At 41.3% G+C, this 144,179-nt stretch overlaps 1 protein-coding gene across 3 annotated transcripts; it reads right to left on the reverse strand.

The window, feature by feature from the left end:
* Positions 1-30,909: 30,909 nt before the first annotated feature.
* Positions 30,910-102,868, reverse strand: mafa (MAF bZIP transcription factor a). 3 transcript variants are annotated; one of them, XR_004847828.2, is made up of 4 exons: positions 101,497-102,867; positions 93,512-93,577; positions 69,071-69,119; positions 30,910-33,585 (listed from the first exon to the last, which is right to left on the reverse strand). XR_004847828.2 is itself a non-coding variant. In XM_023275896.3 (3 exons), exons 1-2 carry the CDS (start codon positions 102,462-102,464, stop codon positions 93,550-93,552), a joined length of 996 nt encoding a protein of 331 aa, XP_023131664.1. In that variant the 5' UTR covers positions 102,465-102,867; the 3' UTR covers positions 30,910-33,585; positions 93,512-93,549. The 3 variants fall into 3 exon arrangements, 2 of the variants coding, with proteins under 2 accessions (XP_023131664.1, XP_054866291.1); XM_023275896.3 differs by lacking the exon at positions 69,071-69,119; XM_055010316.1 differs by lacking the exons at positions 30,910-33,585; positions 69,071-69,119 and having other exon boundaries at positions 93,563-93,695; positions 101,497-102,868.
* Between the last annotated feature and the right edge of the window lie 41,311 nt (positions 102,869-144,179).

Raw genomic sequence — 144,179 nt, forward strand, 5'->3', positions numbered from 1 at the left:
GTTCAGTGAGGCTGCCAGGTGTGATAAATGACTAATAAGGGGAGCGGAGCCCTGGGTCCTCTAAGGAGGACTATTACAGTCTTATCAGCACAGGGCTGCAGCTCACAGCCTGGCCTGGGACAGAGGCCCTTGTAGCTGTGCTCACTCTTCTCCTAACCCCTTCACCTCAGTCATCCTCCACAGCCAGCATCAGTCCGGCCCACCCCAGAGACAAGCTTCAGCTTTAACACCTTAGCTGCTGGTCCTCAATGTGTGTATTTAGTTCTTCTACGTGGGTTTTTATGTCGTTTACAATTTAATAGTAGCAAATTTAAATGAGAAAACACAAACAGCCTGTTTGTGCTGCCTGGATACATGTGTTTGTGACGTACTGCAAATGTTTCAAATTAACATATGTTTTGCATTTCTTTTATTGCTTTACTGTTGTTTCTCTTCAAACAACCAATCATATATTAAACACAGTGGGACTCATCACCTGGTTAACCAGGAAATGGAGGACAAACTTCAAACACATGTGAAAGGATGCGATTTAACCCACCCTTGCTATTTTCCCAAACCTAACCACATAGTTTTGGTGTCTGAACCTAACCAAGCTTCTAACATGTAGTTATGGTTCTGAAAGTGTCACCCAAACGTGGTATTTTCTAAACCTCACCACACAGCTTTGATACCTAAACGTTACTAAACGACGAGTGAAAATGAAACTCAAGTTTAGCAATAATAGATAGATAAGTCCTTTATTTCTCCCCACGCCAGGGGAAATTTACATTGTCACAGCAGCCCATGCAACAGTAGACGTAGTGATATGAACAAAACAACAATAGAACAATAGTAACAATATTTACAATATATACAAGGGTGAGAGATGAGGAAATTATTCCCTACAGGACGTGAACCCTGGAATGCTGGGTGAAGGTCCTATTGCTGATGGTTTTACATTTTGGTGAGAAGGTATGTTTGTTTCATAACCAAATTATTTTTATATAGGAATCACATTTTTGTGAGATAGTGCTTTTGATCATAAATCTAAGAAAACACAGTGAGATCCAAAGTTCAGCAAAATATCATGGCCATGATCGAGAATAAAATGGAAGACCAGCCATTTGTTTTTAAATGTATCAGTGCTGCACTACAAATGAAATTGTGTACTCTGTTAAGTAAAACTTTCCAGCACTTCAAATCGCGTCTACTTGTATGTCAAATCCAACTAGTACTACTGATGTAGGTCTCATCTATGGCATGCACATCCACAAAAGCTTTGTCAACATTTTTGTTTTTGCTGGTGTTTTAAAAGCTTAGATTCCAATGACTGCTAGCTGGTCCATTTCTTTTCCATTTGGTGGCTATCATGCGTCATTTTCCATCACTTATACATATCACTTATTACATAAATTAAATTAGAGCTGTATTTGTAGGTGTAGAGAGCTTGTAGCCTTTAGAGGAGATTTACAGGACTGTGCTGAATAACATTTGAGAAGATGACACAACCAGCTACAGTAACCTATTCCATCCAGACAGTGTGCAGAATACAGCACTGCCACACTTTTCTTGTTTATGCCAGTCACTTTTTAATCTCATCTTATTGTAAACAGCAGGAAGAAATGGAGTTTTCTCTTGCACCTCCTGTAGTTATAGAAGTTCCATGCATAAACTGTTCATGAAGGAACCACTGCTCAGGGCGCACAATGTGTACATTCTTACCCAGTTGAATGATATCACGTCTGGTTTAAATTGCCTTGCAGACAGTTTTATCTGATGGTGGTATGGCTTTCTCTATGCACTACAACAAAAAGATGGTGTTAAAACACGATAAGCCTTTGCTAAAAAAAAAAAAAAAAAAAAAAACTAAAATCCTTCATTGTGACCAATTGCTGTATGCACATCTATGTATCCCTCCAGTCCACACAATAGGGAAATTCAAACCAGTATGTGCTTTTAATAGCCAGAAATAGCTGGAGCATCCCTTAATGATGTAATTTCCCTTGTCATTAACCTTGTACTATCCAAAAAAAAGAAAAAAGTCAGGTGTTATTATAATTTAAGGAGGGGCTCCACTATATACAGTTTTATACAGCCTAAATTTCCTGCCTAAAAGCCAGATTAAGGTTATCTACAGAACATCGACAAGCAGATAAGCTTTTATTTCTTTCCATCCTGCTTTTTTCAATTTTGAGTTTTCAAAAACATGAAACATTTTATAACATCTTAATGAGAGCTAATGAAACTGTGAGGTGTGCATGACAATAAGCAAGACAGAGACCAAATCAGATGCTGAGAGATGGATGCAGAGACAGATACAGCAAAAGTTGCATTGATTTTCAGCTACTTATGCTGGTCCATGCAAACATGGCAATAAACTATGAAAAGTAGCCCTCTATCCCATCTCCCACCTCCTAAGGGACCCCAGGATGAGCTGGAATAATCCCCTCATCTTCTGGGTCTGTCCTTGGGTTGACTCCCAGTAGGATGTTCCCTGAACACCTCCACAGGGAGACATCTGGAAGTCATCCTGATCTGTTTTAATCACTGTCCTTGAGCTCCTGTCAGTTCCTCCAGGTGACCGTTTTGGCCAGTTATGTCAGCAATCCGATTTGTTTGGTCACTCTACAATGCTTACATTCATGAGCAAGACCCTGAGATCTTTTCATTTCTCCCCAAATACAGGTAGTCTGGATTGGACGAGCTCGTCCAGCAAGAACAGCATCTGGTTCTCTTGAATCTGAGATTTCACATTCAGCCACATTACCAGAACCCTCTTTTTGGGTTTTCCAAAGGAAATGAGCAGTGTTTCATTACAAAACAATCGCTCAGCCTCTTCTGCTTCCAGGACCTTCATTATAATAGGACAAGTATTGCCCCTGTGATGATGTTGAACTACTTCTGCGTTCTCCAGGAGGATTGGACAAGTTCACAGGAGTGTTTCTTCCTCTCCCAAACTACATTGCCAGGCCAGGACAGCTGTTCTCGGCAGCGAAAAGAAACCAGTCCACCTCCATTAAAACTGAATATGCGCAAATCTAAGACAAATAGTAGTAGCTTTTTCAGACAGGAACTGTGGACAGATACTTCAACTTCATCCTCAAGTAGTTTTACCAAATCTGTCTGGTAGGATATCTCACCTTCTGTTTGAACTAATGTTGAAGATTCATCTTTTGGAACCCACCCTGTGATTCCAAGAAAGCCAGATACTCTGAGGTTCTGTTTAGTTCCGTAAGATGTTCTGACAATAGTTTTTTCCCTGCAACATGCAGTCACGTCACTCTTGTTGGCCTCTAAGTTGGTGTTTATTGAAGCACAACTCTGGTTGTGCTTCAACTTAGAGGCCTTCTGAGAGTCTTTCTACCTACCCTGTACCTCATACTAACCAGGAATCAAGGTATAGCCCAATGTAGACTGTCAGCAAAGAGGTGACATCTCTAGTAGTTGCACTTGTAAAGCCAAGACACAAAGGCATTAAGGTCCCTTTAGCTAGCTTTAGGAAGTGGTTTGTTAATATTTAACCTCTTCATAATTGCTTGTAGTCCAAACCCCTGCTTAGTATACTATATGAGATCCTTCCAGAAGCAGCGATAACTTTATAACACAACTTCCAGGGTGTTGATTCAAAACAGAAAAAGATTTATTAGAAAATTAAGTCGGTAATATTGATTCAGAGAGGGTGCCAGGAACTGCCCCAAACCGTGTAGTCTCTCTCAGCTATTTAGCAAGGAGGTGGCACAAAGAAGGTGAACAAATTCACACTCATAGAAATAACAAAAGGCTTTGAGAAGACTGGCAGAGGATCTTTAAAAAATCTTTAAAACTACAAATAATACAAGCAATCTACATTTACTCCAGATAATTAAACAAGTGCTCTAACTGAATGTATGTACTCTCATCGAAGTGTTTATAGACTGATGACAATCTCAGGTTTTCTTGCAACTTTACAAGCTAAATGACGTCATGGCTTACTGAAAAAAGAGCGAGAATGAGAAAACTCTTTTAGAAGAAAATAAGTGGTGTCTATGTGCGTTTACTCGTCACTATTTCCCTAGTTTCAAATGCCATCAAGTGCCAGTTCCCTCCCCTTTAACCAGATGTAGAGAGTATATAGTTTTCTTTTTCCTCTGAGCTGATGTTTTCAGAAGGAATGAATGACAAATGAGTAAAACATGCACCCAATCCTTTAACCCCCCATCTAAGACTCACGGCTAATTCATAGCCCCGTTGATTACCCAGGGGAATTCTTTTATCTCCCCCATTTCATTCCTGAAGCGCTCGGCGGACATTTTAATGGCTGCACTTTCATCGTCTGTCAGATATTTAAATGGAGAAGTGTGTGTGTGGTGAGGAGTGAGGCAGCGTGGGGGCCATCTCAGATTCTGCATGTCAATCTTTAATGCCTAGAGATATGGACGAGCTCTGACCTCTCACTCTGTCATTCTGCCTCTCCCTTGCATAAATTGACCTCTTGATAATCATTTCCTGCTCCTATCTGCTGTAACGAGTGTTCCAGAGTACTTGACAGTCACGTGATCCGAAGAGAGCGATTAGGGTTGAGAGATTGACCCCTATGCAATGGTGAGGCCATAGAGCCTCCCTCTGACATATGGACTACAGTAAGACTGTCATGGCAAGTGAATTTCACTCCACCTGTTATGACCATGAGCATCAAAGAGAGACATGTAATAAAAAGGCCAGCCATTGATGTAATGGAACTGCAAGTCATTTGCCATTATTGCTATGTCTTGGTAGTTACAGGTAGAGAAATGTGTGGCTAAAGAAACAGAATGAGAAGACGACCGAAGGGTGAGTGTGTAGTTTGTCAAAATTGTGGACACGTTCTTAGTGTTTGCATTATGTTCTGTAATATTTTGGCTTGAGTGCCACATGCCCATTAAGAAATCGTCCCCTGATCATTCCACCCATTGAGCACTGCTGCTTACCTGGTTTAGCACCAGTTTAATGAGGCCCCAGTTTCCTGTTTCCTTCCCAGGCCACCCTGCTGCAGCCATGTGCATATGGCTACACACCTGCTCCACAGCAGTGGCTGTTCACAGATGACCCAACGCTTCAGATAACAGACAGTGAGGCCACTAGAGCCAGTAGTAGCACCATATCCTTGCCTCATACCAACTTATCTGCCTTTCTCCCAGATGATACCCTCTCACATCTGTGTGTTGTTGCCACAATCCTTTCACTCTATCTGATTTATTATGACCTGATGGCAATTTTACTCCATCTGAATGGTAAGAACGAAGGATAGTGCAAAAATGTGACCTCACAATTCCTGCAATTCTCTAAATGTATAGACCAAATTAGCTCCACATGCAAATTCTGCTTAATTAGTGTGCTTAATCCCTACAAGAGTAATGGCCACACACCAGTGGTCCTCAAATGAACGTTTAATCCTTTCGGGGGCACCTCTAATCTTTTCATATTAAAAGCTAAATAATCAAATGTGAGTATCGATCTAATTACACACGGATTTCTCTGGAGAGCTCTGAAAATTAAATGTGTTCCATATGTAGCACACAACCCATGTTTAGAAGTCAGACTGTCTGAAAAGATGTAGTAATACTAAGCCAGACTCCGTGTTTGGTATTAATTTAGACTTTGGAGATATCGGTTGCTGAGAGTGACCTTAATTTTTACATCCACTGTTTGTATTGTATGGATTGCTCCATTTTAATAATAATTAAAAACAATTTACAATCCATTGTCAGTTGTAAAAAAGAAAAATCTAAACAGTCAATATATAAACAGTTGACCCTGATTGACACTACAATTGTGAGAAAGCACGGTCTCACCTGTATGTGTAAGAAAGGAAATTCACATTAAAATCCAAAATCAATGCTCCCATGTATACTGTGTATGTGTTGGAACCCGGATAGAGCCTGCATGGACTTACCTGACTGTATCATTTTGATTTTAATGATCATGATAGAAATTTCTTAGTGTGATTTCATATGCTGTGTGCAGACTCTCATGAAGTTTGATTTGTTTTTGAAAAGTAATTTGATCACATGGTGACACTCCTGCCAGGGTTAGCTAGTTGCCATATCAGTTATGATAACCATTGTGCAGGGTCGGTGTAAATCAATCTGGGCCCTGTAATAGAGATTAGAAGATTTGCGCTCATCATCAGTGAAACAACAGCAGAGCTACTGCCTAAAGCCCTTTGCAGACAAGGCATCGGAAACAATGCTGGTTTCATCATTCTATTAAAGCTTTTTGTCATTCACAACAGCTGTCTCTCATCTTTTTTACAGCTTTATTACCACTGTGATCACAAGAAACACTCACCCACGGTTCTTGCAGTCAATCCATGGAAACATTTTGTATCAGTTTCATCATTTATGTCATTTATGTCGAGTGTGGTTCTGCATGAACTGAGAGGATGTTAATGTTGCTTGATGCTTAATTTCTGTTTGTTCAGATGCTGTATGTATAGTGTTCTGCTAGATTTGCATTTATTCATATGTATGGCTGTCAAAATGAAAGTATAGTACAAGTGGTGGGAAAATTTTTGCTGTGGTTGTATGAAAAAATTTCTTTAACCTCTTCGCCCTGGGTCTCGCCACAAAAACATCCTCCACACTAACTCGGCTCTTTCACAGTGTTTTATAGTGTATTGAATTGGTTTTATTTTCTTTGTGAACATCCATTACATAGATTTTAGAAGGCAGAACAAGATGCACATTTAATCACTCTTTTAACTTGAGCTGCTGCAATCTGTGTGAAGGAGACTACAGTAAGTTTAGTTTGAGCCATGCTGTAAGTGGAAATCAACATGTTTTAGTGCAACCCATAGAGACTATTGTGGTGACTTGGGCGCTTATTCTGGCATGAGGTTTTCTTTAGATTAATATAAAGAGTTGTAAATGTAAAAGTTTGTGTTTGTTCAAACTCAGATTCATATGATCAAGGTCAAATAACGAGGACTTTTTTTTCCTGCAAAATATTTAGTGTACCGCTAAAGGACACACGTTTTGTGCCCTTGGTAGTAGGTGGTGCACTGGACTGGAAATGTAATTGGTTTTGTTTATTTTGTGGGGAAATGCAGTTTTGTGCTTATGCAAGTGAATAATTTTTAGACAAATATGTACCCCAACTTGGCTGGCTCACAGGAATACCACAGCTGTGTGTTGGAAAATAGGTGGTTGATATAATCGCTGAGCAAGAATAATGCATGGAGACGAAGCTTAAAATTTTTTTTAAAATAACTATATTTGTCCTGAGCTTCAGGGCTGAGCACATCTGTAGGTCTAGTAAAGGATACTGGATTTTTGGAAGGCCATTTGGTGTTCAGAATTCAGATTCACCTGATCTGGCAAGGGCTTCTTTTTATGTGATTGTGCATGAATATCTTTTTTCTCTTCTGAGCAGAAGACCAAGGCGAGTGAAAAAGCACACAAAAGATCACAAAGGTTGTACAAAAGGTCTTAGGTTCTGAGTGAAAGGAAAAATTAAGCTTTACATACCTGATATTATTGTATCTGTAAGCTACTCTACTGAAAGTCAAACAACACCTTTGCATACAGCTACACAGTAAAAAAAAACTGTATAGATCTGTCGAAAAACTGATTTTGTGGCAGATTTTGTTGTTAAATGAGGTAACTGCAAATTCTGCTTTTCTGAAACTTGGAGAATAATGTATGAATATATAAAAAAAGTATATTTAACCAAAAACCACGTGCTAAATGTTTCATACTGTACAAACAAACAAAATATAAGTTTATCCCATGGAAATTGTTGGATTTTTTGGGCATATTTGGAAAAGCAAACATCTGTTCCTCCTTAAAACAATGCCTACTGATAAAAGATTCATAATTTAAATAATTGGAAACAGCAGATTGGTCACATAAAAATAAGCATGTTTATCACACATTCAAAACCACATATTAGAATCACAGTGTCTAGATTAGATACTAACGATTAGAAACTTCTTTAGAGAGTGACAGTTGGAACCGGTCCTATTAAAACCTCTGACATCGAGGGTCTGCTCTTCTCTTTACAACTGAAGTGTGTCATACTAAGATCTCAAAGGTATTCAGAAAAAAAAGATGTGTATGCATATGAGTCTAGCAAAGGATTTGACATAAATCACCTCACTGTAAGGAAAATCATTCATAGCTACTGTAGAGTTTTGGTGACTCCCAGTTTGTCCAGGGCTGGCGGCCCCAACAATGTCAACCCAAGAGCAGATTGTGTTATGTAAAAACAAATCTCCAAAAACCTCTCAATTTCATCGCAGGACCTGCAGGTAGCTCTGTAGAGACTTTATAAATTTGACCTGCATGGGAGGTGTGCCAGGAAAAAAAAGCGTTTGCTGTCCAAAAAGCACATTAGAGCAAAACTACAGTTTGCCAGTGAACATGTAGGCAAATAGATTCCTTTTGGAATAATATGCTCTGGACAGTCAAATCAAAGATAGATTTGTGTGGCCACAGTAACTGTAGACATGTTTGACTTCTCAGGAGAAAAACTTCATACCAGCTGTGAAGCATGGTGGTGGAAAAGTCATGTTTTGGAGTTGTTTTTCCACCTCAGGGTTTGGGCAGCTTGTAGTCATTAATTCGACCATGAATTCTGCATCATATCAAAGACTGTTTAAAGATAATCTGACACCATCTGTCCTGAAGTTATAGATGAACCTAAACTGGACCTCTGCACATAATAATGATCCTTAGTATGCAAAGAATTCCAGCTAGGGAAATATATTGTCTGTCAGGGTGGTCCTGTTCACTGTCTGCTGCTGCCTCCATCTTTTGTGTCTTGTCTTAATTTTGGTCTGAACATTCAGATACTGGTCATTTCACATTGGATTTATGAATGAACTCATAGTTCTGCAATTGGCTGGCTAATGGTTACTTGTAAATATTAATGATATAACTGATATAATTTAGCTAACTCTGTGTGTCTGCTGTCTGCTAGCATACATAACATACCTGGGACGGAGAAAAATTAACTATAAGCAAGGAAGTCAAAAACTGTATTTCTGCATGTCTACATCTTTTTGTGATGAATTTTCACTTGATGCTCATGTTTCTACTCATATGCAAAAGACTTGTTGCACTTGTGGCAATGAGCATTGTCAGTATGGACTCTAGTGAACTGTTATTACACTTTTGAATCTTTAGTTCTCACCATTGTCACTAATAGCAACCTTTGTGTGGGTGTGTTTGTTACTCGGAGCAGTAATATGTGACACAGATTGGATTGGGAAAAGTGAAAATGCATCATAGATAAGTCAGAATCAAAGGTGGTGGGATCTGGAAATCTATTTATGTGATTTCTCCAGTAGAGGACGAACCGATAATGTTAGAGCTTACTGACTCTTTATTTAGCCCCAGAAGTTCTGTGTTTTGGTACCAATCCCTACCCATAGAGCCACATTAGCCACATTATTGAGAAATACGTCATGTTCAAATAAACTTGAATTATTCTCTCAATCTACTTTTTGGGGTTTTAGACCATTGGCAGGACATTTTATGACATCACTCTGTACTTTTTGGTATTTTGATGGTACTGTTTTCCTTATTTTGATGTTCTATTGGCCAATAATCTAGAAAGCATCTGCATGCTACATGTTCAATAATGACAATCACAATTAGCAGGCTGACTAGTTTGGGATTTATCATTATTGTTGCAGTGATTTGCAGTTCCATTGAAGAAATCTTTACCTCCGCAAAGAAATTTAACTCTGACCAAAACAGATCCAGACTTAATGCTTTCTGTGATGAAATGCACAGCACAACAAAGTCTCTTGATTGGTTTTCATAAAGTGCAGAAATAAATGGAAAGTGCATGCTCCTTAGAATAGTAGTAAAATCCATTAATAATACATTAGCTATGATGTAAAGTGTACTCAAACGGTATTAAATGGGCTAAGACACGCAAACTGCTAGTGTGGGCCTTCACACACCCTGGGAGTCTGGTTGAGTCTGATGGGACTTCTGAGAAGGCTGCAGCATTAAACTGTTGATTCCTCCAGTCTATGAGCTCTCCCAGCCTGTCAGTGTTATCTCCTTCTCCCTGGTGGGAGGAGACATGCTCCATGGGAAGGGCTATCACCATGGGCTGGTGTGGAATCTGATTCTCCTATCACAGCCCCTGACCTCACTGTTATATGATAGAATGTGAAAGTTAACCTGGATCAGTGCCTGGGGACAGGGTCTGCCTTTGTCGAGGGAATATGATGTTTCACTGTGTTTCAAGACTTTTCTCTCCTCACACTATCCGGCTGGCATGAGTGTGGCTATGCAGCTGCACGCATAAAAATGACTGTTTTCCACAGATAAACTCGTTTGAGGAGCAGGTTTTTGAGCTGTTGCAGGTCACATACGCTTATGTGCATTTTTGATTGTTTTTCAGATTACATTTCTTGTTTCTTCACCTTGTTTGCTTCCCGAAAGGACAAAAATCTTCCACAGAATGCTTGCAGGTTTAATAAAAACAGTTACATAATATAAAGAGAAACACAGAGGTAGCAATTTTAGAGCACTGTGTCTACAATTACTTGTGAATACTGACATTGATGATTCTGATTTAAATATGGTTAGTGTCTGGATGATTGTTGGTGCTTTACACACCGAAGAGTATCACATCTTTAAAAAAATGAACAAATCCTCTCTACTGAAACTTATAGTAAAGGCTGATGCCGCTCATTTTACTTGACATTTTCAGGTGAGGCTGACTGAGGACCACTGTCTTTATTGAGTTAACTGATGAAGGTTATCATCAAAGCTGCACCCAAACTCAAGGAAAACAAGAGATCACTACCATAAACTTTTACACAGTACAGCTGTAACTTTCAGTATGTGTGGGAGGACTCGCTGCTTCTAATCTGCTGGGAGGATCTGTACATGCACTGTTTTGTATAAAGGTTAATGAAATTACACGGGGGGTTGGTGCTACAGCTGCAGGTATGCTCTTCGAATGCACAGGCGGACTTACCAGAGTGTTGGAAAACAGCACAGGCTGCAAACTGACTCCATGCACTTCCATTTTTAGATAGCATAGACCAGACTGAAATGAGCTAGTACACAGAACTGCTAGACTTTAGTTTCTCTGTATCTCCTGTTGGCCTTCCAGACTCTTTCAAGCAGATTATGCTCATCAGAGACATGGTTACCAGCCATAGTTGTGTTAAACGGCGACAGTCACAGTCTGTGTACTGTTAACATCTCCACATAGAGCAACTGTGTCCAGTCTCTGCAGTATTTGTGCTTCACATCAAGTTTTACTCACATTAAAAGTGTAGTCTGTGATTCTGTGCAAAGATTGTTGATATTTATCTAGTTTACATAGTTGAAAGTTATTATGCCATGAGTCATTAAATAAAAGATTATTTCACAAAAAAAATTTTGAAAAAATGGAATCCATATGTACAGTATTTTTCCATGTTCCCACTGGTTTTACCAATACTGGGAGAAAACAAAACAAAACATGGTGACTCGACAAACTATAGATGTTTTACAACTCACATTTCTAATTTGTTTCCATACTTGTCTCATATCTACTCTAAGCACAGCCTGCAGTTCAGCTGAAAGGTCCTTGAATTTTTGTTGCGTCAAAAAAGACTGTTGGTCACAGCTGAGTCACTAGTGGCTTCACAGTTGCACATGGAGAGAGTGGAATTTTGGGGTTTTCTCTGAATCTGCTTGGAGCAAAAGCTTTTTTTTTGTAGAGAATTCTCAAATTTGACATGTAGAATCAAGTGATTTTGATGAAATTTCACCATTTTAAGTCAATTTTCCCAATGAATACTTCAAAGACCATCAGAAAGATGAAAAACCCAACAATTCTTTCTGCTTTTACAGTTTCTGGCTCTGATAAATTGGCTTATTTTGACATTTTATAAAAGATAAGATGCCTTTCAAACTTACCGGTCAGTTCTGGGGTTTCAGAGGGTTAGCAATTGCTAGATTTACTATTTACCATCTCTCTTGCTTCACTGCTTCCCCTTGTCTTCCCTCCTCTTGCCTCCCCTGTACTGTGCACGAGCACACGAGTGCACGGGACTCTTTGGAACTGCTTTGTGTGGATCAGTCCAAGCCACTTTGTTTATCTCCTATTTATAAAGCCAGGACTGTATGAACACCAGACATTTATTTTTTATTTTTTTCAGTGAACAGAACAGACATCTAGCTGGCTTTGAGGAGATATTCACTAAATTTAACTAAAACTGTTTCCTAAGTTTAACTTGGAAAAAAAATACAGGCCAAGACTAGTATTGATTAGAAACGGAATGTTTTGTGACATATTTCTTAATGTCTTGGCTTACTGCAACAGATCAAAGGTCCCTCAGTGATTAATGCTTCTGTTCCGTGGTCAGCAAGAGTGAGCCAAGGATTAGAAGAAGCCAAAATACGAAAATGACAGCAGGACAAAGATATTAAGTTTCAATGTCTTCAGTCTGTTCTCTATTCTTACAGCTGTTTACAACTAGGTCTGATCCCAGGCAACAGATGGTCGTCTCCTGCCCTCCCTTTTCTTTCTTTTTTCATGTATTTTACTATTTGTTCATACATGTTCTAGTGCTCATATGTGTGAATTGTATTTTTAATCTGCCTCTTTTTCACTTTATTTAGGTTTTTTTTTAACAAAACTTTTTTTTGAGTTTGAAGTTAATCTGATACCATTTTTGTCATGAACCACTTTGCAACAAACTGTAAACAGGCTTTGTAGTTTTTTATCAGAATTTAGCTGCATGACTTAAAGTTGACAGCAGGTTAGAGATATTAGGGAAGAAATACAAAGAAAGGTTTGATATTGTGAGTTTGCAAATTTACCGGAGACAGTTGACGGTGGGTTAAAAAAACATAGAAGATCCATGGCAATGCAGGAAACAAAGAAAGAAATTGCAAAAAAAAACAAAAAAATGAGTAGATAGAAGAGGAGGGTGCTGAAAGCGAAAACAAATGAGATAGAGTTGCATAGAGAGATGGAGTTAGAGACAGGGAGGGCTAGAGGGATACAGGCAGTGTTCTAATGACTTCACACCCCATTAGCCACTTAGTCTGATGCGTCACACCTCATTATGCTGCTGGAGCAGCAGTGCATGAACGCGTGAAACCGTCCACTCAGCCAGACCTGTCCACCCGCTCCAAACGCTCACTCACTTACAGCAATTAGAGTGTGTGTGTGTGTGCGTTTGTGTTTCTGTGTTGCTTGAATGCGTGACTGTGTGTGTGTGAAGGTAGAATCCAACTGGTCTGCCCGTTCGTGAAAACAAATAGTTAAAATTGATTGTTTAAAACCCAAGAAAGACCTTCTCAACAGAGATGTAGTGGCTCCCGCTATGTGGCATTTCAACACAAGTTTTCCATGGCTACCCTGCAGCTCAAGCAGGAAATGCTGTGAACAGGCAAGAGCAGCGCTTTCTTTGTAAGCCTACATAAGAGAGGAGGACTGTGTAGCGCGCTCCAGAGGGCTCTCCTTAATCACTCTCCCTTAAACATGCAAGAGCACATGCACACTCTCTTGCACGGTGACGAACATGCACACACACACACACACACATGCAAGGATAAGGAGATGGAGGAAAGAGAGGTCTTTCCATGCCATCCCCTGCATGGGCAGCCCCAGTTGGCAGAGTGTGAAGTGTTCCTCTCCAGGACAAGGCCTGCTAACTCAAATCCCTGGCCAGCAGCCACACTCCTCTCCATTACAAACACTGGACCCATTTATCCCGGTGTCCCCCCTCTCTAGTCACTCTGCCACCCCAGGGGGAATGCCACATAATGGCTCTGTAGCCACTGTAACTGACATCTCTATTCAGCTAATGTTTATTGTTTTGCTCTGCTTGGTGTGTTGATATTCAACAAAAAATGAACAGCGCAGAAGAAAAACCAAAACGAGTAACTATGTGTATCATTGTGCCAAGCTTTGTATAATTCATGGATCGCAGACAAATACTTCATATTTAATCTGAATAGTCTCCTGTTTCTAGCCAAGTTAGACTGTGTTAATACCCAAGAGATGAAGGAGCTTCTGTATTATGCAATTTAAATTTTCTCTGACTGGCATTTCACTATGTTGTTGAACACACTGGTTTTTTTTTTTTTTAAATCTCTGAACCTGACCTTAAATGATCTGTTCTTTCTCCTTTTCATTTCACTATCTGTCCTGGACATTTTTTTTTTGTCCTCTGCCAAATCTTAGCTGCCCTCTCTTATGGTTTACTCTTTGGATTTCATTCATATGCCAATTTGATAATATTTAAGGACTGTTTTCCTGATCTCAGCAGCCTCTTTGCTTGCTTAGCCCGTGCTGTGAGTGGGCTCTCTGTGAGGCTCTTCCCAAGGTGACTTATAGTTTTTTTACAAATTAGGTTCTGTGTTTCAGAGTTTTTCTTCATTCAACCATTTCCTCTGACTGGAGGTTCAGATTTGAGACATCCTCTGCATCACACACGTCCAAATACACTTAAGCTGATGCATCCTGCAATCAACCGCAATAAAGAGCGTGCTGGAGAGCAGTGCAAGAATGCATCAGGGCACGTAACCACAGCACCGTGCCACATGAAAAAATAGGGGTTGCCATTCACATGGTGCATAGACTATGCAGTATACACTAACCCCAGCTGTTGCATTCGTTGTGACCACGTGTTATGAAATGCATGTTGGACTGCAAAAGAATAAAGCTTTGAGTTTTGACAGTTGGGATTGTTATAAAAGATTTAAGCTATGTCCACCAAATGACTGCGTAGTCACAAAAAACATGTCAGTTATTTTGATTAAATATGCATTCTTGTTTCAGTTTCTTGGCAATGATACCCTTACAGTGTATTAACAATGATTTGTAAATGCAAAGAGGTTTCTCTTTGTGCCAAATGCCATTAAACTCTAAAATGTGACAACAAAGGTATGGTACTTTAAATTGTCAGAGCCCTTTTTGATGGTTTTAATTCAGTCTTTTGTTACAATTGTCAAGTGTTAGGTGTTCCTCACTATAGCTGAGGTTCTCCCCTGACCTTCAGCAACACACCGAGAGATAATGTAATCATGGTCAGGGAGTCGCTGCTGTCAAACACGTCTCCTCCCTGTGATGAACGCATGCTGTGTGAGCATGTCAAACATCATACACCTGAACACCTGTCTGTTTCCAGCCGCACGTCACCCCCGTCAGGCCGGACGAGCAAGGGAAAGGACGAAACCAGGGGAGGGGTTGTTGAAAAATGCTATATTTAGAGGAGAAATCCTCAGAGCACGAGGGATCTCGGCACACAGCAAATTACGACTTGCAATAATTGCATTGTTAATTTGCTGAAATGCAGGTTTAATTAAGGAGTCTTTATCAGTGTGCGGCTCACATGGTGGGGTACTAAGGCATCATAATTTGTTCGTGATCAAACCTAGCTGACTGGCAGCTGTGACAGTGGGCACAGCTTGGAGTGTGTTGGCCCCTGCAGTGTCCTGTTACCGGGTCACCGAGGCCTCGCTGCGACGCTGTGTGCTGCAGACAGGGGGTGGACTTTAGTGTCAGTCTTCTGTGACCTCCCTCTTGCATCCTCCCCTCTCTTCGCCCTATTCATCTCTGTGTGCCGTCCTCGGCGATAAAATAGGGCTAACTTGTATCAGCTGGCATGCAAAACATGTCTCGCATGCTGGGATAAGAGTTTAGAGGGAGTGGATTGGTTGCAGAGCACGCGCATGATGCATGTCTATTGTTGTGCTTATGTGTGTGCGTGTTGAGGTGTGAATTTAAAAGGATAACAGAGTGAGCAAGTGGTATCACCCTCTGTCTTTTCTAGACATCCTTAACACAGGCAGGCTGTGACTTTTTAACCGCTGAACTTAACCCTCACTGCTGGGAGGAAACAGCGTCAGCGGACATGGGATGAACATGCCCTTGCCCAACACAGATGTATATAGAATAAATATTGCACTTTATTTTGAAGACACAAGCATGTGGGGGAGGGGTGGTAATGCACTGTGGTCATATATTCTCATTATCGCTCTCAGTTCATTATTCCCTCCACTGCCTTCATTCACTGACCCCAAGCCTGCTATCTCTTTCCCTGCACCTCTTCTCTTCTCTCATTCACTCTCTTTCCCTTCTTCTCTCTTACTCCCTCTTCTCTTTTGGACGGAGGTAAGGGTGAGATCATAATTATGTTTTGACACATGGCGTTAGCCCCTAGAGCGCTCGGATTTTAACTCAAAGTGGGAGTTGTCAGTGCGACAGCCCTTACTGCTCTTAATTGGAGGGGAGGGCCAAGAGGCCCGCCCACAGACCAGGGTGGCAGTTTTAATGAGGTTATGTTCATACAGGAAGTCAGAGTTGTGACAGGAGGAAACTGTCATTGGCCTGTTAAAGAGAGCGGCTGACATCTCAAAGCCTGCTGTGTTCGTCAGTGAGAGGGGAAATCCTCTCCACTTCTCTCTCTACAGGTGGAAACAGGCAATTAAAACAGAAATGAAACACTGCAAAACACCCAGGGCAGCCCCACCAACTTGAGTACTTTGCGAATAAACACCAATCAGGAGGAAGGGCTGCTGATAGAATAATAATTGCTAAATGAAATACTTATTAACCTCCTTGGACTCACTTCACAAGGACTCAGTTGAAAATGAGTGTAATTACCCCAAGTAAATGGCAATTAACACAAATCAGCAGGAGCCTGTGTGTGTTTCCGTCTTTTCCTGTGCATGTGCACATTCATGTGTTGTCCATCTCAGCATGTTCATGCATTCTATGTGTGCTAACGTTTGTAAATGGGTCCATGCTGTGTGTGAGGGTACACTGAAGTGACTTCCCTCTAATATTTTTCAGCCTTTGCTTAGGTCTCAGAACACAGGTGAGAGAAGGTGTTGAAAGCAAAGCTGCAGAGTCCTCTAGCCAAAACACTGGCCTCAGTGTTCTCCAGGTGCACCCTGTTGTGAAAGGGTGCTGCTGCCAGAGTAATGTGGCTGTTGGTCGTCGGCCCTAACAAACAGGCAGTGCACAACCTTTGATCTGCACCACCCTCAAAGTGAGTTCCCACTTCTGCGAAAAGTCCATGTACAAAATGTATTCCATTATTTCTCTCTGTAATAACCAAATCCAAAATATTGGTCCAACGTTTCGTTTCAAACGGACATTTATTTGGAGTGGGAGCTGTGTTTATTTTCCTAAGTAGTTTTTGAGCAGGTTTGAGTTTCACCAATGCTTTTAAGCACACACACGATGTGCACCGGCATCCAACCCAAATCATCACAGAGATCCTTGCCATTTCCTCTCAGCATGTCCCTCCACATGTTTCAGCCGCACCAGTTTGTTTTGAAGACAAGACTACCTTGTCAGGCCAAGAATTTTTCTGGGATGTAGAGAAGGGAGTTTTACTAAAAAAAAAAAAAAGATGGTTCAGCGGTTTTGATCTTACAAAACGATTCACATTTTTAGTGTTTTGTTGGGCGTAGTAGAGAGATATTCCCCTTGGTTCTTCCTTTTTAACTAAAAAGAAAACATACACTGTCTTATTGAAGAAATATAAAAATTGTTTGAAAATTTGTGTGACACATGGGGTGAAGTTACACACATGCACACGTGGCGCCGATGCCAGCTGGCTTGGTTTTGACATATCACAGCATTTGGTTTGCTTCACCTGGACCTTATAGCATGAACTTAATAGTCCCGCTTTGTCCACCATGACAATATGTGGCTTCACACAATTAGAGAGGTCTCCTTCCTGCCATACTATAGATAAACATCACCTGCTGGCTGTATAGATTGGAACAGGCTCTCCAAGGTTGTCTGGAGGTCTTTCTGTGTTCAGCTCCTCATTCACACAAATAACACAGGGCTCGCTCCTCTAAGGAGGCGGAAAGGAACGTGGGAGGATCTGTCATGACCTTGTGTGGTATGGGTCATGAGGAGTAAGATGGGGATGAGGTAAAGCGTTTGGTCGCCAGCAGAAAAAGACAAGGTCACTGTGTTTTTCAATGGCCTGGAGGAGCTTGTTTCGTTAGTTGACATGGACCACAGCAAATGAGCTTATCAGGAGATGTGGACACCAAGGTGAGAAGGGGCAAAGTCCCATTTAAATCCAATCTGAATTTAATGCTATGGTGAACATGATTCTTTCCCATGTTGCACATCAGAGGCTTCTGTGAGTGTTTTCTTGTGATTTGATCTGAAAAACAAGCGAGCAAGGTGCCTTTTAATAGCTACTCCATCAGGGTGCAGGAGTTCTAAGATCTAACAAGTATATTGAGTGGCTGCTACCCTCAGGCGTGCCGGTTCCAGCGATACCGCTCAGCTTATGGCCGCTGTTCTTCTGTCAGCCTAATCTGTGAGAACTGAGGAGACGTGACTTCTGAGGTGAAACTGGAATACTTGTGCGTGCTGAAAAAGAATCTACATGTAAGCATGTGTGGCTCAGAGATGAAATCATCCCACCTACGAGGTATCTGTCAACGTGCTGTAGTCTGGTCTGAGCGTAATCTCACCACAAGTTGGGCTCGCTCTGGTTACATTCTCCCCCGGAAAATTGTCATGGGTTTCGCAGGAGAGCACTATTGCCCAATTACTAATGCTGTTTTGTTTGAGCTGCTAGATCGTGTGAACTGACATGCTAATGCTGCTACACAGTACTTCCTCCCTGTGTCGAAAGTGGAAACAAATGTGCTAGAAAAGCGAACGTGCATGTTCACCAATAATGTGGAAACTTCTGAACACCTCATTTATTTCACAACAGGTGAAAGAGAAGATTCTCACCATTTTCTGCTATATTTCATTGGTGGTTTGACTTGATCAGCAAGTGGTTAAAAAGGTCAGAGACATCATCAAACTGGACTGAATGTCACCAAGAGTTAAGGTTGAATCATTGCAGATTCATTAGGCTGACGGTTTCCAGTAAATCCTTCTGTCACACTGTTGTAGAATCATGTTGTAGCATATAGACTTTGTGAGTCTCTACAGCGATCACCTCTGGTTAAACCAAGAACCCGTAATGCTCTAAGGTCCACTTAGCTGGGCTTCTCTAACATTAATAATGCAGAACATTTTCCTAATGAAGGAACATATTTTTTCTTTTCCATTTTTCTTTCAACATGTTGGATAACTGTGTTAATCAAGGCTTTACTTTCAGATTTCCTCTCTAATGGCATATCCAGTGAAGGGAAAAGGTCATGGTGGTAATAGACTGATCTGTAGTCCTCAGGGGGAATCTCTCTCTCTCTCTCTCTCTCTCTCTCTCTCTCTCTCTCTCTCTCTCTCTCTCTCTCTCTCTCTCTCTGTCTCTCTCTCTCTCTCTCTCTCTCTCTCTCTCTCTCTCTCTCTCTCTCTCTCTCTCTCTCTCTCTCTCTCTCTCTCTCTCTCTTTCTCTTTCTCTTTCTTTCTTTTCCACTCGGTCCCAGACAGACAGTCTCAGGCCCAGACATCCTCATCTGCCTCCCACTGCGCTCAGCCCAGCTCACCAGGATTTCAATCACTGGGCCAAATGAAATTATTAAGAGGTGTTAAACTTATTAATCATTAAATTAGCTAAATGATCCTCCAAGTGCAGCCCAGATGAATGACATGTCATTCTCTAATGCAATTTGCCTCTCCACCTCTCCAGCAGGTGAAGGTCAGGAGAGGGCCCACAGCATTGCAGTTGATAGCCTTTTTTTTCTTTTCTAATTCTCATTTCATCTCTTCCTTTCTTTGTGTCCATTGCAAAGCATTCTCTATGCTATGAGGGAGGGGAGTGAGAATTTCAGCAAAATTTGATATGATTTAGAATACAAATACAAAATATAGTGCATATGCAGGCTAACGTAAAGAGAAGACAAAACATAAAAACATAAATGAATGTGCGCCTGACACTTTTGCCATCATTTCCCTTTTGATAGTAGACACATATCAAACTAGCTCTTGAGTTTCAGTTTCCTTCTTATCTTGATTTGATTGGTGGGAAAGTAGGTGAGCATATGTGAAACGCACCTCCTACATAACACTTATGGTCTCTGTGTTAGTATGCTTTGTATAAACATCCCATGAGAACTAGAATAGAAATAACACTGAGTTGATGTCAACCATCTCCTGATGGCTGATTCACCTTTCAGGAAGTCTTAGTGTCCCCACACAGAGATGTAGGTTAAGTGGTTTAGATATAAATATGAAAAAATGAAAAGCTCCTCCGCCAATATTCATTTGTCATGACATGCATTTTTTCTCTTACTTTGATAACATCTTTATATTCCGCATCTGCACAGTAATATTATGAGATTTTTTTTTCACTTTAGCACCAGCTCATCACCTCTTTTTGATTGTGTAACATAGTGTAGCCATCCAAAATGCATCAGTAGAGAATTTACAGGAGGCTAACTAAACATACCTGTGGTCCGCTAATTGCTGTTGTAGTTAAGGTCAGTGCTGTGGATGAGCAGACTGATTGCATGAGGGGCAATAGACAAGGTTAAGCAAGGTAAACCCGAAGAATTATTGTATTGAAAAGATCATTACAATCAAGAATTTTTACTTCAAACTTCATAGAATGAATCATAAAATGTTTCAATGTATCAAATGCCAGGAGCATAGAGTAATTGTCTTTATTTGTGCATTCTGATCCTTGGTGATTTTCTTCATGATTTGCTTACTGGTCACATGAATGTTTCTGCTTACCTGCAAATTACTCTTCTTACCTTCGCCATCCATTCCTATGCAATGTTTGCTGCCATACCTGTATGTGTGTGTGTGTGTGACATATACCCCAGCAGTGCAGATTACAGTCCTGAGGGATTTAAATATCATTTTAATTAATCTGCTCACCTGAATTTAATGAGACATGTCCACCGGGCTGTATGCGTGTGTGAATATGTGCATGGAAGGTGTGTGTGTGTGTGTGTGTGCCGCATGTGCATCTGTATGTTCAAGTGTGCATGCCTGTGACTAATGAAGTTCATTGCAGGACTTCAAATAGCCTCCTTTATTCGGTCCTTTCAAAATTTGCATATTAGCCAGAAAGACAGAGACAAGAGGCTTACCTAACAAATGTGAGCTGCACCGCTTTTATATAATGAAAGACTATCTAGAAATCAATTCCAGCTGTTATTAATACAAGTATGATTATATAATTAGTCTGAGATCAATATGACATTGACTCTAATGCAAACAAGGGATTAGAGCGTTCTGTGTTCTACAGACAGTTCAGCAGACATGATCTGGACATGTTCGACAGGCTGACCAACTGGCCTGTGCAACCTTGACCAAGTTTACATCAATATGCGATTGAACAGAACACAGAGGTTATGGGAAACTGTAGCGTTAGAAGTTGCCAAAAGCAAATGTATTTTAACATCATGTCGATACGCATTCAGAGTTGGACGTAATCATGTAAGTTTTACTGATTGGCTGCTTCTCGATTGCACAGTTCCTGCTAAAATGGTCTTAAGTGGTTAAGAGTGGAAGTTGTAATGCAAATTATTCTGAGTTTTTTAGATACGTTTGTGGCACTCAGTTTTTGCAGATGGACAAATGTGCTGTGTTCTATGAAAACAAACTGACATTTAAACACAACAAAGCTGGTTTATGTGAATCAGTTTTAGAAAAATATGCCTTCTATAGCTTCTTCTTACAAGATTCTGAAACCAGGAATGAAGGAGGAAATCAAGGGATGTAGTTAAATCAGAAGATTAGTAATCGTCATTTAAAACAGCAACAAGGTTTATGGGAAGATATAACTTTTCTCTGTATGCGTATTTTTACACAATGCAACTTCACACGTATACAGCATGCTTATGTAAATAATGTGTCGAATCTTCTGTCATATATTCCAGCCTGAGATGTTACTTTGTGTGTGTGTGAGTGTGCGTGCTTCTGTTTGTGTTGAGGGTGACTGTTGTCAGAACGCGGTTGTCAGTGTTAAAGACGACAACAAACATGCAAGCGCGTTGCCAGACGTTGCACAATAGGCTGGCACAAAACCCTCCCTCCCTCCATCACAATTGCCTGTTTCTCTCTGTTCTGCTTTTGTTTTGTCCAGCCTCATTTGTGATGGTATTTATCTCGGTAAAGGATACAAAAACCTCGCTCTTGTCTGAAAGAAGAGTCATTTACAATCATTTACATTAACAAAAAAATGTATTTTACCATTACAATAACCCCAGACAATAGCACACATCCGCCTCGTTCATTTTGTGCAACAAATGAACAGAAGTACACACGCTTCCATTGTTCTGGTTAAAATGCGCCATAGCATAATCATCTCCTCCTTCCACTTCGTGTATTAGATAATGAGAAGATGCTGATAAGTTCCTCAATACAGGCGGCTCCCCACTGGCTAATCCACATCATTCAGCATTGTGAGGATCACAATGATGGTTTATTATTGCTCATTCAGGGCTCAACAATGATTTAAACGTTTGCAATATAGGAACAAACACACTGTCTCAGATCACTCATCCATTTAAGAGGATGCCATTTCTGCTTAGTGGCAGCTGTTTGTTGCCTTGAGGATGTTGATCATTGTTAATCTTAAAGCTCTACAGTTGATACTTACCTTTGAAAAAAAGAAAAAAAAAAGCTGTATGTTTGATCAAGAGAATGTTATAATAAATTATACCAAGACTGCCTGATGTAAAATAAGTGTACCCATGAAATGAGATGCAGCACACACCTAATAATACACATATATATGTATATACACTATAAGTTTACAGTGAGAGAGAAAATGAATCGAGAATGGAATTTCGATACGATGTGGCCGCCGTAAATGTTCCCATTTCCCCAGGATCTTATAAAGAGAGGGCATCTTTCTGTTTAGCTCATCTGTCCCTCTGCTGTCAGGCACCTGGAATATTGAATTTCACTGACACTCCGGCCCTTAATGAGAAGCAGAACGACACCTTCGTATTATAGCGTGTGCCTTACCTCTCTCCATTTCTATGACTTGCTTTAATAAATTACTGTCCAATAAGAACTTTTATGATCTTGGCATATGTTGCCTTTTATAGGTGAAAATAATTGCGTTCTCAGATCACCCTGCCCATTCTGAACATGAGAATGAGACTAGCGGAGCCTACAAAATGAGATAGTTTCACAGTGTCTGCACAAGTCCTTCTCATTTGGGTCGTTACGCCTCCCCCTCCTTCTTCCTCAGTTTCCTGGCATACCTTCACAAGCACCAACCCCCCTTCGCCACTCTCAACTCCACTCATGCCTAAAGAGGCCTGTGCTTGCATGCCAACAGGCACTCTTAAACCCACAACACCATCCCCCAATAGACTTCACACACACACACACACACACGCACACACACACACATAGAGAGAGTCTTGTTTTTGAGTTCCCACTGAAGTGTGACAGAAGCCACTTGACAGGTGACACACACACTTGATGTTATCGGGTCAGGGCCAGAGATTCAGCCTCTTGAGTGATGAGAGACTGTCACTCGCATTGTTTATCTATGCTACAGGAGGAGAGAGAAAAGAATGACAGAGAGAAAGTGAGGGCTTCTTTCTTTGGTTGCCATATATCACTCAAAGGGGAGAAGGGGAGCGAAGGAAAAAGACAGAGCCCTGCTCCCTGCAGAAGTGTACTGTACATGTGGAATCCTGGCCATAAACACTGACTGAAATGCCTTTCTGAACACTGAGCTCAGAACGGATTCTCATGGTGTACACGATAATATAGTCCATTATATGGGTGTCTAGTAAAATGCCAGAGCAGCGACTCATGGGGCCCTGAAACAGAAGGGCTCTTCAGTCATTTAGAGAAATGTGCTGGAGTCGGCTCACAAATTGATGTGGCTTTGTTATCGGCATTGTCAATTGATTACACCTAGGGCGATAATGAAATAACTAATTGAATGTGTCCTCTTGTAAACAATTTGTTGAAACGCACAAAACACAAACTTGCCTCGCTCTGTGTGAGTGGCTTTTAATTAATTGAAGACTGACTCTGATAACCTTCACAAAAGTATTAGTCATGCATTTAGTTGCAGACAAGGAGTAATCTGGTTGATAAACTCTAAGATAATACTGCAAGACAAAAATCACAAGTATTATTGTGTGGCAAATGATGTTCGTGGTGTTATATTTGGTGGTTGAGCAGCAAAAATAAGACAACCATTGACAGTCTGTTCATCGAGGCCAGAGTGAAGTGAAACTTAACATCTCTGCTCCATCTTCTGCAACTGGGAGCAAGAGGTCAAAGGTCATTGTGTGTGAGACTGTGGTTTCTTTGTATGTCATCATGAATATAATGCCAAAAAAAAAAATCCAGCAGTGCAGAAGAGAGCAATTTACCACGACATTAGTGCCCCTAAACGCACTTTATAACGACACTCCTGCATTCTCTTTAGTTTTGCTTTGTCTCTCTTTCTTCATTAATTTTCAGCCTTCAAGTCTGGACAGTATCATCATGGGAAACATGCACAGATCAAGGAGAAAGTTCAGCACTTGACAAAGCGTGACACGTTTTCTTGTTACAATAATTATTTATTAAATTTAAAATATCTTTAGCACAGGTTAAAAATTAGACACTTCCATCTACCATGAGCGCCTTGGGATTTAACATGGTTCTAACATGGTTGAAAATAAACACTCTTAGAAACCAAAACATTTTTTCTTCACACTTCCTCCGTTGTTATTTTCATAAAATGTCATATTAGAGTTGCTAGGGCAGAGGCAAATTTGGCATATAGATAATCATTTTTCACTGGACATAGTATTAAAAATGCAGAAGAAAAAACACTGAAAGATTTTGAAATCTCTTTCCCTCGCAAATCATCATTTGGAAAATTTGGAATGAGTCAAAATTACTTGGTATACCAGCTTCATAGTTTGTTTAATGGGTTTGCATTCATTTAACAGAAGAAGAAATATGTGCCATTCTAAAATAACACACTTTAAAGCTGGTGATGGGGCTTGTTTTTTGGTGAGATAACTCTAATGGCAGCCCAGTTGTCACCGCTTTCAAGCTAAATGGTTTTGTCACAACATTTTATTGGTTGTGGCAGACACTAAGGATATGTAATTAATTATTAAGTGTAGGCCTATGCATGTGAACGTGCAGCGGCAATGAAAGAACTACAAACAATATGGTCAGACTGCCATCCTTCTCCCATCCTCTTATTCCCCAACCCAATGATTCCACAAACCAGTGATTTATGGTCTTTTTTTTTTTTGCCTCAGCCCTACCTTATGAAACATAAAAAAGATAACAAGTAACATGAGCAGAGCACTGTAGTAAATGGCAGGCCGATGCATTAGTTATCAGTAAGAAAACATTAACAGCAAAGACATATATTTTTCAGTTTTGAAGTTGTTTACAAACCATATCCTTGTTCACAATTTATTTATGTTTTTCCATGTTTGCTTTTTGTCGTCATTACATGCCATATGAGAAGTCTGGATTACAAAAGTACCTGAACAAATTGCTTGTATATTAGCATGCATAGCTGTTTGGTATTTACATCCTATTTACAGACTTGAACTAAGAAGAGAAGGATCTACACTACGCTTTTCTTTCATGTGTTTCATTTACATTTCTAGGATGGAGAACAAAAAGCAGCCTCATACTGATTTGCAGAGTACACAGGACATGCACATAAAATAGAATGTTTGCCTGACTGAACAAAGTGTGTTGTTTTATCCCCTATCGCTGAAGAAGGAATGGCTCATTTCTGTAACAGGCTACATCTCTGACCAGTGCTACCGCCGCATTGCATAACACAGATCTATTTTTTCCTTTGTCTGTATTGCGCACCAGTCTCTGAGCACGGGGGGGGGGGGGGGGGGGGGGGGGGGGGGCTTGGAAAGGTTAATTTACGATGTTAACCGTGCCGTGAAGGGAAAAGCAAATAGGAAAGAGCATGCACAGCACCAGAGAAGGACATTAAGCTGCTGGCTACATCTTTCTCTTTCTTGCTCCCTCTATCTGTCCAGTGACAACAGTAGGGCCCCCTGATGTGTACAAAGACACAGGGCTATCACCATCCATCATTGCAGACATACTGAGAGGATCTTACACCAGTGATCAGGCTGTAAGCAGACGCTCACTACTGACACTTCAGTATTTTTTTTGTTTTTTATAACATTGTGTCTTTCATAGCCACAGAACAATGCCCACATCAAAGTAACACATGTGCATGGAAATAAACAAAACACCCATTTTAGTTCGTAGAATCAGCTTCAAACAAAGGAGATGACAGTAAAGGAAGATTCTGTCGCTACAGTGTACAATAGTGCTGTTAGCATAAATAACTCCAAAACATTATGTTACATCATATGTATAAGTGCGTTTTATGTCTCTTATTTTATGGTAGTGTCCATTTTTTTTCTCAAAAGAATGGAAGACGTGGATATATTTAGACTGCAGACAGTGTTTGTGATCCAGGGACTTGTAGCCTCCTCATGGGGTGTTGTAGTCATTAAAGATATTGCTCATTTAGTGAGAATAACATCAGTATCACATCCTCAATTCTCCCCACTACTACAGGTCCTTTGTCCACCTCTAGCTCATTTACAGTCAACCTCTAATATAGGCAATCAGCAGCACTATACCCTCACTGGGGGTCCATAAACACTTGATTTCACAGAACTGCCTTTGATAAAGGAGGGAGGTGACTGCCAGAGCATGTTAATGTGCTTTCCCATAAAGCTTATCTCTGACTGGGGTCACGGAGGCCAAGTGGCAGGGGGCTGATCGCCATAGCAATAAGACCCTAGAAGCTGTTACTGCAGCTTACGACCCCTCTGACAATAACGGAGCCAACCAAGGTCTACCTTTGGATAATCAAACCCCTCATCCAGGCCCATGTGGGAAATAATGTGGACATTTACTATAGTACAATTGAAATGAGGGGCGAGCACAAATTAACCTCTGGTAACAGTGAAGGGGCTCATTGTGATAGGAATCATAAATTTTTAATTATCCACCAGCAGCAGTATTTTAAAAGCATGTAAAAACAAAATTATGAGCAGATCCACACTATTGCAGCACAGTTTAAACAAAGTTTAAACAACGTAATTCAAGAAAGAAAAAAAAAAGAGTGTCCCCTCAGCATTTAAAGTCAACAGATTTCTTAAAAGATGTTTTTCAAGAGATGTTTTTTTTTCTGTTTGTACATTGAGCTGTGTAATTATGTTTCTTCTGTTTTTTGTCAGGTATATGTGATGATACTGTATAATTTCATGCATGGACTAAAGATGGGAGCTTTGAAGAACACTTTGATAGCATATGGTTATCCCCTGCTGTCTCACACTCTCTGCTCCGTAGGGGGCCCAGAAGGGATGTATTCATAACTTTCTGGACTCCACAAACTTTTCACTTCTGTAAAACTGAAGCATTACACCCTGTTCGCAGCAGAGAGAACAGCATGTATCCAATAATCTCCGCTTCAGCCACTGTAATCTCCCTTTTACACCCTAAAGACAAACCCCTAATGTCCCCACAAAACTGGCCTCCGCTCAAATGGCAAAGAAAATGTAAATAAAATCAGTACTATTACCTTTCTGACTGCCTAGTGTATTTGACCCTGAATTAGTGTGCGCAATCTTTACATGATCACAGTCAGCTTGGTGCAGCTACCAAAAAGTCCATTCTGGGTTCTCCGTGTGCATTAACTTCATCAATTGTGTTTCAAAGCAGGCAAATTGGAATCTAGTTAAGCTGTTTTTCCTGCCGTTAATTTTCTCTCTGTTTTCTGGCTCAGGTGCAGGAGACTAAATCAAGCTGTCAGAAACCAGACTGCACAGCTAAACGGTGCAGACTGAAATGCCACCTGTCCACAGCTCCTGGCAATTTATTGTTTCCCCAATTATTTGTCTCTATAGTCGCAACTTGGGCATTTATAAAAGTCCCTACAGCATACATTAACTTAGATGTATTCTCAAATGTTCACATACATCCATTATGTGCAGATCTGAGCGGTTTCACTACAGCTGAAGGTGGTGATTTCCTCTGTTGCCTAATCAAATGCTAAAGATTTGGTTTGCAGCATTTATCAATGGTATTACACTGAGGTCAGCCCAGAGCATTTCTTCCAACTGAGGCATTTTGGTTAATCCGATTCTCTCTACCCTCCCCTGCCCCCTTCCCCAATCTTCTTGGGAGCCCATCTCATCCCAGCGAGGGGCTTGATGGCTAACTGCCCACCTAGGGCTCAAGCTTATGTGCAGGCCAGAATGAGGTGGGAGTAAGGGCTTTAAAGGCTCTATTATTCATCCCTGTCATTAGCTATGTGACATAAGGAGGTCTGCTCTGTCTTTGCTGTTGTCTGGCTATTAGAACAACCCTCATCCATAGCATCTCTGGATTAGAATCCATGCCATTTCCTATGATATACTTTACAAGGCCTCTTTTAGCGTAAACACTCAAATTACAGATATATAAGTTGAATATTCCATGAGTAATGTGTGGATGTACCCATGATATGTTGAGCTCATACATGTGAATCATTTTTCAAGAGTCTTAGGTCAGCTTGGAGGTCAGGATTAAAGCAGGGCAGTTGACATGGGTTGCTTCGCTGTAATCCTTTCACCTTTGAACCCACTCCCACTGCCCCTCACCATGTCTAGCTTGAGGTCACTGCTAATCATGACACTCCAACCGACATAGACTCTCTCAGGCATAGAGCCTGTTTGTCTGTGTGGAGGCTTGTGTCTGAGAGGGAGGAGAAAAGAGCAGCCATGTGCAGGTGGGAGGAGCTGCTGGAAAGGGACTTATTTTTGCGTATTTTTTTTCTTGCAGCAATAGTTGAAATGTTACTCAATATAGAAGTCACCCAGATAATACTGTGACCCCACAGGTTGATGTTAGAGCCACTAGTTTAAATTATTTCACTTCTCAGTGACACCAATGAGAAGAAACCAGCCAGTGTTGTGTGGTAAAGCAAATTCAGAACTCTTCATGGTTGCAGCTGGGAATAAAAATTCTACAGCATAGTAACCAAAATTATCCAAGGTTGATCTAGAAATCAAAATTTAATTAATTAAAGCGTCAGACTGTAGCATAATGCATTAGAATTCTTGCTAAAATGCACATTAGGAGTTGTAACATAGTCCTTAAAGCTTTTTTGGTTTTTTACACAGGCTGTTACTTTAATTTTTTAACAAGCAAACAAATAATTTTTTACCATAGCTGTTAATATTTTGTACTGTTATTCAAGTCATGGAGTCTAACCATATATGGTATGGCATCATCTGAGTATAAAACAAATGGGACTTTCCCTCTCTTTGAACAGCTTCCCCTGTATTACAACTCTTTTATGCTGTCTGAAATGAATCAATAGACTGACTGGGAGGATTAGATCTTATTAGCATTTTGACTCATCAAAGCTACCTTCTTACGAGTCAATGTTTTTTGCTTCCAATATTTAGACATAGTTCATCTTTGTGGTCATTTCGACTTTATTGCATGATGTGTTGACTGTCCATAGATAGGCCTTAAACCATATCTGGAAAAAAATCAGAGCGGCCACCTTTGTCTGTCTTACAGGTTGTTTTTCTGCCCAGTGTGCTGCCTCTTTGTTTACTCTGTCACTTGGCTGCAATGTGTATCTGCTTCAGTAGGCAACAGACTGCAGACACACACACAAACACAAGCTACCCAGTGATGACACTAATGGAGTGTTTAGTCAGGAAGACATGGACTTATTAACCAGTTGAGAGAATGGGCTAGATGATAATCAAATAAAGTAGAGATAAGTTAATAAGCTGAGCTTATAGGGTAAGCTGTCCAAGGTTTATCCCAACTAACATGGCACTTGTATGCTGCTACTCACTGAAACACACAAGCGCAGTACTTTATTAACAATGAAGCTGGTCTGTTTATCACATTGCTCATAGAAATATATAATATGAATATCTCCAAAATATTTTGCTACAAAATGCTGTCTTTCTGTCTGGATGAGGCACCTCGATTGCTCATTATCAATTAGATCTCTTTTCTTAATCCAAAAACAAGATTGTTGAGCTACTTTATCCTGATACCCTACTGGCTATGGAGGTGGATTGACTGCTTTGCTGAAACAGATTATATCTGCCCAGGACAAGAGGGAGATGGGAGAAGGATGAAGGAAATGAAGATGGGAAAGGACAGGGATGAGGAATTAGAGGGAAGACGTGGAAAAGAAAGGGAAGAACCAGTCTAGGAAAGAGACTGGTGAATGGGGGAAGGAGCGAGAAGAGAAGAGAAGAGAAGAGAAGAGAAGAGAAGAGAAGAGAAGAGGGAAGGCTGATTAAGTGGGGCCCATATGAGGGAGGAAGAGGAGAGAAAGGCAGAGGACGGGGCCCAATAGGGGGTAAATCTGAATCAGTGGAGCTCTATATCCCTCATATCCCTGCCCCCAGCCTCTCTCCCACATATCCATCATGTTAATATACATACAGCGTGGCCCTCTGGGTAATATATCTTTGACCTGTGATTACGCTAACAGCTTATTGTTTGCACACTGAACAATCCCATTATGTCGACGATCTGTTTACATACAGCCTTGCTGTTTAGCATGGTGTGTGCATGTCTGTGTGTGTGTGCGTGTGTGCAATGTGTCTGTCATAAAAAGACCAGGTATGTGCTTCTTTGTGTGCACACATTCTGTAGATGAAGGTGTTCAACTATGCGTATTGTTCTGATCTGGGTTACTGGTCAGATAAAAGGACACCTTCTGCCTGACTATGAGACCAGAGCAACACCACTTCATTTAGTAAGTATTGCATTGAAAAAATAGAAAAGCAAACAAAGTGGAAAGCTGTGAGGCTCAAAGAAGCACTTTCTCTGTGTCGTCTGTCTTTTCCACATCCAGCATCTCCCATTTGAGTGACATCTTCATCCTTTCTGTATTTTAAATCTTCTTTAACTAATCACTGCTAAGTCATAAGACCTAATTTCAAGTTTGTTTACATGTTGACTGTAAATACCTTCATGTGATTTAGTGTGCTCTGACAACATTTGATTTAAGGAGATTTCCTCGTACAAATTGACTGTATGGTGGAACAAACAAATGGTACCCACATATATTCTGCTTTCTTTGCTGTTTGGTTTGCGCTGATTATTTCCATCAGATTTTTATTGTTTTTACTCCAAAGGAAACACACCAGTTCTACTGAGTTTAAGTTCCTCCCTGCTTGACATTTATTTTTAACTCGGTGAAGATGTTTCTGTAGCGTTGTCCAGAAAGAGTACAGATGGAGTGGGCAGGCATTAAAGAATCACAGGAGCTAACAGGTATTTAACCGCAAGGCTGAACATCTGGTTGAACTGAGGGCCATGCTCATTAACACAAAGTTAACCTCAGACAGGACGCGAGGTCATGACAGCCCAGAGAGCTGCATGATGGTTTAACAGTTTGAGGTCAAAGAGTTATTGGACTCTCCAAGGAGGCCAGAAAGAAATATCACACTGGTGGTCAGACCAGTAAAATACACTAACAAAAGCTCAGCACAGCCTTATATTTTTTTTTGTCCAAATTTTTCCTATCCATCCTTACTGCCAGACCTTCCTTTCTCTGCTTTCCTCTTGAACTCCTCTGTCACTGCGTAGACTCACTGAGACGTGAAAATCCCTTTGACACAGGATGAATAGACAGTTGCTGGCAGGATGCCCCATGCCACTTTGTGCGCTGCCACTTAATTGGAGCGCCCCAGTTTGCCTTCCCTCGTCTCTTCTTCTACCTACGCTTACTGTGGCCAGGTTCTGTCTGACATCAAACGGGAGTGTATGTGTCCCTTTTAAGAGTTTACACTGCATCAGCACCGCTGTTTAGTGGAAGACAGCCTCTCACAATGGGAGCGGGAGACATAAAACTGTTGCTGTCATGTTACTGTACATTTTCTCAAATCAAAGCAAACAGGTGTAAAGCTGACAAACAGCTTGCATTGGTTTAGAGTTTCCCCACTGTCCACCTGCACATCCTCCTCTATGAATAGTGGTCACGTTCCATCTACAAGTCAACATGCAAAGTACAGCATCTGAGACTATACATAGTGGACATACTGTACATATATACAGCAAAGTATTTGAGTGGCGCTGTGTAGGATTGTGCATCTGTATGCATGCGCTCATACAGTATGTATTGTGAGTGTTTCAAAGTGAGCATTTGTTTTGTTTTCCCCATTGCCATATGCACACATCGGTGGCATTCAGCGGTGAACTCTCCTCACGAGGCTCTGTAGGGACATGCAGCGGGAAAAAGTGGGGGCATTAGAGGGGGTCACGGAAAAGACATGGATTCCTCGATGTACAGCACACACTGAGAGGTAGAGGATGCATGATAGTGGAGATGAGGTGTTCAACGAGCTAGTATTCTTCCTGTTGTCCATGCAAAGGTTTTCTGTCTTCACCAGTGAGGTGTTCATCTTTGAGGTCGTCTGTTCATTGGCTTGGCATGTTATCTGTCAGTCCATTTGGTTTTCTTCATAGTTCATAGAAGACGGAGGTTCAGAGTCCTAATGTCTGCATTACAGTCAATGAGGTGTTCTTTCCTCCCCCTGTGTGTAGGCTCAGGATTGGAATTCAAACCATGCAAAGAAAAAAATGAGCCTCTCGCAGACTGACAGCAGCTTTGCTACAGCAGTTACAACATGGACGTGGGGAATTTAATGGCAATTATTGCAATGGGAAATAATACTTAAATAGATATTGGGGGAGAATTGTAAATAATGACATCAAATAATATATCAAATGTAAAAAAAAAAAAAAAAAAACTTGTAAGTGCTAAGTCAGGCTTGTAACTTTGGTGAATTGCCTGCTTTTCCTCTTCAGTTTGACTGGTTCGCAGTGGAACTGACTGACAATACCAAAGGAATTGCTGCTTTATCGTCCGTAAGGTGGTCAAATAATAATTGTTACCTATAGCTAAGGCCTGTATGGATCTATTCAAATACATATGAAAAAATGTCCAGATATCTACAACTGTGTCTATCAGAAAAGAAGTTCAAGTATTTTAAACTTTTAAAAAGGTTGTCTGAAATATCCACATACTGCAATTTGTGATCTAACAGGGCGGTAAATATACACTATAGTCTGGTCCATGCTGTTGTCTTCATTCATTTCTATTTACATGTACTAGTGTGGATATTGGAGAGGAAGACTAGGCTGTTAAGTAAAGAGAATAAGAAGAATAAGAAGTACAATTTTTACAGTTGAAATAACTTTAAAGACTAGAGAAATGATATTGGAAATGATAATTACATGGGCTCTGAATAGGTAAGAAGAATACTGATTTAATATGGAAAATATCGAACCATAAGTACTCTATCCACCGTAATGAAGGTTTATGAATTTGGTGAGAGTGACTTGGTATGTTTCCTATACTAGGAATAACAATAAATTTTACTATGATCTATTTACAGAAGCATGCATCGGTGATCTTCCCACCGAAGAGAAAATAGTCCTTCCAGTGTATTTATGTGGCGTCGTCGACCATCTCATGATTATGAATTTGTCCACATTTTTTTGTTTGTTTGTTTGTTTTTTTCATGTTTTGTAGAAAAAAGCTGGAGGTAAAATATCAGGGAGGGAAACTGGAGTAGTAAGAGACTTTCAAGAATTTCACTGTAGGGATTTTGAGGGATTCTAGTGGGTCTTGTCTGTTGTTCTTCAGTGAAGTCATTTTGAATGTTGTGCTTTGTAGGTGTCTTGGTGTGATTGGTCAGCCGCTCTGATGTCATCACTGCTCAGTTGTTGGGTTATCTGTTAACAGAAAGAGAAAGATGGAGGGAGGAGAGGGGAGAAGAGAGGGGATGGTCAAGAGAAGAAGAAAAAAAAGAAGTCATTAAAGTGTGAGTCAGACCACAATTCTGTCAAACAATAATTGTGTGTGTGTGTGTACATGCATGGAGGAATGGCTGAGACTGAGTGAAGTCCACATTGTGAGCTATATAGGACCCTTGTCTAAACTCTGCCTCCTTGTCTGGGGTTTATGGTGACACACAGTGAGTCAGTGTCACTGTATTTGGAGACTGGGGTGGGCTCTGCTGTCACGGGTGCCAGTGTAAAAACAAAGGCAGAGTGACCACCCTGTGAGTGTACATGGCAAGCCCACTTGGCTGAGATTCAGAGTGACAGTGGCGTCAGCAAGGGGGGTGACTCTATAATCAGCTTCAATTAAGGCCAAGGAGAGACGAGCAAATTCATTGCTTCATGCCGGCTCTACGTTATCCGATCTGTTTGTGACATACTCCGATAAAACATTAAAAAAAAAAACTGCTCTTTATTCTGTTTTGTGCCTTGAATTTCACAAAGTTTGGTGAGGCGCTAAAACATCTTGTGTGCCATGGAAAGGATGATTCATGTTGCCAGAAGGAGAGCTTTGTGGGTGGGCCATTAGACACAGAGACCGGAGTGGAATTCAGCCTCTATCTACTGGAGATCCAATTACACGACCCTACTGTAAAGGTGCCACCTGCACCCATTATAAATCACCATAAACAAAGAAAGTATTGACATTGCGTTGCATACCATTACAGCTCCAGTCATGCATGTAAAAGACAAAGTTATTTTCTATTCAATTTCTCCTGAGATAGTGTTTTTTATTAGCTTTATTAGCTCTTTATTATTTACTTGTCTTCTAGATTGAGGATTATGATTTTATTTGCCCCATTGTTATGTTCTTATGAACAGCCATCTTCAGTATTACTAACATTTCCAGTCACACATACAAATAAATACACACCCTAGATCTGGCTTCGTCAGTGGCCGCCCCCGTGGTGACATGGCCTCTGTTTGCCTTCTGCTACTTGCAGCACAAATCACTGCAAGTTACCCATCTCTGTTTTGTCCACCTTTTACACAGCAGTGAGCCGTGTTCTATGAGCTAATATCCTCGCAACTGAGATCACAGCCATTGCCCCGGGGCATGCTACATCCACTCTCAGAGAACAGCAACCGTCAAGCCTCCAGCCCTTCAAGACAGAATGTGGTCCCAGGGTGTGTGATAACAGAGAATGTGATGGGAATGCAGGGCCATTTGGACCTCCAAAGCCAGGTGTTAGCACTTCAGCTCACTGCCTCATCAATAATTGACAGAGGCAAACCAATCAGAACAATTTGCTCCCCACAGCGAAGTGCTAGAGCAGCCTAACACCAGTGAATCATTAATGAGGCAATTAGCTGAAATGGTTAGACGGTTAGCCCTCACTGGCAGCACTCCTGTGACTCTACTGTGACGGTTCTCCTTATATAGGAGCAGCGCATGATGTACTGATGTACAGGCCAACGCAAGCCGAGGGGGAGAAAGAGCAGAATCACACAACAGCGCCTGGATACAGAGCTCAGTGTCCTTAAGGTTGGAGTGTAACTTGGGTCAGTGATGCCAGCTCTCCATCTGTTGACCACAGCTCAGAGGACCAATAATGGGAACAAACCCAATTGGCCATTACCATGGGAGATTGACCTTTATTGGTTGTTGTTACCATTGCACAGACCAACAGAAGCTGTCTCCCGGGTGATTCAAGTGTGGGAGAGCCTTTATGGACGTGGATGAAATCGACCTCGGTGACATCGCTCAAACATGGGGAAAGCAGCAGCAACAACAATAACAGCAAAGATGGAGTTTGCCTTTGAAGAGCAGAGATCCTGGATTGTTGTTTGAGAGGAAAATCAAAGCCCCGGGGGAGATGCTCACAAAGCCTCATCGATTGGCCATATTGGAACCATTTCATAGTTTATCAATGCTCCTCTGCCTGCTCTCTCAGCCCTGGGTCCAGTACAGGCTCAATTAAACCAGCAACCTTGATCTCAGGAACAAGCCATGCAAACACTACATACTGCATAGATTCTTCCCAAACACACACTCTTGCACACTCTCATCTTAAGTAAATATTTTTTCACACTGTCCATTTTATTCAGGGTAAATGGGATTATAATGATGTTATTGTCCCTCATTTACAGCTTTTCCCTGCAAAAATCCCCCACTATTTCCCTTTAAAATTTTAGCTCGACAATCGTCCCAATGTATTCTCAGTTTCAATATATCTTCGTGATGGAGGGATATGGAATAGAGATGAAAAAGCAACAGCAAGAGTGAAAGAGAGGAGGGGCTGTGTTGCATAATAAACTTGAGGGGTTGGTTGCAGTATAACCGTATAGGAGGCAGTTGTGTGCAGGGGTTGTCCAAGAGTTTTTACATGGTTTCATTCTAAACAGGGACTGTAAAATTGCAGAGGAAAAATTCACTTAGTAAAGCAAAGGAAATACTCTTTTGCTGAAACAAACAAAAAATAAAATCTTGGACCTCCGTGACACCACATCCTGCTAATGAAGACATCTAGCACAAGTATTTGACTTTCTAGGATTCACTCAAGAAACATTGATAATATTGACAGCAAGCCCCATGCATGAATAGTATAAGAGAAACAGAGGCAAAGCTTGATTCTTCATCAATACATTCATGTCTTTTTAGATATGACATATTTTAAAATCCATTTGAGTTAGGGCAGTTTGCAGGAAGAGGAAAATAGCTCCTGTGTTCACTCCATCATTTGCCCCCATTTTAAAAGTCTTGGATTCGATTTCCTGCAAAGTCTGAAAAATTCCCTACGGTGTATTAGTAAGTCATGCTTCACAAAGCAATCAGTGTGGGAATAATTTAGTATGGCGATAGCAGGAAGAGCTATAGAGCATGCTTAATGTCTCTTATCTAAATTCATTTGATAATTATAAATTTAGATCTGTTTTAACCCCAAAAATATGTGAAATAAGAGTCCAAGTGTTCCCCTTAACAGATTGTAGCCTGTGAAAGGCAGTCCAACATTTCCACATTGCTTGTTAGCAACAACCTTTTGAAGAATATTTAGACTCCTGTGAGTCAGAGAGTCATAGATTCAACGAGCTGCGAACAGGTCAAAAGGGAGAAAACAGAATCTGTCAAAAATAACTAAAAGTATTAACAGGGTCAGGGTAGCCACAATAAAAATGAAATAATTATGTAAGAGTAATTAAAAAAGTCATTTACTATTTATTCTTTGATTTAATAGTCTTTTAATCATGAGTTGTACTTGAACAATGTCTCTGTTTTAACCACAGTTTTTCTCAGAACAATATAGGAATCATTCTCCATTGTCTAATTGGCTATATTAATGAGGAAAATTCAGTCCAAGTTCAACAGCTTGTCCAGAAAATGTCAATTTGATCATGTGGTTTTGTTCCATTCAGGTGAAAAGAAATACAGCAATGGATATAATGGACGCTTTTCTTAAAGAAAACCATCCATATATAGGGAAAATAAAAGATTTTGCAATTATATTTCTTTTTGTGTATGTGCCGTGATAATTATTGCTCTCACAAAAATAGTACAAACAATTGATTAGCAGCTGGGTTAACCTGTGTTGCTGATATTGTGACTTGTGCAGATATTGTAGACAACTAGTCTCTGTTTAATGATTGCTGCTCACTTTTATAGCCCTCTCAGGATGCCATCTTCAATAAATATTTGCAAACAGGAAATTTGCAGTATGACTTGAGAGAGTCATAACCCTGGCACCTATGTGTTTTGAGATTAACATGTAATTAAAATAGTAAATCAATATTTATCAAGCAGCAGTACAAAACAAATGAGACATGTAGTCGGGCCATATAATGAGCCACTGGATAGAGGAAGTGCCCTTTAAGGGTAGCATTCTGCAATACATAGATTTATAAGTACAGGCAACTTAGATATCTGCAAAATTGCTTAAAAAAATCAATTATGCATAGTGTAAATCATTAGAAAGACACGCACACATACACACATCAATGCATTCCACGTACATAAGTGCATTTACGAATCCCTGCACGGAAATCACACCTCACACCGGGACCCCCTTCCTCCCTCAACCACACCTTTTTAATGTGGGGTCTACACTTCTGCATTTATTCATCACAGCTTTCCCACAGTTATCATTTTAAGCTTTTCTCACTGAAGCTACAGCTGCAGAGAAAAGAGCACCTGAAAACCCTCCAGCACTCACATTTCCGAGCACAAAGCACGAGGAGAGAAACATTCCATGGTTTCCAGCATGAAAAAGTGAAGATGTTAAAAGCTTAATGGACTGCTCCTCTTATTGTTTAAAAATTGCTCGACATATAAACGGCTGAAGAAAGAAGGAACGGCCATCATTGGTTGGCCTCAATTATGCATTGAAAATAAAGTTATGAGCTAGTGGCTGAATTATTGATGCTGGCACCGGGAACAAGAGCATGTTGGCAATGTGTCACTGCTTTTTTGCTGATGCTTCATCTTGTATTGATAATTTTTCATCTAAAAAGCCCATGAAGTCTTGATCTGTGAAAGATGGAAAAACACACCGTGAATATTGGAAATCTAATGCAATATTCCTGGAAGAAGGAAACAGATAACACAACATCGAGTAACATAATGGAAAATAAAAACTGTTTCAAAGAAAATGCAGCTTCGAAACAGGACGCGGATCCAGTGCAAGCTTCTTGATGCCCTATAGTTTCTCCATTTACACAACTGAGACAAAATCACCACATTTCATGTGCGATGGAAGTGTTACACTATCGCCAATATTTCCGTATATGTGTGTACTCTATGTGTCTGTACAAAATAGAGCGAAAATGCTTTAATGCTCTTAGTGTTGGGACTGTCCCGTATGGGTGACACATTTCCTGAGATGCAAATGCTCGTGGTTCATCTGCCGATAGCCTCTCCGTATCCGATTGGCCTCACTGACTCAGATACCTACGGTAATATGCATGCTCACACGATAGAAGTGTGCACACAAGTATGCGCAGAGCAAGAAAAAAAATGCCTATTGCACTAGACGACAGAATTAAATGCATGAATTAGAAATAATCATGAATTTAAACTGCTTTTGTTGAAGTAGCCTTCATCAAAACCAGCAGGTGTGAGTGAGGAAAAGAGAAACAAAGCAAAGAAACAAAGTGAAAGTATGAAAATCAAAAACAAACTGAACATCTGAAGAAATTCAGAAATGTCAGGACTGTTTCCTGTTGCTTTCGCCAAATACAGCGTTACTCCACAGGGATGGACATTTGTGTTTTTCCATTTTTACAGACAGATACTATATTTCACACTCTGGTTGTTTTTTCCACAGATTTTAAAGTGTGTTTGTAGATAACTGCTATTATTGCTGTTCAGAGAGAGTACACTCTGAGATATAGAAATAAATGCACATGTTTTCCCCGTAATGTCTTCAGCATCTGGGAGAGTGAAAAGTGTCCTTATTTCAGAGTCAGATTGCTCAGTTTTGTAGTCTGCCAGACCGATGGAGTGTGACTTTCTAACACTGCAGTGAGTAGTGTACTGCAGCTCGCCTCACTGCCTCTCTGTTAGTCATCTTTCTTTAAGGTCGCAATCCTTCTTTCACTACGAAACACATTGTGACAAAACTCTAATCCCACACACTCATTAACGGCCCAAAATTATCACGGAGGAAATCGTTAATATTTATCATGATGGACTTTAGTGTGGAAACTCCCTGTCAGTAGTCGGAATGAATCAAGCAGCTCTCAGCTCGTCTCTCTGTGGACATTTTGAACATTATTCTGGAGAGCTCTCTCCGGTTCACCGGGGTAAAGTTAGTGTCAAAGAGACTGTAGTACAGGCACAGATTGCCCAATCGGATCCCGTGTTTATAGAATAAGCCACAATGAGAGCGACACCGCACTCATTTTGTGTTTCACAATCTGCGGCCGTTTAGCAGCGTCTGCACAGACAAACATGCTGCGAAGTAAATATCTTTCAGTGTTTGTTAAAGACGCACAAGACTAATGTTTGTCTGTCTTTTTCCTTCTTTGTGGCTGTGTTCTAATTTCTCATTTAAGCGCAAACCGAGCTGCAGTTCCCCCCAATTTGATTTTATCTTGATGCTCTTAATTCACAGACATAGACGTTTTGTCAGAAAAGCATCTTTTATCACACTCCTCTCCTTCCTTAAAGTTCAGTTTGAGAACGTATGAAGCATGATGATGAATTTACTGCTTCACAGTCAAGTTGAGGCCAAGAGAAAATTCAATTCCCTCTCAAATTAGAAAGCATTTAAATCTTAATTAGTTTTATTATACAACAGCTTGAATACTGCCAAAATAAATTTGTGTTTTTTTATTATTTAAATTATTTTAGCAGACATTTGATATAGAATTTCAGTATTCGATCTTACATTAAATCATTTTACAGTTTTTGTAATTGAGTTATTGCATAATAGTGAATATTATACAGGCAAATATATTTACTAAAAACAATAATTTGGCGTTAAGTATGTACATAGATAAATGTGATTCTCTCAAGAAAGTAAACAGAAGGATGTCATTTTTCTTTAACACTTTTATCAGACAGCTGACATTTTCAACAGGCACAGAAACAAAAAAAGCTCAATGAATCATCTGTCACCGTTTTAACACAAAAAAGGGTTATACGCTGACAAAGACAGTGGGATCAAAAGAACCATACAGAAGTGAAACTGGGCTGAAAAGCGAGTGCCTGTGAAAATTTCTCACGAAGTATTATGACTGGCTTCAGCCCGCAGCCAAGTTTAGGCCAGTCACAGTCAGAATATCTGCTTGCATGATTCACCCAGCAGCGCTCAGGGTTAATGTGGCGCTGCTGGGACGTTGTAGTGGATGTTTGACTCAAGCGACCACAAGTTTACGCTTCAGTCGTGCTTGGCCATACCTCTACCTCTCCAGCCTACTCATGAGAACCTCTGGATGTGCAGTTCAGTCTGCATTGTGGCATTGTGGATATTTTTTTCTGCTCCGTGTCAGTTTCGTGCCGCCGTGACTCAACTTCTGTCGTGCTTCGGTCTTTCATTTGTGCAGCGGCGACTGCTGAGATGCTTTTCCTTTTATTTCCGATAAATGACTGATTTTATGTTCAACTGGCAGTCAAAGGCCACTGTTAACCTTTCCACACCTCTGTAACCGAGTGTGTTTTTCACCTCGTTTGTGAGGTGTGAGATGTGTGCTGTTAGAGTCGCCCACTCTCTTCCCTTCCAAGGTCCCATAATGTTAACCTGTGGAGGAGCCGCTGAGGAGATCAATACCCATCAGACTGCTAAAATAAATGCATTTATCACACCCTGATACTAGCTACACCGCGCTGCTACAGCCTGTTACATCTGATTGGAGGCAAAGATACTCAGGCTCATCCACCAGCTCTAGAAGCTAATATCAAACTGTCTTCTACCGTTTCTGTTAAAAAAAGTCATGTAAATCAGATTTTTTTCCATTTGTGTGGTTTTGAGCAAGAAGATGACAGGCTTATGGCTCTCTCTGACTCAAAAAGAACAATACTTGTGAGTGCGTTCTCCATCGTTTGCTCTGGGTTGAACAGGCTCTCTGGGTTTTAAAATCTCATCTGAGGAAAATGTTCCTTCTGTCCTCCCCCTGCTGCAGATAAAGAACAGGCGTTTGAGTAATTATGGTGCATTATCGCCAAGGAACGTTTCATTGCTACATTTTAAGCTGTGCAGTGAGCGGTGACAAACGAACGACCATTTTAATTTCTATCAGGAGGAAAAACACATGGCTGGAGCCAATGAAGTCAGCTCTCTCATTCTGCCACTGACTGAGACCATCTGGACCAAATAAAGTTTTTCCCTTTGAATCAACAGCTGTTGGAAATTACACGGGAACACTCCTTGTCTGTATATCAGTCTTTTTTTTCTTTCTTTGCACTCCTTTTTATACTAACACTGTTTGTTTTAGGGTTTTAGTTAAGTGCCAGATTTGATCAGTGCTCACAGAAGAAAGCAAAATAAAACATGACTTTCTAAATGCACCTGTTTCCTCTCTTTTATTTTTTCCTCTGTACACGTCTTTCACTCTGTATCTTTCTTCTCTGTAACCCTGCCTGTGCTGCGGTGGTAATCGAAGGGTTGACCATGTCAGTCAATCTGTCAGTGGCTGACAGTTTTACAACACATGCACTACACTGATGGGTACCATCACTCATGTAACGATTGTCCTCCACACTGAAATAAAAAGGCGAGACAGACTGAGAGGGTTGGAAGGAATTGAACAAACGGAAGTTAGAGGCAGCTGAGTAAGAATAACGGTTTGCGTGTCTAACCCAAACACAGTGGGAGGAAAAAAGAGTCCATTTTATCTCAGTTTCATCTGTGCGAGTATGGCCTTTTTTTTTTCTTCAAAATTTTCATAAGGTCTGAACCGAGTGGTAGATTTTCCTCTCGTGCTGCAGAGATGGAATCACAGCGGTTTTGTCTTTCCACTGGCCTGAATTTGTTCCACTCTTCTGTCAGATATGATTTTTAACACTTCATTTCATCCTGGACTGTTAATATACAGCCAAGTCATTAACATCTTTTTGACCATGATTGGTTTTAAACCCTGCACATATGTTTAAAGAAATATCTTCTGTGTTAAAAGCTACCTTTTTTCACAACATTGTCCTGTCAGAAATGTTGATCAGAAATGTCATGGACAACAAAAACATGCTGAAACACACACTCAGGACACTTGTGTTGCGTACAGTTCATTCATTTACACTCTATTTGCCACTGAGATGGCACATTGAATCATTTTGTTAATTTCATTCACATTTCAGTAGTTGTTTTTGAAGGAATTTTTTTTTTTCAGCACGCATCCTGACAGCAGACAGTGACGGGAAACACGAGGAAAAAGTTCCCGGTCGAAGCTGACAGCACATGTCCTAGACGGCTGGGTCAGCAGGAAGCCACAAGTATGCACATTTGAGCCTGGAGTTTCACTTTTACATTGTAGCCAATTCGAGGGATATAAATGACCTGACGGTTTTCAGAAAATGCAGTTATGGTTGGCAAAACATGAACGAGAAAAGGCCGTTTTATTTATTTCCTAATAGAATTGAAGAATTTAATGTGCATTTAGCGCTGCTCATTTTATGCTTTTTTGCAGTTAACTCAAACAACAGCTGTGTTTCTTTGCACAAGGATGCAGAACACGATCAAACAGTCCCGGTCAACTGAGACAAAAATTGAGAAAAGACGGCAACTATTCAAGATGCAAAGGGCTGTTTCACTACAAGATATTTCATTTCATTCAAACATTTTCATCAGTCAAATTCATAATTAAATCAGCTGAATTTTTAATCACAGCCACTTACAGATGAAATAGGCTGAGATCTGCTCTCTAATGAGTCTGACATTTGACAGAGGTGTTGATTAATTAGGAAAATTCATGCTGTAAATTGAAAAACGGCACAAACAGTAGTTTCTCTGGAGATCCAGGGAAGGGAAAGTCCTAAGTGTTCCCTAGAAAGTTGGGGGGCATAAGCTGCCCAGAGGAGAGAGGCAGCCGAGCCAATCTGTTTGTCTGTTTATGGGGAAAGGCAGCAGAAGCATCCTGCCACCCTGCGCTGTCATATGGGAACCAGGCTCCCACAAACACACGCTTAATGACTCAATTTATTCACCCCGTCACTATCTCTTCATCTTTGCCTTTCTGGGGTTTTTTTCCTAATGATTTTGCCCATATGTGATTCTAGTTTTCTGTCCCCATTTGTGTGTTTCGACTTCTGGGTGCTAGGTTACATAGTTTCTGTGTAGAACGGGTGCCCTCATCCCATTATAAACTTAAAGCAGGCGTAGCAGCAGGGCCGGATAGTTCCCAGTGACGCGATCACGGAAGGGTCGGATGTGTTTTGAAAGAGCGTGTGATGCGTGTCAGTGACATCTGGGCCGTCACTGCCAGGGCATTGATCAGACTGTAGCTCTGGAAGGTCTCTCAAAAGCTTTATTCTTAAATCTATGCTGACAGGTGATGACATGATGGAGACGGGGCTGGTGAATTGATCGTGTCCTCTCTCTCCTCTGGCTCTCCTGCTCACACTCCCACTCCTCTCGGCCTCCCTCTCCTCTCCTCCCTCGCCTCTTTGTCCCATCACTCTGCCTTCTATCTCTTCTTCCCCTCCCGCCTCCTTTTTTCTTTCCTCCATCCCGCTCTACTCATCGCTTGGATGTGTCGAGTACAAGATGTCAGATTATTTCCCAGCAGACACTGCGCTGTGTGACAGAGGACTGGAGCTGTATATCACTGGATGACACTTCCTTTGCCTCCTCTCCCCCCCACCACCATCATCACCACACTCTCTCCGCAGACAACATCAAATATCGCCAGGCCTTTTTGATCACTTAAAAGGCTTGTATTAGGAGAGGAGCCGCCGCCTAAACAAAAGCAAACAAAGTGTTTCATCTGTCATGTTTGTCAGTGGGCCATATGGGCGGCGTAACAGTGTTTCTATCGGAAAGGTGGGGAACCACACGATATCACACATTATGAGACTCAGACTCAGCTCAGATACTGCAAGATGTCAGAAGAGGCAACACGTTCATTCTTTACTAAGTCCTGTCTTGTCTTTGTGTGTGTGTGTGTGTGTGTGTGTGTGTAGATAAATCCATAGAAAAAAAAATCTTTCAAACTTAACTTGTAACGGTAAAACACAAAATTGCTTCAGTTTTCAGATTTTTTTATGTTCCCTCAAGCTGGGCTTCAGTCCATACCTTGTAATTCTAATTGAATGCACTGAGAGCTTTGGCACGGGCAGGGTCGGCCCAGTATCCAGGCCAACCGCTCAGCATATTGTTTCTGTGGCACCTGTCCCCCCAGATTAATAACTCCAAAGTCTGCGCTGGCAAAGCGTGCATGGATACCAGAAATTACAATACTAATTCAGCACTGGGGATTTATACACCAGCCTCTCCCAGGATTTATGACGAAGGAGAGCTGAGGGGGGAGAGAGGGAGAGGAAGAGAGACTAATAATGCTAGCAAAAGTGATTAGCTCAATGGGAGAAATTGTGCGTTTGTAGTCCTGCGATTATTATTGTGTTTCTCATCACATAATGAGTTTGAACAATGCAGTTAATGGTATTATTGGCGGGCCACCAGAAACGGGGTGTATATAAGCTTGATAGCACTTTTTCGTCAATAAATCACTCCAGTGCACATGGCAATATTTAAATCTATGTTATTAAAATTGTTGGAACAACACTATCAGATTTATGTTGTGTTATTTTATTATGGATTGATTATCATCATCACAGGCATATCTGATTTGCGTGGAGGCAGCTGGAGCGTGGTTGGTTTAATCCATTTTGATTGCTCTGCAGAGGAATGCAACTGCTTTGCTTGAATGGACAACAACTTGCCATGCACCTCCAATGATTAGCTTATAGAGAAAATAAACCAAAGTGTTTTTCTTTCTTTCGTTTCTTTCCTCACATTTGTAGTGTTTGTTTCTATAAACAGCTGTGTTAGAAAAAAATCCTTGAAATACATCCATCCTTTTATCATCTCAAGAGAAAATAAATTAGGAATGAAAAACACAATACTGAAAACAGCACATCATCTGCTATTATTATGGCCTTTTTTTTTTTTAAACTGTACTCCAGGTCATTTATCTTGGTAAGACTTGAGACATAGTGAGTCTTTAGAATCATTACTAGTTTGATGAAAGCATTATGAATGGCTTCAATCCAAAAGCCAATTGTATCGAGGGGGATGAAGACAAATGAAAAGTAGTTGCATAAAAGGCACATTGGATTGTCCAAGTAATTTTAGATGCATTAAAATGGAAAAGAGACAGTGGAAAGTAAATGTGTTAAAGCAGAGAAAACACAATAAAATAGAAGGAGCAGTAGTGTGACCGCTGTACTCCGCTCTCTGTTTACAAAGTAGCCTGATGCGAATCTAATTATAATCAGTTTGTTTACTTGATTCGAGATGAATGAAAATTTAGGCAGGCTGCACAATGAGGGAAGAGATCAGTCTCAGCACGCAGAGGCAGTCTACTACATCCACTCGCTGATATGGCAGCAGAATTACCGGCTCTCACAACTGTGACAGCCCTGAAATTACAATTGAGTTTCACTCTTTCCCACTTTCACACCTACCTCCTTCTCCCTTTCCTTGTTCTTGCTCCCTCCTCAATACTCTCATTCTCTCTCTCTCTCTCTCCCTCCTTCTCTCTGACGGCTCAATAACAGGTGCCATGCTAAGAGAGCTGTTACAGCCGTCCCTGAGTGGTTGTGTCAGCAGCAATGTTAGGGTTGAGCTTTCCAACCTGCTCACCATGCAGGAAAAAGGAAAGAGAGAATGAGGGAAAAAAATTCTCTCTGGTCCCCAAATGATGCCCGCTGGGAGCCATCGTGCGCTAAATTTCGCCGGGTGGTTCTCCCCCGTTTTCTGTCTTGTGGCCCCCGGACTCCGATTTACAGACAGAGCCATATTGGGCCTTTCTGCATGGCGGGGCCCAAGCAGCTGTGTTCAGCAGAAAAAAAATGACAACAAGAAAATAAAGAAATAAATAAAGAAATCAACAAACACATAAGAAAAGCTTATTTCATTGCAAATGCTCGAATAAGTACTTTTTGTGTGCCATCTGCAGAAAATGAACCGCATAGTCGGACCTTGACTGCAGTTAGACAGGTTTGGCCTCACCTTTTTTTGTAAGAAAAAAACTGTTGTGGAAAATCAACTCAAGTGTTGGAAATCCTCCCAACCACATCAAAACAAATTCGTAAGTTCTCGTGTGCCTCCTCGGAGCTGAAGAGCCAATTTACTGCGTGCACCTCAGCTGATATTTCCTGCCTTTAACACAAAGTGCGCGATCTGTCGTCGTGATTGCTCATCTTGACTCGTCTTTAAGCACACTCCTAAAGATTTGAGAGGTTCTCGGCAAAATCTATGCAAATGAAGCTGCTTTGTGGAAAGACGCATCACTGTGCATGAAGCCTGAAGCGGGCAATAATCACAGACGGATTGTGTGCAAACAAGAGATGCTAAGCACCTCAAACCTCGGCAAGCGACAGAAACACAGAGAGGAAAACACACCACAGGGTGAGAGAGATAAGTCAAACACTCAGGTGATTTCTCTTTTTCTTTTCTTTCTTTTTTCTCACTGATGAGCAACAAAGCACCATTTCACATTACGTTTCCATTTTAAACTTTCAGATTCCATGCATTTACTCTCAAAGAAATGTGCATCATTTTATGTGTCAAACTTAAAGTAATTGCTGCAAACCTATGACTGATAGCTCAATGTCCAGACTAGGGCATTTGGTATTAGACTGATGCACTAGCATATGGTCTCAGTGTATCCGCATAATTCATAAGCCCTTTTTCTCCCCCTTTTTTGTGAGGGGAGGAGGCGTAGAGACATGTTAGCATATAGGTAAACTAAATTTAGCTTCCATACCATCAAGGGGCGTTTCATTTTACGCACACAAAAAAAATGATAAATTTCAAAGGTGACCTGATGGGTTTCATTACAGCTGATTGATCGGCCTTTGTGAGGGTGTCACGAAATGGACAGGGCAGACATAGTACACCCTCAGGATCCTACATAGGACATATAGGCCATCTCACCTATAGGAGCCACTGATATACAGTAAATCATCTGAATGAAACATCTGCTTGTTTCGTGAAGCTCGATGCTGAAAAATAGTTGATAATGAATATAGGCATCTGACATTTTATAGTGAAAGAGTTTCATTAGGAGACGCGTGCTTTGGTAACTGAAATTCTTTCTGATAATAGTTTGAGAAATGATTTTGTAGGATGGAACAATTTAAAAGCCCTGAGAATCATAAAAACTTTATTGTCCATCACAAGGGAAAGGAAATGTTTCTCTGATGAGACTCAACTTAAAACATGCAGTACACAAAGAAAAAAAATGCAAAAAACAGTAAACATACAATGATTTAAATTTAAATATACAGCCATTTGAAAAACAGACAACTCATTCAAATAGTTAAAATAGCTGTAGAAATAATTATTCACAAAGTTGTAATGAAAATAAATATTTTATTTAGAGCTTTATTATATGGAATAGCTACATAATTTGAGATTATTTGGACTGTATTTAAAATTTTTCATTAACGTCCCACTTACTAGAATAAAAAAAAAAAAAAATCTACTTTTACAATTAGGAATGACAGCAAAAGTTCCAGAGCAGTTCTTTTTATGGATGCCTCAGCACTGTTTGCGAGTGTTTGGGAACAAAGCAGGGATCTGTGATTCTCTCCTCTGAACTAGTAAATAACCCCCGCAATTCATCATAAGAACAAGAAGGAAATGTCAAGGGCACAGGAGTCCCTTTTTTTTTGTCGAGGTCACACACACAGCGTAAACAGCAACACGCATGCAAAAACATACGCACACATTTGCATGCTGCATTGTGACCACGCTGCGCTACATAGAAAGTTGAGGCATTGACAAATCACTGAGACCTGAAAATGGGGCCGAGGTGGGACTAATTGAAATGAACTTTAGAAAAGGGGGGACACCTAATTAAAGATGAACTTTCTATCCTGTGTTTGTGTTGACATCATGGGGCCTAAATTTAAGCTCATCGTTTGGCCGAAACCTGGCGATGCAGGCAAGCTGTGTGTGAACGCGGAGAAGGAATAAGGTCATTGCTTTTCCTTCGTGAAAACATATTTTCCTTCAAGTCACATGCGACACTTTTCTGGAATGTATGAGGGGCCCATTCATTATCTGCCGCTTTTCCTCAGAGAGACTGTAGTGCATATGGTATCTTGGCTTGTGTGTGTTTACGTGTTTATCAGCGCTGGTTTGGAGACGCTTATCCGGAGTGCTCTGCTTATATTCGTATCCATACAGCGCGTCCTAATGCACCTGTGTGTGTGTGAGTGAGTGTGGAGGTTGGAGGATAGATGGGTGTGTGCAATGCGTGCGTTTGTTTGTTGCTGTTTATTGCCTGTTCTATTTTCTGTATTACTTGGTCGGGGACACGGCCCAGTACAGGAGCTGTGAAGTTTCCCAGTAACAGGCTAATTCCTCAGTGGCTGTTTAGAGTGTCTCCAGCAGTGCTAAGTGTTCTCCTCTCTGTGCCTGATCAGAAAACAGGACCACTTTAGTCAGTTTGTTTAAGGTCCCCCGAGGAAGCTCTCATATCCTCCCCCTACTCACCCCTTCCTTTTGCCTGCTCGGTCTCTCTGCACTCACACAAACACTCTCGCACTGCCACATTCGCGCTCCCTAACTTACATCGCATATTAAATAGATAAAACTTGACAAGTGCAAATGGCTCAATTGATCATGTTTTCCATGTCTGTGCATATTTTATCATTATTCTTAATTTTTGAAAAGGACTTCCTTTTTATATTCAGCTTTTTATTAGTATCACTATAGAGGAGAGAAAGCTGACTGCATGATTTTTCAGTTTGTATTTCATTGTAGGCTTATAAAAGCTTGATTTGCTTGAATAGGAAGATGAATTCAGATGACGCTCTAGCAGCACAGAAATATTCAGGTGTGCATCCTCAAAACGCAACTATGGAGACTCTACATTTAATGCAAAGCTGCTAGTAATTGCTGTGTCTTTGTGAATAACGAATCTAAGTATGAGGAACAGACTGCAGGTAAAATTTACACTGAAGATAAATGTTTATGCCAGGTATATTAAACAATGCATAAACACTTTTTTTTTTTTAACTCAGTGAATTATACGCCACAGGTGTTTCTTTAGCATAAATGAACAAAAAATAGGTGATAAAGTTTTGTCTCCTTTCCCTTTCAAATTGCAAAAAACTCACGGAGAAACAGTTACAGCTGGAGCTGGAGAATGTGAGATCTATGCTCTCGGCAGGTGAGCACGATAGCGGCCTTTCATCCTTCAGCCCTCTTGAGGATTTGATTCATTCGTGCACGAAGATTGTTAATGAAAAGTAGTTCATGTGACGGCGTGAGGAATTAAATCAATGTGGTAACTGTTAAGGAATTAGGTTTTATTGCGTGTTTGTGCTTAACGCGTTGACCTTACAGTTTAATTAGATACCACCTGACTCATTGTTTGAGGCCTGGTGTGTGTGTGCATGTAAGATATGTACACGTCTCTACATCGCAGGGTAATGTATAGTCATTACAGCTCCCTTACACACATTCACATGCTTGCATACGTGCAAACAAAATTGGTCAGTAATACAGCAACTGTAGGTGACAGTAGTAGCGCTATAATCTTATTTTACTTTATTCATTTTTTATTTTTGCAGTATGTTTTATATTCATTTGAATGCCCTTTTGATTGGCAACTAAGACTGTATGTTGTTTAAGCTTCAACTCCTCCATTCTTTCAGTGGAATTAAGGATAGGCTATATTTGCAAGGGAAATTCCTTGCATAGAGAATTTATCTCACAACATGAAGACATATTCTCTCTGTTTTCTATGGCCTGGCCTGTTCTGCTATCCTTCTGTAAAGGTGAAGTTTCCTCACAAGAGCTGACAAGTGTGAAATTACGATAGGAAGTGCTTCATACTCTGCCATTTACCTTCATTCATTACCACGCCAGACTCACACACACACACACACACACACTCACACACCTACGCGTTCCCTGCAGTCCACAGCTGACTGGCTGATCTGGCAGTCATTTCTTTAAGCAGGAGTTGAGGAAAATACCACACGTATTATGCATGACAGTTTTGCCTTCGGAATCTCTCAAACTTGGGGGTGTCCTCAAAGGCATCAGCTTGCCTTTTGAGTGGTATTGAATGTAGAGGTACAAAGGTATTGGAAACAAGGTTTTAGGTAGAGACAGACCTACTACATGGATTATAGCTTCTCTATACATCTATACCTCTGGTCTCCAGCCCTGGAACTAAATCCATATGATGTTCAAAGGAGCACTGGACCACAGAGGTTTTCTACAGAGAGGTGAGGCAGGTCAGAGGGCATGGTATTGTCCTTTGAGGGAATCCTTACATTTTTTCTCTTTGAATTCAAATTATTTAATTGTAGAAGGTACAATATTAGCTACTCAAAGATATGTAGTAATACTACATTTTGTTGTAGAACAGACTATGCAGTCAGAACAAATATGGACAGTTAAACAACCTGCTTCTGTGCTTCAGCACATTCAGTTTGAAATAAAATAATGAATACTTCATTAAAGTGCAAAGTATCAACTTTAAGTAGGTTTACATTTCTACTGAAAGAACTGTGTGAGATGTAGCCCTTTTAACACATAGTGTTAAAAGCTTAAAAATCGTTGTCTCTCTGTGTCTTTTTCCTCCCTAGTTAGTGTGTGTTGTCTGAAGGTTATCCAGCTGACTCTGTGGCCAGAGGAACTGAGACGCTGGGCGGTCATAAGTCTTTGTCTTTGAAGACCGCACGCTGTGTCCGTATCGCTGTTGCAGCGTAATTGATACAGGCTCACGCTGTTGAGCTTAACTGAGCCCCATCATGGCCTTACACTCAGATCTCTCACAGCTGTAGGGCTCAGAGTACTGAGCTCTCACAAAATCACACAAGCTCACACACACACACACAACACCCAGCTGGCTTCTGGCGAGATCACAGCTAAAGAGATCCAGAGCGGAGCTGGTTAGACTAACGCTAATGGAGATGAGCTGCCTGGTTAGCTCAATGGAAAATTGAGCAGAGTTGATGCTTATTTCATCACAGCAGCAGTTCATTCCCCAGGGAATACACAGTCAACTTACACTGATTTTAAATCTTTCTGAAACAAAGAAAATAAATATTGTGGTTATTTTGCGAGGGATCTGGTCGGCCCACTACAGAGAACTCTTTATAATCTGAAGTGTTACACCACATGTGATGGATGATTTTCTCCTAAGTAGCATGCACAAAGGATACATTTGTAAGAGCATGCTGTGCTCAATCAGTGTTCTTCCACTGACAAGGAGCTCTTCTCACTTGGCTCCTTAGTAGCAAGTGCATTAAATCATGTCACCAGCCGGTCCGGTGAAATCTGGGCCACACCTGAGTGCATATGTCCTGCCCGGCAGCACTGTAGCATAGTAAAAACTACCGAGGATCACTGGCAAGCAGGAGGAGGTCCTCTGCTTTTATCCCTCCGCCTGACATTCTGTGACATTTAAGAAGTCGTTAAAGGTATGAGCGTGTTGAGAGGGAGAGCGTACCTCCTCAGGCAAAGAAAGACCCTCAGTGCTGTCACCAAATAAAACCTTGTTGAATGAACTGATTATGCTGCTTCAAAAAAATATTGTAGCATTACACGACACTCTCCTTGAACAATGTATTTACTGTGTTGACAAATCGCGGACAGTGGCGTGCGTGCTAAAAAGATAGCTAGACACCCGTAGCGGTGCAGTACTACAATTCCATCCTGCGGCCAATGTAGATAGCAGGATGCACTGCAATCATCAGATGGAGTTCAGTCCATCTCTGGCCTGGATCGGTCTGGTTGTGTTTCATTGTGGTCAATCTTGGCTGTGACACAAACACACAGGGTCCGCAGAAGATAAGAGTCTCCTCTTTTATGAGCCTCTTCCTCCCCACCAACAAACAGCTATTAAAGCACAGCCAGATCTGGCTCCTGCTGGTGCTGCTGACAGCTAATGTCCTGCTATTTGTCCATCTCTGGCATCCATCTCTATAAAGGCCGTGCTGTAAAAAAGCCCTGCTGACCTACGTCGTTAGGGCCGACCCTCTCTTTACAGCAGTAAATGTTTGTTTAGGGGCAGTCCCCTGTTCTGAAGTAGCGATTAGCCTCTGGTAGAGAGAGGAGCCCTGAGGTTCAAAGCCCTTCCTCCACTGAGAGGCTGTCAGCTCCAATACTAACAAAAAACACAGACAGAGAAATGCAGAGGCAGAGACAGGACAGTGATTACAGAGCCTCAGCTCTCTGCTCAGGGCCCTGTACTGCTTCTCTGGAGGAAAAAAAAACACCACTTTCCTCAACCCAATGAACTGACAACTGGATGTGTTGAGGCGCTGTAGTATGGAAGTGGAAAGAATTCTTCTACTAGGGAAGGTAGGTTAGTTTACTCAGACAGTACTCTAAAACACACAGTTAGTCTTGAATATGCTGTTAACAATCTCTACAAAGAGTTCTAATAGACTACACATATGGCACATGTTCTCTCATTAGCACTATAGTTTGACCCCACCTCAGAGCGATATAATGTTACCCTTTTACCTAGTATGTTGGCATTAAATACTTCTGACTGTTCAGAAGTGAAACAAACTTTAACCTTTAGATTATAATCCAATGGTTCAACAGCACTGTTGTGGAATAAAAGTTAGAGGGTTATTCATGTTGAGGCAAGCTTGTCCACTACCCTCCTATACTATTGAATGTCAGACTACAGTTTTTAATCTTTAGATTATCATGTCAAGACATTTTTACCCTCACTTTTTGAGCCCTACCTTTTCTGGAAGTATACACTTGTAAATCAGTCATCTAAGCCTTCCCCTTTTACGTAATGTATCCCGGGACTTCGCACTTCTCTCCGAGGCCTGTATCATGTAAATCTGTCCATGTGCTGAGAGTGAAAGTCAGCCAGGTCACAGTTAGGCTTGATTTATACTTCGGCACCGAATCTACACCGTGGCTATGATGTAGCCGTGCACCCTGTGCTGAAAAATGTAACTACTCATTGCAGCAAGACAAATGTGATTGGTTCATTTGGTCCATGTAAAGCCAGCATTTTGCCGTTTTTGCCAAAATTTAAGTTGTATTTAACAGGTTGTAGTTACATCAGGCTTGCTCATCAGTAGCCATATGTCGTTTGCTAATCTCCTCCGACTTCTTCTCTCTTCTCTGCATTGCAGTATTTTCAGGATAAGCAACTGTTGTTTCGCATTTCTTAGCTTCAACTCCAACATGATCTGCTCAGTTTCAGTCACCACTGTTAGAACTACAGGAGCTACACAGCAGGTAGACTACTCAACGGCAATTTGTATTTTGGTTGTGCAATTGCCAAGCAACACGGCACACGAGCACGCAGCTATGAATGCTGGCAACAGTGTAGGTTAAGGTGTAGGCTTTGAGTAGATTCTGTGCAGAAGTATAAATCAGCCCTCAGACCTCTGCCCATCAATCTGAGACACACGTTCTCCACACAGGGAGGTCCTGACATTCCCACAATACACGCAGAGGTAATAAAGTCCCAGGGATGCCTGAGGGGACATAAGTCACAGAGAAACGACATGGTGACAGGGTGACAAAAGCTTGCTACAGATGGGTGCCTTCAGTCCCAGGTACAAGCCCAGAGGTTGCTGTATCCAGTTCTGGTCTGTCCTCAGCCACATCCCTCATCTCATGGAGAGCAGAGGAGAACTTTATGATGGATGTTAAAAAGTTGACAGCTGGAGGTTTTGGGGGTTTAAAAAGGGAGCACATCTGTAATATCCTGTGTGGTCTCTCAACTGCTACATTTAAAATCCCTCTCCAGGATGACAGCCACAGGTCTACATGCTGCTCTGTGAGCAGGTGCAGATCAATCTTAGCTGCTTTTCCCCAAAAGACAGATACGTAAGCCAGAAGCCCGAGGAGGTTCTTCATCTTCACATAAACATGCTTCACTACCTACGACTATAGATTTAATAGCATCTTTGTACATCATAAGCAGCTGCACACTACAGTGCAGCCACAACATGTAGACATAGTGGCAACACCAACAAGCCCTTATCTGCGTGCACAAGACTGTTCACATTATGCATTTAGCCAGGCATCAACAAACCAATGCAGTGATGTATTTTCAATAAATACATTTAGTCACTACAGTAAAGAACATTAAAAAAATGGAATACAAGCATATTGAGAGCTTCCTTGGCTTTATAGCCACTTTTGATGAATAATTCAAGTAGGACTTTAAATTATTTACATAAAGGTTATAGTGTAATATTATGCAAAAAAACCCAGCATGCCTGTTAGTGTAGCGTGGTTTTGAAGTTATGGGGTGATATTGCTATTCCTCCATGATAGCATATGCTGTACTACATGCTCTCACTGTTGGCATGACATGGTTTTCATTACTGTAACTATCAGCACCTGGAAACACTGCGGCCTCTAATAGAATGTGATGCACTATTTTCAGGAACATAAATTCTATGTTTTTCTGGGAACTCAACCCGGTCAGTCTGACCTGAACCTGCCTGGGCTAAAGCCAAAACCAAACAGACAGACATCTGGTCCCTGTAATCCTCTTACAACTGCCCCCCACACATAGTCCTCAGTGGCGAGTCTGTGGTGTCTGTGACATTGTGACATGGCAATTAACTTTAACTTATGTTCATTGATTATCCAAAAGTAGCTTATCCTGGCAAGGGTCAAGGAATGGACTCAGACTCTTAGCACTGCACAAGACAGGTAAAGACAGGTCAAGGGGCAGCTGCATCCATCTGACCATCAGTGTGTGTGTTGTGCTTGCGTTACGCAGATGACATCAGACATGCATGGACTGAATGTGTATGATTTTAACTAAAATGTTTTGATCCGTTTAAGAATTACTGTCCAAGAATAATGGCGTTATTGTGATGAATCTCATAATTGAATATACAGCTTGGTGCATAAGTTTCAGTCAGTTCAGTGTTCAATCCCCACCCCAACACCTCCTGCTTCCCCGCCCCCTTCATCCCCACTCTCTCCCACCCGGTCGAGGCAGATGGCTGCGTCCCTGAGCCTGGTTCTGTCTTAGGTTTTTTTCCCTCCTTCCTATTCTAAGTTTTCTGTTCTCTGTTTATATTTTGTAAGGTCTGTACTTGACATATGTTGTGAATTTGCGCGATATAAATTTAATTGAATGTTAAGTCTTCTCTAGTCTGGCGTAGCATCATCCTTATATGGGGAAAAGACTCTCTGGCTTGGTAGCATTGAGGGGGCATCTTGAAAAAGGTAAATTTTGATCACGGAAGGGGAAGACAAAAACTGCATGAAATGCACACCTAATGGAAAGTTGACACACACAGTCTTCATCCAGTGAGTCAGACAGTTAGTCTTCCTGATCATGACTTAGGTTTTTTGTTTGTATTTTTGTTTTGCTGGCTTATAGTTTTTAGCTTACAGCTCCTTTAGGCTTGTAGTTTATTCTCATTTCATAGTTTAGATTAGAATTTATATGTGCTTGGAGCTTTATTTCACTGCTTTACAGTTGTTTTAGTTTATTTTTTTTGTGATTAAAGCAAAACGTCTTTTTGGACTGTGGGACACTATGCAAAGAAGCTGTCTATAACCCAATACAGTTTCTTGAGTTTTGGCAAGTTGTTTGTAGTAGTTCCGATGGTGTTATGGCATTTATTTCATATTATGTTCAGAGATTATGTTACCTTTGACAACACCATGCTACATAGTGGATTTCAAGAGTGACCGTAATGACACTCACCATAACAATGCAACTATATTCCCGTAATATAAACAAAAGTGCATTTGTTTCCGAGGAAGTGAAGGAAAAAGAAGGAAGAAGTTTGAGAGCAACAGGAAAGCTCAAGTGAGGCCTTTGAGATAACAAACAGGAAGCTGCAGTGTCCCTGCCACGAAACACGGCCCTGCTGTCATCACTCACAGGAACATCCTCCATCACCCAAGTTTGCATCTCGTTGTTCTTAATTTATTACATGTTCCACGTGTTAAGTGCGCAGACCTCCAGGGTGCAATTTTAGCAGCAGCAAACCATCAACAAATCTTTGTTTCTCCCCCTGGCAGAGCGCTTAGTAGAAGCGATAAAAGCTTTTTGAGAGAAACAGACTGGAACAATGGTGGGGACTTTACTCTAAACGGCTTCCTGTTGCGCTGCAGCGCAAGATTGAGCACTGCTTCAGAAGAGCAGAGCGAGAGAGAGAGAAAGGCATTTCATATCATGAGCACAGAGAGCTAAGCAAAGGGATACACAGTGAATGAAAGTGAGAGAGACACTTAAAACAAACAGTTTATTGAGTCTGCCGGGGAGAGCTTGTGTGTGAAGTGAGAGCAGTGCAAAGATCCATGCGTGTCTACAGAGGCATGTCTTTAGTCTTCTACCACGCAAGCCTCTCCCAGTGCTCTCAGCCGCTTAGCACCCTGCCCGAAGGAACGCAAGAGGTTGTTGTTGTAATGTCTCAGGGGTAAAAATACTACTAAAGAGTTAGACGCTTTGAAAACTGGGCTTTAGATGGATCTGTATCCTTAAATCATAAAGAACAATGCACAGCTTTTTCAACAGTGCTTCATTAATGAAAGAGTTATTTCCCGCTCTGTTCTTAGACACATTCACAGACACTAAGACTTGTTGAGTCTCTGTTCTCAGATGAGAAGCAGTTGTGAAGAATTGCTGAGAAGATACGCAAACACTGTTTCAAAAGACCAAGCAACACTCTGCTCTTTCTTTTTTTTCAGGCAAGCTTTGTTTTAAAATCTCCGAAGTAGCCAAGGCTTCACATTGGACCTCTGATAACAGAGATATCTGAGCTTTAAATGCAGATGTTCTTTCATGTCTACCAGAAATTATGTTCACATTCAACTGATTTACAATAGCACATGTGTTTGGAGGAAACTGAATGCAGTTCAAAGGTTTTTATACTTGGATGATGTGTAAAAATGAATATATTAATGAAACAAAAAATGTACTGGAAACACACTTGGTGCATAAATCATGACATCCATGTGCATTTAGTATCACTCTTTTGCTTCACTGCGGGGATGAAAAATGGCAACAGACAAAATATTCCATCTGTGTGGAACAACATTCCTGAAATCTAATAATTCTTAAGAATTATTTATTTCAAGCAGCTTACAGCTTTTATTCAAGGTCAGGAAAAGATCATGTTAGTTGGTAAATGAAAACAGAATTTCAGATCTAACTTGAAGGACAAAACGAGACATGTAGCTGTTTGAAAAATACATGCAAACTTGATATTAATCCCGTATTTGCTTTAGTAGCTTCAAGGTCAATTTCTGTTTTGTTTTTGTCTGGTTTTTTTAGCCACGTGGATCTGAATATTTTAATATCAGCATCTACTAAGTCTGCAAGAGTTCAAGTGGACTATCATTTTCTGCACCAAATGTATGTCATGTACTGTATGCGGCATCCTCGGCAATATTTCTGTTACCCTGTGACACGTGCTGTTCCTTTTTCTTTTTTTTCTTTAGGCAAACACAATAAACAAAGTAGCTCATCTTCTTGCATTCATGAAGTCACCATCATATATTCTAGTATACGTGTTGTGGAACATTTCTGCCTCACATACCCCTGATTAGAGTACATAGAGAAACTTATGTCCGCACCCAGTCTTGGGGCTTAAAGATCAGAAAAATTGAGACACAGGACTAAAATTTCAGTTTTGGTCAGCCTGTGCTGCGAACGCCCAATCAGCCGCCCCAACCTCCTCCATATGGCTGCAGAACAAAGATGCCACTTGTGCTGGATAGGGAAAAAATGCCAGTAAACCCTGTCCAAGCAGAAATGATTTTTTCTCCAAAACATATTTGGCAAAGCAAATTAGTTGTGCAGAAATATGTTTTTAAGGGGACAATGTTGGGAACAAACATGTGGAGTATTGATGTGAGCAATCTAAACCCACAGCTACACAGTTCCCTACCTAATTATGGGCAGCAACAGTTTATGACTGAAGGTGTGACATATTCTAACCACCATATCTTATCCCCACCTGGCAGAGTGTTCCCCTGAATGCACCCACAGCCTTGAATCAGAATCCTTAGCAGGGCCTCACCCGGCTTAAATGCAGGGTGTTCCTTATTAGCATTGAGCAAAAGATAGGACCGTGAAGGCTAGATAGGCGAGAACCCCCTTGGGGGAAACAGGAAGGATAGATGACACTTTGGCTTTGACTTAGACCTGTTTGGATTTAATAGCACTTTGTCACTGTCTTGACTTGCAGACATAAAAATGGAGCTGCCACGAAGGCTCTATACCACACAACTGGTTACGAAGAAAAGCCCACGCATACGCAGACTCAAGAAGACGAAAAGAAAATAGCAATGTAACTTTAATCACATCCAGACCTATAAATATAACTCTGAGCTGTAGTAATGGTAATCAGAAACAGAGTGGTCCCATCAGGAGCCAGTTCACTCTCTGTTTTTCATTAAAATGCTGGCCACTACTTCTCACATCTCGGTGTGCATTTAAATAGTTAATGGACTGCCCATCCGCTTGGCTACTGTAAGTTGGGGGTTTTGAGGAGGTGTGATGGAGCGCTTCAAAAGTTTCTCTTTCAGATCAGAAAGAGGGACTTTACAATCTTGCAATATTCATGATGTGTTTAGGAACTCTATACCCTTTCCTTGCTTTGAAGTTAAAGCAATACCAGATTTCATCTGTATCTCAGAAACTCTTGGTCTTTGGTCAATCAGTAATTGGGCACCAATATAAACACATACAGTATATATCTTTTTTTCATTACCTCTTGTTTTTCTTCGCACGTTCAGACAAACGGTGGGCCTTCATGTGTTAATTCCAGTTTTCTCATGAGAAATCTACGTGCCGGTACCCTGATCACGTTACATGACAGTACCCTCGTGCCAGTTTGATTAGAATTTTTCAATGTGACAGCCGAGTCCATCCATCGTTCTTCATCTAACCCAGTTAAGAAGGAGTTCAATCACACTGTGTATGCACTCACTTTGTTTTGGTAGATTTCTCCTCATGTATTCAGCTGAAATGCGCTGTCACCGTTCTGAGGAAATGCAGTAAAGTGTGTGAGGAAGGAGATCAGTCAAGGAGTGAGGGTAACTCTATACAGATCCAGGATACCAGGTAGGAAGTCTGAATTCTTGCACTGAACCCATACAGAGACTTTAGCACAGGCGGCAGGACCTCTTTGAAGGAAACCATAAAATATTAAGGGGAAGTGGATACCTCACTTGGCTTAATGCGGACATGAGTCAGGCCACACATCGGCTCATAAGATAAATCCTCTTTTTCTCTCTTTATCTCTCTCTGTCTCACTCCCACCCTTACTCTCTCTCTTTCACTCTGTGTGGTAAGAAAAGTGTCATGGAGCTTTGAGCTACGCAGACTTCAAACATGTCTGTCTGCTATTGGCAGTCTTCCCACAGGCAAGGGTTCAAGTTCTTCAGCCACTCCACCCACAATCACCAGCTCCACCTACAGTTATTTGTCTTCATCTTAGAAGCCTTGTTTTGTTTACTTATGTATATGTATTAAACAAGAACTGGATTAGATGTAAAAAGTGTTTTTTTCACCTTTAAGCAGCTTCAAATCTAGCAATGTTACTATTTTATTCTCTTTACTTCAGTGAATACAGGAAAATTATTTATTCATTCAAAAGCTATTTCTTATATTGCACAGTTAAATGGAGGTGAAACAAGCATTTAATGCATTAATCAAATAATTTAAGACATTTTCAAAAAAAAAAGGTCTCAAGGTTTCAGCAATTTTAGCTTCTGAAATACAAACATTTGCATCTAAATCTTTATGTGTTGGGCTGCTGGTTGGACAAAACAAGCTGACATCACCTTGACCTGAGAGGCTGTGGTAGGAGTTCTTTAGTTTTCTGATGTTTTTAGGTCGGCGATTAATCTAAAATAACAGATGACTAAGAATAAGAGATAAGTTGCAGCTCTAATATTATGTACTGCATGCCCGTTAAAAGAGGGTAAAGAAATGTACAGATAGAAGTTTACTTTCCTAACATAACAAAAAGATACAAAAAAGAAAGATTGAGACTGAGACAGAGAGACAGTGCAATACCGAATACATCCATCAAATTGGTGCCACTGTGCTCTGACTGCTTTTAACCCTACAGCGATCTACCCCTCTGTCTCCATCCATCCATCTCCCCTCCTCCTCTCTCTTAGAGGACCGCTCAAAGTTACTGATACACAGTATGCCAAGCCAGATGGTCAGCCGCACGGTCGAAGCATGTACCACTCGGTTTCAACACCCCTCTAACAAACCCTCCTCCCAACTCCAGATGGCATGCCATGCCTGGTTCTAGTGCCACAGGGGGACTGCGACAGTATCGGTGTGACTCGAGTGCCTTGCGGCATCGTCCGTGTGCATGTGCGTGCGCGCTTGTTTCGGTATGCATACATAAGCTTGTGCGCTTGTCCCTTAAGTGCTCTTGTTTGGTTGTGTGTTTTAAAGGGTCCCACACTCAAACGACTTCGTCTCGTGGGCTGCTGATTTCTCCCCTTTGGCCAAGTTTGGCTGCTGCGGTTCAATATGGAGTTCCTTCACTAAGAATCCTCCCCACTGAGCTTCACTGTTTAAGTAAGTGATTCCAAAGGGGAAAATAGGGCCTGTGAAATCTTTTGTAGATATCCAAGATACACTTCACTGCTGGAGGTATCATTTATACATCCATATGTGTTCCTTTACTGCAGTTTCTCTTATAGGAGCCTGTGTTTATCCAGGCAGAACACTGAAGTTGCGTTTCAATAAACCGTTTTACCATCAAAGGCTCATTGACAGTCTATCTGCTATCAGCTGTCTAGACACATCCAGTCATATTTATATACTTCACAGGGTCACTGACCCTTCTGTTTTATTTGGCTTGGTGTGTCCCACACACAATATGCAGAAAACACATGATCTTTAGCATTATATGAAAAAGAAACTCACCAAAGGAGAGGCGCTGCGGTGTTTGTGTTGAGTATTGAAATTACAGAGACTGCTCCCTCTGTGGTGTTTATCCTCCTGCTTCACCCCGCAAATGTCAGGGGGCTTTGAAAAGCAGTGAAAGGAGGAAACCAGAGGAGGAACTATGCCTCTGATCTGGGAATATTTCTGCTGATCACCCTTCTAAATTAAAAAGCAGTTATGAATAATCCTCACTGGATACTCTACTTAAATTAATGCCTCAATTAGATTGGGAACATTAAAGGTAGTAATGATTCCACTCCTCTGTATTGTAATTTAAGGCCTGCTTGCTCTTCCCTGGGAAAGCAGCTCTTTGCAGTGAATATATTAGAGTAGATTAATGAGGGGAGGATATGGCGGTGGCTCACACTGAAAGCCAGGCCACTCTGCATCCTCTCTTTTCACACAGCCTTGATGGCATTAAAAGAGGTGGCTTATCAATCATGCAGTCTTTGTCAGTCAAGAAATCTTTGCAGAAAGTTTTGGATACAACTCTTACGTGTAACTTAGCATAAATGCCAGCTCCGCCATTGAACAGCGTATGGTAAGAAGTGATATTAGCTGCCATCTGGGCAAGGGCACAACTCAGTCAGGACCATCACCTCTCTGTGCTGCTGTGAGTCACTCCATGGCTCCACCTGAGCGCTGGGGCGGGGTTGTAACGATCGCTGCGTGTAAGTGATCCATCCCTAATCGATCCAGACTGTCAGCATGGACTAGACATTCACCTCTGCCTGTTATCTCTATCTGTAAGGAAGCCTGCCTCAGCCACGGCAGTGACCACAGGCTAACCTAGCTGGTCAGCTCCAGTCACAACCTACTGTAGTGGAGATGAGTCACCTATAACTCCCAGCCAGGTTCTGGATCTGGGTCCAAAGTCAGATTTAACTTCGGTGAAATTAACAGCAGAAGGATGTTGGCTGGCTTATATTGTATTAATAGGTTAAATCTATGGTGACCTTATTTTTGGTGAAGCAGCGTGATAATTGGAAGTCCTGCACAACACTGGGGATTACCATGTTTATCCTCCTATAATCCCCATAAACATTAAGACACAACGAGCTACATGCTGATTAGCTTCAGGCGGGAGCAATCAATCAGAGAGAGATAAATACCTCCTCTGGCTTTCTTGCCACATGAAATAAGGGTAAGTAAACAGCTAATGTCGTACTGCTGCGGACTTTTTGTGGCTTTACCGAGTCTGCAGGCATCATGTGAAATGATACCATGTGAACTGTCCTCGAGCTAGTTATCATCTACAAGAAAGCCAAATAACACTTACAACAAAACATTTCCTAATACTGCATTTTTCAGTAACATTTCAGATGAAGTTTGTAACTTTAAATTAAATTGGATTTTTTTTTTTAAATGCGAGTAATTCAGATAAATAGTCAATTCTTTCCGTAACTCCTAGTTGACAATCAGAAGTGTAAACATTTATCGCATGCCCCAGGCCTGTGGGTAGGATGGCTCCTTTGGCAGACAGGAGGCCATTTTGCCATGCTGCATATTTGCCTATTCAGACTGGGAATGGGCAGAACCCCTCAAGCAGAACATATTCAGGAGGTGCGTTTTGAGGACTTCATGTTTGCAAATGACTTGCAGGTACACACATAAAACCCCCTACCTGCTCTCGATAAAGAGACTTGTTGAAACCCAGACAAGCGCGGCTGCTCAGCGACTCTAACCAGATGCAGGCTGGAGGAGACAGGTTGTGTGGTGAGATGGAAGAAGGGGAGGAGGGCGGCGGCGGCGGCAGCATCCGCTCTTTCCTTGTCCGTGCGACGCCATGATAAGGAGACACTAGAGCTTGTTTACATGCGGCAATGGGAAAACAAATTGAAAATCCCTGCCGGGACGCAGATGCATATCAAAACAGGATTATTTTAGAAATAATCGCCCATGCCACAAACTGTCACCAGCTAATCTCCACTTTGTTAGAATTCAAATTACTTTCCCATGTTTACATTGCCATTACTGCAAGGGCAGGGACCAGGGACTCTATGGGGGCCTATTTGCACAAGAGTAGCAATAAAAAACAGATAAAATAAACTTTCCATAAATATTCCAGACCAGAGAGAATGCTCAGGTCTTGTTGGTGCAATAGGAATATTGAATAGGACAAGCTTTTGGAATAATGGAGACTGAAAGGAGCAGCTATAAAGCAGAGGCAGCAGACAGATTGAAATTATGATGGTCTGTCTATCTGGTAGAGAGATAGACTGGCAAAGGGAAGAGCCAATCAGAGGGGGACAAAAACTATTGGAATAGCCTCCACTGACCTCCACCTGGCCAGGATATGTTAGGCTCAGCGAGAGTGAGCCAAGCAAATCTGCACTTGGCTAAGAAGAATAGAAGTGCATTAAGTTTGAGCTCTGTCGGAGGCAGAGGCGTCTCTTGTCTCTGGATCAGGTTGCTGGTGTTTATCACTTCTAGCTGTGCTGGCACTGAGGGCAGACACCCTATCCCTTATCCAGGGCTGTCAGTCAGCGGGCCGAACCATCTCAGTCATAGCAGCCTCGAGCGTCAGCCTGCTTCAGCACTGAAGGGAGCCATGGAAAAACACACAAGGCTTATTGCCCCATATCCCAACCGATCAATGGGGCTTGTCCTTAAGTGAGAACGGAAGTGCAAAGCTGTGCGAAACAGTTCTCATGTATCAGAAGCCTTGCCAAGTCATTACACTGTTAATTCTAAATATGCAGACCAAAAAACAAAAAAAAAAACAAATACAAATTTACACCTCTCAAAGTTAATTGAATTGAGAAAAGTCAGCTGAGGCAATGAGGAGACGAGCTTCTGTGCACGCAGAAACATGTAGTCCTCCATTAAGCAGCATAAGAGATATCATCGGCCTGCGTGTTTCTCAAAAAACTCCTTTCTCGCGGTCAGAGTCTCTGCAGTAGTCTATTTGTTGCTTTGCCGTGCTGTCATAGAGGTTGGCCTTATGGTTCCCAGAAGGATAGGGGATGTGTCTTGTGGTGAAAACCACACTGTGTGACAGACACAGAGGAGACATGAGGAAAGCGGTTCTCATCCATGTTCGCTGCAGCAGTGGTCACATCAAAGGCTATTAACTTGTTTTGCTTTGGTTCTGCAAGGGCTCCGACATTCTTATCCTTAGCAAATCGCAACAAATTCACTTACAAATTAAACATTCACAATGTCTTTGGAAAAGAAAAATAGTGTCATTTTTGTGGCCTAAACACTGCGATGGGTGACCAAGCGCACATATTGATGGCGTTAACCCGGAGTGTTCAGTTCACAATGTGGGCCTGTTTCTGTGAAGCAAAGCATGCAGTCTGAGAGGAGACACTGTGGTGGTGACTCGAATCTACGACTCTGCTCTGACTTTGCTCTTATGTTCCCAGCCCTTGCCTGAGGCGGCAAACGGCTTTGCTCACTAAAGGAGGGAGGAGAGGGAGTGCGGTGTGGGATGGGAGGGGAGAGCAGACAGAGGTAGGTTAGATTAGGTTTGACAGGGTAATGCTTTGAAAAGGGGCCTGTTAGATGATTTATTCTCAAACACCTATCCATAATGGGCTGCTGCGTGTTTCTATTACGGCTGATGGAGACGGCGCTATGCTCACTTTCGTAGACACTCAGTGGTCTGCCGTGCTGTCTGTCCCTCCTTTATATTTTCTTTCTCTTCATCTTTTCTGCTGTCCCTTATGCACTCCCACTGAGATGCACTCATGAAAGTTCTCGCCGCTCCTCCTCCTCCTTTCACTCTTTAACATTACTCACTCATCAAAGATTCCCAACTGATATTTTGTCAGTTAGTTCAGCTTTGGATCTTTTAACAGCAGAACAGGCACGCAACATCACAACTCAGGAGAGAGAGCTTTGCCGGAGCTTACGTTGTCTGTCCTCAGACTCAGCGTGAGACTTCGTGCCTGGTAGCTGTGTGACTGCCCCTGTAACTAAGCCAAAGGAGGCCTGTCTTTTTAAATTTTTTACTTGTCGTCTCACCCTTCAGGGTTGCAGCACTCCGTGTGGGAGTGTAGTGGTTTTAGCGTATACCAGAAATGGAGGAGGATGGAGGAGACAGTCAAATAGGAAACATCTCTGAAAGGGTGAATGAAAGAGGATGTTATACCGCAGCTACCCTCCAGTGATCGAAACCTTAAGCTGTTTGTTTAATCTAAATGAGAAGAGGACTGCAATGCAACGCACACAAACCCATGCTGCACAACATAAATTATATATACATCCCAGTGAAACCGACATCACTTTGCCTTCTAATATCGCTACTCTTTATGGTCTCCTTTTATTTCTCAGCGCTCATCTCAGTCGACAATAGCACAGAGTGCAGCTGAGTGCACACACTTGACATGCTGCAAGCCTCCTCCACTGAAAGTATTTACAAAGTGTCTGCGTTACATGTTTCTGCTGAGAATATTTTCACTTTTCAGTCGTTTTATCTACTTTCATAACCATGTCTGAGGGGACGAGTTCAGAGCATGACTTCCTGTGACTGGGGCGAACCAGGCTGATGACAGTGGTTTCAGTTAAGTAGGGTCAAAGTTGACGTAGGAACATTAGAGCAGCCAGTAAGAGGGTTAGCTGGCACTGCTTGGACAAACCAAACAGGAAGTAGCGTTTTACTCTGCAAGGCTGAGAAAGATATCGGTCTAGAGAGAACTACGATGGGGTTATGGTAAGATATGGATGCCCGCTCTAAGCCATGGCAGGAAGGAGCAGAAATAGATATCATTCTTTCCGCAGTGCTGGGAAGGTGCAGCTCATATCGGACAATCATATTACAGAGGAAAACAAACACAACTGTAAGACAAGAAATTAGACGTTTGGGGGAACGTTGTAAATTTACAGTGAGCAAGTAATGCAAATACTTCTTTAAAGAAAAACTAGATATAAATACACTTTTGTTAAAGGTCATCACAGATTTTTTTTTATGTTCTACCTGTGACTGGCCAAGTCTAGCAGCAGAGATATTGTTATTAACTTGTGATTTTTTTTTTAAAAAATCCAGTGCAAATCCTGTTTCCATTCTTTGTTCGAGTGTTAGAATAAGTGCCTCTTTATTTTTCTCCATGCAATCTGCTTTTACACACCTTTTTTTTTCTTCTTACGCACCCCCTGATCTCAAACACATTTATACACTCCTACAAAAGGGTACTTAATTACAGTTTTTGCTAACATGAATTGGACATTTGTATGATTTGTACCTCTCCATCCTAATTCTGATTTATCAACATTTGTTTATGGGCCTGAAAAGCTAAAAGGATCTCCGACGCAATTCAATACAACCCTTTCACAAATAATGCATTTTTAGAAATGTCAAACAATATAACTATAAATAAAACACCTTCCCACAACACACACAAATGCACACGGCTACAAAGGCAGCACGGCTACATAACTGGATGCATTAGTGTTTTGTCTCTTCCAGCAGAAAGCCTGGGTCACTATGTACCATTGCAATAAATCCAGTTAATTCATTGTCAAGACAGTTTGCTGAAAACCAACATTCATTATGTAAGCTCGCTCAGCGGAACATGTCAGCGGGCATTTTAGATGTTCAGAGTCTGTTAGTGTTTTCGTTTGCACAGCAGTGGCAGAAGCTGCAGTCTCGCATTCCGGTGACTTTTGAGGCGGTGAGAAATGATACGCTATCTGTGGCAACAGAAACTTCACTACCTGCCTCTCTCCCTTTTACTTGGCCCCCCACGGATGTTGGTTTGCGCCTGCAGTTGCATGCAAACGCACATAAACAAACGCAGTGTGACACTCACACACATCTGTGAACCTCAGTGTGACCACCTTTACCACAGGTTGCCTTTGGAACCCCCCACCCCAGACTCCCGAACTGTCAGTAGCAGGTAGAAGAGCCGTGGTTTCTATTGTTACATTTCAGACCGCTGCATGGCAATTTAATTTTCATTTCCTATCCAAATCCAGTTTGAGGGCAGCTTCTTAAATGAAACGCTACTGAAAAAAACCGAATACTAGATCATTATCTGTATGAATTCTAATCTGCAGAAAAGCTTACTGCGAATGTCAGAGTCTGAAACAAATTTGTAAGAGTGCAGTTTTTGTTTGAACAATGACCATGGATTGATTTCCTTTTAAATACACTTAAAGATAAAGCTGATCTATTTTTTTTTCCTGCACCCATGCTGAGCAGAGAGCATGACAGAGACAGAAAACCGAAGGGCGGTTTAAGAAAGCGCGGAAAAGGCTGTATAAAGGTTGGCTCACACATTACTAGAAAACAAGGATGGAGCGGTCACAACCCACATACTGTGATCCTGAGGGAGGAGTGTGATGATGATGATGATGATGAAACAACTGATGATTCACACTTTACTGTCAGAAGTTGTCAAGGAAACGCTCACTCACACACCTAGAAAAACAGCGTGCGATTGCACCGCCGTGGTTGGCATTGACTCATGTCACATCTCCTGCACTGTGTCTCTCGGCCAGTTGCTTTCACTCATATCAACAGATATATGCACACAGCCTTGTTGGTTTTAGATCAACATTGCCGCCAGGTGACCCCTAAACAACATACTCGTTCGTCTTGATTCATCAGTGCCGTGTGACTGTGCACACATACTGTATCTAAGTGCACTTGTGAGTTTGTGTATATGTTTTTCTCAGTACCTTTGAGGTGTAGATAGTGAAATCTCTGTACTCCATCAGTGTGTTCACAGTAGAACCAGATGCCTATGCAGGCCTGTGTGCGTGTTCCCATTGTGTCTAAACCTGTCTATGCTTCTCGCCTTGCTTCTGTCTCCTCCACAACCTGGTCCTATTAACTCCTTCCCATGAAGAGGTTGGGACAATGAGGATTACTCTATAAAATACTGTTAAACTTCCTGCCAAGTGGGCCACCTCCAGTCACAATGAAAGCTTGGAAAACAAGGGCAAACACACTGTAAAAATAATCACAGTCCTCTTCCTAATGGTGTTTGTAAGAGACAAATGGACAGGGTTTACCTCAGCCTGTGCAATGACTGTTAACAAACTACAGAACATAAAGACTCATTTTGTATATTTGTTGCTTTTCTGTGATTGTCCGTCTAACTTACACAACCTGACAGTGAAACTACTCGTTGGATACATCAAGCAGAGTAAAAATCACCAGTATTAGTCAATTAGTTGTAGTAATTAACTAATACTGTATATAGTATTTTGTGGTCATTCCTTTGCTCTACGAGTATTGTCCTTATGACCTGAGGCTACCATGTATGTCTTCCAGGCCGAGTGGTAGCTGTCCAAACACTGATAGAGCTCTTCCAGAGCTTCCTCCTGTCACCTCAAGTTCTGACAGCTAAAACAAACCCTGACCCATGCATCTGTCACTGACATGCCACAGGTATGTGAAAAGCAGGAAATCGTCTCTTCTTCCAGTGTGTTCATGTGTGCATTTGTGACTGCCTATGGTTACGTTTGCATGAAATGTAGTTGCCTCTTAGTGTCCCTGTGGACAGCTACTTTTAGATCTGTGTGTGAATCTGAGAGGGGGATTTATTGTACTATGTGTTTATTGCTGCTATTTTATGTACATCATGCCATTCATAAATCCAAGAAATAACCCACTTTTGCTCTTGCTACTGAGAATGGGAAGACCTTACTCAGATAAGAATGAACTCTGACCAAACAGGCATCCTGCCTGTGTCTCCTATGCTTTTCTAACCCTAACCCAGGGAGCAGCTGAGGGCCTGGAAGCCTGTGTCTTTATGGTCCCCCCGGGCTCATAAAGCTGCCAGGCCCAGGATGCAGCACACTCTACTAACCATGTCACTCCCAGCTCCCTCCACATCAATGGAGTCTGCTCATGTCAAGTGTGGTGTGGGATGTTTGATAGTCGTCTCTTGCATGCCGCTGGGTGTTAAGATAACAAAAGCAGGTAGTTTCTCACCCCCTCACTCTGCAGCACCCTCTTGGAAGCCATTTACTATCAGTCATTTCTGTGACAGAGAGAGAGGGAGGAGTGGAAAGGATGAGGAGGCAGAATAAAAAGGATCGTAAAAAAGTTTTCAAAGTAGGCGGACAGCAAGTGTGTAATGTCTTTCTTAAATGTCTTTCGGTTTCTTATATGTGAGTGCTCCAGTGCACACCTTCTACCTGCAACGACTCCCGTTATCTTAGTTGTCTTTTAACTTTCTCTGGTTTGGTTTTAACTTTCTTTTCTTAAAAAACTATCTCAGTGAGAAATCAGTGCTTTGGCCATGCACCATGCTTACAGACTCCTCCTTGGATGAAGTGCTGAATGCTTGAAGGCCATGAGAGTAGAGCCAAGAGCCCAGAACAGACTCCCTTGGACCAGGTTAAGTTACAGCACAACCGGGGACAGGCCTATACACTTTCATCACACACACATGCACACACACACACAGTGATGAATCACACTCAAGCCTCATGACTGCAAAATAAATACTTGGGTTTGGTTTTAATGAGTGTACCAGGTTCAAGCTTAACCTGGAATGCTGTTGAGTGACCAGCAGAGAATCCTATTGATAGAGACATGGGTTGGGTTGCTCTCTGATTAGCAAGCAGGTGGATTTTTTTCTTATGCATGTACTGTGTAGCGGAGAATTTGTCTCAATCTTTTGAACTTTCAGAGGGATTTCTGACTCATTTCATTTACTAAGAAACATAAAACAAAAAGTGCACCTCTGTGTATTTATCAGTGTATCTGTGTGACTCACATAGAGAAAGAAAGAGACCACACAACAAACACACACAAGTAAGAGTGCCATGTAAGGGTCAGTGGTGAGTATTTAAATATTATCTTATCGAACCATATTGGTTTTTCGAGACCAGTATGAGTGTAATTAAACTGGGCAGACTAACCACATGATTAACATTTGTGAACTGTACGCACTGTGCAGTTTACACTGTGAGATGTTAAATAAGACAGCATGGTATATATGCAGATAAGTGACAAAGGAAAAAAACAACATACAGTACAATACAGCACCTTTCTTCCTAAATTTCTTCCTATCATCCTGAAAGAGACCATCATTGGATAAAGATGATCATCCAAAAACTATGTGTTGATTTGCAGCGACTGTTTCCTCCAAGGGGACAAATGAATCCAAACCACCAAGCCAGCAAAATGTCACCTACTGGGTGCACTCACTGTAGGGTCAAGGGTTCAGATTTTTCTTTTAATTTGTCACCTGTCTGTATATTATAACACACAGCTGTGGAAAGCTTTAACTGATATATGATTTAACCTCTTACAAAATACACGTGAGGGACAAAAAGAGGTTTGAAAGGGAGTCTGTATCAATTTAAAAAAAAAAAGATGAAAGTCAAACTGCAGTAAGGGAAGCAGTGGTAAGAGAAAGCCCAGAAAGAGTACATTTCAGGGAAAGCCTTTATCCTGAGCCTGTGCACGGCAGCCTGTGTGATCAATATAAATAGCATGAAATGGGTTGTTATAAACTTGTCAAGAGTTGTAAATGATCCCTCAAGGAAAAACGTGAACAGAAAAGAGCAGCAAGTCGTATGTACAAGTTCAGACATGCAGCCAAACATATATTACAACATGTGAATGGATACCCCCCCCCCAACTCAAACACACACACACACACACACACACACACACACACACACACACACACACACACGCAGCTGAGTGGCTGAGCAATCAGAATTACTATTACTGACTTGTGTGTGGGAAAATGGAGAAAGTGAACTGAACAAAATATGCTTTTCTTAAGCAAATTACTTTTTCACAAGCACAAAAAAACCCAAACTTGGCAGGCACACAATGAAGTGAACATGTATTTTTAAGAATGCATGCACACACACACCACTGCTTAAAGCTGACCTAAGGCAATACTTTTCCTTCAATAATGCAAACAAACATCTTTATTGCTTTGTTTGGTGGATGGCATGATTTATGAGAAAAACTTCTGAACAGCAGTATTTCAGTTGCCGTATACCAGGGGACAGTGAAAGGGCTGACTGCAGGGAGAGGAGCAGACACAGCAGCTGAGTCCATCAGACAGACATGCTGTACACGCTGCCTCTTGTGGTCACAGGCAGCACATCCAGTTGTAAAACTCATTAAAAGTAATATCTTACTACTGTTTATTTTAAAGTGATTAATTTGAAGTTTGCACCATTTTGTTGTCTTCTGTTTCCTCTACCTTCTGTTTAAGCCCATTCATTTATCCCAGGTAAGTCGAGAGAAGGCGATTCAATGATTATAGGGACTTATTGTATTATAACTCAGCCAGAGATTAAAGGGAGAAACGGGTGGAAGGATGAGGGAAGGCTAAAGTGCTGTGCTGGCATTTTATACACACAAAGACTTTTTAATGCATATGCATCCCCCAATTCTCTTCACAAATGGGTGCACCTTGAGCGAATATATTCCAAGATATCTTTCCAACTAACTTTTGAGGTAAAACAAAAAAGGAAGGGAAAAAAAGAAAGACTCGGATTCCGGCTGACAACAGTGGAGCGTGTGTGTAACCACTCAATGCACTTGCTTCGCCAGAGTGCTCCCAGTGATGGTCGCTAACGGTAACCGTGATTCGGTGGATATCACACAGACTGGCTAATGAGCATTAGCATTATAGCTAAGAGACGCACAGGTAAAAACACAGAGGAAGGAACCTCCTGAGGATATGTCTAACTTTTTAAATCCCCCTTTTTTCCTCTCCTTTATTTTCCCCCTACGGACCATTAGCCAGTAGATCCCTCCCACCTCCCCACTGCAGCTCCCTCCCTCCCTGCCTTTTTTCTTTCTTTCAGCACGGTGCAATTAGCGCTCTCATTGAATATTGAAGGTATGAAGAAGAATGGGGCTTTTTAGCCGTTTCTCTTCCGCTAAGACCATAGCTCCACTGAGGGATGGCTGAAGGCTTCGACTAAATCAGGATGCTGAGCTACAGCAACAGCACTTAGAGCCAAACAATCACTGATCATTTATTTAGTCAGCCTTATTTATTCATCTCCGTTTGCTGTTGCTCAGAGCTGTGATTATTTCACTTAGGATAATTCTCATGCGATTCTCTCTTCTTAAAGAAGACAACTCTTCTGAGATGCTCAAATTAATGAGAATCCTTGAGCACAATTTTGCCAAAATAGATGATTTTTAACACATCTGATTGTTCTGGGGAGAAAAAGCCAAAAATGTATTTCATCAGTTGTAGGAAATTCATTAGTCGTGACCTTTTTATCTCCTCTGCGTTTTTGAAATGCATCAGCATGATCTTATTTTCTAAAGTGCGTAGCTCTTGTGTTGTACGGTGCTTGCAAGATGTATCATACCTCTGCTCTGTGTAATTCAGAACAGAGAATAGCCCCACTGTACTGAGTTGTGTTGCATGGACATTTGCCTGAGGGCTGTGCAGCAGGTAAGTGGCAGAGGAGCCGGTATGGATCTGCCAGCAGAGTTTCTCAGGGCCCATCACACCCGTCTGCCATGCACAAAACACTAGCGTTGTCTATAAACTCTCTATGCCCTGTGGCCACATAATCGGACACGATCCTGATTAACACAAGCCTTCTCCAACCATGTATAAACATCCACGCATGCAAACGCACGCGCACCAAAACACATGTGGTACGTGCTTTCCCCCAGACCTCGCACATTCACACGCTCAAACACCAGACATTGATTCTCACACATGCTAGATTACAATGTCTCATTCTCTCACCGTCTAATACCCAAACCCAGCTCACATTGCACTCTATAAATACATTCACAGTCTTAACAGGACTGAGTATCAGGTCTGGTATGCTGCTGAACTTCACAACTTGTTGGTTGTAGGGCAGATCCCCCACAGCAAGGCTCTGGTGGGTATGGATGGGTGAGGATTAGGGTGGAGGTAACTGAAACCCTCTTGGATATGTTGGTGTTCTGACTTGTCATTACAAGTTGTTCTTTTGGCCTTATGAATGTGTACATTTCACTTTTTGTTGTTATTAACACTCCAATGTAGTAGTCACTCCGTGTACACTCATTTTAGATAATTTTTACACAAAGAATTTTATTCTAGTAAGGTGTTATGTTAATTAGGCCAACATATCTTTACTTTTTGTAGAAAATAAAATGATAGCAGGATGGTGTGATCATACTCTGATGTTATGCTGCAGTACTGGAACACACAAGCTCACACACTGATATAGGAAGGAAAGTATTGCCGTCTTGTGTCTCCTACCACTTCCTTTCATATAGCTGTGCTCTGTGGTGGTGTGGAGTCATAATGCATAACATAAATGCACCACACATAGACGGTGATGCAAATACAGGAATCAAATACACACACAGAGTCATTTCCAGGAAGTCACGTCTCACTGCTGTGCAACTGGCCAGGCAGCGGCAGACACTTATCACTCTCATTTCTTGAGATTTGATGTGTCTCCTTATACTGAGCAGCACTTGCTGCAGACAGCTTCATTCAACCACATTCAAATAAACGCAGCGATAGCAAATGCATGAATCACAAAATGAGGGAGAGAAGTTGAAATGAGACAGGTTGCAGCCAGAGAAGAGACTTGCTATAGGCAAGGGCCAGACCACAGTAGGAGACAGGCTCCAGCCTTCCCTTACAGCTCCATCAATGTTTAATGCAGTGGGGCAGAGAAGGGGCCGAGCCTGGGCTGGCACCCTCGCAGAGGAGGTCTTCTCTGGAGTCGACAGGCTGGAGGGAGACCACAGTGTTTTAAAGAGTGTGACAGGAGACAAGGGTCTGTCACACAAAGCGCCTCGTGGGAGACACTCCATCTCAGAGGTCACAGTGTTTTGTAAAGCTTTGTTTCAGCAGAGTAGCCGTTTCTCCTAAAAACTCTGCTTATGTTTATTTTTAACTTAGCAAATTAGTTTTGCAAGAAGTGCAATATCACAGTAAAACCTTTAAATTTAACCTGTGGTAAACAATTTTCAACGTGATTACTTGTTTCGTTTGCCTACGACATCTACTTCTGCAACTGAAACATTAAGGTTAGAGTGTTGAGGTACTGGTCAGGATTTTTAAAATATTTTCTTTTAACTTTGGACAAAGACATGCGAAGCGTCTCAAAATTCGATTCAACTACAGTGTATTTGAAATCGTTTCATATCAACCCTAACTGCAAGGGAATACAGCACAAGCATACAGTGTGTAGCTTCTGGCAGGAATGTGAGAATGTCGAAGATAATACTTTTTATGAGCATGACTTGATGAAAGGCTCGCAAAGTTTGAGCCAATTTGTGGGAGGGCATCCTGCGAGGATAAACACACAGCACCGGGCCGTGGCCAGCTAGACTCCTACTCTGTGATCAGAGCAGGGAGAAGTTAGCTTTCCTCGAGTCCATTCTAACTCAGTGGGATACACAGACAGAAAAGCCGCACACATTTGCAGAAGGAAGCGTCTGTGCACATCTTAGAACCCAGACGCCTACAAGCTGTGATTACCTGGACTAGAGTCTGCCTTCCCTGTCATTGGGGGTATCGGCTGAAGGAGGGTCTGAGCATGTTTGGGGGAGGAGGGGCGACAAACAGAGTTACACAGTGACCTTCATCAGCTGTGCCCATGGAGAGGGTTGTGGCAGATACAGAGGACAGAAAGAGGCAATACTGGACAAGATTGCAGGTATAAATTGATAAATTAGCAGCAAGGAATGCACATTGAACATCACAGAGCAAGGTGCCGATTGCAGTTAAGAGATCTTCACTTTCAAACATGATTTTTAATTCATTTTCTTTACTACGTTTTTTTTATTTATTAATTTTTTTGCAGCTGTTTGGATTTATTTGTCAAACTGACAGCGGCAGTGCCACACCTCAATTCTCTGTCAACACATAAACATCCAGCAATGCACATATTAGCTCAGGCATGTGTCCTGAAGGGATGTCAAACCTACGGCATCTGTGGTTGGCAGGCAGGGAGGGAGATGGAGAAAGGGAAAAGGAGAGGGAAGAGGGAGGGAAAGTGCTGACTCTGACACCGTCTCTGTGCGCCGCTAACACAGGAACCAATTAGCTAGGAGCCAGCTTCCGTTGCCTGCGCTGTTATAGGACCTCCTCTCTCAGTCCCCAGGGCTGACTGCAGCCTGAGGGCTATGGTGGCACATATACTGTATACAGTAGACAAGCTATAGGAGAGACACAGATACTCAGCAGACATGCTACATACAGTGACGCAATGTGGCCTTCCAGACGAAAAAGGACAGATGAGAGAGCAGACAGACACGAACAGTTCAAAGAGGTAAACGGCGGTATACTGTAGTGGATCTGGGGTTATAACAGACATGAAAACAGCACAAGGGAGCAGGCTGTAGTTAAACTTAACAACACACTGTGACTGACCTGTGCCACCTTATCCTTATATCAACTGTGGTAGCTCAGTACAAAACACCTCACAACCTCACGTACTGCACCGCCTGCTACTCATTTCCTCTCCAGTAACAAACATATTTCACAATTTCCACAGACTGTGACGTCGTCTATTTAAAAAAACACCAGCACTTCACATCAACTCACACCTCAGATGAACACAGGTGCAAGGCATACATCGCATGCATGTGCACTCGAGGATTCAAAGACCCACTTTACTGTTCTTACATGCCCACAAGTCTCAATACAGCCAGAATTTACACTTGCACATGTATCCACACACCTCCCTAACCTACACACACCACCTCGCTGTCCTGCTCAAAGAGGGCACCGGGTGACGCAGTCTTTTTATGACAATTATTGATCCTCTGGAGCGCAGTAAAAACTATCCCCAGACAGACAACAAAAATAACTGTAACCATATAACAGCTTCCTGCCAGGGGAACAGATCCCACAGAGTGGCCACGTGACCGGGCTATTCCTGGAGCATACTGTAGACCCCTAGCAGGCCCGGGGCACTGACCAGGCACACACTCACATATACAGGATGAGGAGAGGAGAAGGTTACAGAAAAGTATATGTTTAGACTTTGTCAGTTCTTCTGGCTGAAAAATGAGCGTTTCGTGTATTTCTGTTCACTGAGAGGCTTTCAATTTGATTGTTTATGTGCAGCTCCTCTCCCTCACCATATGGTGCTGCTCACTTTTAATTATGATAATATCAAAGTCTTTGTCTTGCATAGTCCATTTATGTAATAACATTTTCTCAGTGCAGTACTCACGACATACACCGCCCTTCATGCCCACGCGCAATCGCTCCTCCGGTAGAGACATAACTTATCGAATGTTTCCTCTTCGCAAACCTAAGTGTCTTCAGAGTACTACACGGCAAAACACAAAAGGAGAGGACCCTGAATACAAGTTATTTCAAGTGTAAAAGTGTGCTATTGTGTTCGGGGCTCGCTGGTTGAATTTGTACCACAGGGACAATAGACGAGATAAGTCTGTATTTCTCCCACAGAACAATTTGGCTGTCAGTAGGGAGGAATAACTGTTATAAAGCTGTCTTTGATTCCGCCACCCTGTCATTAATAGAGTCGGCTAAAACACAGCCCCTATAAGGACGGCGACTACCTGAGAGGAATTATACAATGGCAGAGAGAGACAGTCAGAAAAAGTGGAACCCTTGATGTTGAATATTGTATACTGTAGGCTATGGTAGTGTTTCTCAACTTTTTTTGTTTGACATATTCCCACGGCTCTATTGCAGGTGCAACATCTTCTCTACATCAGATTTATTCCACCAATGATTGGCCTCATGGAGCTGCTTGAAATAATTTCACAGCAGAGGACACTGATCCTGCAAATGTCACTGTTCATATATTTTGTGGATTTTATGACTGACTCAAGTAGTCATCAGTAGGTGATAGCAAGACATTAATATATTAAAGTTTAGACTGCACCAATTAAATGGATATATAAACAGAAAAGAGGAGAAAAACCTGCATTAAATAAATGGAACAAGTAACATAGAAGCAGGGGGACGGAGGGGGTCTGGATATGATCTGCAGATTCAGAGCAGTAAGCTGGGCTGTCAGACAAACAACGTTCTGTCTTGTCAAACTCCGACACTCCACAGTCCACATTAAGTTCTGGCTCCCAGCCAGCCCGGTGACAGAAACCTCTCATCAATGCCATTCTTCATCTGTCCTCAGAGTGCCATTGTCTGCCATGTTTGAACCACTTCAGCTCTGATCTCTGTTCAGACCAGCATATAATATAGTCACTGAAGTACTGAAATCCTGGCGTCACAGTCTGCACACACACACACGCACACGCACATATATACACACATGCACGCACACACACACGCACATTTCTTTCTAAATACTACACACTGGCACACAGAGTAACCGAGAGAGACTGCAAAGAAAAGTGACATAACAGATCTTATTTCATTTTCCTAATAACTTATCATCTGTCTGTGTTATCACCTCGTTAGCGGTTGCGGTGGTAGCTCCACTAAATGAGACATAACACTGACTAGCGCTTTGCAGCCCTCCTGCCCCTCCACGGGAGCTTTCAGCTGGGGGAAGGTCTGTTTGATCTCAACACTTATCTGCTTCATTTCTGTTCTCTTATGTGGTACTCACCAACCATCACTTTGATTTGTGGTCAGGCTCAAGTCAAGTGCATTAACCACATCGCACACAGATGTGTACATTTGGCTGCATAAACATACGCACAAATACACACACCATCAAAACAAAATAGCCCTTCTTGCACACCTCAGGTGGAGTGAAATGAATGTGCTCAGCCTGCCAGGTGTTTGATAGCATGTTAGAAACTGTTTGTTTAGACTGTAGTCATGAGCTGCTGAAGAAAACACGAGCATACAGTCGGTGCTGTGTAATGGACAGAGTAATTTTTTTTTCATCTGCCAGAATGACTCATATGCTCAGTATTCACTCATAGATAAATCTGTAAATTGCTGCCTTTGTTGCATCCAGATGTCCGATCACGTAATTATTCCAAATTAAAGCAAAGTTCTGCACTAAAACTGAATAAGTCGCAGCTCTGTTAAGTACTCTTGAAGAGTTAAAAATGAATCACTTTCATCCTAACGAGGAACGAAAGCTACAATCTGTGCATCAAAACCAATGATTAAGATTTTGCTCTTTTAACAAAGCACTGGACGCAGATATTTTAGTGTCATACTGTACAGCGTTCATTCTTTCATGTTCAAATGAGCTCCCAGCTTAAGAAATGCACGCATAGCCTTTCACATTTAAAATAATTACTATGTCACAGTTTGTTCAGCTGTAGCAGCAGAAGCAGCCTCAGAATTTGTTTGTTGATTTTCTTATGCTGCATTCATGCAATGCAGGGAGATTGGAAGCTCTCATGTCATGAATTTCCAAGATTCCCCTGTGTAGCAACAGCACTTAAACAGCCGAAAGTAACCGCTTTTGTTGTGCTACGTGTTTGTGGAAGTTTGTTTAGTAATTGAATCTAACACAAGCAGTTTAGTACGTTTTAAGTTTGCAGAATTGATTTAAAAACAGAAAAAGCTGTCTGTGCTGTACTCATAGGTGAAAAGAAATTTATCAAATAATCAAAACCGAAAGGAAAGTATTTATTTTTTCAAGAACGTTGCTTTACTTCAGGTCTCCAAACCTACCAGACAGTGAAGACGCACTCAGATAAATAGGATTAAGCAGCGGATAACTGTGGCACAGCACCAAAGAGGGTCAGTGAAATTGAAAACATACTATTTCCCTGCTCTGTATCCTATTCCTGTACGCTAGTCCTGTGCATCTATATGTGAAATAGATTCGCATGCCATCCAGAGTCCTTCACGCTGCTTGGTAGCGACGTCCCTAAATATAAAGGAAGGTAAGTATGCATGTAGATTAGGTCGCGCACAGGAGATGCACCCCGAGAAGCAGTTGGCCTGTTTTAGCGGAGGAAAGTATTTTTCTGCTGGTGAAAGAGAAACACTGGAGGGTAGGCTTTTCTGCAGTGTCTGCAATAAGAGTGTTAATTTCTGGAGGTGTCTCCTCTTCGATGGGGGTTGTTGCTAAAGACTAGAAGGGAAGAAGGGGGGAGTTAGGAGGTTTGGGGGATGCTGGGGGCTTCTAGTAGCAGGTTATCTGTTTAAATAAAGCCTTGCAAAGCTGTGTGATCGGGGAAGAAAAACACACATGCAGAAAAAAAGGCATCACTGCAGACACATTCTCAAGCACATGCATGAAAGGCAGTACATTTTCGAGGTTAACATGAAAGAGGTCACCAAAGTGAGCACAAACAGTATGTCGCTTTTTTCCAAAGCCTTCTGACTTATTGTTTCCACCCTTTAGGGTGCTGTGTTTGTGTGTAAAACATGTTTTATGGAGAGCAGAACAATAGTAAAGGACTGGATTCCTGTTAGCGCAGCAGTGGGAACCATTTGAATTCTTCTTGTGGTTTTGGTTTTATTTTTGTGTTTGTTACACTAACAGCTAAATTAGGGAAATAAGCAGGAGTTTAACATTGCTAATTACACAGTCATACATCACAATATGGGTGTTTCATAGGCCACAGGAAAAAAAAATCATTCTGTGTTTGATTCTCTGCGTGTAAGAAGTCATGAAGTAAATGAGTTTGTGCTTGCTTATTATCCGCTCACTTATCTTTATGTCTGCAAGAAGCACAGTGAGAGGAAGAACGAAAAGATAGCAAAAGAAACAAAGAGAGGAAGAGACGCTGACAAACACATAGAGAACGAGTGTGAACGTGCTGTAGATAAAGAGTGGAGATTTCAGATATAGCCTTCAGCAGTTTAGCCATGATGGTGGCTGAACACAGCTGTCAGACCCAGATGGTGAGGTGCTAATAACATTCAGAGTTTTGCAGCGCACCGTTTATTTTCTAATAATAAAACTGTTAGCGCTTGCTAATAGCATAGCCACTGCCTGCCAAGCACACGTTCCGGCTGACACTCACACCACTCCGCTGCCATTTACGTGCCATACTGCCGAGCCGAATGGGCCTATAGTAGGTCCTTACACAGCAAGAAAGACACACACTCGCATACTGACCAGAGGAGCATTATGTGTAGCCAAGCAGATCAGAATGGGCAAGCAGAAGTGGGTGTTATAAACATGAAGTAATAAAGGTGGAGGCAAATGCAAAACCTTAGGAGGACATGAGCAAACTTCTCTTGTAGATTGGATTTTTTTTTAAAAGTAGGTGTATTTTCGTAACTTTTTCAAATATAACCCTGAATTATGACTTTATGCCTGTACAATTCCGGGTATTTGTTCCTTTTGAGAGTGAACAGACAGCCTTATTATTGACTATTAGGCCCCTGATCAGATGGGTGTATGTGTGTTTGCTAAGTGAATGACTGATCCAGCCTTTACCAGATGCTGCTGACGGGTCTGCGAGGAATCAGCCAAATCTACTGCAGCACATGTAGTATTTGACTATAAGATGCACTTTTCTTTAGTTGAAGATTAAGCTTTGAAAACTGTTGAAACATGCATTTTAAAAATAACAGATTCTTTTCAGAAGTAAGAAGTAATGCAGGTGCACACTGAATAGAAATACGTTCAGAATACCACTAAGAAAATGCGAAAAAAAATATGGAACATGTAATAAAACTTTTTTTTAAAAAGGTAAATCAAATTCATGAATGACTGGTGTCTGGACTGGGCAGAACACCCAGACTCCCAGGGACAAAAACAAAAGGTGCTATTCTGCGAAACGGCTGACTCATCACAGTGCGTTCTACAATAGAGAGCTACTGTGGCGTGACACAGTATGTCACTGACCCTAAAAGACCGCTGTTTCCTTTTATAGACTTTCCCATTCTAGGTTAGATCGATAGTCTGCTGCCATGTCTGATTTAAAATTATATTTTATCTACCTGTTGTGAAGACATTTTTCACTTTATGTTTATGCAGTGACTTGACATCTAACAGCATTAACAATGTTCACATGCATCTTTAAATTTTTGACTTGTGTGACTCCAGTCACTCCTTTCTAGCTCCTTATGTCTGAGAAATTCACTAAATTGAAGTGTAGGTGTGTGTATGTAAAAAAAAAATTAAGAAAGAGAACAGAACGAACAAGCTGTTTGTCAGTATCATACGAGCTTGTTTCACCTTGCACATTATTTATTAAATATTTCAACAGGAGCCAATTTCCCGTTAAGTGTCATTACAGTGTTTCTGCAAACACGTACGCCTGCAATGTGCCACAATTAATTGGACTTCATTTCCGGGAGATAATTTCCGACTGTTAGGAAGGCTGTAAAGGCACATCACCGTGCACATAATTACATAGGAAGGCAGGAGCAGCCTGCAGAATTTATCTTCCACCCAAATATGAGAGGCTGGTGAGTGGGACTTTGCTCCAGCCTTTGAAGAGGCGTTTATGTCTGTATGCTAACAGTCTCTAAATGAGCTAGCACTGTCATATCACTAAGATGCAGCTTCATTTAGGTATAAACTCACTGAGTCGGTGCTTCTGTATCACTGAGACCCTCAAAATATTTACTGAACGAATGAATTACAAAGATGCTGAATTAAATTACATCACCCTGGTGTACAAGGGAAAAAAATAGAACAGTACAGGAACAATAAACCAGAAAAAGCAAACAACATGAATTAACTTTAAATTAACTCTGTATTCGGCAGTGGCTCTCCAGCTGTCTCATGTAACTGAAAGCAGAAACCTGTGTCTTGGGTAATTGAGCCCCCCTCTGCCAGAGTTATCATTTTGCTGATCATTATGCAGGGAAGTGTAACAGAGGAAAGCAGCTAGTTGGCTCAAAAGCAAAATCACCTCTGCATTGGAAGGCTTGAAACGGACAATAATAAAGACAAGATGTGAGGTGCTTGGAGGACAGGAGGGCTGTCAAGTGCCACAGCGGGGGGGCGCTTTTGTTAACGGTCTTTCCAGTCAGGGTTTGTGGAAAACTGGAATAGAACAGAGCGATGAAAAGAAGAGTGTTGACTTAAAAAGGAAATTAAATGATTCGTGGAAGTCTATGAGGTGTATGAAGCACTGGTGAGTTGTTAACATGGAAAAATCTGGTCTGTCTGTGTGTATTCCTGCATGCTTGTGTGTGTGTGTGTGTGCGCATGTGCATATGTGCGTGTGTGTGTGTGTGTGTGTGTGTGTGTGTGTGTGTGTGTGTGTGTGTGTGTGTGTGTGTGTGTGTGTGTGTGTGTGTGACAGAAGGTTCCGGGGCTGCTGTGTGCAGTACCGGCTGGCAGGGTGGCTGTCAGAATGGCCCTGTTTCCTGTGTCAGCTCTAAAATAGGTCCAAACACAGCAGAGATGCACGACACACTCTGGCTATTTACAGCACTCACACAGTGTGTGCACAGGATGCTGCCAAGTGTATGGAACCAGACGCACTCTGTAATACTGTATCTGCTCACAGACTGATGGAAATATGTATTCGCTTTCAACAGCATGCACTACAACAATGCGAAGGAATGCTGCAAGAAAAATATATCTTTAACCGTGCAAGATGCAGTGTAGCCAGTATTCTTGTGTGGAATCTTTTACACCTCACAGTAAATGTGTGTGAGTCAGTGCGTGCACGCCCTTGACCCCTCCATATGTAGGTGTTGTGAGACTATCGTGTATGGTAGGGCCACTGTGCTCCGCTTATGTCACTGCACCCACCTCCTGTTCACTGGAACGTTGCCCTCTGTGTGTCCGTGACAACCGGCAAACCTCCCAAATGATTCAGACATGCTACCACCTTGCTGCCTTGCTCTGAGCATAAATCTTTCCATGTGCACACACACACAGGTAAACAGATACTCAACACTCCACTGCAAGAACAGGTTAGTCTATGCACTCGTGATCACAGTTTCTTACCATTTGGTCACATCCCACATTGAATTATACATTAAGTTTCATCTCCTTTAAACCATTCTTCTTGGAGAGAGCCAGTTCTCTACATTTCTATCTCTGTTTTCCTTCTTTTCACGGGACATTCACAGTTTTGATCTATCTCTATATATCAGTAGCTGATCACTGTTTCACAATGAACCCACTCATCTGAAACCAGGCTGCCTGACACAACATCCCCGCCTCTGTCCATTTACTGCCACGCTTGTTCATGTAAAGCAGCAGAAAGTCTGCAGTCAGTCGTCACATTTTATCAGCTACCAAAAACTGTTCCAACAGTTTGACCTCAAAAATCACACTGCAGACTATGTATGAGAAACTTAGCAGTTATCTCAAGTGACGTTCTTGCACCTCAGGAGGATGTTCTGCTTATCTGTCCGTGTCAAACCATAATTACGGTCTTGAAGTCCTTAGTTTCTGATTTACTCTAATGCAGACTTTGTTCGTGGAGGCGCCCACAAAACTGAGTCAAGTCAGGTTTGACAGTGTCTCTACTAAAGTTATCATCTGCGTTTGGCAGTACCTTGTCGCCATGTGTGTTTTAAGGTCCACCCCCGCTGTTCCCATGCAACGCGACAATACTTGATCGAGTGCCATCAAAGATGGTTGAATATTTGCAAGATGCCCCACTTACCATATCGCTCAGGCGAATAAAATTCCTAGCAGTATTTGTTTGTGCATGTTTGCCCATTACATAAGTGTTGTGAGTTTTGTCCACCACTGTTTTTAGTTTCTCGAGTAACCCCCGTCAGAGATGACATTAAGTTTGAGGCTATATTTGGTTTCACTTTGGAGCTCACCCACACTTTCTCTGATGTGTGGTCCCCTGTTGCACGTAACGTTTTATTTTGATCAAAATTTCCATCCCTAGTTTCAATTTAAACACCGAATGCTTACGGATTATTTCCCACATGAGGTGCAAAACAGAGAAGACACGTGAAAATCAACAGATGTATTATTTTGAAGAAAGTGCGCTAATGGTACATGATACAAAAACAAAACAAAACAAAACAAAAAACAAAAACATGCACACTTAGACACGGACACTCAAGTAAATAAGTTTCCCAGAATATATTGGGAAACAAAAGATAAAGCAGTACAAACTCACAGTGAAACTGAGGCTCAATTTTAGATGTGACTGCTGCCCTCAGAGTCTTTGTCCCGCCTATTAGCCAACCTATGTCTGTTTGTGTGTGCATCTGAAAGTTCAGGAGGAAGAGCTGCAAGTGAAACGACCTGAGTGGAGAGGAGGCAGCCATGTGGCAGCAACTATCAGTGTACACTGTCAGTTTTCAGTCATCAGGACCTCTCAAGCAGAGGAAGAGGAGCAGGAGGTGACTTATCTGGAAATTGATAAGGCACTCAAGCCTGTCTCAAATTATACAGAAATGATTTTGATTGCTAATGAAAGCAGCAGAGCTTTGAATTTTTATCTCCCTGTTTCTGTTTGCCTACATCAGTTTCTCTGTCTCTCACAATCCTTCCCCATATGGCTCCCCTCCTCTTCCCTCCTGACTCGCTTCACCTCATTGTCTATCATGTTTTCCCCCAAAATATCTTTCTATGCACATGCAACTGTCAGTCTCCATCTGGGGCTGCTGAGAAGGGAGTGCGAACGCTTATTTCTGTCTGTTTTATGTGTGCGCGCTTGGAGCGTGTTAATATACACAGGTCACGATGTCAGTGTTTAACATCCAGGCACCATATGACCAAGCTTTGAACCAGAAAAGTGAACCAAGAAATCTTGTCCTCGTCGATTTGCGTGTGCATGCGCGGGAGCATGTCTTGTGTGCACTTGTGCTCCATGAACCAGAGAGCTCGGGTCAGATGCTTCCAGTGTTGGGCTTATAGTTGCTTTGAATGGGCCAGGCTGTGCTCATCTTCTGTCTAATCTTCCTGCTCTGGTGAGTGTAGGGAGGAGGAGAAAAAATCCATAGTCTTTTCATCCTCCTGTGACCACTGTGCCTGTGAGACAGCAGCCGTGGGAATGGAGATGGATACAGGCAGCCCTGCCTCTGACCTCCCTCTACTCCAACACAAGGGTGGAGATAAACAGGGCCACAAGGATCGCTAACATCTTTCTTTCTCAGGCACACACAGACACATGCACACACACAGTCATACCGACACACGCGCACACACACACACACACACACACACACACACACACACACACACACACACACACACACACACACACAACGGCACAGACATCTCATTAAAGCAATAGTAGGTGAATGTTGCAACAGCAGTGTGCCACTGGGAGAGAGGTCTATTAGGGATACTATCAAGAGACGAGGGAAGGAAATGAGAGTCAGTGTGCTGGTCCTGTGTGCATCTAATTCTGGTATGGCATGTGTATTTGACATATGTCTAATTTTGACCCAGGGGATCCAGCCAAGGAGCCAGTATTAATACTTATTGGCTGAATCATTATGATAACGTAGTGACTGGAGAGTTAATAAAAGAATTTGTACAATAAATATCTATTACCCATAGTATGAGAGACAGTGTGTGTGTGTGTGTGTGTGTGTGTGTGTGTGTGTGTGTGTGTGTGTGTGTATGTGTGTGTGTGTGTGTGTATGTGTGTGTCAGAATGAAAAAGACTTGTTCACTCGTGTGAGAGACAACAAAACCAGACTGCTTGAGAGAGCATACGGCAGGCAGTTCATCCTAAATTACTCTTTCCTCCTCTCTGTTTCCTGGGGATTTTGGAGTGATACTCCCCTCCTGCTCCCTCGCTCCCTCAGCTGTCACAATCCGTCACCACAACTATTCCACTTCAGCCGCAGGGACGGCGGGAAAGCTTTGTCCCTCTCCATCACCCTGCCTTCACATCCCTCTCACTTATGGCAATTGTGGCATACTGAAGTTGTATGTTGAGAACACATTTGTTTCTATCCTTAGTTGTTTTTTTTTTTAACATTGACCTATTAGTTTAAGGATTAACAGGGAACTAATGATGTTGTATTTTTTTTTCTACCAAATCTAATACGGCAGAATGTCGGCTTAGAAAGTAAACACAGAGCCCCATTCCTTTGGTCATGGCTTGTATCCATAGAGATGCATGTGTCTTATTATGGTTTGTCAGGGGTCATTAGTGTAATCCAAGCAGACAGAAGTTTATACTGAGAGAAGTACGCCATAGTATTTTCTTTCTGTTTGTGTCTTTTTTTTGTCTTAGCATCTATATGCAGCCGCTTCCGATAATGTCATCCTACACTGTTCCCCGCTCCTTGCAACCAGACACTATCAGCTGTGAACTCATCACTCTCCTTTAATGACCAGGTCGCAGAGAGGAAGAAGGAAGGGAATACTAAGAGCACTGCACAGCGGCAAAGATGTTGTGTATGTTTAATAAAAGCGGTTGGGTGTGTGAGGGATAAGACAAAGTTGTCTTAGTTCAGTGAAAGTGTGTGGGTTTTTATTCAATTTTGTTTCGTCCCTGCCACAACATTCTTTCCGTGGGGTCTCACACCCTTCCAATCTAAGAGGAAAAAACACACACACAACAGTGAAGTGACCAACAAGTTCACAGTGTGGTCCTGCCTGGCATGCCTATGTTTCACTTCCCAGAGTGACCTCCTGACACATGGTCATTAACTGAACATGCCTCTCTGACAGTATACTGACATACAGAAGTGTGCCGCCCTCCAGCTTCCACACTTTAAGACACAGAGTCTACAGAGAGCCCTCCTCTCTCAGGTCTCTGAGGCCATGTACTCTCCAAGGGTGACACTGCCCAAACTCTGTAATTATAAAATGCAAAGAGCATTCCTCAGCCTGGTTAACCAGAACTATGAGAGAGAGGGACAAATATTTACTTCCCCCACCCCTCCCCTCTGTTCCTCCTCCTTTAACACGCCCCCACCCCAATAATTTAACAGTAAGAGCAACTCAGCCTTGTAAACACAATAGTTATGTCTGTGCTCACAGAGCCATGAAGTAGACATACAGGCTCCACTACCCCTGCAGCTACTACTAATACAGCCTCTCCTCTCCTCTCCTCTCCTCTCCTCTCCTCTCCTCTCCTCTCCTCTCCTCTCCTCTCCTCTCCTCTCCTCTCCTCTCCTCCCCTCTCCTCCCCTCCCCTCCCCTCCCCTCCCCTCCCCTCCCCTCCCCTCTCCTCTCCTCCTCTTTCCTCAGCTTTCAGAATATTTTTATAGATTAAATGAGAAATGACAGAAACTCAATGGGATATTTCCATCAGTGACATTTGTATCAGTTTTGGGATTTTAACTTCTTTGTTACAGGACAAAATGTCTTTCACAAGGTCTGCAAAGCTAGAAAAAAAATAAATTTCAAAAAATGTGATTATAATATTGTTTTTATATCTTTCTCAACTGTGAGTAATTATTCTGGCATGCTGTGCATCCAGTCTGTGGAGACTGCAACCTACCCCCTGGGACTATATTGCTCGGTAAAGTTGTCAAACTACAGTATTTGGCACAAATAATACTTGACTTAGTGAAATAAAGTATAATGTAGTGCTGAAGCCACGTTACATTCTTAGGTATACTCTTAGGTCCCACTCACTTTTCTCAGTGATGTTATTCTTTTTGTGTCTCTCTAAACTAAATGTCCAGATATTTTCACACTAAGAGTCTTCCATCACTTTCATTCGTCCTTCCTTACAGTTTGCTTTGCAAGATCAAAAGATCATGCAAGAATCCTTCTTGCAAAGCTTGATGCTAGTGGAAGAGCCCCAGTTGCCTAGACTAGTCAGCATCCTATGCAGATTTACTGGCAGCTATGTTTTAAATGTAACAACATGGTGAAGACAACAGGAAGGAACTATTTGTGCAAAAACAACAGTGGCGGCTCCAGAAGAGATGATCCTAATTGCTGCTATAGCTTCAGTTCTATCAAATGTTCCTCACACGGATGCTACAATCGTTTACCAACATGCTAACCACACAGCTAGCTGTGTCAAAAGCTAGTAAGCTGAGGAATTACTAGCTTTTAGAGCTTCTCAGGCTGCAGCTTGTTGTTTATCCGCTTGAAAATCTTCCTTCTATCTAACAGCTAGTAGGAGACAACTCCTCTGGTTGCAAAAAGAATAGAAGTTTATGAGAAAGTGACCGTACTTCTCTCTTGATTTGTTCCCTCGTTAAACATTTTCCTAATGACTTTACTGTCTCATTTGCTAGTTTCACACTTAATTCAAAACAGCATGACATTCATTTTGTAAAGTATGGCCCAATTTAGAGTAAAATATACTTTAAAGCAGGATATTTTTAGGCTGAGTTATTTTGTGATTGACAGATAATCAACACATCAACATGCGTAGTGTCCTCAAATTCTCAGTTAGGTCCACTTTTCACAAGTTGGCAATAGTCAAATGCCAAACTAGAGGCTTCAAAACAATTGTCAACAAACTAGTGGGTAACGTCACAACTACGTCCATCTTTTATACACAGTCCATTGTCAGAACCCTGTGTACGCCCTGTGTTGTCTCAGGGTGCATTTTGTGGCTTTGCTCTTTTAAAATGATGATGTTGGTCGTAATGATTTTTATTGTTGGTATTATTAATAGTGTGATTAATGGTAGTAGAAGTATTTTCTTCAATCTGTCTGTCTTGTGTTTAATGTAAAGTACACTGGATTAAGTGCTATGTTAGGTGCTATTTAAAAACTGAGTTATTTCATTTGCTCCACACAGACACATATTTGTGCTGTACACTGATTCAGGAGGACAGCCCTACAAAGCTGAAATCAATAGATTAGTGAGTTGTCAGGAATATATCAGCCAATTAAGGAAGTCTGCATGTTTATTAGTGTGATACCAAATATTCTTTTAACTGCCAGGAGAAACATAAGCCTGGTGGCTGCAGAGCACAGACTACGCAGCGGAGGACATGTGTATGTGTCTCATGTATTAATAGGATACTCCACCAGACTGTTTGTCTTAACACTTTGTAAACAGTGTGATATTATCTTAGGCTTTAATTTCAGTGTCTGTGCATGCATTATGGGGATGCTAGATTGATTAAATATCCTAACACTTTAATTGAATACATAAAATAGAGAATAACAACTTTTGGTCCAAGTGTTCCTGTCTGACAGCAAGAAATTGAGAGAATTGCATTGTTCTCAGAGGCTATTTGTGTTTGACGTTAACAGGCAAGCACAAATGCATTAAGCCTGGAATGTAAGTAATGTGCACTTAGACATACAGCCTCAGCCACACTGTGTGGACAGCATCGTTTAATGTGCAGCAATAACTCTGTTAGACTGCTGCTTCTCATTGCCTTTTTTTCCCCTCACATCCTCTCTATCTCTCTTCGCACTGTCACTCTCTGTATACATTTCTTAAATGGTGCACTAGTGTGAAAGATGAAAGATGTGAGAGGACACTTCATGTCTCTTCAGAGCCATTTCCTTTGTACTGTTCTGTCTCCCACTGGTCCTGTTTGTCTGAGGGAGGCGAAGAGATCCTGAAAATGCTCCGGAAGCGTCTGATATGACGCAGCGGTAGTGCACGCCTTGTGTTTTTGCCTTAAAAAATATGGAGGCATGTTGTGATTCAAGAGCAGAGCTGAACTCTATCAGTATAAATGCAGACTTGGCCTCCACAGAGGACCCTGGGTGAATGACTGTGAGAGCTGCTGTATGGCAGGATGAAGTGTGTTCATTTCCTTATTTATTGACTCACTTGCTTTTCTCTGAGTGTTTGAAATTAATAACAGCCAGCAGAAATCAGACAGAGGGATGAAAATCAGCACTTTCCCTGCAGTGAAGCCATTCATCAAGCTAACGAGGGGGAGAATAGAAGTGGAGGAGGAGAGGAGGGGAAAAGTGACGTTTGGAGAGGGAGCAGAGAGCGGGAGGGAAGCAGGTGCAGTGTGAAGGAGCGAGGGAGGGAGCGAGGGAGGGAGCGAGGGAGGGAGCGAGGGAGGGAGGGAAAGTGACGCTGGGAACAGAGGCGAGGGGAAGGAAGGTAAGTTTGTTTGGGAGGAGAGTCATTTGGAGGATAGCAGGGCAGACAGAAGAGGAGGAGCTGTGTGTCACTCTAAAAAGAGGAGTAGAGACAGAAAGAAGGACAAGTTTGACATTGGAGTATAAATAGAGGGGGAAGAGAAACAGAATGCACAGTTTCCTCTGGACTGAACGTTCAAGGATTTTCAAGTCAGAAACAACCAATTCATAGACACAAACAATGATGTGTGTACATGTGTCTTTGCTAATTGCTAATGAGTGGATCCTGTGGCTTGATAGACAATTAGAATAGGGGCATCCCAGCCGTCTCCACAAACAACCAGCAAACTGCCACAACAATCGAAGAGTGACATGTTCGTCACTGATGCAGAATGAGACAGATACTAGCTCTTGTTCACTTCCCCCAGCAGAGATATTTTATTCCGCTTCCTTTCACTGATTGCCGACGATGGGCCTGCCCTCACCTCAAAGACTTCACCTTGTGATGGGTTTGGTCTCATGCTGCTCCACCTCCCCTACGGTCCACCAGAGACCCAACAGTATCTCACACCCAGAGTCAGGCTGACTAAGCACTTACCACTGAGCCTCTCTCCTCAGAGCGAGAAAGGAGCGCCACACTGAGAACTCTGCCACAGGAAAATAATTAGCAAAGTGGAGCTCTGCCCAAACACTCTGGGCTAAATCTAGTAGCACTTCACAGTCAAACGGAGCCATAAATCTCTCTCTTCCTTTCTCTCTGTTTGTTTGTTTGCTTGTTTCACTCGTTTCTTTGCGGGGAAAGTATTATTTTCACAATTGAGAGTAAAATTAGTCTCGTTAAAGTTTTATCTCCATGACTACACATATGAATTTAATCATCTGTAGTACTCATGCAGGAAGACTCGGTGAATGCAGTTAGCATTTTAGCAAAAACAAACAAACAAACAAACAAAACAGCGAATGCTACACGCTGCTTTGCACTCTTTCTTCCATCTGACTCGATCCAAACTTGTGCTTGGTGTCTTGCGATGACGCAAAGTGCGCCCGTCTCACTGTACATGGATATCTGTATTTTTAACTTTAAAGTTAGACCACAGTGTCTTTGGCCACCAAGGATAAATATAGTCAGCTTCTTCTGAGCAGTCTCCAGTTTCTCACTCCTTTCCGAGAGGCAGGTGGAGCAGCGAGGAGGAGGAGGAGAAGGAGGGATAACACCCAGTCTTGAATAAATCATCCCCCGACTTTTGACCCATATGAAGCAGGAGGTTGTTTTTATACTTCTGCACTGCCCCCTTTCTCTCCGTGGCCTCTGCACCCCTCCTCTGTCTCATTCATTTTCTCCTCCACATGACAGGTCAACTTGGATCGATTTCATCTGCCCTCAGCGACTGAGACCAACATCCTGGCACCCAGAAATAGAGCTCTCTGTGACAGAAGAGCCTCTGACCAGCCATTACCGTTAGCATGCAGTTCTGAGAGGGGGGTAAGCAGGAGAGGATGGGGGAAAACCAGAACTATTTTGAAAACATTCACAAGACATAATTTAGTACACAGATGAACTACAGTGACTTAAGGCAATAAGTCACTTGCGACGACGGGAGACTGATCGCTCCGATGAGATGTGGTGTGTGCGGGTGATACAGCTTCAACACGGTTCACCCAAACTACCCTGCCGTACACCAGTCACATGGTTAGTAGACTTGCCTACCTATTACAGTATGCTCATGTAATCGCACACATTCGCTGTCATACAAACACACACAAGCATGCTTTCCCCGGTCTATATTTGCACTCCGCTCCCTTTCTCACAGCCTCTTTCACACACTTACAGTGCATATACACACACCTGGCGTTTTATCTTTGTCAGCATATTCTGGGTCCTTCAACTCCCTGCTGGGCTCTGAACTCCAGTGTCTCTTTGCATGGCAAACCCCTGAGATGTGCCTGCCTTTATAACACACACACACACACACACACACACACACACACACACACTCACTAGTCGCAGGTTAGACACACTGGCACTTCCATACCAATGTTTACCTCTGTTTATCTCCACACCAACTCCCCATCTCGCAAAGTAAATACATTTGTGCCTGGAAAAATCTTTTTCTCTTGGCTTAGCGGGATAGAGGCAGTGACACAGTGTCCTGATGGTGTCTAGGCAGTCCAGGCTAGAGTCAGGACACTCTTTCCCCAGGCAAGGACACCAAGACCTGGCTCTCCGTCTCCATCACTCAGCTTGTCCTCCTGGAGCTACGTGGCCAGACTGCTCATCACCTTCCCCCCCTCCTCATATGCATGGATTTGCATAAAACAAAGACATGGCTCTGCCTGCAATGTCTGCCATGGCTGAAACCGCTAAGAACAGGATCGACCAGACCACACCGCATGCAGCCCCTCTAAGCTCAGCTGGCAGGTTGTCAGAGCACAACATCAGTGTAGCGCGGCGGCATTGCAAGAGAACTGAAATTTACGAGGCTGACTAAGATAGACACCCTCATGGTTTTCCACTTTCATTCATTTAACATCCGTTCCCTTGGCATTGTTTATATTCGACACTCCTTAGCCGTGAGCAGAGGGCACCTAATTCACAGTGATGACGTGGGAGGAGAATCAGAGCACTTAAAACACTTCATCTAAAGATGATTTGTCCTTGTCTTCCCTGATGGCTTTTGTCCTGCTTCCCCTCCTGAAGTTAAGTGGATCTGGAGAAAGGCCAACTACTGATCCCAAGCCCCACTTAGACACAATCAAGTAAATAACAGCAGATACAAATACATGTGTACGCACACATACGCTCACACATACACACATACATATATTCTACTGTACGATGGTGGAAAGTCATGAATGCAAGCCTTTTCTGACCTCTTCTCTCTCTTATGTGTCATGAACAAGAACATCGTAGAGGTTTGCTTTGGAACAATCAGTGAAACCGTTACAGGAACAATTGGCTTTGCAATATACATTTGCCCAGGTTCCCCCCTGTCTGTGTGAATTGATTTCAAGCCTAGAAGCGTATTTTTCACTCTTCCTCTCTGCTGTTGTCTGAGACAAAAGACAAAATCTCAACATGCAATTTACATTTGAATGAGTGGCTATAATCTCCAGGTTGTGCTTTTGATCCGGGACAACTGAAAACTTCATATACGTGTTGTGTGTGTGTGTGTGTGTGTACATGTGCGTATGTGTGTGTTTTTTTTTCTATGTGGATTTAAATAAGGAATGAAAATAGATACAATACCATGAAAAGTTATTGCACTGGGGAGATACAGAGCAGCGTGATGGAGAGAGATATTGCCAACATCGAGAAGGTGTTTGCTCTTTAGCATATGAATTGAAATTGACAAGCTATGGTGCATAATGTATCCATTATGGAGGCCTAACAGACATAGGCATTATGCTTTAAAACACTCAGTGCTATATGCAGTGACTCTATGTACTCTCTGTTTAATAGAAGAATCTTATATTCATAATTAGTTCATATGGATTTATTGGTGAAGTGATATTTTAGGGAAATATAAATGACATGACCAGTAATAACAGTGTATATATCATAAATATGTTTGATATTTGGCATACAGTTGTGATATTTTTAAAGTAGGCTTCACAAATCTGATTTCAACCACAGTTCTAAAGTTAAAATAATAGGAAAATAAAAAAAGCTGAAAGACATCAAGTGTTTTACCTCCAGGATCCAAGGGCACAGAAGAATGGAGCTTGAAATCACAGATGGAGGAATTTTCTTGATGACCTAAAGAAGCAGATAAGATTGGACAAAACACATCAGAATTGGATAAATGAGCAACAAAGCAACTACGCACCTTCTCTCCTTCTTTCTGTCTCCTCTCCATGCGTCACTCTCTGCCAGCCTGACACACACACACACACACACAGAGAGACCCACACAAACAATCACAAAGAAACAAGTAAACCCATTTTGAGTGAGATTCACTCTCACCTTGTCTGTCTGGAGAAATACAGTACATGTATCATAGTAAGCGTTTGATGCGGAGGGAAATGTAAAAATTTGCATGCAAATAGATTCTACAGGCAGAACCCATGCATCAAAACACTGTAACCACGAGAGACAAACTAAAATATCTAAGCGCACAATATGCCATCACATGGAAAAAGAAAAACAGCTTTTTGCCAAGGCCTTTATTCCTGCTTGTTTCACTAAATTACAAAATTAATTGTTCTGAAAGGGAAGGAAGAGGTCTGCTTTTCTTACTACCTCATAACTAAAACTTTCATAAGCACCCCCAATAAAACACACATAAGTAAGCATGGTGCTTGTGGTGTGTCCAAATAGTTATTCATATCCCCTATAAATGTTGCTACACAAGTAAAAGCATTAGATTAGCTCTTAGCTCCCTGTGTGCTGATGCCAAGCTGCGTCCCTTTAAAACGCCGTGGAAAATGACAGTTGTGGAAATGCTTTGCCGGTACGCTGTACTGAAGGAAATTTTAAATCACTGGATTTTCAAATAAATGCCACATAACTCACTTCTGCAAAGTATATCGAACTTGCAGGACGACAGCTGTGATGCAGCATGATGATGTTAGTGCTGCAGCAGAAAAACACGCCATTGCATCTAAATCACAAAGTGTAAACTTTATTGACAGATATCAAGGTTTTGAAGAAAATTTTAAAAGGCTGCTAACTGTGCCCACAAAAAAAAAAAATTATAGAGCACAGAGATGCAGTGTTATTTATGTCACTTTAAATGTTCTGTCATTCTCTGCTATGACAGTTCAGTAAACTGTTGGTCCAAAGGAAAGACACATAATTTATAATAATATCCTTTAAAAATTACAAGAGTGGGAATAAAATACTTACACTCATAGAAACTATTTATAGAGCAAAACTGTGATTCCAATCATGTATCTGGGTTTTTTATTCATAGAAATTTGACAACCATGTCAGTCTGAAAGCATTGTGTTTTTTTTTTTTCATTTCATATTTATTTTTACACTGTCCTTTTGCACAGCTGAGAGATGGTGCTACATTTATTTAAGTCACAGTCTCTTGGTTTGGGTCCATTTACAGACATATAAAATTCCCCCAGTAAGTCCCTATACCACCTCATTACCAACATAACCTGCAGCCAGCCTTTCAAGGACAACTGTCTAATGACACCACGTGTATCTGCTTAATGTCTTTTTGAGCGCGCTTTCTGCCTGAGAAAAAAAAGAAAGAAAAAGAAATGTAAAGAAAGAGCAAAGCACACTCTGATAAAGTAAGTATCTTAATTGATCCCTGACGTCCATTTAATTCTCAACAAGTGAGTGTGTCTGCACTGTACCTCTCGTTTACACTGTAAAGTGAGAGGAGATTTTATTTATTTTTTGTCTCTGTATCTGCTATGAATCTGGACAGACCATTCACAGATGTGGCTGCCACCTGGTAGCGTTGAGACACCTGTTTGCTGTTGCTGTTAACTCCCTGCACATCCTTTAGTCTTCCGTCTGCAGTGCTGTTTTGCAGAACCAAATGATTGAATGCTTAGTCATTTTACACTGATTTGGGAGAGATAATCTCAACTTTATGTATTGCATAAACTGAATTCAATCATTTAACTGTTTTAATATGCTTTTTTAAAAAAAAATTCACATTCAGATAATAGTGGCCATGCATGTTTAGGAAAATGGTCAGTGTGTTGGCTTCAGGATAGAAGGATGAAAATAACAGGGGAAATACATTTTAAAAAGTGGTGACTTTGTGTCAAATGTTTAGAGAAAAGTTTGTTTTTTGTTAATTCTCACTGCACAGTAAGATCTTTTTAATTCTCCTATCTCCTTTAAACAACAAAACTGAAATTATTGGTATTATTCAGATGCTATCTGTCTCTACATACCTCAATTAAAGTGTAAAATCAAGACTGACACTGAAAAATCACAGTTCAACACTCAGAGTCTGAGTCGGTGGGTATTTATAAAGGAGGAACAATGCATTTTGCTTAAGTGCTACTGGCTGCTTTGTTGTGTCTTCGCAACGCCCACAGTATAATGCTTGAATAATGTGTGTGACAGAAATATTAACTGTTCATCACAAGTGCCATAAACACAACCAGACAATCCCCATTATATGGCTGCTGTGATTAGCTAAGTTAGTACAGAGGTTGCCTTACTTTTTATCGTCCCTATTTTCACTTGGCAATGACTCGGTATCTTTTTTCTCTTCAGCTGCATGGAAATTGCCAGCATGAAACAAAACTTGCCAGGCTTCAGCCAAGTGCCATGTCGGCCCATTTTATGGAAATTGTGCTACATGTAAACACGTTTTGTATATTTTAATACCTGTCATCTAAGTGGAGCAAAGTTATAATAACACAACTAATGATGTGGTTTTGACACAGCTAAAGCACAAGAAATACTTGTGACTTTGACTTTAAAGAAATGCCTTTTGTTTAAACCCTCTGAAACAGCAAACAGTGTGCTACTAGAGTGTAACTCTCTAAGACAGTAGTGAGATACAGGAAAGTGTAAAAATAAATAAAGAAATAAAAAATTGACAGCAAGTAGCTTTGAATGTATTGTGTACTGTACCATGTCGGATGTGCATGTACATCTCATTCAGAGGGTTCTGGCCAGAGGAAATGAGCCAGAGTTCCCCAGGGCAGGGATTACTCTAATGACTTTGAGAGCAGCCTTGTGCGCTGTAACTTTTGACCTCTGCTCATCCTCTTCTCCAAAAGACAACAAGAGAGACTCACACATGCATGTACAGACAGACGCTCACACATTTACATATGCAAGCACGCATTTTATGCACACCGGCACCGACCGGCCTCTCACATGGGCCGGGAAGAGTTGGGACACACAGAATCAAACGCAAAGCAGCAGCACAAACATCCTTTCCAGCCCTTCCTCTGGCACCATCTAAAGCCTGCAAGAATTCCAACCCCCAACCAGCCCTTGTTTTTGGTTCTGTCAACTGGCATGCTGCTACTTGAGTGAACATTGTGCTGCATCTTATGCTGTCAGCCCACATAGCGCCAACGTTCCACATGAGTGCATCACTGGAAGATCGATCATTTTATCACTTCCATAACCATTGCGCACTGGTGCCACAGATATAAGAGGAAACATCTTTTTGCAAATTAGATCTGTCTTCGCACAAATGTCATTTAGCTCAGAGACTCGAGTATTTGAGTCACATAAATGCCAGAATAGAGAGAAACACAATGAATGTCACGGCGTGAAACAAAAAAAGCTGCAGCGAATCCACGCGGGCTACTTATAGGTTGTGTATGTGCTGTTGCATGTAGACAGGTGAGTGTGTTTTCATTTCCAGCGTCTGTGTGGTGTTTTCAGTTCTATTTCATGCACATTGGAGGTCTAACGGATCTATTCCAATGAGGAAACAATCAGAATAAATAGGTTTAAGAGTTTACCAAAGCAGCCTTAAACACAAACATTTTTTTCATTTTTTGCATACCATTTAAAACACATCAAAAAACCCACCACACAAATGCATGGCCTTCAGAGAAGCAAAGCCTAACTCCTAAGAAAAGAAGAAATTATTTTCTCTTAGAAATGGCAAGCACAGAAACATGTATTTTAAAGGAGGAAAAAAGCAAACAGTGATCCTCCCTGAAGGCATTCCTTACATTGTTGTGGTTAATATGAAATATCAGAATATAGCAGCACTACTGCTGAGATCAGATAGATGTAATTAAATAAATTGAGGAAGAAGGAGAGCGGCTTGGCTGTAAATTGCATGGTATGTGCATGCTAAGACCCAACACTGGCACAGCTGCACGGAGCTGCACTCACGATTTATCATCTCTACATCGCAGGAGCCAGTGGCCCACACCACTATTAATCATCAGCAAAATCATTTAATTCAGCCCAAGCCCGACTATTGTCTCAGTCTCTCCCCTCACTCTGGGCACATCAGCCTCCACAGCAGCAGCATCACACACCTCACCTCAGATGGGATACAAGTGTTGGGTTAACACTAGCCTTTTTTTTTTTTTTTTTTTTACTTTCTTCCTTTCTTTTTTTTGGCTGAGCTGTGTAGCACATCATCTGTGGCAGATGGCGCAGACGGCTTCTTTTGTAAATTTAACAAGTATGAAATTTATACATGCAAAGATAACTATAACTGTGATCTAGATTAACACTTGATCACACACTAACAGTTGAGTTAGTTTTTTATGAAAGGTGCCTTTTGTGTGTGTCATTTGCTAGAGAGCTGTGCACATGCAAACTGTCTAAGTTGCAAAAAGCTGACAAATCCAGATTGAATCTGTCCTCAGAAACCTTCTTCAAAATGTATTTTGGCACATTGGTCTTCCTGTTTCAACAAACAAATTGTTCTGGAACAGTGAAAGAAGATGCCCACAAGGCTGATCCTGATCCCAGAACTTACACAGGAACTTTTTACTCTTGTGTTTAAGACAAAAAGTGTTCAGTTAATGCACCGGTTCAGTGCAGAAGTTGTGCTGAAGGAAGACAGCATAAGATGTCTAAACACCAACTGAAATGCAAGATTGGGTACAGTGGCGCGGAGCCTCCTCTGCTCACCGCAGTGGCTGACTTAAATTGGCACCTTCTCCAGCGCCCCCTCACATGCCTGACATGACTGTGCCCTCGCTGCACCCCCCTCTCTCTCCCAGAGCATGTCTGCTCCAGGCCAACATCCAGAGCCACTGACAAACAGGATAAAGCCGGGGGAAAGCCAGACGATGACATGCTAATGACAGTGAGCACACAGTGTCCGAAAAAACACAGCGAGGGGGCACAGCAGACGTACACAGATCAGCAAGCAGAGAACACAAAAAAGGACAAAGTGAGCAAATGTGGGGCATGCAAGACCGCAAGTAGTTCACACAGAGATGTCATAATTACACACTGTCATTCAAGGAAACACACACACACTCACATTCACACCTATTCAGATATGCTTGCATACACCCACACGCACACATGCACAAAGAGAGACTCACACTAATAACAGGTCACAGTTTACAGGAAAAATTAACAGGGTGTAATTATCAGATGTAAAACCACACTGGGCTTCCATAAACACAAGTGAGGATGCAACCCCTGCACTGGAAGATTTTAAATAGGTATTGCCAAGATAATATTTCATTATATGTAATCAAATGATTGTAATAATGGAAAACTAATTGAAATAATGAAACAGAAATGACCCCCCAAAAAAAGATATGTCTGACTCTAAGACTTTTTCATTTAGTTATTTTGGAGATTTTTAAGTAAAAATACGCAGTCTGTATTAGACAATAGCGCATCCAAATAGAAGTGCAACCACATGCAGGCCACTGCTTGTCTTAATCTTTGTGCTTTCATTAACTTCTCTGCAACACCGGACTTGGACCTCCACTTTTTGACGTGCAGCATGAATGCCCTAAAATGAATGAACTGTGTCAGCCTGGATTGCTCTTTCAGTTTTTGCTTCATCGGTTCGTTAAGTGTTGCAATAAGTAACTACTGTTGAGATGATGCCTGTGATTGTTTCAGGGTGGCCTGTTATGAAAGAAGTAATGGAGGAAAATACATTTTAAAAAGAGGGCAGCAGCAGCCAATATAAACAGAGCCATTCTTGAGTTTCATTACTGTGACAAAAGCAAAAAAATAATTTCAGAACAAGTCAAAAGAAAAGTGAGAAACTGATTGAGGACAGTTACATACATTTATTGCATATCATTTAATTGTATGAAATGAAAAACGAGCACATATGAACATCACATATGGTTAGTGAGTGAAATAATTTTGCACAGCAAAATATATATATATATATTTTTATATATATACTATATATAAGATGAAAGATTAATTAACATATTCTCAAGATTTATTGGCGAATGGTTCTCCCTCGTTTTTGTACATGCAGGGTGACAATCCCTGACGATCTAACAATGTCCAGACATTATTGATTATTATAATAATTAGTTATTGCTTTGCAAATATTGAGTTCGTTTAAGACAAAAACAACAGTCTCACCTGACCCGATAATAAAATAATCAAGAGGATGGCAAACGTATCTTCTTGAGAGATTACGAACTTTTTCCTTGAACTTCCACATGACAACAGGCGAGAAATTTTACGTTTTATTTTTATTTTCCTTTAGTGCATTTCAGTTCAAAATCGTTGGTTGAAGGAACACATTTCCAAAAAGCATGGCAATTTACCTTCTACTATGAGAATCATCTTCTCCAGTAATACTTTTTTTTTTTTTTTTCAATTTTTGGAAATACCTTAATGACAGTGTGGCGGAGACCTGAGCTCTGTCACACTTTGGCTTCGAAGCACATGCTGCAAAAAGCGCTCTTTATGCACCGCACAATATTATCAATTGGAGCCGAGCCAATTTCTCTAAATCAATGCCTTTAAAAAAGATGCATTTTCTTCTTTATTAATTCTCCTAGTCATCTATATATGCTCCAACCTGTAGCACATGTTATCTCTTGCAACATAAGATTATAAAACTTTAAATTACCCTTTAAAATTTTTTCAAAAGAAAAGTTTGACAAATGCACAATGGAATATCTTTAAATAACAATATAGGCATAGCAACAGGCTAAAACTTACAGGAAATAAAAAGAAAAGGAGGGGGTTGGTGAAGTCTTTTTTTTCTTTCTTTCTTTCCTCTCTTTCCCCCCTCTTGCACCAGGATCCCCGCCGATCAAACTTCCAGCAGGAATGCATTTTGCGCATTCGCTGCAGCCTAATGACAGCCGATGGTGGTGCACTTCAACACAGCTGAAATGCACTTGTATAGGTTACAGAGGCGTGGGAGTGGGTGGGTGGGTGGGTGAGGAGTCCTGTCACTTTTTTGTCGCTGTCCCAAAAAAGTGAGGAAGGCCTTAAAATGAAGTATGAATGCCATGCTGCAGTCATCCGACAAAAAGGACATCTTCAAGCACAGAAAAGAAGAAGAAGAAGAAAAAAAAAACAAAAACAAGAACCATACATGTCCAGCATGCAGGGTCAGTTCAATAACACATCTCTTTTTAAAAACAATGTTTTTAATGAATAGGCGATATAGTCTTTTTTTTGTTGCTCAACACAATAACAAAGCATGAGATGAGGTGGCGTCAAAACGGCAGGCTCGCAATCCTCCAAGTTTGGCAGACAAAAAAAAAAAAAAACAAAAGACCAAAAACACATTGTCGATGGATGCAGGTTTGACAGGAATCTGTACACTGGATCAAAAGTAAAATTATGAAGGGAAAAAAAGTTGATGAACTTCACAGGAGTATAGTGAGTGCCTGCATGCACACTTCATATACTGCGGCGTGAAAGTTGGATCAACTTTCAAAAATCAAACACTGCAAATCTAATAAAGAGCGGTGGAGAAAAAAAAAACTTGACAAACAGGCTAATATACTGAGTATGATAGAAAAAAATGGACATGAAAGTTTCTTAACATGCCTCTTCAAAATAAAAAAATTAAAAAAAAAAACACGGATGACAAAACCTTCCAAATCTACAATAGTCGCGGACTTGAGGAAATTCTTGTTTTCAAAAATAAAATAAAAAAACAAAAAAAAAAAAAAACAAATTAGTTCTTGGTCTAAGCAGGCTTTGCGCCATTTCTTTTTTTTTTTAAATGAAAAAAGTTTCATAATGAAAGCTTTTTTAAAGCGGGGTGAGTAACTCATCTGATACAGTTTTTTTCGCGATAATGTCGAGACTCACATGAAAAACTCCGGGGATGAAGGGTTGTTGTCACTGCTGGATCCATTTTCTCTGAAGCCGTTGCTGATGAGCTTCTCATACTTTTCTTTGTACGCGTCCCTCTCCCGGACCAGCCTGGAGATCTCCTGCTTTAGGTGCTCGACCTGCTGCAGGAGTTGCGTCTTCTCTCCCTCCAGGACGTGCCGCTGCTGGACCCGCTTGAACCGGCAGGACTGCGCGTAGCCTCTGTTCTTTAGGGTCCTCCTCTTCTGTTTCAATCTGATCACTTCTTCCTTGCTGACCCCCCGTAGCTGCCGGTTGAGTTCCCGCACCGACATGGTCACCAGCTGCTCGTCTGAAAACCGCTCATCCAAGCGCATGTGTGGGTGATTTGTCCCAGAAGTGCCGTTGGACTGGACGCCGGGCGCCTGGTGGTGGCCGCTGCTGTGGTGGTGGTGGTGGTGGTGGTGGTGCTGCCCTCCGTTCTGAGCGGCTGCCGCAGCGATGACTGCCGACACCACCGCCGCGGCGGAGCCCATCTCCTCCCCGGCCATGGTGCCTCCTGCTCCGGCTGCGCCAGCGAACTGCTGGCCCCTGGCATAGCCATCGAAGGACTGGAGCTGGTGACTGCTGTTGATCAGCGCCTCGACTGCGTCTTCGGGGCTGAAGCCCAGCGCCTCTGGATTCAACTGCTGTTGGTAACCGGACATCCAGTAGAAATCCTCTATGTGTGTCTTCTGCTCGCTCCCCGAGCCCGGACTGGGCGCCGAGAAGCTTGGGGAAGGGGGCACCGAGCTGCAAGGCGTGCTCATCGGGGTGGAAGACAAGGATCCCCCGGCGATAAGGCGACTGCACTGGCTGATGTTGCGATCGGGCTCCACCGGCTCCTTTTTCACTTCAAACTTCATCAGATCGAAGTCATTAACATATTCCATGGCCAGGGGACTGGTGGGCAGGTCGGAGTTGCTCATTGCCAGCTCTGATGCCATCCTCTTGCTGCTGACAGTCCTCCAAACGGGGTGAAGAGCAGCTGTCAAACTGGGCTGGTTGGGAAGAACGTGAGCCAGTTTGATTTTTAAGCGTTTGCCTTGAAACTGAAAAATGAGCTTTTCTGCGTCCCTTTTGCAGCCGCGGACTTGCAGGCGTGTGAGGAGTTTTTCTTTGCGGAGTCTAGTGCACAGACACAGCAGTGCCGCGCGCACGAGTAGCGAAGTCCTTTCTCAGCATGTGAAATTCGGCGGTTTTGTATTTCAAACATTTAACACTTTACGGGTTTCTTCGTGCGCACATTACGCAGGCGGAGAGGGAGACCGGCCGAGAGCAGAGAGGAGTGAGCGCTGCCTCGCTACGTTAGAAGCCGCTGACTGGTGGGGCGATTTTTTAGTGGGATCACACAGCAGATGAGTTTAAGAGCATTGTAGCCGCCCTGACGTCAGGCTGAAATGGGAAATTGACTCGGACGAAGAGCCAATAGGGTCGCACACTCCGAGAGCTAATTAACATATTAGTAGCCTCCAGAAACAAAACTTTTTCTCAACTGTCAAAGGCCACCAGCTGACTGTCAGCCGGCACACACGCTCATTTTGCGACCGATTTTAATCTCCGATTTTGCTTTTGTGTGAAACGACGATTCATTCCAGTTTAGCTCATTTTGACGGAAGTGGACTGAGGTGAAACGTGTGTGCTGTAGAGTCACGAACACGGGAGTTACAATGCAGGGCGTTTAGACAAAAGGAAGAAAGTGAACATTAAATATTAAGACAAATGGATTGGCAGATTTATAAGCTGATGCAAATCTATTGATCTACAATCTACCACCCATATTTGAGCTCTTTCTGCTTTCATGAGTAGACAGTTTTTAACCATTTTCCTATGTGTCCTACGTAATATTATGTCTTTGTAGTATTTTATAAAAAAAAAATAATTTCACACATTATTTTTGTTTGGTTTTCCTAGAAGAAAATCACTGCAGTTTATTATTTGTATTATCAAGTATTTCCTTCATCTTATAACCCAGGTAACTTTATATAAACTACACTGTATTTATAAAAATAAAGTGGCATGTATAGGTGATGCTGAGTGGTTACTTTGACCAAAAATATGAACGGTGGATTGAAGTGGATTGTCATGCCGCTCACCATTATAAAACTCAACACTGCCACCTTTTGGTCATGCCAGTGCAAGGGGTTCCCCTCCCAGTCAATCTACACACGTTTCAAAGAGTAAAAGTTGCTATAAAAGGATGGAAATATGCAGCTCGCAACACATGTACATACACAATAGGTGTGTCCTTGTTTTCTTAAAAAGAAGACACCAGTATTCCTTGTGAATCTCGACTCACTTGTGTAAGAGAGTCACATTTTCACTGTGTGGAAGAAGTCATGTCAGAGGAAGTGAATGCCAGCGAACCCGGTGCTCGGTGCAAACAGATATTATGCCCAACAGCCATAAAAATCGCTTTATCTCAGCCCTGGCCCGGGCGTTTCGTTAGGAGTCATATAAAGCACTCTCGTACATTGCACTTTATCTCAGTTCAGAGGTCTCCTACTTTTAATGGACTTGTGTACAACAGTAACATGAGGCAGTATGGGTACTCCTGCTTCCCATATCACTCTGTGTGCTGTCTGCTTAAGTGGCCATAAGACATTTACCCACATGGACCCAGCAAGTTTTTTTTGGTCAACAACTATATGTGTTGAACTTAGTTTAGCTGCAAGATACAGAGACTCTTGCCAGCAGTCATCTCAGTGTGAAGTGATACTGACACATACATTTTCTGGCCTAATATGGAAGCACTGAATGCTTGTTTATTCGGTTTGACTTCTCCTTTGAATTCCTCAACAGGATGTAAATCCATAAGTTGTTTCTCATTCTGTCGGCACTATAGGCAAAACACAGTCAAATAATGACCCATAAATGTTTGCTTGTTCAATGATAATGCGATTTCCTGGGAAAAAGAGTGACGTAAGTTGTGCTGAGGCCTGGTCTCACTGGCCGGTCAGGGTGCTGATTTCTTTTGTGGCCATTTTTGACATGGTGCTGACAAATAACCATTTCTTTCCTGTGACAAAAGCCTATAATCATAGTCAGCCTCTCTCTCCCCCTCTGTCCAACTGTATGATCTCACCCTTGCAACGATGTGTATTTTTAGGTTTTTGGGTTGCACATGCTGCCAGAAGCTGTGCAAGACCATACTGCCAATCAACCAGATATTTTCACAACCATAAGGAGTTCAACAGTTTTTATTAGTTGTCCATAAACTGTCGCTCAGCTCGTGTCTTTCGGCCTAAAATGTTTTAAATTTACTCTCAACACTCTCTTTTCCGTCCATGTTACTTCAGTCTTAAGTGCACAAACACACTTTCAGATACTATTTATCATGTCAACAATGAAAAATTGAAGACACAAGCATGAAAACAGAATAAGTATATTGTTTTTGTCGTAATATCATTGTTGGTGTAGAAGACAGAGCAGCAGAATGTTTACAAAAGAAGCAAAACTGAAATTCGCCAAACACATGATCATCATTACAACTCAGTGGATGTATCTGGTTGTATCTTAATACGACACCGTGCATGTGGCTCAAGTGAAATTCAAACAAAACCCTGTTGTTTCTATTTCCATTCTGTTGCCTTGTCATCTGTTTGGGCTTACCTGTTCTTGGTGAAGGCACAGCAGTGGACCGTTCCCCTGGGTACAGCCACAGCAGAGCGAGACTAATATACAAACGAAGGGAGAGCTCATTAGTCATGACAGAAGAAAGTGGCGAACCTAATTTAGCTGCTTTTGTGCCTTTTGAAGTTATTGATGATGCAGAGCCGAGAGAGATCTACATTAAGAGAGATTGGGCAACTGTGAAGAGAACTTATCAAACCAGGAACGAAGACGTTCATGAGCGGAAGTGAAGGAGAAATGCAGATTGTCTTTCAAAGATGTGAAACGTTGCGATATGATTAAAACTATCAATACCATTTTTCAGGCTTTTCAGTAATTTGTAAGACTGGAAGATTTTTTTTTTTTAAATCACAGGAACGACATGAAACTGAGGAGTATATTTGTTTAAACACTGCAGAAAATATCAACACAAATGCTCTCTCAGTCTGGTGGCCTCAAGTTCAGGATTGGCAAGTCACAAGCATGTGACATGGTGACAGATGTACATTTTCACTGTGCATGGGGCTCAAACACGTTTTATTCAAAATGACCGTGTTGTTACTGACTCCTGATAAATTATCACTTCAGTTGGCATCGACTGAATTTCTCCTCAGGAGTTTCCTCTTGACATTTTATTATTATTAAAGTATAATTTAAATAGTTCATTCACTCCTGAATGCACTAAATGATGTGCATTCCTTTGCTGTGTGATGTGGTTTTGACACAAGACAACTGCTGGTTTTGTTTGGGAATGATGTGTGATTAATCTAACATGTTAATCCCAGATTCATACCCATTTCATTCATACTGTTTTTAATACAGTATCATATTATAATAGTATTAATAGCAGAAATACTATAAGTAGGTATGTCTTTCTTTTAAAGTGAGCAGGGCTAAGTTCTGATGTCCCTCCTTACACACTTACAGACACTGATGTGTGTTTCTGATAAGTCTCTGAGGTCCTAATGTGAAACTGTAAATAGTTTAAGGGCTCTTTCGTTGATTTTTTTAGTCCTCTATGTACACTTAACATATGTCTATCATTGCTGAGGGAAACACCCACAATGCATAGTGCTAAATGACAGTACAATTGTGCAGCATGATTAAAGGAAAATAAAGAATACATGGAAGGAGATGGCAAGATATATTCTTTTAATTCTAAACAGACATGTTGTTTGTCGTTGCTTTAGTTTAACACAAGTGTTTTACTTGTAAACATAAAAGTCCCCACAAATGCCTTTGTTGAAGTGAGGACTTCACAGCCTTTGCCTAAGCTTGGATCCCAAACATGCAACAGATCCGACAAAGAGCTTTAAAAGAAATCCAAATAATGTTTTAAAACAGCCTCAAAATGCTCTTTCTGCCTAGAGAGAAATAAACTAACAGAGGAATTATATATCAAATTTACAACACTATTCTGCATACATCTGTTACACTGACTGCTTGCCAGTGGTGTCACTTTATTTAATTTTGTGGAGTTATGCAAGCAAACCGCTAATAGCTGTAAAAATATTTTCTGAAAATACACTCAGATGTAAAGACATTAAATTCATAAACCTCAACAATAACAGGAGGGGTGTCACTCTGACCTCCTCTTGTTCTGGACAGCAACAGAGGCAACTGAGCACACAGATCAGAGGTCACTGAGTTGTTTTCTGTCTGTCTGTCAGACTGTGTTTGTGTGTGGTGCTTGCAGGGATTGCTCAGTTCCAGACAGGCCTTGATAAGGCCATTTAATCAGCCTCTTTGCATTCCAACAGTTTTGTAAGCTGCCCCAACCTGAGCTTATGACCGAATCCCTGTCGACCCTGGTGAATATCTGGAAGCTGATAGCACCTGTAAACAAGGAGGCAGAGCGTAACTGAAAGAATGCAGTCACTTAGCCTTTAATATGACAAAATAGACTTTGTTTGAGTACTTCTTTTAACTTTTAAAATGAAGAAGACAGAAACAGTACCTGTGATTTAAATCTCTAGTAATGCGAAGAGCTGGTGTTGCTCTGGGGCGATGCAATTTCATCAACAGTTTAGTGAGAACAACAAAGCTGAAATATCAATTTTCACCCCACCAACAGAATGTGGGCACAGCCATGTCATAATTACCTTAATCCATTAGTCAGAAGGAGGGTGAGGCTGAGACGGGTGCGATAGAGGACAGGGGAGACAAAAGAAGGTCAGGAGCAGAGGGCAGATCTGTCGTCTGAGGTGGATTTTGGATGGCCTTCCCTGACACTGGTTGAAAGTATTTAGTAGCCTTCATCTAGTAGGCTTTATCTGAGTGGAGAACTCTCACATATGACCCCGAGCCAGCATCAGCTCTGCGTCCCGATGATGACTGACCAGCAGGAAACCTATAAATGTGTTACGGTGCTGTGAACAGCAGAGTCACAAGTTTTTTTTCTAGACAGTCTCACTGTCACACAACAGAGTTTTGAGGTTTAACCCTTCGTATTTGTTCCCCCTCAGGCTGAGTATTTGTCAAGTTAAATAACATGGTTGCTAATTAATACTGTGTGGATTATAAATGTAGGCTCCTCTGTTCACTCTATGCAGAACAATCGAAGAAAACTAGTCAATATTGCACAAGAGTTGGCAGAGTGGTTTGCATATTAGCCATAATTACATTCACATGAACATAATGTATTGGTTTACTGTCATGTGTAAGGTTAATGTGTATCACAGTTTAATGATATATTAACTGCTGAATAGCTTTCCAGGGTTATCTTCCTATAAACATCCTCAATGGTTTCACATGACTTAAGCTTTCATCTTTAACTGTGTGTTTGAGTGGACATGTGTGTGTGATTCTTGAATGTGGAACTTTACCTATGTGTCAGTGTGCATTTGCCAGTGTTTGCATGTTTGAGCATGCATTTCTATATGTGTCTCTTTAAGTTTTGATATGGCTTAATGTTAAAACAAGTACAGCAAAATGAACAGACATGGCATGTATAATTTACAGAATATCAAATTTAGACAATTCTAAAAAACTTAAAAACAAAAAACAAAAGCAATTCTGAAAGATACAATTTGTAAGAGGGTCTATGTATATTTACTTTATTGTTTGCATTTTGCAACCAGCTTGTAAGGACCAAAGTATATAGTGCAATATGACAGATACAGCTAAATATGGCACAGAAGCTGTTACCTAAAGTTAGCAGAACTAATCTCTGACACAGGCTACAAACATTTTTAAAGGTAGCGATAGCTTCAAGCATATTGTAAATCTTTGCATTATCATTTATGATATTGGGTCCACCTTCTTTCGGTTATCTGCACAGAGCCAAGAGGAATTGCAGCAATGCTTTCAAGACCTTTTACCCCCTACACAGCTTTGTGCCTCAGACACTACCTAACACCATGTAATGGTATATCTATCCACATGACCCCATGTGAATGCTTTTGTCATTGTTTAACACACATACATCACTTCATAGGTCGTGTTTTTCCATTCATTCATCATCTCTTACATGGTCATCACAGTAAACTTAATGAGACTATCTTTTCATTGTGTTTAGCACAATGTTTGTCAAATATGCCAATACAGACCATTGACTTAGTGGAGATATACAGGAGCAACGGCTGTCTGTGTACACCAAACACAGGCTTGATAGAAGCCACAGAATTTGTAGAAAGATTTCCAAACACTGTCTAAGAATGTCGCCTCAGATGATATCATTACTTTCTGAAAAGCAATGATTTTCTTCTTTTTTCCCCCACTTCAGATGACCACTCAGTGACTGTGTGCATGATCGGGATGCCATGCTCCTCCTGCCTCACATTCCTCTGTCACCCCCCACATGAGCAGGTAAACACAAGCACACACAGACACAGTAACACAAACCCATTTCCAAATACATGCATGCTTACACAAATACACGTAGAGAGGCACACATGCGCATACTCATAGCCTAATGAGAGATTTTCTGACCTTTCTTTATGTACCCCTGGAGAATATTGATGAATCCCCTTTTAAAAATAACTCTCGCCTTGTAGGGTCATTAAGTGATTTACAGTTATTTCATGAACACGTAATTATTACATTTATTATGTTGGACTGTACAGGGTTGAGCCATTGTGGTGGGAGGTGGTCCTTTAAACACACAATGGAGTAGATTAAAAGTTTGTTTTCTGTGAATACACTCAATACTTGTGTTCCACCCCAAAGTTACCATCACAAGAAAACTGTTTAGAGCTTTTGGAGTGGTGCATTGGCCATTATAAAAGTAACCCTGTAGCCGCTATGATGCTAGGTCTGAAAAGTGAAAGAAAACCTGTTAGAAGAAAAGGAGAGAGCTCAAAGTTATAGTATAGGCTGTGCTAAATCATATTTAACTTTTCTTTAATATCTTGTAACCTTAAAACTCTGGTCTTGAATTTGAGCCATTTCTAATCATAGGATTTGCAATGACATTTAAGTCTTTTATTGTTATACAATCTAAACCTTTATAAGGAAAACCTTTGTGACAATGAAACGTGAGTGGATGAGTTTTATCCCCTCTCGGATCAATCCTATTATCCATGTCAAATCAGACATAATCTAACACAGTGAGTTATGTTATCACAGGTAATGTCACAGTTGCTCTTATGGCAAAAAGACTAATCGCCACATTAAAATTGCAAGATTATTGAATTACTTAATCATCTGACCATCTCTGACCTGCAAATGTGCATCACCTGCTTCAGTGCTGCCAGTATTAATAGGGCTTTGTGTGCTTGAATCCTGCAGTCTGGATCTCTTCCTAATAATGATATCTTCTCAATTGTTATGCTGCTAAGCTGGTTAAAATGTCATCTGACTGTGATTGTGAGCGTGGCCCTTCAAATACTCCCAGTGGGTGAAGCGCTTAATGTTCATTTGAGCTCTGCGTTGAACACACGGCATTAAAAACCCAGCCGATGCCCAAATGAAGATGATTTAAATGAACTCATTTGAGGAACATTTAATTACCGTTGGAGCGTAATTGAATGTTTCTCTGAAGTGCTGAGTGATTCCTAATGAAATGAGAAAGACCAGGGAGATACTGACGAGGCTAAGCGCAGAGGCTGATAGTCGGGGCCGTTCTCAGCCTATAGGACTGATAAAAAGATTGGAGAAGCATTGACTGGATAAATAAATCTGTCACTGCTAAATGATCCTCAAAATTACACTAAACAAAGCTGAGTCGCAGGTCTGCTGGCTCTCCAAAGGATGATTTCATTTTGACATTGTATTTTAGCCTACTCAAAGCATCGTTGGTAAATTTTAAACTGAGATGATGGTGAGTGGTGAGATGGTGAGTCAGGGATGAGACAATATTTACAGGGCAGGTGTGCTGTTCGGCCAGTAAAAGTCCCTTCCTCTGGACACATGTTAAGCTCAGGCTACTATTGGCCCTCCTTGCATATTTCATGGCCCTTGGAAATTCCCATATCGCAACATCCTCACACCTGCACCATCCATTACAGGGAATCTCATCCTTCCTCTGCTCTAAAAGCATGTATTTGTGAAAAACAGCCAGTGCCTCCACATGTGTATGCAAGTAAGTATGTGTCAGTCTTTACGAGTGGCAGAAGCAGCAGCTGCTCTTCCCCCGTGGCCCTCGCAGAGTCTTGAAACCCAAAGGCCCCAAGGCAGAAGATGCCAAACAAATCTATCTTTTAGTTTCTTGCAGGCTGGAAGCAAGCTGCCAAACAAAAATACAGATAGAATATTTAAAAAAGAAAAACATTCCCGTTTTTTTCCCGCCCTGCTTTCCGTTTCATCTTCTGTCTCTGTTGAGTGTTTCTGACAGACTCGAGGTAGGTGTCGCTTGTCAAAGTGTACGTATTTTGTGTTTGGAATGGGGCTTCAATGTAAAGCAAACAGAAGCCGGTTGGTTAAATGTCGATGACGCTATTATAAGGTTAAATCTAGAGTATACAAGCTGGCAGTCTGTATGGTGAGAGCATTTCCTGTGGAACAATATGTCTCTCAGCTTGTCTGACAGAGACAGAGACAGAGAGGGAGATAGGGGGAGAGAGGGAGTGAGAGAAGAACCGAGAGAGAGAAAGACATATTGTCATTGCACAGTGTGTACACTCATCTATACTGCTTGATAAAGTTCATTTTTTTTATTGCAATCATAAGACATGGTGATTATTCAGGCAAAGTGGTGGTGATTAGTATTTTAAAGCATCTTGATACCTTTGGCTTCCAGTGAAGTCATAAAGCGATAAAATAAGTCTCTCCATAATGTTGTTCTGTGGGAGGTGACATAACATTGCATGTCACACCAAATGTGCATCGTTAAAGAAGGTAAACTCATCACATTTTTGCTTTTTTGGCCAACTTTCAGACAAAAATACATTTTTTAAACCATTTGATTGTGCGTAAGTGGAGAATTGCCAAGGATTTATTTATTTTTTATTTCTTAGTCTGAAAAATGGGGAAAGTGAGTACTATTATCCCAGCAGCTTGGAGTCTGGCCAAATATTGATCCACTGAGGCCTGCCTTACTCCATGCAGAGTATAGGATGAAAGCAGGTAAATTTAGAATATGTCACACAGTCGTGGCAATATTAACATTTTCACCTCTGTATTTTTGAGTAGGAAGCAACAACTCGATAAATGAATGAGAAAATCAAGAACGTTTAACTGTGAGGTCAAGCACAGATTAATGTTCAGTAGAAAATGATTCTACACTGTATGAATTGAAGGCCAGTGGCTCTGTGCTGGCTGTGAGAAAGACATCTCAGAAGCTCTATGACATGTGATGTGTCTGGGTGTGATCTGTGCATGCATCAGGTATTATTGCTTCAGCATGGCAAATTTTCAACATCTTGTTAGTCCACACATGCATCCTTTCCCTTACTGCACACACATGCATATACTACGCATGTATGCTGCAAGAATTAGCTTAATTCTCAAGGCAGACATCACATGGTTGTCGTACATTCAGACCAGTCAGACCAGTCAGTCAAATGTCTCCCTGTGCTGGATGCACTTCCCATGGAGACATAGGAGCTAAATTGGCTAATAAAAGCCCATAAACGAAATTGCAGTTTGTGACTCCGGAGCTCTGGCGTTGGAGTGCACACAGACAATGACACCCAGTAGTGGAAGCGCATCCTCTAACCAGGCTGACATTCCAAACAGCAATTACAGCACCAGCCCACCAATCCAGACCAAAACACCTACTCACAAACACAATAGCATCGCTGTTCACGCACAAGGGCAACCCTCATGCCTCTGTCCCCTCTTCCACTCTGCTCCTGGTCCAATCTTGTTATTAATCTTAACTCGTTCATTAGAAGAATCCTCAGTCATTGCATGTTCTCACATTAATGTAATGGCCATGACAACAGGTCAGGCCCTGGCAGTCAGTTTGCTGTCAAGCTAGATTTAATTGCAATTGATGAGCTTTTCAAATCCATCTGTGGTGATGTGCCTCCAGCTCCACATTTGCATGATTGTTTTTATTTTGTTTTTGTCTTATAAATACATAAATAACAGAAGACATATCTTTCTAGTTACAGCAGCATTTGTCAGAAGCCCAACTTGTCCTAAGTACTACATCTGTAGCAATGTAATAAGCATCAGTGTGAAAGGGGATGTATGTGAAGACATGGAATTGTAGCTGTTCTGTTTGCCAGCTCATATGTATTTGGACTCTGTCTACCTTTCCTGACATATTCTGTTAATTTTCTCAGTTTCTTTAAGGCACATAAAACTAAAAAAAAGTCAATGCTGTCCAAATGCTTGTATTTCATACACACAGCCATTATTCACACCACGTAATTATGTGTTAATGGCCTGCTCCGCAATTTTGTGAGCACAATCTGGTTTGTAATTCAGTGTGAGATGAAATATCCCAGATGTAATGGAAATAGCATTAGTCCTACTGAAGTCTCTAGATATGTTTTTAAGCCATTTCTCTAAAAACGGAGCAGACACAGTGGTGCTGGCAGCCATTTCTTATAGACACTAAATTCACAGGGTGAGGATTTAATCCAAAATTAAAATACATAACATGCAAAGCCTACCTACAAAACCAGCTGCTACAATTGAGTTTTGGCTGATGATGTTGAAGTATAAGGACTGATTAGTTTACTATCAACTAGACCATGTCTGAGCTTCTCTGATATCAATACTGATCAATGTGTAAAATGATTTGGCACGTACTGCGTTCACAAACAAAGTGGGAAACGCAATAGAGCAAACATGTACCCCACTCTTCAAGTTGCACTGTATCCCAAATCAATGGAAGAAGTTGTGTTCACCATGAGCGTGTTTGCTGGTGGCTGCTTTTCAAGCCATCTGCAGCAAAGCAAGCTCACTGCTGGGTTGCGCATGAACCTAGTCTTGTGCAACGCTCCCTCAAAAGAACATTTGTTCACCATCTGTGACTGTTGCTCCCACTCCATGCAGAGTTGAAGTGAAGACGCAGTATTGCTCACTTTCTTATCATGCACAATATGTTGCCCCTGGATTTTTTTTTTAACCTTTCCATCCCACAAAAAATATGAAAAAAAGCTATAAATCAGCTCAGTTTATAACAGTAAATTGCCAACCTTCTCTGGGATCATGAATACATAGTCACTGCATAAATTAAGCCCCTTTTTTTATCACCAAGACCCCTGGCCAGAAGAGTGTGTCTTGATGACAGCTATGTGTTTCCTGTTGCGCCCCATTCAGGCTATAGTTGGCTGTTAAAGACATTAGTCCAGACTGGAAATATTGCGAGGGTGCCAGTTAGACTCGCATGTCCACACAGAGACTCATAGAAAAACCTCAGCTACAGAGCGGCGGGAGAATGGATCCATTAGAGACCACTACATTGTATTTAAAATGCATGTGACTGTGATTAAATGCCCAGCAGAGAACAATATTGATTTCACCTGCAGGGGTTTGCAACACGATGAGCAAAAGAACACAATAGGTTATTACTCACTAGATATTATACTGCAGAGATGTTTCACTCAAGTCATGTTGTTAGAAAGGAATTTATGCATTTTACCCATGTGAATAATAAGAATGCAGGCCAGGGAACCTGGCTGTGACTCAGACTTGTGTGACTTTGCAGCAACATCAACACAAAGAGCTAATAGAGGCATGCCTCATTTCTATTTCAGCACACTCACATTCACACATGTCCAGTCTACACTGTGTCATTGTCCAACACTGTGGGATCTCTCAGCTCTTTTTTTTTCTCTCTTCTCTTTTGTTTGGTTAAGCGGGGGCCAGAGGTTTGGCTTTGTCTATGTAGGTGGAGTTCTGAGAAATCTGACTGGTTTAAACTGCCTAGTGACAGTTTGCTGTACACCAATTGGATGCATTGCTGAAACTGGACGAATAACTTATGATGGACCCGTGGGATCCATATGGTAGAAAACCTTGGTGTAATCCTCAGTCATGAAATCGTTTGTCAGCACCAAGCTCTTGCAAAACAAAGGATGGAATATGCATGTTTTGGAAGTTTTGTCCACTGGATTGTACACAGATGGGAGTTTTTATTTTTTATGTTTTTAGTACAAGACCCAAGTACAATAACAGCCACGCATGCTGATAATTGAATTAACAAAGCAAACTAACAAAGTTCAGCCACGCTTCAATGTATTGATTTCTTGATTGTGTGAGTTTAGTTACACAGTTTGATTCCGTTGGAAACAAATAAAAAAAACAAGCGGCACCCTTCTTTATTTGTAGTTGTAAACATGAGTTTGTATGAATGTGTGAGCATGTCTGCCCACGAGGCACAACACAGTGGCAAATTCTTTTGTCTCCTCTGTCAAAAGAATCTTTCCTTTCTCATTTGACATAATTTCTCTAAGTTTTACAAAATTCCTCTTAATGACTAGCCCCTGAATGATAAGCTCAACTATTAATGACTGAAGCCAAATCACCTTGTGTCAGTCAGAATTTCATAAAAGAGTTATGCTACCAAACGGAAAGTTGTGTTGCCCGTTTCATTCTCCAGACTAGAAATCTTAAAAGGTTCAAAAGTTTATACCTCTCTTGATTGTCACACATGAACAAGTACTTCTTAAATTGTTGCTTTTGTTATTTTTGGTCACTAAAAATGTTACTTTTGAAACATGCCTTTCATGGTGAAGTTGTCCGTAAATTTTATCTGTAGTGTTGACGTGTAGAGACTAAAGACTGGGAAACTCTTTGAATTTTGACGTTATAGTATGTAGCATTATCTCTGTTTGTTTAGATGAGGTGATTTTGTGCAATAGTGGACGTGACCAAAGTAGTACTGATGTGTACCGATGTTTAATGATGCTATGTGCATCATTGGCAGAAGACTGTTGGAAACAGTAAGGGCTTTTTTCGGCTTTCTGATTGGCCGGCATATCAGTAGGGTTTGAGTTCTATGCTCTTGACAGTGTCTTTTTGCGTTTTCATGTGAAGAGTTTGGGTGGATGGGACATTTTTTTGAGAAAAAATAGCCATGTACATGCGGGACTAGCTGGAAAACTTCCCCAGACCAGATGTGCTTGATTTTGTTTTCAACAAAACAGACCTGAACCAAATAGTACCTGAGGATTGTTGAGTGTGAGGATAATTAGCTCTGAAAATGTGTTCCCACCCAATAACAGAGCACCGACATTGGCGGCAACATGATGCCCCACTCATTAATGAGCGGCTGTGGTCAAAATGTGTAGGAGTCAAGGTCATTCCTCTGTCACTTCACAGTGCACACTACAAAATTGTATGTGATGATAATGCTGTAGCACTTGGTCCGAGCGAAGTGTGAGATTGTTTGGATCCATCCAGAAATCAAGCAATAACAATGGACCTCATCCATCCATCCATCCATCCATCCATCCATCCATCCATCCATCCATCCATCCATCCATTTTCTATACACTGGTTTATCCTCAGTAGGTTTGCAGGATGCACCTGATCCAGTTTATACACTTCAGGCCTAGGTCAGATCTTGGAAACTACCTCTGCACCCACACAACCTCTGGCAACAGTTACTGGCCAAAAAACCCCAAACCAAAACAAAACAAAACAAAAATATCCTATTCATATGGTGATGGAGTCAGATGTTGTGTTTTTTAGTCCAGCTGTAAGATGTATACAGCTGATTCTGGTTTAAAACATTGGTATAAAACAATGTTGTCCACATTAAAGTGCTTTGAACTCAAAAAATAAAAAAAGTCATGAGTACATAAACACACTGAGTACTGACTGACATGTACTGTTTATACTCTTTCTTGTGGATCCATGTGGAGTTTTGCTCAAGGGCAGGTTACAGTCAAAGGCAGCAAAGTCAGAAATTTGGGCCAGAGGAGCATGGCTTGCAAAGGAAACCCAGGCTGGTTTAATGAGAGGCTAAAGGTCATTCTGGGTCAAGTACCCTGCTTGGAGACTACATGTTAAACACACTCCCCAGGGAAAAAGTGTCTGACAAGATCAACAATGTTGGCCTAATTAGAACAAACACAGACGCCAGGGACCATCCATATTTCTGAAGAACAATAGAAACAAAGGGAATTTCCTCGTGTCCTGTTATTGTTTTGAAATAAACTTATTTTCTTAAATTATTCTTTCCTTTCCAGTTAGTGCAGTGGTCTTCACCACCAACAAGGATTTACCGTCTGGAGTGTAATTTGGAGAGGCTCCTTGAGGAAACAGCCTCCTCAGGGGGAAAGACAATTAGTCCTTCAACAAACAGCACGGATCAGTCGCTTTAATTAAACACCCTCCCCCATCATTGCCTCGTCCTTCTTCCCTCCCATTCCCTCCCCTTTCTTTCATGTCTACTTTTTTCCTTTTCTTGTTTTATGTCAAGCAGCCTGGATTTTAATCCTGGGCCAGATGACACCCTAATAATTTGTTGTGTGGCTTGGTGAGCTCCTAACCAGTGGATTAGATGGATATTGGTCGGTGGGGTAGTTTGTGGAGTTAGCGCTAACAGGATTTACCATCTACTGAGTATATCAAAGGCAGAGTCCTGTGCTACGCACTAAGCACTTCACCAAATTAAAAAGTGACCCACAGGTGGCCTCTCTGCTCTGTTTGTGCCGATGGGCCATGACGCTAATTGCTTTCTAACTCTGTTACGAGTGCCATCAAATTACACTCGTCAATTAGAGTGAAGAGGAGTGTATGGAAGGTCTAAGAGCTTATCCCACTGATCACTGGTGTGTGCTTTGCTTCTGTCATTATTGCACACCGGGCATTGAGTCAGACACACACAGTGCAAAAGTGATCTCTTTTTCTTCCTCTGGATCACTAAATTCTGCAATACCCCCTTTAAAAGGCATTTTAGTGCTGTTCACAAGCTCTGTCATCTTTGCAATGTAGTGCAATCAAGAACAGCCATGCTAAGCAATCTTTCAAACTTTCCTGATACACACTGAAAAGAGATCATGGCCCACATTATGCACATTACAGAATTCTAGAAAATCAGAAGGAGGTTAAAATGGTTAGGCTGCAAACATGGCAAAGAAAAAGCCTAGAAAGTAGGTGAAGTACAGTAGCAGAGAAAACAAAACTGAAACACCACAGGAAACTACTCAACTCATACTTGGTGTGGGAATATTCTCAAGTGTATGTGTCTCTGAATATGTATGTGTGTGTGTGCGTGTGTGTGTGTGTGTGTGTGTGTGTGTGTGTGTGTGTGTGTGTGTGTGTGTGTGTGTGTGTGTGTGTGTGTGTGTGTGTTTTCTTTAATGTGATGTGGTAAAGCAGTGAGAGGAAGGCAGGATATGATGCCGCAATGTTCATATAACATCCTGTGATGTTGGGGAACCCCACTCTTGTCTTTCACATGTAGCTACAGCCTGTTAGGGCTCTATAGTATTTCCTGTGCTGTTGTAGCTGTGTTCAACAATAATTTGTGGGCAACAGTTCCAAGAAGAAAAGGTACAACTTTTATTCTTCTGAAGTGCTCTTGAGCAAGACATTGGGCCTCAGACATTGTGGAGCTTACGCTGCAATCCCAGGGAAAATAACAAGACTCATTTCCAGATAAACTTAAATCCCCTCATATCACCATAATATAGTGTTTCCCTTGTGGTTCTCACCAACTAATGGTTTTTGTTTGGTTTGGCATGCAAACTGTGTCTTCCTCGGTTGTGCTGATCTGGCATAAAGACTTTAAGGGAAGTTTTGCAACTGAGTGAACCCATAACCTCAGTTTAGTGAGTGACATGAGCTGGGTCAATGAATGGGGGTGTGACATCTGCACAAGATACTTTACTGGCATTGCAAGGCGTACCTTTCCTGGAAGAGGCAAAATAATGGGGGAAGAGAACAAAGAGAGAACTGACTCCCTCAGACATCCAGATCAGACAACACACCTGCAGCAGGAGATGAGCGAGTTGAGTGGTACGGTCAGGGTAGTAATTCCACCTGTACTCTCCCCCCTGTGGGCACAAACTAACTCCAAACACCCTGCTCTGGGTATAGTATAAATATAGCATTCATGAGGTCAGATTGCAATAATGCAACTCATTGAGTCCCTCATATTGATACTGCAGTAGAGACCAGGGAGCTACCTCCTCTCAGTTTTCTCAGTTTCACTCCAGCAAGGCGTATGCACAACAGCTGTTTCTCTTTGGTTCTTTCAAGTGTTGTGATTTTCATTTACCTGACTGCTTCAGGGCACTGCACCTCTAGTGTGGCATACCGCATGTCTGGCATAGTGAGCCTTAAATAAACAAAAGGTCCCTGTTTTACACAGTGCAACACATCGTTCACAGTTGGAAAAGGGAAGACAGAGGGAGGAGGTGGAGAAAATTAATCTGTCACCTAAATTACTGGATTACTGGAACTAAACATTGAGTTGCAAGTGGAGTCATATTTTTTATTGTTAATGTTACCAGTGTCTCCTACAAGTTAGAACAAGGCATTTAGCAAAGCTTAAGACCAGTATTTTGATCTGCACTGGATAACCCACTGGCATGACACTGCGGAGTTACACAGGAAGCCGTTTGTTTTAATAGTGTCCCACTACCCCTAGATGCAAGAGTGGACAGTGTTACAGTAATGTGATTGTGAACCTTTTTCAGTGACAATGAGTGTAACAGATTATTTATAATTCAGTAATTACATTACAGTCACTAATTTCAGTAATGCTCCATTAAGTTTGTGAGTCTGAGCAGTTGGACTTACCAGTTGTCCGTGCATTTTGTGAAACTTCTCAAGGATGTGTTAACTTAGCATAGGGGCTAGATGTGAAGGGAGATGGTAAGCCTGTACCAAAAGAGCAGGAATATGGTCTCTTTTTGTGTGTCCCAAGATTTTTTAACTCATTCCCTTTTTTTGGTTATTAGTAAGGCAATGTAATTACTTTTTATGATCAATAAGTAACTACATTTACATTTTTCCCATATGTGGACCAACAGTACTAACTTTTGATACGTATATAAAAACAAAGCAAAGCAAAAATCACACATCCTGCCTTATGGCTGCTAAAGACAAAACAAGACTTTCTGAAAGAGAAATACTAAGTGGGTATAAGTGCTTTGTAAAACATGTGTGGCTTTTCTACTTGCATATGTCAGATAACTGTTTAAAGAAGAAGACTGAAATGCAAATGGGTATTTAACTTGGCCACTTCAATCACTCATCTAATACAACGGTGCCACAGCATCTCATTTTCTTATTAGATGACATTAGAGTAGCTTCTTCAGTCTCTAGTTTCACATGGCTGGACAGTTTGAAGTGTGAAAGATTGAGAGTTCTTGCATCAGAATCGGTATAAACTGATGAGTCACTCAAACGCTGTTATCTTAGCATCCTGAAATACGAGAAAACGCAAGCAAGAAAGAGTGCTTAGTGTGGGGGAGTTTTTGTACATACAGCATAGTAAAATGTGTACATGTGTCTCAGTGCTGCTACACAGATGTTTCACAGTCTGCACCTCTACATGCAGAGGCATGTCCTAGTCTGGGACTCTTGCCAACACAGGAAGTCTCCGTGTTAACCCATTGTGTTCAGGAGGCACAAGGGGAGAAATTTATCCAATAATTCCTCAACAAGGATGGTCAGGAGAAATGTATTTCCATTTGGAATGGAAGGGGTTAATTTTACCGTATCTACTGCATCGACTGAGCTGATGTTTCTTTGCCCTCAGCAGCTGGTGGCATGACCCTGGCCAAGTCTTGGATGCAGAGCAGTATTGAAGCCTGTTGCATGTAAAAAAAAAAAAAAAATTAACTTAAAAAAAATACATATATAAATATATATATATACATATAGTGGATGTGATTGCAGTTTTGGAAATCATTTGCTCAAAGTAGTATGACAAATGCACTGCAACACTTGTGAAATGGAAGAAGACACTGTTTTATACCAGTGATTTGTTAAAATAGACAGCACTGACTGATACTCATACACAGGGAGTTGCACACTGTTGACTAAACTCCAGCTAAAGACTGTAACAGGTGTTAACATTAAAGTTTTTTTGATGCAGTGTCATTACTGCAATTGCTTTGAAAAAAAGTGGATAAAATTAGGTCATGTTTTCTGTGCCAGCATGGTAGGCAAAGCAGCTTGGTTTTCCAGTAACTCCTACTCAACTGAGATGATTTTAGGCCACATACTTAACAGTGTGTACTTTGATATCCTGCTTGTAAATATTACACTTTTATGAGAGTCAAAATAAATACCTTTAATAACTGAAGAGACCTTCCAGGGCAGATTATTATTTAGTCCTGATGCTTTTCCACTGAGGACTTTTTTACACTCAGCCATGGAAATTCACTTCTTCTGACTATGCCTGCTTTCAAGAGTGTTTGACAGTCTTAGGTCTATAGACCATAAGACATTTCTTATAGAGCTCCTTCCACCTTCTGACAAAAGCTGCATTTCTTTACCTTGCTAACAACTACCAAACCAAAGTTCTGCTTCAGTCATGTTAAGTCACCAAATGCTTATCCAGACCTTCTCAGGGACCATCAAAAACTCATCCTCCATGACTTTGCATGCTCTGTTTGTTTTCACATTCAACACAGTGGTAGTCTTTCTGTCTGTCAGATATCTTTCTGCTAAGTCTGACAAAGTTATTCTGTTGCTTTGCAGCATTCAGTTGCCATCACAACTGCAACACTGATTTGTCCACAATCCTTCGAGCTTAAAATTAAAGGGAAAATTCAACATTAGTTTCACAGACCATTAAGCTTATTCAGCCTTTTGTATGATTAGACCCACTCCTGTCTTATAGAAATTCTGCTTATATCCAACTAATTAGAAACAATTAGTATGTTTTGAAGGAATCAAAATACAAACTGCATTATATTTTCTTATGTCATATTGAGGAAATGTTGTTGATTAACGTGTATGACAAGAGTAGGTTGTCTGACCTGTTGCATATTTTCTATTATTCCTCACATGGATATCTGGTCCAAACAGAAGAATATTGCAGACGGTAATAAAACGTTTGATTAGTTGGCTCATTTCAATCAGTAAAATAGTAAGACCCCAAAATATGAATAGAAACATTAAGGGACATGCAGATGGAGGGCGTGATAATATGTACTCGCTTGTCTGAATGTGTGCGCATCTGTGAGTTGACTAATGACCTCACTGATGATTTATTGGATATCTTTAAGCATTTTGACCAGATTGGCTGTAGAAAAAAGCTCTGGGACTTTTTCAGACTCTGGATCTCAGTACATGATTGCAGAATTTCTACTACAGCATTTTTGAAAAGGAGAGGAAGCTGGTGCTGTACTAATTAACACTACATTATTATTAAGCAAAATTGTAATAAAATAAAAATAGAGAAGTCAAGTCTGAGGTGTATAACAGTTAGTACTGTATTGCTCTTTATGCAGCTGTAATTCTTTTGGCAGGTGAACAAGTGATTTCATTTGCACCTTCGCTGCAAGAAAAACATTGGCCAAGGAAATGAAAACGCTACACAGAGGCAGTGAATGTGAGTTGGACTTAAGACAAGAGAAAGTTCTGATTTACAAGGATATACATTAAATTTGCAACCAGCCGTGCTACACACCGCGGGGACACATTCGTCTCACACCTACCCCTGCTGCCAGGCAGAAACAGGAAAATAGGAAAAAGGGGGAGGACAGAAATATTGCACAGAAAATGTTATTGTGGGAGGATGTTTGATTTTCGCACAGTCAGTTTGAAACTTTGTGACTTGACAAAACATGTTTGCCCACTTAAAATCAAGCTCACAATGTTCTTTTTGACTTGCAGAAAGGAAAAACACAGAAAAATCAACAGCCATGAATACTACACTTCTACAACCTACATTAACTTAAGTACAGATATTTTCACTATACACTGATAAACTGTTAAGCTCGCTCCACCTTCACTTCCAGACCTCTAGACTTAAACCCAGGAATATTTATTTGACATTTCCACCTGGAAAAAACGAAACAAAAAAATCCCTAAATACAGTCAGTTACAGCTGCAACACACAAAGTCCAAAATGAACAACTTTGAAAGAGATCTAAAAAACTGTATATTAAATGAGTCAGTCACACTGACGTTGCTGGACCTACTCTTACCTAAATGCAACTCTACTACATTTTATGCAACAGAAATGAAGTGCAACAAATGCTACATCCATTTTAGTCATAGTAGTGCTGGGCAGTGAATGTGCCACACTTGGCAACCTTTAAAAAAATGGCACCAGTTTGCATTAAAACAGACACGACCTAGTCCTGGTACGTTGAGCCCCAGGGCAGAGGAGGTTCTCTGGTATAAGAAATAAGTCATAGTCAAAGTTCAGCACTTTGTACATCTCAAAGAAAACCTACTCCATGTAGCGCCTCGTTCTGCCTAGATAGAGAGAACTGTGTCTAATTGAAGAAGACATGATGTTTGTCCTCACAACTTGGTCCAGTGCCAAATGTTGAGCATCAGGGGGCACGTTCCTCCAGGCCATGGAGGCTCTAAGATTACCTCCCTCTGCTATCTTACATCTTCACTAGCTCTTGCAGCCCTCCCCCCAACCTCCCCTCTTTTCTTTCTCTCTACATGAGGCCAATTTGTTGTGGCAGGCGTGCATCTCAAGGTCCAGATCTTGTTACACAAATTTAGGTTTTTGCTGGAAAATTTTGGACTTGGTCCAGACCAGATAAACGAGGCAGTGTGTATCTCTAAGGAGTGCCAGGCCTAGAAGACATGATATGGGCTGTTATGTTTGATGAGATTTAATAGGGTGGCCTTGTGTGGTATACAAACAGCATAATCTGTAGGCTATAATGTTACAAATCACTTACTAAGCGCTATCTGTACAACAGTTTTTCCACTGTGTTCCACTTCATGGGTCATACAACCCCCCAAAAGCACTAATAATTACACACATAAATGCAGATACAGTACAAAACATGACAATTATCAGTCTAAACTAATAGCTTATTCATGCTGTCATCTCAGCTGATCTTCTTTTCATGACAGTCCCATGGTGCTCTTTCGCAACACAGTCAAGCTTGTCCCACAACGAGCACAGAAGTGGGATTAGCTAAGAGAATACTCATCCTTTCCTGGATAAAATCCTGCTGCAGTCTCTGACACAGGAAGCAGTGGCCATAGGTTTTGTGCTCAAGAGGAAGAGAAGCTGCTGCGGTTTACACAGCACTGTTTTTATCTGCCCTATTGTTGTTTTAGGGATTGGTTGGTTGATGAGGGTGAGCTGGGGTTGAAGTGTTGAACAGGGATGTCCGGCGCTGATAACCATCTCCAGGCAGTATTGCAAGTTTGATGATGGTACCGAGGCCATTACAGATGAGATAACACGTCTTTCATGGTTCAGTAGCAAACACACTGCTTGTGTAAGTCACACTGTGTTCAGATCTGCATTTACTCCAACCAGAGTAGAGATTTAAAGAATCTGTTATGTTTGTAAATTAAATCGCATTAGACATGAATGCCTACTCAAATATCATACTGCATGTATGTGAAGCTCTAAATTGGGGACATAACCACCATAAAGTAAAAAGTAATTTACATTCGGTATTTTTTTTACTAACATACTATAAATGAGTTGGGGTTTTGACAAAAGAAAAAGTGAAATCTTTTTGTTGCTGTTCCAAATATAGTCAGTGAAAGTGAACAAAAATGAATATTGAGAAAATGATTTGGATTGTCGTTCTGTCCTAGAACAGTGCCATAGTGTAGAAATAAACTTTATGTGTTATTTTTTTCCATGTTGTTTTGGTTAGTCTTGAAAGTGACTTTTACTGCCGGTGCCTGTGGAGTCATGGATAATTTCACTTCTAATATCGTTATTTCTGTTGCTTCAGTGACTTGTATTTCTCTTCTTTTCTTATTATTATTTTTGTTTGACATTTGAGAAGTTTTGTTAGACTATATTGGCACAAATCTGAATTAATATCGGTGCAGCATCTAATATTTATGCTGATGCGCATGGCTTGAAGAACAAAACATATGTCACTGTCCAAAAACGTATTATCTATACTATATCATATACCACAAGCCTAAGCGTCATCGACAAGTCCAGCAGCCACTACAGTCTCCATTCCTCTCCTACAGAACAGTGGGCAGCAAGGCTGAGAACAGAGGGCAGAGAAAGTCCTTTAGAAAGTAAACAGACACAGAATTGAAGCAACAAGGAAGAAGGAGGCATCTGAAACACGTGGGCATTATGGGAATGTGAGATTGGATGGACAAAGGCTAACTGTGATGGGTGGAAAGTATGGAATTGTCTCTCCTTGTTTGGAAAAGATTACAAAATTATGACCCAAGTCAGTTTCCCACAGACCTTAGGTGAAGCATTGTGAGGCCATTTCACTGACAGACCTTTCAGTGTACAGGCAAAGAGTGGGAAGACATGTTGATACGCTGGTCATCCATTGCGAATGAACTGCCGTCTGATTAGTAATCAGTTCACAGTCACAGAAACGCTTTTTCTTTCAGTTCTCGGGCTTCTTCGAGCCATATCAAATTCTTTCATGTAGATGCAGTCTTTACCCTGACATGCAGCGTCATGTAAGCTGATTTTCAAAACAGCTGAAGACTGAACTCAGACACAGAGTCAAAGAAGCATGAAAGTCTGCCGAAAACGTGACATATTACTGTCATTAACAGCATTATAGTGCCGGACTATAGTTATAATGCTGTTACACTCGCTGACAAGCAGAGGATTTAAAGAGAGCTGTATTTCTCTGCCAGACTCTTAAACATCTCATTTTCCATTAACATGAGACCTAGAGCAGCATGTGTCACAGAAGGACATAAATCTCCTGTTTCCCTTCCCCCTCCCTGGCCCCGCACAGTGTGGAGGAAGAGAATACAATCCAGCCGGAGCAGCTCTCTGCTTAACCCTATAATATGCCACAGAAAACGAAAGCAGCGGTCAGTAAAACTTACAGGCCTTGTCCGTTTACACACACTTGTCAAAAAGACTTTGCATGTAGACATGATTACAATCATACAATCAAAATCATAACCACTCCCCAAATCTCAGAAAAGAGGAGCTCTGATATTGAATGGGTGTTCTTCATCTCCAACCCTAGCAAAGCAGTAATTAGCTGCTCATTCCCTTGTGAAAGGACTTCACGAAAGCAGTGATGGATGATTCCTCACAGTCGTCTCTCCTGTGGCAGAAGGGAGCATGCTGCTCCACCAAAGATCATGCTGCCCGCTGTCTAATCTGCTGCAGAGATGACACACAATCAGCCAGAAAAGAGCCCATTTAATGCAGTATCCTGTGCTCTTAAAGGGTTGCTGGAGACTGGCAAACGGTCATCCAGGGCCTTTTTAATGGGGGTCTGGTTCTAAGCTCTCATGGCAACACAGAGCACACTAAAGAGCAGGCGATGGAGGATTCTTGGGGGTCTGTTTAACTTCTGGTCAAAGACCGACTTCCATGTTTCTAATTTTAAACAGATCCAAAGGGATCCTCTGGGAATGAGATAAAGATTGTGGAGTGATAAAGAGGGAGACTGAGATCAGAGTGATATTCTGTACCCCACTACCACCTCTCTCCATCACACAGACACATTCACGTGTTCAGTTCACTTTTAATTATCCGAGTCTTTAACATTTGTCCACACAAAACTCTCTGTGAAGTCTGTCTAGTCAAAAAACATAATTCCGAGCTAGATTTCACCGTATTGATTTGAGAACATATTTACTTATCGCTTGTTGTCTTTGTTTTGTTCATTGACCACATAGATTGTTAACCCATCATTGCTCTACTGCCGTCATTAACACTATTTCCCAGCATTAAATGAAACCACACACACACAAACACATGGATACAGTGCAGCCACAGCTTGTTCATGCACAAGCTCATAACAATGAAGAATTTTTAATGATTCACATATACTTGCTCAGTAAGATATCATTTCTAAATAACAAATAGGTAATTTTGGATTTTTTTTCTAAACAAATCATATGGTAAAAAAAATGACTGATATAATAACTGTGTGATCTGTTGCCTCTGCCTTAATATTAACATTAAGTTAGGTTTAGACAACCCAAACTACTTGATTAAGGATAGAAAAAAATCTCTTTCACTCTGCAGTTCATTATCTTCCTGATGCAAACTGTCGTCTGCTGTGCCAAAGTTACACAATTTCTTGACCCAGTCATCCCAGCTGGCTCAGAACTCTGTAAAGATAGTACAAAAATGCAAAGCTGCATCTGCCTTTGCCACTGAGAGTGCACTTCTCTGATCAGTTCTCTTTCAAATTAGCTTATCAAATTTCTGAAATGGCTAAAATGCCCACACAAATCCAGCAGAAACAAAGCAAAATGGTTGATTTTACTGGAGTCCTCTTTCCCCTTGCCTTTTAAAGTCCAATGTCACTTGAAGAGCATGTTTCTTTTAGACAGTGTATGTTTGCAATAGTTAAAAAGTAAAATCAAAGCCTGTTTTTATTATTTTTTTTATCTGATAATGCATATATGCATGCACAAGCAGAAAACATTTTTTAGAAAGGCTGTGCCACATCCCCTGATTCCTTCAACCCCAATCTGTTTTAGAACAGTCTAACTCCTGAAAGGGTTCAATCAGCAGGCTAAAAGTGATCCATCATTCTGAACAGGAGGCTAACAAACACATTTTGCAGCTATTTGTGTGTTCTGTCTGCACAACTGCATTAACAAATGTTGGTCACTACAACAACGGAGAATATTTTTTTCCAAAACCACCATTGTGGATGCCACAGCGCGTCACTCTTCCTCAATTTTAGTTAACCAGCAGCACCTTGTACTCTTTTGCACGTTAGTTAGTCTAGTCTAGTTTATTCAATATTCCAGGCCTCTTGCCCATCTCAAGCTTTATGCATCTCCTGCCTTACTGACACACTGACCTAATGCACACAAACACACACATTATTTGGTCATTAAGCGTACTCTCATTAGTGGTGAATGGGTCTTGATTAGGGGCAAGTTCACGCAGTCCATCTGATGTCTATCCACAGGGACTGGGGGAGGATGGAGGGAGGCAGGAGAGCACTGGACAGTCAATTAGATAGCCTTTATAGTTGGATGGTTCTGCTGAGGGGGTCACATTTGGACACTTCTGCCTCTCATTGCAGATTTCACCCATCCCACGGGCGCACATATCCTTCACTCTCAGGGAATAAGCACCTACACTTCAACAGTCCACTATGGCACATTCTGTACTGTGGCAGGAAACACCCAGAGCATAAGGCAGAGAAGTCAGGAGTCATTAGTGTGTTTTGACATGTGTATATGTCTGTAATATTTATTTGAACAGGTCAAATTTGAATATACTCGGGACAGTGAGCCTCAGATTTCTTCTTCACCTTCATTTTTAGGTTTGTCTAATATCACCTACCAAGATAAACAAACTGCTGACATAGAAATACATTGTATATGCAAATGTCAGGTCTTTGTAAAGAGAATAAAACATGTATAAAAAATATATTTCATGGAAACAGCAAGGAAAATGGAATTCAGTGTGAAAAAAGTTTACCTAAAAATACATTTTCTCTCTCTGTGTTTAATATGTTTTTTATAACTGTGAACTGTGTTAGTTTTTAAAACTAATACTATTGATTTTACAGTAGATTAAAAAAATGAACGGCCTTCAAATACATGCCTCTAGATTTATCACAGCGTAACCAAAATCTCACTTTTCCTAGCACAAGACCTGATTTTATCAACTTCATGTCCCTCTTAAGTGTTTTCCTATATGGCTTCAGACTAAGAAAAAAACTGAAAGTATGAAAACACTTTTTTTTAATGAAATATAAAATAAACACAGTAAAAGCTACTGTAAATAGAAGTTGGGGTCCAAACTTATATGAGGTGTTGGTCAGATGGAAACAAGACAGCGATGTAGCAGTGTAGTTGAAAGCAGAGCGAAAGGTTTGGAAAATGTGCAGCTGACTCCAGCTTATCCTGAGGTGACACAAAACTCAACGGCATTCTCATATGTCTGGACTGGACGTGAGGCTTGGGGCGCCGCCAGTACCCATCACCAGACACTGCTGCTGTGCATGGAACCAAGGGCTCAGAGCCTCACAGACAAGCAGACTAGTTTTGGTGTCTGCCAAACCTGTCTAAGGAAAGGAGTGCCATTGAATGGAAAAATAGAGGCTGCATATAGGTGTAAGGAACAGAGCATAAGTAGGTGAACTGCAATGTGGCAGTAGTTACATCTGGTCTGTTAGTGTCAGTGACAAATGGATGCCAACAGCTGATCAGTACTCTTCCATAAATAAATCAAGGAAATGCAATACCTGAGTTGGAATAAGCAGAACATGACACAATGGCAATCAAAATGAAATGAAGACAAAGTGGGTGAGCGAGCTGAAAAATAGACATAGACAGAGAGGCAGAGAGCAATGGGACGCTGGCAAGGCTGCGTCCCACTGAGAAATCTCCAAACCGCTGCATCTCCAGAGGAAAATGTTTTCACCATCCTCTAAGTGCCCATTAACTGTCTATTCCAATTCCAGCCACGCTCTGCACTGTGCTCCGGCACAGTGGGAGCTGTGGCCGGAGCCGCCCACAGTATTCCAGAGGGGCAAAGCCGAGCCGGGAGCCAAGGGGAGCAGGGAACTGTGTTAGCTTCCTGGTGCTTAAAGACATGTAGGTCAGTTCTTATACAGACAAATTGGGAAATCCAGCACTAATAAACAGGTGTACCCCAGCTAATGTTCACCTTTACTGTTTAAGTCTTAAATGAAATTCATTCAGCATCCCATCTGCCTCTTTCCTTCTCTTCAAAAAATACAGAGGAATAAAAATTAGGTGGGAGGGCAGGTTGCCAAAACTATTTACAAGTATTATTAGCTTATTTACTTTCTGCCATTTCCGTCATAGATTTGAACATCTGAGGGTGAGGGAGATTGCACCCCAATTAGGGTCTGATAACTAATCAATAGCTGCATATTCTGCAAGCAGGAAGTAAACGATTAGGCCCCTGGGAAAAGCAGTTCAAATTACACTGTTGTCAATGTTGAGAGGGGAGAGAGAAAGGCAGAGGAATGGAGCACATGGCTAGGAAGGGCGCAGAAATACGAACAAAGGATTATAGAGTACTGAAGATTGCCCTTTGCCGCTGCTATGTTGTGCTTTTTTTTTTTTTTTTTTTAAAAGAAAATGCATTAAGGCCTAACCATATACTCCCACCAACTCAGAATCTCATGACCCAAACTCTCCTCCATCAAAAATAAAGACAGACAAGTAGGGGAGTAGTGGAAGAAATGAGTAACGTCTTGTCACTAGTTTGCTGTAGGGGATGATCTCTACCTCCCAGGCTGAATTATGTGGTGCACAGAGTGAATAACTGTTAGAAGGAGGCTGTTCCTACAACAGCCAGCGCAGCCAGAAGCCGACCACGGACAAGGACACCACAAGTGGAAACAGGAAGAACCACTGCAACCCCTCCAACCCCATGCCTTTATTTATGTATTTACAGTACCACACTGAAACCACAAATATGAAGGAAAGTATGCAAACTGATGCCAGTGTATGTCTATTTTTAAGAACTCTCCTTTACCATTAGTGTTGTGCTTTGTGAAATTTTTTCACATCGTTATATTTTCAGCACTCAGAATTGTCTTTATTTGGCACCTAGTTTGGCAAATTCTCTTAGGGTTTGGTTCAATCTATCTCATTTACAAAAAACCCCAAAAACAAACAAACAAACAAAAAAAAACGGTTTGGGTTTTTAATTAAATGTATTTCCATGGAAGTAAAAGCAAATTGCGATATTCAAATAAGAATGAAGGTAACAAGAAGAAAATCCCCATAGATATTCACATGCAAAAACCTTCCCTTTAAAGTATTATAAGTAGTAATCCCTTGATTTTATCTTTTCTTTGTCTTTTTTCTTCTGCTGTCGAATGTCATCTCCGAGCCAATCAATAGTTTAAGGAATCATTCAAAGCCATTCCTTATCAAAGCGTGGTGCTCTGGAGCGTGGTCTAGGCCGTCCTCTACGTGCAGATAGATTAGTCCTGTCTTCTTCGGCTCTCAATCAAACTGCTGAGACGAAGGCCAGTACAGTGTCAAACTGAGCGGATCAAAGGGGAACGTTTCAAAGAACAATGAAAAAAGTGTGAATTAGCATATGAAAAGGCATTAGTTTTGTATAATAATCACAGCGAGATGCTATGTTTAATCAACAATGTACTGTGTGGTCATTTCATCATGTGAACTGCCGAAAGGATTATTCTCATAACATTGAAATTACGTGGTGGGGTATATCACGATATGTTGTAGTGTTGTAAAAATAAACTTAGGATGAACATCAGAAAATAACATATTTGCATAGTTAAATATGTTATTACCACCTTTAACTGGAAAGAGAAAGTAAGAGTAATAGTAAGCGAGTAAGAGCAATTTGAAGTTTTACTTTTGGTGCAAGAACTAAGATTTAAAAAAAGAAAAAATCGATTGATTACAGTCTTCATCCTTTGATGCAACCTAATCCGCGTCTTACTGTGAGGATGTAGGGAGTAAAGCATCTGCATATCGAGAAGTTTTGGGCTCTAGGTGCTGCTTTTTTTTTTCTATTAGTGATGCGTTGCATTAAACTCTTTTGCTGTCAGAGTTAATGAAATAGGGAGATAGATGTATGTACGATATCGGACATGTGTGTGTGTATGCGTGCGTGTGTGCGTGTATGTGTGTGTGCGTGCGTGTGTGTGCGTGCACGTCCTTAAAACCTCGGGCTCAATCTCGTGGTGGGTTTGTGTGACGCCTATAGAGGAACTCGGTGAAAAGGAGCATTGTGCTGAGGGGAGTGTTCTCCCGGTGGGTAAAGCTTGTAAGCTGCTCTCCTCCACATGGGGCCTGCAGACGAGGCTCCGAGCTGTGGTCTGGATGGCACCAGAGACTGCTCCCTCTGAAACAAGGCCAGTTATAGCCATGCGTGTTGCCCAGAGAGAATATGAGGGACACGGAAAATATGCGATACAAATATCATACAAAAGAAAAGAGGAACAATGGAGACAGAGGGACATAAAAGGAGAGTCTATGTGTTACAGAAAAGGGTGGAATCGCTGTGTTTAAACAAGCATTTATGTTTTTTTAACTGATGCACAGCTTGAGTCACTGTTTAACCAGACAGAATACTTTTTTTCTCTTAAATATATATGTTATTACTGTTGGATTAATGCTGTGCTGGTAATACTCAGGTTAGGAGCAATGGTTATTGTCATACCACCCTTGTTTTCTTCAATTTCTTGTTCATTTTAATGCCTGATACCACTAACGATATGTTACCTTAAGAATATAATGAACACGACAAAAAATGCCACTGATTACATAATACTTTATGTCCTATTTGACATACTTAAGCTTAATTGTATTCCCAGGATATATAAAAGGCCATTTCATGTCATAAGCAGCACTGCACATTCAAAGGCCTACAGTGGTTTCCTGCTTACATTCAAGCCGTAGCATGACTCAGAAGTTGTCAACTCTCACATAATGCCTAAAACAAAAGAATTATGTGAAGCCACAAAGGCAGCCATCTTGGCACTGCTGGAAATTGGCATAAGTGAGAGACAGGTAGCGAAAAAACTGAAGATCTTCAGTGATGAATTCAGTTTTCAGTTGATGCCCTCTCCAGCCAACTTACTGGTTAGGAGGAAGCCTGGAGAAGCTACAAACCAGACTGTCTTGCCCCTACAGTAGAACATGGGGGTAGATCAGTGATGATCTGGGGTTGTTTCAGTTTGGGTGGAACAGGGCAAATGCAACTGTGTGAAGGGCAAATGAATCAGGTCATGCACGGGGATAGTCTTGAAAACAGTCTTCTTCCATCAGCTGGAAAACTCTTTCCTGCCTCCAATGACTGGATTTTCCAACAAGACAATGCCCCTTGCCACACGGCAAGGACAGTTAAAGCCTGAATGGAGAACCAGAACATTGGAACCATGTCTTAACCTGCTCAATCACCAGATCCAAATCCAATTGAAAACCTGTGGAAAATCATCAAACACAAAATGGAGACCCACAAGGCCAAAAACAAAGCAAATTTGTTTGAATTTGTGCAACAGGAATTGACTGCTGTGACAGCAGAACAATGTCAGAAGCTGGTGGAGAGCAGCCAAGACGCATGGCTGCAATCATTAAAAACAATGGTTATACAATCAGGTACTAACTCCTCTGTGTATCATGTGACTACAACAGACAGAAAAGAAAACATGGAATGTCTAAAAGCTGTTTTTGGCAGTACAATGCCATAGCTATTGATATAAGAACTTAAGTGATTTTGGTTATTATCAAGAAAACCATGGAAAATGGTTAAGTTAAACTCTTATGAGCGATTTTTGTTGTTTTCATTATATTTGTTAAAACAAATGTACGTTTAGTTATACCAGTCATTAAAATGATCAAAAAATTGAAGAAAATAAGGGTGGTCTAATAATTTTTTCCATGACTGTATATGCTTTTTTTGGCCTACAACTTTCTCGCCCTCACAATGTCAGAGCGAAGCAGAGGATATCTGTATATAAGCTACTCAAGTGTAGATGCCTTTTATATGTAGCCGAACGGTTATATCTGGACACACTCTTATCTACTCATATATCATCTTGTCACATCAGCAATCTAAATTTTATTCTGACTCTAATCACAGCTCCAGTGTAGATAGCGAGGGGACTGTCAGGGATGAGCTAAGGGAGGTAATGCCTTGATATGGTTCCCTGCTAAGGTCAGATATAGTCCACACGAACGAGCATGTATTTGTTTGTACCTGTGCGAAAGTTTATTTCGCGTCGCAGTCTTTGCCATGTCCGTGGCTTGTATGATGATAAATTCAGTGCAGGTGTCACCCTGGTTACGGTAGGTGAGGATTGATGGTCTGCAGAGGCCGGCGATCCATCACCATCGCATCGGGATTTCAAGAATCTGTTCCTGATCACACCCCACGGCAGGGGCCATGTGGTAACGACCCCGTTCAGTGCGACACCACAGGAAATCGATACCAGGCACTCAAGGTCAATGTACTGTTGGAAAACTACTTAAGCCCTGACGGATGGAGGGCCCGCCAGCAGATGAGACAAGCCATTGACAGCTCCTCCTCCTCCCACGCTCAAAAAATATACACACGCAGACATAAACAAATACGTGTGTTCTGAAAGGTTAGAGGTTTCTTTGTCAGTCTGTCTCTCTCCAAAGCTGGCTGTCTTGTCTTTCATCTCAATTCACTGTCTATAATTATTTGAGATATCAAGTGATGGTGGGAAACCAATGAGATGCCATCAAGTGAAAGTCAAAGCAACACACAAATGAAGATACTTAAGAAAGTTTGTGCGCTGTACTGGAATTGTGGTATGAAGAATTTTTTATTTATTTTTTTTAATTTTGAACCTACAGAAACTTTTGTTCAGTGTTCAACTACTGTTCATGTTTCAGTCGTCTTAGAAAAAAGTGTGTTTGCAGCTGGACATTGTGTTGATGTTGAGAAGGGTAGTTATTGTGTTTTACTCTGACCAAATAGAAGTGATTAATTCATCCAGCACATCTCATTTTCAATTGGCATGGAGGGAGAATATCAGCTGTTAGGTCTAGTTGGCATTTTTTACATCATTGTCACATTGGCCATGATTCACAGTACATTACTACAATTGTTAAAAGCATATTGAAAGATGAAGGAAACCAAAGAGACAATCATCTGATACCTCGGTCGTAAATAATATGCTGTTAAGCTTTTATCCTTATGTGCAGTATACAAATGGGACCATTTTTAACTGAACTGAACTGAATGTGACAACTTAGACTAACAACAAACTGTCAAAATTAATGCTGAATATCAATGTGTATGAACAGTTATGCCTACACTTACTGCAGTGCATTTGAATGGTGGCCACTTAGCTTAAGAAAAAAGTAAGCAGATTATAAAGCCAGTAGTTACATACATTTGATCTTATTCAGATAAATAATAAATTGAGAGCCATCAGAAGTAACATACTGTTACCTCAGCTATGATGTCAGCTTGACAAAGGTCCAAGATAATTCATTTGAATAACATAATCCTTATCACAATCATAAAATCCTAATGACATTAAAGTTTGTTTTTGTTACATATAATCTGTCTTATTTTTTCCTCTTGTTAAATAGCATATAGTATGCCAAAAGAAGAAAAGAGTTATATGTTAATAGGCTTTATGTGCAAAAGAACTGAAAATAATGTTTACTGCTTTTCAAAATGTGTAATCATTGTTTTTCCATTTCTTCTGTGTGCTTCCTTGTGTGAATTTCTTTTGGAGTGCTTGTGTGTGTTACAGTTATCAGTTATAGATACTATGAATTAACAGACTAAAATCTGAGTGAATTACTGGGTTTGTCTCAGCTTTGGCAGCTACCATGTAGCCACAAACCCAGAAGTAGCGGAGCTATCCTTTATTTTTCCAGCCTCCTCTTTAGGTTGCCCTATTTTGCGTCACATTGGCATTAGATTTCCAGCCACTGGCGTAAACACAACTCCATCATTGGGCTATTCTATGCCAACAAGGCCAATGAGAAAGCCATGCTCCCCGAAGGTCATCTACATACACTCTATCCGTTCGAATTTCCAACGTTTTTAAAACCACATATCTAAATTATTATCCGTACAACATTCAGTATTTGTTTGTTATATAAACAAACTATAAGAAAATGGCCTGGTTTGCTTCATTAAGGGCATCCTTCTCCTTCCCTACAGTAAGGCACAGCAACTGATCACAGAGACCAACTTTTACATGTAGCATACTTGAGATCAGAAAGCACCTGTCCCACTCAGATGTCCTTGAAGGCTGCTCTACAATCAACAGTTGTGTTTCGCTTATACATGCCATGTGTTATGCGTTTGTGCATAACACTTTGCAAGATTGACAGTTCTTTTCAGTGTAAACAATGCATTGCTGAAACCACAACTGCCCAAAAGAACATAAGAACAGACTTTCTCTAAATTTCATTTCCTCATAGAGACAGCTGGGACGTACAGAAGTCTTCTCAAACTATGTGATGTGAAGCAACACAAGAAAGAAGCTTAAGTCATATATTTGTGTTGCTCCTCATTCACCCTGTAAAAGGCCACAAGGTACTTTCATTGAGGTTACATGTAAGTTGTACGTGAAGACACTAAAGATCTACATCCTGTACAGCAGAACACAGCAGGCTTTCATGGGAAGACCTCAAGAAAAAGTCCGGGTTCATTGAGAAGCTGAGAAATGGCCCGTGTACCTCATACAGGAAAGCCACAAAAAGGCATTTCGAGTAAGTGATAAAGAGCTTTTCAGTGCAGTAATTCCTAGTACTGGATATGGTTCAAAAAATACTGTTTGTGCAAGCCAAAGTGTTATCACAGCTACATTTGTTTTTGATGCCTTTTATGATGAGGAAATTTGATATTGAGCTAATAGGAACACTGCAGGCCACTGTTATAAAAATATACTGATAACTTCATGTCTGTCTGATAATACAGTTTCGATTGCCAAGGTTCAGCGTCAGTATGATAAAGCCAAAACTGACAATGTTTGCACCATTATCATTGTGAGTGAAATGGTCTTCACAATCTGTCACCCTCCTCCGTCACCTCCCTCATACATGTGAACTCATTTAAATATGGACTTTATTAAATCATACGTCTTTTTGCATGAGTGTGTACGTCTGTGTGTATGGCTTTCTATTTCTCACAATGGGAGTTTTTACAGTCATAATGTAGGACCCGTCTCCCTTTCGTGGACAAAACATTATTCCCCACAATGTAAATCTATCAAATTTGAAGTAATTCTCAAATTTTTTACGGACATACCCCATTTAGAAGCCACAAAAAATTCTTGCTTCCTAACCTGACAGTTTGTATCAATAACTATAATAGGAGGCAGCTATAATAAGAAAGAATCCAAGTGAATTTTAGTGGAATAAAGATCAGTGCGATGGCACCGCTAAGGAATAAACTCACCACTTTGAGACCCACTGTTTTCAGCTTGGGATAATTTGTAAGATTTAGTCAGAGTTCAGGTGAGGTAGGCAGTGGTTAGGGTGAGGGTAAGTCTCCAGGAAATGTCCTCTGAAGTGATGGAAACATGACTGTTTTCTTATGTCATTTGCCACAGAAAAAAAAAAAAGAGGCACGCAGTAGATTTTCTTGAGCAACAAAATGCACTCGGTGTGCTGTCTATTCATTGTACTATAATGGTAATCCTTCAGTGTGGATTCCTATTACACCTTGTCTTATTTTAACAACACACTGCACACCTCAGGATGTACAGGGACAGTCTCATATACGCACACACACACACACAAACACACACACACACACACACACACACACACACACACACACACACAGGAAATGAACATAGACAGTTGCGTTGTGAACTTCCCAAGAACTCACACAACACAAGCAGAGAATATTGCGTTCATCTGCATAATGGATTATGTGGGTCACCATAGAGGTGGTCTATTTTTCTTACTCCAACTCATCTGTGTGCTTATTCTTTTTATACCTACGAATAATTAGTGTATCTAGACAGCAGACAGAAAATTTGTGTTCGCTGCTCTCTTCCGACTAACCTATTTAAAGTCTGAAGTCACCCACACATAGTGTAGCCAACTCTGCGTTTAACAAACAATCAGGATGTGCCGCCTTCCAAAACCATATTTTCTTTTCTTTGCCATAGTGCAGTGAGAATGCTGTTGCTAATACATTTAGGATGTTTATCTTTCTGCCTGTTGGAAGCATGATTTGCGTGCAGTTTATTGGAGCAAAACCACACAGAACCAGGCCAACGACAACGTCACTCTGCTGGAAGGAGAGTGAAGGACTCGAGCGACGGGCCTGCAGAGCTAACAGCAGCTGCTCTGTAGGGAGCTCAGGTCAGAAGAAAATGTAAATAAACACCCATCGCTGAGGGGAACAGGCCAGAATTAAGAGCCCTGGGTGTCACATTACATGGACAAGAGGGAGCTGACCACAAGATGAGAGAGCAGTAGGGGAAATAATGTAGCTTCCCTTCCACGTAAAACTAGCTTGTTTTCTGTCTCCAAACTAAACCTACGGCATGAATGCCTTTCCACTGCCTCAGAGCTGTTGAGATCAGAGCAGAAGTACAGACAAGGTATGTAAAAAGTGAAGATGCATTCCCCAAAAATGAAATCGTATTTGTTGCAAAAACAAAAAGATAAACGTTAATTTCTTTATGTCGAGGAGACTTGTATTAAATCAGTTGATGAGGACACCTCATGGTTTTAATGAGCACATTTATTACACCATCATGCAGAATTTGTTTAACAGCCCATCAATGGAAAACTTCCACGTTACAAATAGTCGATAAAATAACTTGCAACACATCAGTGGAATATTCCATTTTAGCTGTCTAGGGAAGATACTGGTAGAGTCGTAATACTAAAAAAGTTTTTTGGAAAATGCATCTGACGTTTTTATGTACTTTGGTAAATCTGTCATTGCCACAACTGAAGACTGTCATGGAGTTCTTAGTGTAGATTGCGTAAAAGAGATCAGAGACTCAGGTTGCCATGTTTTATGACCCCTGGAGAGCACTTACAAACCTTACATTAGCCCTAGTCTGGGCCTAGGAGTCAGCCGCCTGTTTGAACATGAAAAATTAGCCAGGCCCTCAGACACTGGTCATTATGTGGTCGCCACTCGGCTTTTCCACCATCACTGGGCCAAATGGGACGTGGTTCTGGGCCAAAGAGCCAACCTCCAAGGCTGGCTATTCATGGTAGAACCTCCCTCAGGAATGGTAATGGCCCACGAAACCATGCAGTTAATAGAAGGCAGCATGGAGGTGAGGGAAGTTTGAGAAGACTGAAAGGAGGGAGGAAATGGAGACAGGGAAGAGGACAGAGAAGGACTAGTGATGCACTGACAAAAAGAACTACAGGGAATGTGGAACAGAAGGAAGAGGGATGGAGAAATCACTGTCTGAAAGCCAGCTTAGTGTCTGGTGTGGAGGCCAGCTTACTGTCTCACTCTGGGATCCACTGGCATGGGACAAGGAGATGCCATAAAAGTGCTAACCAAAATTACCTTTGAGCAGTTGAAATACATTTAATGAATAACTAGAGCATTTAAGTACAATTCAACTTGATTTTTCCATCAATACTAGCCTTAAAAGAATAAGAGTTGTATCACATACATCCTCATTTACAATGTGATGATGAAATAAACGTAAATTGTGGGCTGGCAGTGAAAAAGCTTTCCACAGCAGAAAGGACATGAAGGTACACAGTTTGTAGTAAATTGAAAGAAATATGCTTTTCTAATCAGTGGTGTCTAGCACAACCTGAGCTCTGTACAAATGCACACACTTTTAATACATCCACTGTCATGCCTGTACAAAGTGTGAACCTTTGTATATGTAGTGGTTATTACATGATGAGAAATGAAGTGCTTTAGACACATTTAAGGAAGCCTGCACAATCTGAAACCTCAGCATAGTTCAACCTCCTCTCCCAATATACTGTAATTACTGTTCCGCGCTTCACTGTGAGGTTTTACAGCATCGTTTCTGTCAGTTTTTCAGATCCATTATATCCTGGATGTAAGACAAAGATTGAAAGTCATCTTACGCTGGCCCATATATGAAAGGATTATTATATCACTGTATTTCATAATAAAAGACAGTTGAATAGGACTGATAGGCAACGTCAAAATAGGACGACAAAACATGCTATAAAGGTCCAAACCACACATAGAGCCTGAACTTTAAAACATAACATTTTGGATTACAGCCTTAACTGGTCACAGTAGTCATGTTAAATTATAACCAGAGAAACACTGTGTATTACATGCATCTTAAAATTAATACTAATAATATATAAACAGACTTTTGATGGTAGTTACTGCAAACCTCCTTTCAGTGTGAACTGTTTGAAATTGCATTTAAGCAACACTTTCATGACACTTTTGCAACAAACTACTATAATACAGCCATTTTACATACTAGTATAAATCAATTACCTTTCTTCTGTCAACGCTGTGTCGTTAAGAACTTCATCACAGCTACTTTTTCCCTTTCTTGCTCATTTTGGCATTCTCTTTCACCTGCATTTGGAGAAACAACATGACCCTGAAGTTCACCTGAAGTCTTCAGTGTCGGCATCAGTACAATTATTGCACTTGAGAAAGATGAAGCTTTTTTTCACACACTCGACTGTAAGACCATTAGCATCTATCAGAAGGAGGTCAGACCCTTTAAAGGTTATGATAATGTTTCAGACACAAGAATCTGTCTAACTACAGATAAAAACAATAGTTTATTTCAGAATTTGTAAAGGCTTTGTGCACACTGGGGCCTTGCTAGCTTAGCTCGACTGTCCCTTTATCTATGATGCCCCTGTTTCCATTATAAATATTTTGCACTAAACTTACTGGAACTAAGGTAGTAAATCATCTTCAGAAAACTTTATGAGGTGCTTGTTAGCACACTGAGTTGCATTGATGGTATAGTGTAATCAAATGCTATGCTATGTACTCTATGTATGTGTTTTTCTGTTTATGTGTGCATGTTTGTGTGTGTGTGTGTGTGTGTGTTTACGCATTACACTATTAAGTTGATACTTTGGCCCCTAGACACACAACCACGTGCCTACATGGACACACAAACACATGCAACACAAAGCTTATTTTAACCTACTTTAGGATATTTTTCGTTCACTTTGATAGAATCAGTGCTTACACTGAGGTTATCTAGGGGGAGCTGACCTGCTTTCCAAATGAGAAATAAAGAAACATACTGCTCTTTCGACAGCTATTTAGAAATTTAATGTTGGTTTAACTGCAGAGGCTTGTATACAAGCCATTGTTTCCTAGCTACAATAACAGACAGCTTTGTCATAGTTGTTTTGTGTCAAGCTCATCTTTCACCTCAACCTCACATGGCCTGTGATGATAATGTTCAGACTATCCAGAGCCTCAAGGGCTTCAGTGGGTGTTTCAGAGGAAGGAGACACCAAAAAGACAAGAGACACAGCGGAAGGAAAGAATATTAAGGGAGTAAGAGAACATATAATGGGAAAAACAATAAGGATAGTTAGAAGGAGAGGAATGGAGACTGAGGGGCGTTGTTTGTGGCCTACTCTTGTTACTGGAGCCACAATGCTAAAATTCCTCATCATTGCGGCTTTCCTGTCATGACGGTGGTCAGAGGACGTGGAAATGATGCGAGACGAGACCTCCTACTCCACAGTGTCCATGCCAGCTTTGGCCCACGCACTGTGAACAATAATACAACACACAGGCATCCACAAACATGTACATAGAGACAACCACACACAGGCACTGGAAGTATCATATGGATATTCATAAGCATCAATAAGCCCATCCAGCTGAGCCCAGTGTAACACCTAATAATACATCAGGACTGAATGAAAGTGCTATGATTTATTAGGAGACTGTGGCAGGCATCTGTGACCTAAGTCTCCTTTCCGTTTTGCTTGTAAGATGGAGATGCAGATGAAGAGAAGCAGCTGGTGCAAAAACTTTTATAAAACGCGATCGAGAAATTGTGCACATATGCAAGACACTTCCTTTGCAGATTTACACATTTGTAATATTTGTAGTTGGTCACAAGGGTTTTTTGCCTCCCATTTTCTATTCCTGCAGAGGGTAACCCATTGTTAGTATAAACCATTTTATTGTTTTACTGATTGACATCAAGGGGCTGCACAGTGTTGTAGTGGTTAGCACTTTCGCCTTGCAGCGAGAAGATCCCTGGTTCACGTCCTGGCTTTCCCGGGATCCCGGGATCTTTCTGCATCCCTGTGCATGCGTGGGTTCTCTCCGGGTACTCCGGCTTCCTCCCACAGTCCAAAAATATGCTGAGGTTAATTGATCATTCTAAATTGCCCGTAGGTGTGAATGTGAGAGTGATTGTTTGTCTCTGTATGTAGCCCTGCGACAGACTGGTGACCTGTCTAGGGTGTCCCCTGCCTTCGCCCGAGTCAGCTGGGATAGGCTCCAGCCCCCCCCGCGACCCTAGTGAGGATTAAGCGGTGTATAGATAATGGATGGATGGATGATTGACATCAAGAGAAATTGAGAACAGTACAGTATGCCAGTTAGCCACAGCATTGAAACCAACTGTCTAAAATTGTGTAGGCTTTCCTGATGCTACCATGATATTCTGCCTCAGTCAAGCTTGTTTCAGTGTTTCTCACGGCTACTTGACTGGACTGAGATCTGGGGGAGTTTAGATAATAAATCAATGACTTGGGCTCGATTGTGTTCCTTGAGCAGTTCGTGAGCAGTATTTGGGGGTGTGGTTGACCACATTGTCCTGCAGGGGGAAGAGGCTGACATCAGGGAGGACCATTCCTGTGTGACTTGGTCTGAGACAATGTTAAGGTGGGTGGTACATGTCAAAGTAACATCTTCACGAATGCCAGAACCAAAGGTTTTCCTGCAGAACATTGTATCGTAATGAAATGATCAGTGTTACAAACTTCAACTGTCAGCTGAATGTTGTTGTGGCAGATGTGTATACATATCATGTGCACGTTATGCAATCAGATGCATGTTTACTATGGCTGGTGTTAATCTCAAGAATGGAATTCATGTATGGCAGAGCTAAAAATGGCTCAACAGTGGTATCCCATAAAAATGAGTTAGTGCAGCTGTTATCCTCCTCCTTAATGTATAGAGTCAGGAAGAACAGCAGATGCGGAGGAAAATAGAGAAAGAAAAAACAACAACAGGAGCTTCTGGTAAGATTGGAAGTCAGTCAGTCTGTCACTTTCTCTCTCTCTCTCTCTCTCTCTCACACACTCTCACATGCACACACACACACACACACACACACACACTACAGAGGCTTTTATGTACAAAAGACAGACTGAAAAGACACTTAAGGTGTCAAATTTATATGAGTAAAGAGATAAAAACTTGCTTTCTGTACATTGCTCAATATGGAACTAGAAAGAAGACATTACAGTGAAGTTTACTTTTAAAAAGATGCTTCCTGTGCCAGCAAATTCACATCTACTGATAACTGTGGGTTACTAAATAATAAAACAAAACAAAAAAAAATATTCTCATACCATAATTGTACAGTTTAGAAATTCAGTGTTATGTTTGATACCATCTGTACAGAGTAACACATGAAGCTCCCCATGAAGCTCTCTGGGCTGCAGTCACACATAAACGCTACTCACCCCACTGTGATTCTTGTGGCTTAAGCCCATTAAAACTGGCAGAAGACCACAGCACAGAACTTCCTTCCTAATACCTGTCTGACCCCACAGCTTCACACACCAGGATAAGTTTTATATAATTGCATAATTGGCTTTTAAAGGCAACTTTTACAAGCTCACCCCATGAAGGATCTCCTTTGTTTTTTGCATCTAATCACAGCCTCTTTAAAGTTTTAATAGCAGTCAGTAAAATATCGATAACTAATATCAGCTGGAGACTGGGCTGTTTTTTTGGCAGGTAGCAAGAGGCCCCCCTCTGGGCTGAGTCTGCCCTGGCTGGCAAGTGTCCAGGAGCTTGAGCAAGTGCACATGTGTACGGGATCCTAATATTCTGCTTCACAGAAAAGAGACACTGAATGATGGCATTGTTCAACGTGTAATAATACCTTATTTTGGAGTTCTCTTTAGTTTGAGACTGTGTGGTGTCACAGGTTTTTGAGTGACAGGTAAGGTAAACGCAAGTAAAGTCCATAGATCAGCAATCTACTACTTGCCGTGTAGGGTCACTTACCTGACAAAGACACCATGCTGAGTCTGGCAGCCCTGAGGCAGCGTCTACCTCTAGATGGTGTACAGTAGACTGGCATGGCAGGCAAGCACAGCATATTCACAGGCTTTTAGCCCAAAGGCACACAAACACAGGTCACCCCTCAGTTAGAATTACCCCGATTAAGTGACAAAACTGCAATGAGCTGCAGAATGCAGCTGTGATTGAATTAATAAAAACATTAGCATGACTGCAAATATGTAAAAACTGTCTAGGCAATATTTGCGTGTCCATTTCAGCACAGCATAAACAAAAGGGCAGCAAACACACACACATTAACTGTGAAAAGCAAGTTCAGTAACATGAGAGGATGGGAACGAGGAGGGCTGTGACATCAAAAATGCGTTAAAACATTTCAAAATGAAGAGACCTTGTACGGTGAAAAGAAAAGATAAAACGACTATGTTTACTCTCTTTGTAGATTCCACGGAGATCTCTCATTTATCTCTCTCCTTAAACACAATGGTTCACCCTGCTGCTAAAAGCCCACCTCAGCAGTTTCTCTCCCTCTCCTTACACTTTAATATTGATGATTCTCACAGGATAAAATAAGTTAAGTGGAGATATGGTAATCCCTCCTCTGCTTGCTGAACTCGTTTGTTTACTCTGGGGTGACTCCAGTGATGTAGCTATGCCTTTCTAGTCGCATATAATTTCACGTTTAGCAAACGCTCCCCTCTTTAATGTGCCCACTATCAAGGTCATGAATAACTCCATTTTTTTTCAGCCACTGGAATTAGTTATTCACAGATAAAATAGCAAGGGAGAATTTTCTGAAACATGTTGGAGGCATTTGCCGTTTTGTTACGTATATTTTCTTTGTTTGAGATGCGTTGTTTTTTTATTACTCTCATATTTTCATTCTATTTTCATGTGTTTTTATTCTTTCGTGCATGTCTGTGTGTATGTGTGGTGGATGTCAAAATCTGGAAAAAAGCTTACATGGCACAAG

Source organism: Amphiprion ocellaris, chromosome 1 (assembly GCF_022539595.1).
Source record: "Amphiprion ocellaris isolate individual 3 ecotype Okinawa chromosome 1, ASM2253959v1, whole genome shotgun sequence".
NCBI lineage: Eukaryota > Metazoa > Chordata > Actinopteri > Pomacentridae > Amphiprion > Amphiprion ocellaris.

Excerpts from the sequence above, each read along its gene's own strand:
- mafa (XM_055010316.1), bottom strand. The coding sequence starts at position 102,464 with ATGGCATCAGAGCTGGCAATGAGCAACTCCGACCTGCCCACCAGTCCC. Across the intron at positions 93,696-101,496 it reads TCATCCCCGGAGTTTTTCAT|GCTGGCAGAGAGTGACGCAT; the intron begins GTGAGTCTCGAC and ends TGTGTGTGTCAG.